This window comes from Macaca fascicularis, chromosome 2, assembly GCF_037993035.2.
Source record: "Macaca fascicularis isolate 582-1 chromosome 2, T2T-MFA8v1.1".
Taxonomy (NCBI): domain Eukaryota; kingdom Metazoa; phylum Chordata; class Mammalia; order Primates; family Cercopithecidae; genus Macaca; species Macaca fascicularis.
Window position 1 is genome coordinate 43,723,271 of NC_088376.1, and position 144,179 is coordinate 43,867,449.

Genomic DNA, 144,179 nt, shown 5'->3' on the forward strand with positions numbered 1-144,179 from the left:
AAATATATATATTTCCTGTGAAATAAATACATTTATATCATATACATTTCATATATGATATATACATTTATATCATATACATTTCATATATGACATATTCAATGTTATATATGTACATATATCATATATTTCATATATATGATATATGTACATATCATATATTTCATATATATGATATAAAGGTGAATGATAAAGCAAATATGGCAAAATATTAACAATGGGTGAATCTGGTTAAAAGATATACAGGATTTACTATGATTCTTATAATTTTTCTGTAAGTTTGAAATTACTTCAATATACAAATGTAAATAAGCTTTAAGAATAAAGGGATAAGAAAATATTGTAGGGCCAGGTGCAGTGGCTCACGCCTGTAATCCCAGACTTTGGGAGGCCGAGGCAGGAAGATTACCTGAGGTCAAGAGTTGGAAACCAGCCTGGCTAACACGGCGAAACCCCATCTCTACTAAAAATACAAAAATTAGCCAGAAGTGGTAGTGGGCGCCTGTAATCCCAGCTACTTGGGAGGCTGAGGCAGGAGAATCCCTTGAACCTGTGAGGCAGAGGTTGCAGTGAGCTGAGATCACACCATTGCACTCCCAGTCTGGGCCACAGAGTGAGAATCCGTCTAAAAAAAAAAATATATATATATATATATACACACACACACACACACACACATATATGTATATGTGTGTGTGTATGTGTGTGTGTGTGTGAACTCCCATTCACAATTGCTACAAAGAGGAAAAAATGCCTAGGAATACAACATACAGGGATGTGAAGGACCTTTTCAAGGAGAACTACAGACCACTGCTCAATGAAATAAGAGAGGACACAAATGGAAAAACGTTCCATGTTCATGGATGAGAAAAATCAATATCGTGAAAATGGCCATACTACCCAAAGTAATTTACAGATTCAATGCTATCCCCATCAAGCTACCATTGACTTTATTCACAGAATAAAAAACTACTTTAAATTTCATATGGAAACAAAAAAGAGCCTGCATAGCCAAGACAATCCTAAGCAAAAATAATAAACCAGGAGGCATCATGCTACCTGACTTCAAACTATACTACAAGGCTACAGTCACCAAAACAGCATGGTACTGGAACCAAAACAGATATATAGACCAATGGAACAGAACAGAGGCCTCAGAAATAATGCCACACATCTACCACCATCTGATCTTTGACAAACCTAACAAAAACAAGCAATGGGGAAAGGAGTCCCTACTTAATAAATGGTGTTGGGAAAACTGGCTAGCCATATACAGAAAGCTGAAACTGGATCCCTTCCTTACACCTCATACAAAAATTAACTCAAGATAGATTAAAGATTTAAATGTAAGACCTAAAACCATAAAAACTCTAGAAGAAAACCTAGGCAATACCATTCAGGACATTGGCATGGGCAAAGACTTCGTGACTAAAACACCAAAAGCAATGGCAACAAAAGCCAAAATAGACAAATGGGATCTAATTAAACTAAAGAGCTTCTGCACAGCAAAAGAAACTGTCATCAGAATAAACAGGCAACCTACAGTTTGGGAGAAAATTTTTGCAACCTATCCATCTAACAAAGGACTAATATCCAGAATCTGCAGGGAACTTAAATTTACAAGAAAAAAATAAACAACCCCATCAAAAAGTGGGCGAAGGATATGAACAGACACTTCTCAAAAGAAGACATTTATGTGGCCAACAAACATATGAAGAAAAGCTCATCATCACTAGTCATTACAGAAATGCAAATCAAAACCACAATGAGATACCATCTCACACCAATTAGAATGGCGATCATTAAAAAGTCAGGAAACAACAGATGCTGGAGAGGATGTTGAGAAATAGGAACACTTTTACATTGTTGGTGGGAGTGTAAATTAGTTCAACCATTGTGGAAGACTGTGGTGATTCCTCAAGGATCTAGAACTAGAAATACCATTTGACCCAGCCATCCCATTACTGGGTATATACCCAAAGGATTATAAATCATTCTGCTATAAAGACACATGGACATGTATGTTTACTGCAGCACTATTTACAATAGCAAAGACTTGGAGCCAACCCAATTTAGCATCAATGACAGATTGGATAAAGAAAATGTGGCACATATACACCATAGAATACTACACACCCATAAAAAAAGGATGAGTTCACATGCTTTGCAGGGACATGGATGAAGCTGGAGACCATCATTCTCAGCAAACACAAGAACAGAAAGGCAAACACATGTTCTCACTCATAAGTGGGAGTTGAACAATGAGAACACATGTGCACAGGGAGGGGAACATCACATATGGGGCCTGTCCAGGGGTGGGGTCTAGGGGAGGGATAGCATTAGAGAAATACCTAATGTAGACAATGGGTTGATGGGTGCAGCAAATCACCAAGGCACATGTATACCTATGTAACAAACCTGCATGTTCTGCACATGTACCCCAGAATTTAAAGTATAATTTTAAAAAAAAAAAAAAGCTTATAGGATAAAAATATAAAGAAAAAAAATTAGCCGGGTGTGGTGGCACATGCCTGTAGCCCTGGCTCCTTAGGAGGCTGGGGCAGGGCATGGAGGTGCCAGTGAACTGAGATTGTGCCACTGCACCCCAGCATGGGCAACAGAGCCAGACTGTCAAGAAAGAGAAAGAAAGAAAGGAAAAGAAAAGAAAGAAAAGAAAAGAAAGAGAGAGAGAGGAAGGAAGGAAGGAAGGAAGGAAGGAAGGAAGGAAGGAAGGAAGGAAGGAAGGAAGGAAGGAAGGAAGGAAGAGAGGGAGGGAGGGAAGGAGGAAGGGAGGAAGGAAGGAGGGAGGGAGGGAGGGAAGGAAGGAAGGAAGGAAGGAAGGAAGGAAGGAAGGAAGGAAGGAAGGAAGGAAGGAAGGAGAAGGGAAGGAGAGGGAGAAAGAGGGGGAGAGAGAGAGAGAGAGAGAGAGAGGGGGGAAGGGAAGGGAAGGAAAGGGAACGGAAGGGAATATTGTGAACAATATTGTATCAGTAAATTTTAAAATATAAAAAATAGATATTCCCAGAAAAATCTAACTTAATAAAACTGCAATCACCTGATGGGTTCTTCTTGCATTCTGCACAGTCAGGCCTAATTCACTGAAACAGTCATATCGCAATAAAGAGTTTAATAATCACGAGGCCAGCCAACAGGAAGAACAGGAGCTTATCACTCAAATCAGCCCTTTTTCAAAGTTCAGAGGCTAGGGTTTTTCAAGGATAGTTTGGCAGGCAGGGGGCTAGGAAATGGGGAACATGATTGGTTGGGTTAAAGCTCTTCTTGCACTGAGTCAGTTCCTGAGTGGGACCACAAGACCAGATGAGCCAGTTTATTGGTATGCATTATCAGTCCACATAGCACATCAGCTGGTCCATCAGAATGCAGGGTCTAGAAAACACCAATCTTAGGTTTTGACAATAATGATGTTATCTAGAGGAGCAATTGGGGAAGTTACAAATCTTGTGAACTCGAGAGCAGTAAATGAGTATAGAAAGGCAGGCTAGGGAATAATGACTTGTCATTTAACTACACTCATATTTTAGCAGATTCAGACCCCTCCCATAATCTTAATCTTGTGGCTTTTCACTATTCTTACAAAGATGGTTTTGGTGCCTGAGCAAGGAGGGAGTTAATTTCATGAAGGGACTGTTATCATCTTTGTTTCAAAGTTAACAAAGGCAGTTAGCTTGTGAGATTAGAAGCACAGTGGAGTCAGCTATATCGGATTTCTCACTGTCATAATTTTTACAAATGTGGTTTCAAACTTACTCAGCAAGAAAACTTAAATTGATTTATAGTCATTAAAGAAAGTGTGTTAAATAGTTTAAAACATTTTAAAATCCTTTCCAAAAATTAAACATCAGGCTAAACCAGACAGATATGCAGGTGAGTTCTAACAAACTTCTAAGAAACAGATACTTCAAACTCCCCACCTTTATTCTTTCAAGCAATCATAACCTTGATATCAAGGCATAAAAGGATAAAATAAGAAAAACTGCAGGCCAATCTCACTCATTAACATAGATACAAAAATCATAAAATATTGGCAAACTGAATCCAACAATCTGTGAAAAATATAATGTATTCATTACCAAGTTTATCCTAGGAATTCAAAGTATGTTTACTGTTTAAAAAATCCCTTAATATAATGTATTTAATTAACATATTAAAGAAAAAGTATAATGCATATTTTCCTACATTTTTAAAAGTAAAAGAACAATTTCTATATAACAAAGAATCCTGGCCAGGTGCAGTGGCTCTGATTTGGTTTGGCTGTGTCGCCACCCAAATCTCATCTTGAATTTCCACGTGTTATAGGAGGTACCCTGTGGGAAGTCACTGAATAATGGGGCAGGTCTTTCCTGTGCTGTTCTCATGATAGTGAGTAAGTCTCATGAGATCCGATGGTTTTTTGTTTTGTTTTTGTTTTTGTTTTTGTTTGTTTTGTTTTTTTGAGACGGAGTCTTACTCTGTTGTCCAGGCTGGAATGCAGTGGCACAATATCGGCCCACTGTAGCCTCCACCTCCTGGATTCAAGTGATTCTCCTGCCTCAGTCTCCCGAGTAGCTGGGATTACAGATGTGTGCCACCATACCTGGCTAGTTTTTGTATTTTTAGTAGAGACGGGGTTTCTCCATATTGGCGAGGCTGGTCTCGAACTCCTGACCTCAGGTGATGCACCAACCTCTGCCTCCAAAAGTGCTGGGATTACAGGTTTGAGCCACTGTGACCAGCCAGATCTGATGGTTTTAAAAAGGGGAGTTTCCCTGTACAAGCTCTCTTCTCTTGTCTGCCACCATGTGAGACATGCCTTTTACCTTCCAACATAATTGTGAGTCCTCCCCAGTCATGGGGAACTGTAAGTCCAATAAACGTCTTTCTTTTGGAAATTGCCCAGTCTCAGGTATGTCTTTATCAGTAGCATGAGAACAGACTAATACAGTAAATTGGTACCAGTAGGGTGGGGTGCTGCTGAAAAGATACTCAAAAATGTGGAAGTAACTTTGGAATTGGGTAACAGGCAGAGGTTGGAACAATTTGGAGGGCTCAGAAGACAAAAAAAAGTGGGAAAGTTTGGAACTTCCTAGAGACTTGCTGAATGGCTTTTCCCAAAACACTGATAGTGATATAAACAATAAAATCCAGGCTGAGGTTTTCTCAGATGAAGATGAGAGACTTGTTGAGAACTAAAGCAAGGGTGACTCTTGTTATGTTTTAGCAAAGAGACTGGCAGCATTTTGCCCCTGCTCTAGAGATTTGTGGAACTTTGAACTTGGGAGAGATGATTTAAGGTATGCAATAGAAAACAAAGTCAAATTTTCTCAGGAGAAATTGAAACCAGCTGCTGAAATTTGCATAAGTAACAAGGAGCCCAATGTTAATCCCCAGGATAACAGGGAAAATGTCTCCAGGGCATGTCAGAGGTCTTCACATTTGCCCCTCCCATCACAGGCCTGGAAGCCTAGGAGGAAAATGTGGTTTTGTGAGATGGGCCCCAGGGTCTCCTTGCTGTGTGCAGCCTAGGGACTTGGTGCCCTACATCCCAGCTGCTCCAACCATGGCTGAAAGGGGCCAACATAGAGCTTGGGCCATGGCTTTAGAGGGTGTAAGCCTCAAGCCTTGACAGCTTCCACATGGCGTTGAGCCTGCCAGTGCACAGAAGTCAAAAATTGGGGTTTGGGAACCCCCACCTAGATCTCACCTAGGATGTATGGAAATGCCTATATGTTCAGGCAGAAGTTTGCTGCAGGGGCAGGGCTCTCATGGAGAACCTCTGCTAGGGCAGTGCAGAAGGGAAATGTGGGGTCAGAGTCCCAACACAGAGTCCCCACAGGGGCACTGTCTAGTGGAGCTATGAGAAGAGGGCCACTGTCCTCTAGACCCCAGAATGGTAGATCCACTGAGAGCTTGCACCATGCACCTAGAAAAGCCACAGACACTCAATGCCAATCTGTGAAAACAGCTGGGAGGGAGGCTGTACCCTGCAAAGCATAGGGTGGAGTTGTCCAAGACCATAGGAACCCATCTCTTGCATCAGTGTTACTTGGATGTGAGAAATGGAATCAAAGGAGATCATTTTGAAACCAAGATTTGACTACCCTGCTGGATTTCAGAATCGCATGAGGCCTGTAGCCCCTTTGTTTTGGCCAATTTCTCTCATTTGCAATGGCTGTATTTACCCAATGTCTATACCCCCATTGTATCTAGGAAGTAACTAACTTGCTTTTGATTTTACAGGCTCATAGGTGGAAGGGACTTGACTTGTCTCAGATGAGACTTTGGACTTTGGACTTTTGAGTTATTGCTGAAATGAGTTAAGACTCTGGGGGACTGTTAGGAAGGCATGGTTGGTTTTGAAATGTGAGAACATGAGATTTGGGAGGGGCTGGGAACACAGTGATATGGTTTGGCTGTGTCTCCACCCAAATTCCCATATGTTGTGGGAGGGACCCAGTGGGAGGTAATTGAATCATGGGAGCCTGTCTTTCCCATGCTGTTCTCATGATAGTGAATAAGTCTCATGAGATCTGATGGTTTTAAAAAGGGGAGCTTCCCTGCACAACCTCTCTTCTTTTGTCTGCTGCCATGTGAGACGTGCCTTTCACCTTCCACCATGATTGTGAGGCCTCCCCAGCCATGTGGAACTGTAAGTCCAATAAACCTTTTTCTTTTGTAAATCGCCCAGTCTCAGGTATGTCTTTATCAGCAGCATGAGAACAGACTAATACAAGCTCACACCTGTAATTCCAGCACTTTGGGAGGCCAAGTTGGGAAGATCACTTGACCTCAGGAGTTCAAGACCAGCCTGAGCAATATGGTGAAACCCCATCTCTACAAAAATAGAAAAATTAGCTGGGCGTGGTGGCATGCACCTGTAGTCCCAGCTACTCAGGAGGCTGAGGTGGGAGGATCACTTGAACCTGGGAAGTGGAGGTTGCAGTGAGCCAAGATCTGACCACCTCACTCCAGCCTGGGCAACAGAGCAAGGCTCTGTCTCAAGAAAAAAAAAAAAAAGAGAGAGAAAAAGAATTCAGCTAGCCTTTGTCCCTGGTTCCTGAGAGGTAGCTTCTAAACCTTTAAAATTTCCAGAGTGATAAGAGTATCTTTGTTATTCATAGTGTGCCCCCTGAGATCACCCCTGAGCTTGTGCTAATCAGATAACACATGGTGATTCACTAGTTTATGCTAAGTTGGCTCAACATGGGGGCTAGCCATGCCAAAAGACCAACCATGTGATTAAAAGGTCAACACTTTGAACCAGGTGATATCAGCCTGACTTCCAGGGAAGGGAAGGGGAAACAGAGATTAAGTGATTAAGTTCAATTGCCTGGCCAATGATTCAGTCAATCATGCCCACATAATGAAACCCCAAGAAAAACTCTGGACACTAAACTCAGTTGTGCTTCCCTGATTGGCAATCCTCTGTGCATATTGTTACACATCAACATGCTGGGAGGGTGACATCCTGACTCCACAGGCAAAGGACACTGGAAGCTTGGTATTAGGGACCCTTCCAGACTTTGCCCTGTGTGACTATTCTTTTGGCTATTTCTGATTTGCATCCTTTTTGCTATAATAAAACGGTAAATGTAACTATAACACTTTCCTGAGTTCTGTGAGTCACTCTAGCAAATTATCAAACCTGAGGAGGTAGTGAGCACCCCTAAATTTGTAGCCAGTTGCTCAGAAATGAGGGTGGCCCTGGAAACCTCATAAACCTGTGGCTGGCTTCTGAAGTAAAGAGAGCCTGGTGGAGGACTGTGCCTTTAATTGATAAAGTTTGGCCTAACTCTGGGTAGTTAGTGTTGGAAATTACTGAAGCAATGAACAATCAAACCAAAAACTAATAATAAATGATCATATAAAAGAGGAGGAAAAGCACAGATGGACTGGGACAGGGTGTAAGTTATACCTCTCTGAATGTACCTTGTTTTAGGGCTTGACTTTAAAATCATGAAATTGTTTTTACATAATTGAATCACAAAATGAAATCAAGATGAAAAGCAATCCCTAAAAATTAAAAACTGAAACAAAGGAACCTAACTCTATATCAAGTTAGTACCATAACCATACAGAAAATTATTTCAAGTGACTGAATATACAGTATTTTGATTGTACATCCCTAGAAGGGATCATAAGGTCAAAACAAACCAAAAGGAATCAATAATATATTCAGTGGTCATGTGGCTGGTTACAATATTGGTATTGTTATTTTGAAAAGGTGTAGAAGCAACAGGCACACCCCTAGCCCCAAAATTATGCTTTCTAAAACCATTATTCTTTAAAGGAAACAAAAGCTCTTTGGACAAATGACTAGCCCACATATGGGGAAGGAAACATACAGGAACCTAGTACATCTTGTCATAACAAAAATCAAAGAATTTATCAAAGGCTACTGGGGCCCATCAATAGCACATTGGAGCCAACTTGAAGGAGCACCCACTGGCCAAAGATGGGATCAAGTGAGCATCAAAAATAATGATAATTGTGACAGATTGAAACATACCAAATGTGTACAAATATATTTTTAACACATACAAGATATAAAAATTCACTGATCCATAATGATAATTTTACAAAGCCATCAATGGATATCTTTGGGGTTGCTGGGGTACCAACTTATTCTGAAATGACACACAAAAGGAAAGAATCAAGCATTTATCCTGCCTTTCTTATTCAGACTATATTTTGGGGTAACCAAATAATTGATGAAAATTCTTTGTCGAAGAATCACACCTAATAAGTGTAAGAAGAGTTAATGATTTAGGAAAACCACTATTTTGCAACATGTAAGGAAACCATAGATACAAATAATGATCATCAATGGCTTCCAAAGCAGTGGGTGAAAGATGAATGAAAGACTTTATAATGGAAGGATCAGGCTGAAACCACCTGAACCAGCTGATCAGTATTAAGGTCACTGAAAGTTAAAAAAATAAATTTTATGTGTTTCCTGATGTGATTCAATGGGAAATACACAGCACCACCCATACAGTACTTTTGCCAAATAAATACATATTTAAAACTTTTATAGCTGGGTGCAGTGGCACATGCCAGGAGTCCCAGCTACTTGGGAGGCTGAGGAGGAAGGATCACTTCAGCCCAGGCTTTTGAGGCCACCCTGAGCGAAATAGTGAGAAATACCTGTCCCAAAAAAAAAAAATGAATGAAAAACCTAAATGTAATCAAATCCATAGTACTAATTGCTCATTTTCAGGAAAAAAAAAAGGGGAATGGAATAATAGGTAACATGTAAAATCACAGTTTAAAAATAAAGTCAAATAAATATAAAAGGCAATTCTATAGTTCAAATGACTCCGTTTCTCATCAAATAAGTAGTATTAGTATTTCAATATAGATGATTATGAAATTATAAATAGTTATAATAGATTAATATTATTATTTGGGGGGTGTTATCATGGTGTGGTCATGGGTATTGTGACTAAGCTTCTGAAAAATCTTTATCTGTTAGAGGTAAATAGTTTTGTACTATATTTACAGATTAAATAATAAGATGCCTGGAAATTACTTTCAAATACTCCCCCCCAAAAAAAAGTATGGGGAAGAGATGACACAAGAATGGCAGAAAATTGATAATTAGTGAAGTTGGGTGATGGGTTATAAGGATTCATTATAACATTCTCTCTAGTTTTGTGTATGTTTGAAAATCTCTGTAATAAAGTAAAAGATAAACATGATCATCTTAATTGATGCAGAAAAATTCATTTGATCATGTTCAACATTCATTCATAATTCATTCATACTTACTATTCTCAGCAAATTGGTAATAGAAGGGAATTTACTTAACCTGACAAAGTGTGCTTTCAAAATCTACAGTAAACATTACAGTTAATAATGAAACAGAATTAGAAACAGAATTTTGAATTAGGAATAAAACGAGGATATTTTATCCCTAATATTACTATTTCTCAGCTACACTGAATTAGAGGACTCAGTATAAGCCAGGAGTAAGAAGAAAGAAAGAGCTCATTTTCTCAGATAAAATGATTGTCTATACAGAAAATCCAAAGTAACTGTAAAAAATTAGATTCGTTAGCATCTGCATACGAATCTGCTGCAACCTCAATTATTGCTTCCTTAGAAGAAAGAATTCGACCAAGAGGCATAAGGCAGAGGAAGAGACTAAAGCAAGTTTTAGAGCAGGAGTGAAAGTTTATTAAAAGATTTTAGAGCAGGAACAAAAGGCAGTAAAGTACACTTGGAAGTGGGGCCCAGCAGGCAACTTGAGAGATTCAAGTGCTCTATTTGGCCTTGGACATGGCCTTCTCCCCTGATTCTTCATTTGGGGTGGGCTGTCCGCAGGCACAGTGGTCTGCCAGCACTTGGAAGGGGCCACATGCACAGTGTTTTACTGAAGTTATACTCATGCTCACTTGAGGCTGTTTGTTTGTTTGCTTGTTTTGCCATCCCTTCTGCTGAGGGTACCCCATAGTAGGCATTGCACTCGAAGTTCTAGGGGACTGGAGATGATAGTACTGATAGCAATGAGGGCAGCAACCAAAACAAGCAAGCAAGGAGGCCTACAAACAAACAAGAGGGCAGGGAAAGCCTGAACCATGAAGATCACATCTTTTTTGTATCTATTTTATTTTCTCATTTAAATAGTTTTTGGGGAACAGGAGATGTTTGGTTGCATGGAAAAGTTCTTTAGTGGTGATTTCTGAGATTCTGGTATACCCATCACCCCAGCAGTGCACACTGTACCCAATGTATAGTCTTTTATCCCTCACTCCCCTCCAACCCTTCCCCATGAGTCCCCAAAGTCCATTACATCATTCTTTATGCCTTTGAATCCTCATATCTTAGCTCCTACTTATAAGTGAGAATACACAATGTTTGGTTTTCCATTCCTGAGTTACTTCACTTGGAATAATGATGTCCAATTCCACCCAAGTTCCTGCCAGTGCCATTATTTCATTCCTTTTTATGGCTGAGTAGTATTCTATGGTGTATATATATCATATTTTCTTTATCCACTCATTGGTTGATGGGTATGTAGGATTGTTCCATATTTTTGCAATCACAAATTGTGCTGCTACAAACATATGTATGTAAGACTTTTTTTTTCATCTGATGATTTATTTTTCTCTGGGTAGATACCCAGTTGTGGGATTGCTGGATCAAATGGTAGTTCTACTTTTAGTTCTTTAAGGAATTCCCATAGTGTTTTCCATAGTGCTTGTACTAGTTTACAGTCCTACGAACAATATAAAAGTGTTCCCTTTTTACTATATCCATGTCAACATTTGTTATTTTTTTATTTTTTAATTATGGCTATTCTTGCAGGGGTAAGGTGGCATCTCATCATGGTTTTGATTTCCATTTCCATTTAGTGATGTTGAGCATTTTTTCATATGTCTGTTAGCCGTTTGTATATCTTCTTTTGAGAATTGTCTATTCATCCCAGCGTGGTGGCTCACGCCTGTAATCCACACTTTGGGAGGCCAAGGCAGACAGATCACCTAAGGTCAGGAGTTCGAGACCAGCCTGGCCAACATGGTGAATCCCTGTGTCTACTAAAAATACAAAAATTAGCCGGGCATGGTGGCATGTGCCTGTAATCCCAACTACTTGGGAGGCTGAGGCAGGAGAAATTGCTTGAGCCCAGGAGGCGGAGGTTGCAGTGAGCCAAGATCGTGCCATTGCACTCCAGCCTGGGCAACAAGAGACAGACTCTGTCTCAAAAAGAGAGAGAGAGAGAGAGTTGTCTATTCATGTCTTTGCCTACTTTTTGATGAAATTGTTTGCTTTTTTCTTGCTGATTTGTTTGAGTTCTTTGTAGATTCTGGATATTAGTCTTTGGTTGGATGCATAGTTTGTGAATATTTTCTCCCACTCTGTGGGTTGTCTGTTTATTCTGCTGATTCCTTCTTTGCTGTGCAGAAGCTTTTTAGTTTAATTAGGTGCCATCTATTTATCTTTGTTTTTGTTGTGTTTGCTTTGGGGCTCTTGGTTATGAACTCTTTGCCTAAACCAATGTTTAGAAGAGATTTTTTCTATGTTATCATCTAGAATTTTTATGATTTCAGGTTTTAGATTTAATTATTTGATTCACCTTCAGTTGATTTTTGTATAAGGTGAGAGATGAGGACCGAGTTTCATTCTTCTGCATGCGGCTTGCCAATTATACCACCACTGTTTGTTGAATAGGATATTCTTTCCCCACTTTATGTTCTTGCTTTGTTGAAGATCAGTTGGTTGTAAATATTTGGCTTTATTTCTGGATTCTCTATTCTGTTCCATTGGTCTATGTGCCTATTTTTATACCAATATAATGCTGTTTTGGTGGTGATAGACTTGTAGTATAGTTTGAAGTCCTGTAATGTGATGCCTCCAGATTTGTTCTTTTTGCTTAGTCTTGTTTTGGCTATGTGGGCTCTTTTTTGGCTTCATGTGAATTTTAGGATTGTTTTTTCTAGTTCTGTGAAGAATGACAATGGTATTTTGATGGGAATTGCATTGAATTTGTAGATTGCTTTTGGCAGTATGGTCATTTCTACAATATTGATTCTAACCATCCATGAGCATGGGATGTGTTTCCATTTGTTTGTGTCATCTATGATTTCTTTCAGCAGTGTTTTATAGTTTTCCTTGTAGAGATCTTTTACCTCCTTAGTTAGGTATACTCCTACGTTTGTTTTTTGTTTGTTTGTTTTTTGTTTGTTGGGTTTTTTTTTGTTTGTTTTGTTTTGTTTTGTTTTTGCAGCCATTATAAAAGGATTTGAGTTCTTGATTTGATTCTCAGCTTGGTTGGTAGTGGTGTATAGCAGTGCTATGGATTTGTATACATTGATTTTGTATCCTGAAACTTTACTGAATTCATTTATCAGATCTAGGAACTTTTTGGATGGGTCTTTAGGGTTTTCTAGGTATACAATCCTATCATCAGTGAACACCAACAGTTTGACTTCCCCTTCACCAATTTAGATGCCCTTTATTTATTTTTTTTTTTTTTCTGGTTGCTCTGGTTAGGACTTCCAGTACACTGTTGAATAGCAGTGGTGAAAGTGGGTATCCTTGTCTTGTTCTAGTTCTTAGCAGGAATGCTTTCAACTTCTCCCCATTCAGTATAATGTTGGTTGTGGGTTTCTCATAGATGGCTTTTATTACCTTGAGGTACGTCCCTTCCATGCCGATTTCACTGAGGGTTTTAATCATAAAGGGATACTGGATTTTGTCAAATATTTTTTCTCCATCTATTGAGATATGATTTTGCTTTTAATTCTGTTTATGTGATGTATCAGATCTACTGACTTGTGTATGTTAAACCATACCTGCATCCTTGGTATGAAACCCACTGATCATGGTGTATTATCTTTTTGATATGGTGTTGGATTTGGTTAGCACTATTTTGTTGAGGATTTTTGCATCTATGTTCATCAGGGATATTGGTCTGTAGTTTTCTCCTTTTTTAATGTCTTTTCCTGATTTTGGTATTAGGGTGATACTGGCTTCATAGAATGATTTAGGGAGGATTCTCTCTTTCCTCTATCTTTTGGAATAGTTTCAGTAAAATTGGTACCAATTCTTCCTTGAATATCTGATAGAATTCAGTTGTGAATCCATCTGGTCCTGAACTTTTTTGTTGGTAATTTTTTTATTACTGTTTCAGTCTCATTACTTTTACTTGGTCTGTTCAGAGTTTCTATTTCTTCCTCATTTAATCTGGGAGGGTTTTATATTTCCAGGAATTTATCCATCTCCCCCAGACTTTCTAGTTTGTGCATGGAAAAGTGTTCATAGTAGCCTTGAATGATCTTTTGTATTTCTGTGTTATCAGTTGTAATATCTCCTGTTTTGTTTCTAATTGAGCTTATTTGGATCTTCTCTCTTCTTTTCTTGGCTACTCTCACTAATGGTCAATCAATCTTGTTCATCTTTTCAAAGAACCAGCTTTTTGTTTCATAAGTCTTTTGTATTTTTTTGTTTGAATTTCGTTTAGCTCTGCTCTGATCTTTGTTTCTTCCTTTTTTTCTTCTTTTTTTGTTTCAATTTCATTTAGTTCTGCTCTGATCTTTCTTTCTTTTCTTCTGCTGGGTTTGGGTTTGTTCTTGTTTCTCTAGTTCCTTGAGGACTGACCTTAGATTGTCTATTCATGCTCTTTCAGACTTTTTGATGTAGGCATTTAATGTTATGAACTTTCCTTTTAGCAATGATTTGGCTGTATCTCAGAGATTTTGATAACTTGTGTCACTGTTATCATTCAGTTCAAAGAATGTTTTAATTTCTATCTTGATTTCATTGTTGACCCAAAGATCATTCAGGAATAGATTACTTAATTTTCATGTGTTTTTATAGTTTTGAGGGTTCCTTTTGGAGTTGATTTCCAGTTTTATTCCACTGTTGTCTGAAAGCGTACTTGATATAATTCTGATTTTCTTAAATTTATTGAGACTTGTTTTTGGCCTATCTTGGAGAATGTTCCATGTGCTGATAAAAATAAAGTATATGTTGGTTAGAATGCACTGTAAACATCTGTTAAGTCCATTTGTTCTAGGGTACAGTTTAAATCCATTGTTTCTTTGTTGGTTTTCTGTCTTGATGACCTGTTTAGTGCTCTACTGAAGTATTGAAGCCAGCTGCTATGATTGTGTTGCTGTCTATCTTGTTTCTTATGTCTAGTAATAATTGTTTTATAACTTTGGGAGCTCCAGTGTTAGGTGTATATATGTTTAGGATTGTGATATTTTCCTATTGGACTGATCCTTTTATCATTATATAATGTCCCTCTTTGTCTTTTTTAACGGTTGTTACTTTAAAGTCTGTTTTGTCTGATATAGGAATAGGTACTCCTGCTCACTTTTGGTTTCCATTTGCATGGAATATCTTTTTCTACCCCTCTACCCCAAGTTGATGTGAGTCCTTATGTGTTAGGTGAGTCTCTTGAAGATAGCAGATACTTGGTTGGTGAACATTTATCCATTCTGCCATTCTGTATATTTTAAGTTGAGCATTAAATGTTAGTATTGAGATATGAGGTACTATTTTATTCATCATGCTAGTTGTTGCCAGATGGTTTTTCTTCATTGCATTATTGTTCATCATTATTGTTTTTATTGTGAGATTTATGTGTTAAGAAGTTTCTATTTTGGTGTATTTTGAAGTTTTGTTCCAAGATTTAGAACTCCTTTTATCATTTCTTGTAGTGCTGGCTTGGTAATGGTGAATTCTCTTTGCATTCGTTTGTCTGAAAAAAGCTTTATCTCTAATTCATCAATGAAGCTTAGTTTTGCTGGATACAAAATTCTTGGCTGGACATTATTTTGTTTGAGGAGGCGAAAGATAGAACCCCAATCTCTTTGAGTTTGTAGGCTTTCTGCTGAGAAATCTGCTATTAAGCTGATAGGTTTTCCTTCATAGGTTACCTGATGCTTTTGCCTCACATCTCTTAAGATTGTTTCCTTAGTCTTTACTTTAAATAATCTGATGACTCTGTGCCTCCATGATTATCTTTATGCAATGAATTTCCCAGGTGTTCTTTGCCTGGGAAAGAACTTATATTGAATGTCTTGTATTTGGATGTCTTGTGTTTAGATGTCTAGATCTTTAGTGAGTCCAGGGAAGCTTTCCTCAATTATTCCCTCAAATATGTTTTCTGAACTTTTAGATTTATCTTATTTCTCAGGAAAACCAATTATCCTTAGGTTTGGCCATTTAACATAATCTCACATTTCTTGGAGGCGTTCTTCATTTTTTTATTCTTTTTTCTTTGTCTTTGTCTTCGAAAGCCTTGTCTTTGAGCTCTGAAGTTCTGTCTTCTATTTGTTCTAGTCTGTTGTTGACACTTTCCAGTGCATTTTGTATTTCTCTAAGTGTGTCTTTCATTTCCAGATGTTGTGATTGTTTTTTCTTTATGATATTTATTTCTCTGGGGAATTTTTCATCCATATCCTGTATTGTTTTTTAACTGTCTTTAAGTTGGTTTTCACCTTTCTCTGGTATCTCCTTGAGTAGCTTAATGATCAACCTTCTAATTTTTTTCTGGCAATTCAAAGATTTCTTCTTGATTTGGATCAATTTCTGGTGAGCTAGTGTGATTTTTTGGGGGTGTTTTATAGAACCTTGTTTTGTCATATTACCAGAATTACTTTTCTGGTTCCTTCTCATTTGGGTAGACCGTTTCGGTGGAAAAATCTGGAACTCACAGCCCAATGTTCAGATTTTTTGTCCCATGGGATGATCCCTTGATGCGGTCCTCTCCCCCTTCCCCTAGAGATGGGGCTTCCTGAGAGCCATACTGCAGTGACTGTTATTGCTCTTCTGGGTCTAGCCACCCAGTGGGGCTACCAGGCTCTGGGCTGGTGCTGGGGAATGTCTGCAAAGAGTCCTGTGATGTCATCCATCTTCAGGTCTCTCAGCCATGGATACCAGCACCAGATCTGGTGGAGGCAGTAGGGGAATGAAATAGACTCTTTGAGAGTCCTTGGTTGTAGATATGTTCAGTGTGCTGAACATATGTTGGTTATGCTAGCAATGAAATTGTCCCATGGACAGACTGAGGATCTCTGGTTAGCCAGGATATTGCAGGCAATTGAATTAGCTATTATTTGCTCCTTCCTTGGAGCAGGGTTATTCTGTCATGAATTACTGTAATGTCCTGAGTTGGTTGGCTTCCATCCAAGAGATGGCACTTTCAAGAGTGCACCAGCTGCACTAGTAGAAAGGGGATATAAGCTTGCTCTAAGTTGGCCAGTGTAAGTATTCAGGTTTCTCAGGCAAGGGGCAGGGCCATAAAGCTCCCAAGAATTTATGTCTTTTGTGATTGGCTACCAGGGTAAGTAGAGAAAGACCATCAGATGGGGACAGGGTTAGGCAAGTCTGACTCAGACTCTCCTTGGGCAGGGCTTGCTGCAGCCACTGCAGAGAATTGGCGGGCGGGGTGGGGGGCTCTTGGGCCAATGGGGTATGTTTCAGAGCAGATTATGGCTGCCTCTGTCACCATGGAAGTGGGGGAAAGCCGGTAGCAATAGGCCTCACCCAGCTGAGATGCAGTTGGCAAGGCCGGTCTCACTCTTGCCATGCCCTGATAACTGGTGAGTGCAGGCAGTCTGCACACATTAAGGCGTTTTTCCCTTACCAGTTGAGTGTTCCTAAAGGAAGGTCATTTACCAGTTAAACTCCACCATTTTGCCTCTTAGTGCACATGCTTGAGCCTACTTTCCCAGCTCCTAAGATCTTATCAGAAAGCTACTGATCACCATTTTAGGTGTTTTCTTTTTTTTTTTTTTTGAGACGGAGTCTCGCTCTGTCACCCAGGCTGGAGTGCAGTGGCGCGATCTCGGCTCACTGCAAGCTCCGCCTCCCGGGTTCACGCTATTCTCCTGCCTCAGCCTCCCGAGTAGCTGGGACTACAGGGGCCCACCACCGCGCCCGGCTAATTTTTTGTATTTTTAGTAGAGATGGGGTTTCACCGTGGTCTCGATCTCCTGACCTTGTGATCCGCCCGCCTCGGCCTCCCAAAGTGCTGGGATTACAGGCGTGAGCCACCGCGCCCGGCCTCATTTTAGGTGTTTTCTATCCATTGGGAGACTTTCCCTGGAGTCTTTCCCTGGAGCTGGCTGCGACCAATTATTATTGTAGAACGACAGTTTAACAACCACCTGACCATCACTGATGGTTGTCTGACATTCCTGGTTATAGGGTGAGGGCCTCTCCTGGCCTGCTCTTATCTGCCTAACTTTCTTTCTAGAATCACTAGGAGTTTAGCAAGGGAATAATAAAGATAACAGTCAGAATGGTTTTCTTCCTCAGGGGTGGGGTTAAGAAGAGGATTCCAATGCGTTAGGACACTGGTAGTGTGGAGAAAGCTGTTTATTATTCCATATACCTTGTAGTGTGTGTGTGTGTGTGGTTTTATTGGTATGATATATTATCTAATTTTTAAAAGCAACTAAAATATGATTATTTGTTTCTAGAAAATCTAGAGCATAAAGCATATGGAAACATCTGTTTGGTATACTGAAAACATAATGCTTGCTTTGACAGGGAAAATCACAATAACTTGTTCTTGAATGTCATTTGCCATTTTCAAAAGTATCACCACGTTGTTGCCAAATGGTAGTGTGAACTTGGGGTTGCCAAATATTCAGATCTTTACAAGAAAAGCTGGAAATAAAAGTTTTTCATGTATGCAACTAATTTAACTATTTGGAAATGGTAAATGAATCAATACTATGAAGGTCAAACAAAAGCCATCCATTTGTAAGTTGCCAGGCTATGACCTCTCTTCTACTCATAGTCTCTTAGAGGTAGTATTAGACCCCGAGTAAGTAAGGTCATTCCTTTTAGATAGGACATGAGCTCTTCAGTATATTCCACAACTCACCATTCTTCTCACATCCTGCCATCTTCATTCTTCTATATTTTCTGCCTGTGACCACAAGATGGCCGTTTGTAAACCAACCCCTCTTCCATATTCTATGACATTGATAGGAATCTACCTGTATTTCTCTCAATTCACCATTAGAGGGCAGACATGGAAAATAAAAGATGAAAAACCATAGATTTTGCAACTACTGGTATGTTCAGAGAAAAGAATCCAGGGATCAACCACAAAAGTCATTTTGTGTTTTTCTGAGTTTAGAAGTATTCTGCAAACATAAAGTATGAGGGTGAGGGTGGGAGTGTTCATGCTTTGCAAGAGCTGACCTCTATAGAGAGTCTGCTCGAAGAATCAGAGCTTGGCATTGCTTAGGGGCCTAGCTCAGGACAACCAGGAACATGGCTTCTTTCAGAAATTCTTACAAATAAGTAAGAGATTCCATATGCTCTCTCACAGTCACACTTTTCTGCTGAACACGTCTGTCAAAGGTAATCTCTTTGATAATCATACATTCTTTGGGGAAAGACTATGGAGCAGAGTAGGGACAAGCCAGCCTCTCCCAGGGGGCAATGGGCAATCACAGTGTTCAGTAGCTGGAAAAGGTTTGGCAACCAGCTCTCAAAACAAACAAACAAAACAGCTCTGACTTGTAGCATTTGCCAATTTTTATGGTGCACATACTCCTTCCTTGGCCAAATTTAAGCTTCCAATATGGTGTCACTGAATACACAGTTGGGAAGAGATGCACACAATGGGCTCTTGCCAACCACAACACGCCCGCTTAACCACACCACTGACTCCTAGCTCCTACCTCCATTTCAAAGTTACATCTTTACTGTAAAAGCAGGCCTGTCCCTAACATTTTTAGGGTTTAGGATACAGGTACAAATGGAGGCCCACATACTTTATGTCTAGATATTTAAGGTATAAATCAAACAAACAAACTGTTCGCTAAAATATGTTTTATTCTGTCGCCTTGACAAATATACCTTTATAACTACCTGGAAAGCCAGGTTTAAATTTAGAATTCTATGCCTGAACACGGTTACATAGAAGAAGCCATCTCTGGCCCTCCATCTCAGGCTAACTCCCCTTCTCTTCCCACCCTCAGCACAGACAAGCCCTAGCCCTTGCCTCCAAGCTCTAACCACACACTCTGCAAACAGCTGCCCCTTGGCCATTTCTTAGGCCTGGGTGTGAGCACATTGAAAGGGTAGTCTGTGCACAGAATGGGATGAGGGAGGAGGCCACATTCACCTAAAAGTGGACTGGTGGTTATTTGAGAAGGGAATTACAGGGCCTCAAGTGCCTGAAGCATGGAGGTGGGGGTTAGGCTCCAAGAGGGCGTGTCCTCGTTGCTCTGGGGATTCCTCACTCTTTGGGCCCAGGACCAACATGGCCCAGGACCAACATGGGCCTTTTAAAGTACAGGACTCAGGTCAGTGCACTTTCTCTCCCACTCCTGAGAGTGACTACTGCGCAAAAGTCTCTCCTCTGTCAGGATCTTCTGATGACCTTCAGTGTTAAACATCCCTCCCTCACTGAGGGAGAAATTCCAATCACTCAGACGGTATGTACTGGTTACTACAATGTGCTGGCTCTGAGCTGACAGCAAAGGAAGGAAAAGATTCTTCTGCCTCAACATTTCTTTCTTTTTTTTTTTTTTTTTTTTTCCAGACAGAGTCTCGCTCTGTTGCCAGGCTGGAGTGCAGTGGAGCGATCTCAGCTCACTGTAACCTCTGCCTCCCAGGTTCAAGCAATTCTCCTGCCTCAGCCTCGTGACTAGCTGGGATTACAGGCACCCACCACCACGCCCGGCTAATTTTTGTATTTTTAATAGAGATGGGGTTTCACCATGTTGACCAGGCTGGTCTTGAACTCCTGACCTCAGGTGATCCGCCTGCCTCAGCCTCCTAAAGTGCTGGGATTACAAGCATGAGCCACCACACCCAGCCTCTGCCTCAACATTTCCGTAAGGTTGGTCCATTATATTTGGGTCTTCACTTGTACTTTAGAGCAGGGGTCAGCAAACCAGGACCCACAGGCCAAATCCTGCCCACTCGTGTTTGTACTGCCCATGACCTTAGAATACATTTTGAAAGGGCTAATGAAAAAAATCAAAAGAAGTATATTTCTGGATATGAGAAAACTATACAAATTCTAATTTAATTGTCCATAAAGAAAACTGTACCAGAACACAGCCCTGTTGGTTTACATATTGTCTATGACTACCGTGGCTGTTGACTGGTTGTGATGGAGGCTCTTTGGTCTACAAAGCCCAAAATATTTACTCCCTAACCCTTAAGAAAGTTTCCCAACCTGTACTTTCGAGTTAAGTTTCTTTCCTGTGTTTTTCCAAAGAAGATTAGTGGTACATAGAGTAAGAAGGATGTGAGCCCCTGAGAGTGACAGACAGGACTGGATGGATTTCCTAGGCCAACTAAGGATTCCTAAGCCTAGCTGGGGAAGGTGACCACATCTACCTTTAAACACGGGGCTTATAACTCAGCTCACACCCAACCAATCAGGTAGTAAAGACATCTCACTAAAATACCAATTAGGCTAAAGGCAGGAGGTAAAGAAATAGTCAGTCATCTATCACCTGAGAGCACAGGGGGAGGGGACAATGATTGGGGATGATTGGGGATATAAACCCCAGGCATTCGAGCGGGGAGTGGGCAACCCCCTTTGGGTCCCCACCCATTGTACGGGAGCTTTGTTTTCACTCTGTTAAATCTTGCAACTGCACTCTCTTCTGGTCCATGTTTGTTACGGCTCTAGCTGAGCTTTCGCTCACCGTCCACCACTGCTGTTTGCCGCCGCCACAGACCCGCCACTGACTTCCCCCCTCCAGATCCAGCAGGGTGTCCACTGTGCTCTTGACCCAGCAAGGTGCCCATTGCCACTCCCATCAGGCTAAAGGCTCGCCATTGTTCCTGCACGGCTAAGTGCCCGGGTTCGTCCTAATTGAGCTGAACACTAATCGCTGGGTTCCACCGTTCTCTTCCGTGACCCATGGCTTCTAATAGAGCTATAACACTCACCGCATGGCCCAAGGTTCCATTCCTTGGAATCCATGAGGCCAAGAACCCCAGGTCAGAGAACAAAAGGCTTCCTGCCATCTTGGGAGCGCCCACCAGCATCTTGGGAGCAACCTGCCACCATCTTGGGAGCTCTAAGAACAAAGACCCACTGGTAACAAGAGGGAAGGGCTGAGAGAGGACAAAAAGGTGGACACCAGAATTTGGGGCTGGACAGATTGCAGAACTTCACCTCCTGAGAAAAAAGCCTAGGTACATAAGGACCAAAAGAGTAAGAAAAAATGGGCATGGGAGCCTGTCATGCTTCATCAACACACAGACCAGTCTTTGCCTTAGTTTCCCTCATTAATCCCATATATGGTCTCCATTTAATTGGAACTTTAAATCTCCACTGTAGAACTCACCATAGTGCCTTTGCTGTGTAATTAATTAACTTTAGGGTTGAATGGCATTGGGGGCTCATTATTAAAACATCTACAGCAGCTCTGTCTAGTATAAAGATAATGAAAGCCAGCTATATATGTCCATATTTTCTAATGGTTTCATTTTCAAAAGTAAAAAGAAACTGGCAATATAAATGAACTATTTTACTTACACCAACATATCCAAAATATTATGATTTCAATATGTAATCAGTATAAAAATTAGAGATATTCTATATTCTTTTTTTACACTAAGTCTTTAAATCTGGTAAATATTTTATACTGACAGCACATCTCAGTTTGAAAAATCTCATGCTAAATTTTCACCAGTAATACTTGATCTGTATTTATATTTCATAAAATTAATGGTTGAAAAAGTAGATTACGTGCCCTTTTCACAAGGTGGCGCCAAAAGCAAAGAAGGAAGCTCCTGCCACTCCTAAAGCAGAAGCCAAAGCAAAGATTTTGAAGGCCAAGAAGGCAGTGTTGAAAGGTGTCAACAACAAAAAACAATATCCGCACGTCACCCACCTTTCTGGTGGCCCAAGACACAGCGACTCCGGAGGCAGCCCAGATATCCTCGGAAGATTGCCCCCAGGAGAAACAAGCTTGACCACTATGCTGTCAAGTTGCCACTGACCACTGAGTCTGCCATGAAGAAGATAGAAAACAACACACTCGTGTTCATTTGGATGTTAAAAACAACAAGCACCAGATCAAACAGGTTGTGTGACATTGATGTGGCCAAGGTCAACACCCTGATTCACCCTGATGGAGAGAAGAAGGCATATGTTCAACTGGCTCCTGATTACAATGCTTTGGATGTTGCCATGTTGCCAAAAAAATTGGGATCATCTAAACTGAGTCCATCTGACTAATTCTAAATATATGTATATCTTTTCACCAGAAAAAAAAAAAAAGTAGATTACATACTCAAAGTATTCTGAACATGCTTAAATATTTTCTAATATATGAAGTTTCAATTTTTAAATGTAAATTTAAATTCATTAATATTAAATAAAATTTAAAATTCAGTTCTTTAGTTGTCATAGCCATATTTCACGGGCTCCATAGCCACATATGGTTAGTGACTACCATATTAGACAGAGTGGCACTAGATAAATTCATGGAAACTGAACTTCCAAGCATTTTTCTCTTTTATTGGTTTCTGTCAACAACAGGATGACAATTAATATTTACAGAGCACTTATTCTATGCCTTTAAGCTCTTCAAGTCACAGGGAACTGTCATAAGAGCAGACATATACAGTCATGTGTCGCTTAACATTAAGAATCCCTTCTGAGAAATGTGTTGTTAGGTGACTTTTGTCATCGTGGAAACATCATAGAGTATATTTACACAAACCTAGATAGTATAGCCTACTAAATACCTAGGCTATATGGTATAACCTATTGTTCCAGGGTCACAAACCTCCACAGCAAGTTACCCTACTGAATACTGTAGGCAATTGTAATACAATAATAAGCATTTGTGTATATAAACATATCTAAACTTGGGAAAGATGCAGAAAAAATACAGTATAAAAGATTTAAAAAGTATGACACCTGGATAGGGCACTTACCAAGAATGGAATTTGTAGGACTGGAGTTGCTCTGGGTGAGTCAGTGAGTGAGTGGTGAGTGAATGTGAGGGCCTAGGACATTACTGTATATTATTGTAGACCCTATAAAGACTGTACACTTAGGCTATTCCAAATTGATTAAAAATATTTTTCTTTCTTCAATAATAAGTTAACCTTAGCTTACTGTAACTGTTTTACTTTATAAACTGTTTAACTTTTAAAACTTTTTAACTGCTGTAATAGCACTTAATTTAAAACACAAACACGTTGTATAGCCATACAAAAATATGTTCTTTCTTTATATCTTTATAAGCATTTTTTTTTTTTTTTTTTTTACTTTTTAACCTTTTTGTTAAAAAATAAGACACAAACACATTAGTCTGGGCTTACAGAAGGTCAGGATCATCAACACCGTTATCTTCCACCTCCACATCGTGTCCCACAGGAAGGTGTTCAGGAGCAACAACATGCACGGAGCTGTCATCTATAAGAATGCCTTCTCACACCTGTAATCCCAGCACTTTGGGAGGCTGAGGAAGGCAGATCACTTGAGGTCAGGAGTTTGAGACCAGCCTGGCCAACATAGTAAAAACCTGTCTCTACTAAAAATACAAAAAAAAAAAAAAAAGAAATGCTAGGCACAGTGGTGCACACCTGTAATCCCAGCTACTCTGGAGACTGAGGTGGGAGAATCACTTGAATTCGGGAAATGGAGGTGAGATCAGCACCAGCCTGGTTGACTGAGCGAGACTCCTCAAAAAAACAAAAACAAAAAAGTGCCTTCTTCCATAATATCTCCTGAAGGACCTGCATGAGGTTGTTTTACAATTAATATTTTTTATAAGTAGAAAAAGCACATTCTAAAATAACAGTAAAAATTAGAGTACAGTAAATACATAACCCAGTAAAATAGCCATTTATTATCATTATCAAGTATTATGTCCTGTACATAATTGTATGTGCTATACTTTTATAGAATTGGCAGAGCTGTGCATTTGTTTACACCAGCATCGCCACAAACATGTGAGTAGTTCATTGTGCTACAATGTTAGGATGGCTACAGGGTCACTAGGTAATAGGAAATTTTCAGCTCCATTATAATCTTATGGAACCATCACAGTATGTATGGTCCATCGTTGACTGAAACGTCATTATGTAGCACATGACTTATATACTCTACCGAGGTAAGAAATTTACATTTTAATCCAAGAATAATGGAAACTCATTGATGAGTTTTAAATCACCAGAATCAAGTAAATCTGGTTTATGCTTTAAAAGGATCACTCTGGGTGGAGTAAGGAAGAGAGTGCGGCAAGAGTGAGAGCAGAGAGACTGGTTAAGTGGCTCTGGCAGTCATCCAGGCTGGAGATGAGGGAGCCTGGGCTAGGGTGGAGACAGTGGAGATGGTGAGAACTGGGTCTCTAAAATCTACTTGGGAAGTGGAGAACATAGTACTTGCATATAGAAGCAGAAGTGAGAGAAAAATCAAAGATGACTCTGAGGTCTTTTCCATGAGCCAGTGGTGAAGTTCCACTTACAGAGATGGGGAAGACAGAAGGCAAGCAGGCTGGAGTGGGAGCAGGAGGGAATCAAAAGTTCAGTTTAAAGAACATCAAGTTTGAGGCACTAAATGGTCATCTCTGGTAGGCAGCTGGATATTCAAACCTGAGGCTCAGCCAGGAGGTTGAGGTTGGAGATGTCAGTTTGGGAGTTTGAGGGCCAATTTTATAGGTCAAGTTGCCTGGGCTAGAGCCCCCAGTTAATCAAATATTAACCTAGGTGTTGCTGTGAAAATATTTTATTGCTATGACTAAAACTCATAATCAGTTGAATTTAAGTAAGGGAGATTATCCTGATTCAATCAATTGCAAGACCTTAAAAGTAGAACTGAGGCTTCCCTGAGAAAGAAGTTGTTTTGCCTATGAACAGCAGTTCATTCCATGCCCAACAGTTACTCTTCCTGACAGCCTGTGCTATGTAAGAATCATATAAGAAATGCCTTGCAATAGATCTCTTAATATATATTCTTGCTTGCTCTCTTTCTCTGGTTGAACCCTATCTGATATAGGAGTCCTTAACAAATACATGATACAGATGGTATCTTATTTCAAGCTTGTCCAACTTGCGGCCTGAGGGCTGCACGCCACACAGAATGGCTTTGAATGCGGCCCAAAAACATTATGAGATTTTGTCGTGATTTTTTTTTTTTTTTTTTTTTTTTTTTAGCTCATCAGCTATTGCCAGGGTTCGTGTTTTCTATTTGTGGCCCAAGACTATTCTTCTTCCAGTGTGTTCCAGGGAAGCCGAAAGATTGGACACCCCTGTCTTATACCATGAGACTGTGTGAGATCTCCCAGAAAAAGAAAAGAGAAGGACCAAGGACACAGCCCAGAGTAAATCAACATTTAGAGGTCAGTTAAAAGAGAAAACAAAACAGAGAAATAGCCAATAGCGTAGTTTTCCCTTCTGAGTGTTTATTAAGTTTGGCAATTCAGAAGTCATTGGCAAACAGCATGAGTGACCATTTTTGTAGAATAGCGAGATCAGAAGCCATATGCCTCATGTGCCTTCATCTTGAATCTTCACAGCAACCCTTAAAGCTAAGCATCATTAACCTCCCGTATTGTTCAATATTATGCGTGGTGTTGAAGACTGAAGCTCTGGAGCCTGAGTGCCTGAATTCAAACCCTGTCCCCTCTGCCTACTGACTGTGTTACCTGGCACATTATTTAACCAGTTGAACCTCAGTTTTCTCATCTGTAAAATGAAGTTACTGATAAACCCTCCTTCATATCATTGCTTTGGGAACTGTATGACTTTTATGTAAAGCCCAGAGAAAGCTCCCTACACAGTAACTATCTACCTTATCACTCCCCTTGTACAGATGAAGGAACCGAGGCTCTCAGAGCTATCTGTAGATCCCAAAATCAATACCAAGGGCAGAAAGATGTCAGCCCTGTTGTTCTCTAGGACTTTACACGCTGAGTTAAAATTTGAAGCATGATTCCCACTCAGGGGCAGCAGCTCAGATTCAGGTTCCTTTGAGAGCAAGAGGTTTCTTCCAGAGGACAAGTAAGCCAAGTGAGCAGCAGGACCCAGTAAACAAAGTAGATGTTTGATTAACTGGTACTCTCAGTTCCTCACATGCCCAGAGACTGAGCTGGTCATTTGCAGATAATATGCACATGCCTTAACTGTATAACATGAGCATCATATCAAGTAGACAAAAAACTATACACCTACATACAGTAACTTGGGGTTTTATCTCATGTTTCTGAACATGGTTATCATCTTCCCAACCTATTCATTCAACTTCTTTAAGTTCTCACTGTCAATCTAAGCAAGAAAGAGGCTCTCTAAGAGGTAATTATTTGGGAATAGAGAATTGCAATAGGAATATGCATGGCATGGTAAACTATGCATGTATTCAGGGAGGGAAAGGAAGACAAGATTTTTCAAGAAAAAATGAGGAAGATTATATAATTGTTCTGAAATAATTATCTTTGGCTACAAAAATCAATAACAAGGGTGAGAACAGTCAGACTGGAGAGGCAGCTGCTGGGCAGATGTCTTCGTAGAAGTAGTTTTTGCAACATGGCCTTTGTGCAAGGTTGCAGTTTTTGTAATTTTTTTGACAGTTTCTGTTACAGGCATACAAGCATGAAAACCCTCACTTCATGGCTTTCCCCAGCAGTATTTGTTAGAGTTTTCTTAACATTACTGACTCCATTTTGATTCTGAAAACTTTCACACCACATTCCTCTTCGGCCTGGCGATTTCTTACCTCTATCAAGGTTATTCATTCTTTGTGAATGTTCCAATTATTTCCAGGATACTAGAAAATAAATTACAGTAGGCAAACATAATTACTATGAATAAACTCTTTAGGAAAGCAATAAGATGTTCTATATCCAGAATCAAAATTATGTTTGCCTATCATGTTTACATCAAGCTAAATCATGTCTACCTTTTACCTATCAAATTCCATTTCTGGGAATTTCTTGGGAGAAAATAACTCAAGAGAAGGAAAGGAAGTAATAGGCATGAAGATATGTTATTCAGTTAGATTTTCATATCTCTGTAGCAATTTGAAAATTATTTTCTCTCTAATGTAAATTTTTTTTATCTAAAACTATGTCTGCACTCATCACGTAACAGAAACTACACAGAAATTACGTATGCAAGGTAAAAGGAAACAACAAAGAACATTGTTTTGGGCCATCTTCTCTCAACGGTAGCTTTATTACCTTACACAATAATTTCATCTCTCTAAGACCCAGTTTTCTCATCTGTTATATGAATATAATAATCAATATCCATTAAGCATTTTCTATCTGCCAGGCACTGTGTGTGCTAAATGCTTTACAGCCCTTATCTCATTTAATCCTTCAGTGATCCTATAAACGACTCTTATCTTCTTTTTCCAGATATGGAAATTGAAGCTCAGAGACATGAAGTGATGTATGCAAGATCACACATTAAAAAGGAGATAGACAGGATTTGTTTTTTGTTGTTATTTTGTTTTGTTTGTTTTCTATTAAAAGCACTTCCCATAAGAGATGGGATTTCAGTTTCTTCCCAGATGATCTGTGAACCAGGGCTCATAATCACCTGGCTATAGCTGATGGTAGTTGTGAAAATTAAAGTTAGGCTGGGCACAGTGGCTCACACCTATAATCCCAGCACTTTGGGAGGACAGGGCAGGCAGATCACCTGAGGTCAGGAGTTCAAGACCAGCCTGGCCAATATGGTGAAACCCCATCTCGACTAAAAATACAAAAAATTAGCTGGGCATGGTGGCAAGTACCTGTAATCCCAGCTACTTGGGAGACTGAGGTGGGAGAATCACTTGAACCCGGGAGGCGGAGGTTGCAACGAGCCGAGATCACACCACTGCATTCCACCCTAGGCGCGACAGAGTAAGACTCCATCTTGAAAAAAATGTAAAAAAATTTTAGCATATTGAACTGCTATATACATATATCTGTTTGCCTCATGGATAACTGGGTAATCCAAAGCACTAGGAATCAGGAGAGAGGATCCCAGAAGGTGCCCAGACGCAGAGGCAGACCAGAAGTTTGGGACCCAGAGAAGAATAATGATGACAATTAATTTATATTAAGTGCTGACTATGTACTAGACACTGTTCTCATTGTTAACTCATTTAATACTTATAACAACTCTATGAAGTAGGCAGTATTATTATTCTCATTTTATAAGTCAGAAAACTAAAGCACAGAGAGACTAAGCAACTTTCATGAGGTTACATAATCATGCAATAAGCTATGTCTGGGAGAAAAATCCTAGGCAATCATGGCTCTGGATCCCACCTGCTTTGTCACCTTGCTTTAGCTGACTCTGAAAGATTGCACCAACATTCTGCCACACAATGTGGTCATTTCATAACTCTTTAAAGATTGTGGGTGAATATTTTCCTGCATTTCTTTGGAAGGTCAATGAATGTTGCCATAGTGTTTATATGATTTTTTTTTTTTTTTTTTTTTTTTGAGACGGAGTTGCTTTTGTCACCCAGGCTGAGTGCAGTGGTGCGATCTCGGCTCACTGCAACCTCCACCTCCTGGGTTCAAGTGATTCTCCTGTCTCAGCCTCCTGAGTAGCTGGGATTACAGGCGTCCACCACCACACCCGGCTCATTTTTGTACTTTTAGTAGAGACAGAGTTTTGCCATGTTGGCCAGGCTGGTCTTGAACTCCTGACCTCAAGTGATCTGCCCACCTCAGCCTCCCAAAGTGTCGGGATTACAGGTGTGAGCCACTGTGCCCGGCCTGATTTCTCTGAAGAATAAACAAGTTTTAATGAGCAAAGGACTTGAACAGACATTTCTCCAAAAAAAAAAAAAAAAAAAACACAAATGGCCAATAATCACATGAAAAGACACCCAATGTTACTAATCATTAGGAAAATGCAAATCAAAATCACCATGCGATACCACCTCACACACATTAGGATATCTATTATTTAAAAGGAAATGCCAAGAGTTGGTGAACATATAGAAAAACTGGAACCTGTGTGCATTGCTGGTGGGAATGTAAAATGTTACAGCCACTGTAGAAAACAGTATGGCAGTTTTTCAACAAAATTAAACATAGAAGTACTACATAATCTGGCAATTCTATTATGGGGTATATATCAAAAAAATATGAACGCAGGAATTTTTTTTCCTTCCCCCCCCAACCAATACACGGTCTTTCTAGTTGCTCAGGCTGGACTGCAGTGGCACCATCATGGCTGACTGCAGCCTCCATTCTGAGCTCAAGCAGTCATTCTATTTCAGACTCCTGAGTAGCTGGGACTACAAGTGTGAGCCACCACAATCAGCTAGTTTTTTATATTTTGTAGAAACAAGGTCTCAGTATGTTGATCAGACTGGTCTTGAACTCCTGCACTCAAGCAAACCTCCTCTCTCAGCCATCTGAGATTACAGGTGTGAGCCACTATGTCTGGCTTTTTTTAAACAACACCCTCTTATGCAGGAAAGCAAGTACTTGAATAAATATAGGTACTCTATGTTCATAGCAGCGTTATCACAATAAAGGTGGAAGCAACCTAATATGGGCTGAATCCCCCCAACAAAATTTATATGTTGAAGTCCTAACACCCAGTTCTTCAAAATGTGGCTGTATTTGGAGATAAAGAAATAATTAAGGATAAGTGAGATTGTTAGGGTAGTCCTAATTCAATATGACTGGTGTTCTTATGAGAAGAGGAAATTAGAACAGGGAGAAACTATGTGAAAACACAGGGAAAAGATGGCCATCAACAAGCCAAAGAGAAAGGCCTAGAAGAAATGAATCCTGTGACACCGATCTGGGACTTCCAACCTCCAGAATTGTGAGAAAATAAATTTGTGTTATTTAAGCCACCCAGTCTGTGATACTTTGTTATGATAACCCAAGCAAAGTAAGGCATAACTCAAGTGTCCATTGACAGATGAATGGATAAACAAAAAAGTGGTATATACGTACAATGGAGCATTCTTCAGCCTTATAAAGGACATTCTGATACATGCCACCACATGGATGGACCTTGAAGACATTGGGCTAAGTGAAAAAAGCCACTCACAAAAGGACAAATATTTTATGATTCCACTTATATAAAGTACCTAGAGTAGTCCAATCCATGGAAACAAAGTAGAATGGTGGTTACCAGCACCTGGGGGAAAGAGGAAAATGGGGAGTTATTGTCTAATGGGTATGGAGTTTCGGTTTGGGAGGATAAAAAAGTTCTGGAGAAGGATGGTGGTGATGGTTATACAGCAGTGTCAATGTACTTAATGGCACTGAACTGTATGTTCAAAACAATTGATGACTCATTTATGCATATTTTACTACAGTCTTTTAAATGAAAAAAACTAAGAATTCATAACAAAATAAAATGTGCCGGGAGCAGTGGCTCACGCCTGTAATCCCAATACTTTGGGAGGCCAAGGTGGGTGGATGGCTTGAGCTCCAGCCTGGCCAACATGGCGAAACTCCGTCTCTACTAAATATACAAAAATTAGCCAGGAGTGGTGGCGCGCGCCTGTAGTCCCAGCTACTCCAGAGGCTGAGGCAGGAGAATCGCTTGAACCTGGGAGGTGGAGGTTGCAGTGAGCCGAGATCGCGCCACCGCACTCCAGCCTGGGTGACAGAGCAAGACCCTGTCTCATAAATAATTAAATAAATAAATAAAATAAAACAGTATTAGGTTTCAATTAGGGAAACAGAAATCATTCTAGATATTTTAAACAAAGAGAAATTAATACCGGGAATTGGTTATAAAGGTGTTGGAAGGAGAAAAAGAAAAAAAGTCTCCAAAAGATCAGCAATTGCAGAAAGTGACTACTAACCCTGGGACTGAAGAGGGAAAATGGTGTCACCCGGGGCCCAGAAACATTGTCCCTCTGAGGCTGCCATACCCAGGCGTCTGCCCCCGTTGGTCACAGCCTTTGCCTCTACACTCTCTTCTCTCCCCACCCTCAAGAGTCCCCACCCCCACCCTGTGACTCCCAAAGGCATTACCAGAAACCGGGAATAAATGGCTTTTCCCTTTCTCTCACTTTCCAGTCTCCTGCCAGTGCCTCCTGTTGGAAGATCCTAACAGAATAAGCTGGAAAGGATTCTGGGAAATGTAGTTTTCAGGCTTCCAGCCTAGAGGAGACTAGAAGGGCAAGCTGATTGAGGACAGACATTATCCAACCCATAGGCCTTTAAACAAAGTGATCAGGAAAAAAAAAAAAAAAAAGAGGAGCAGCAATGTGGGGGAAAAAAATGAAGTTTTGAAACTCACAGGATCACTGTGGATATTCGTTACCTTGTATCCAGTCTTTGGTTGAAATGCCCATTACTAATCCATGGGATTATGTGGGGCTGTATCACCTCCTATTCCACGGGGGTAGACAAACCACCCAAACACATCAATCCCTATTTCCTGTCCCCTTGAGCAGTGATTGGTTCACGGGCAGGTATGTGACCCAAGCAGGACTATTCACAGCCAGTTTTAGGAAATGCTGGGGGTAAAAAGTATCTCTTACTTTAAGAGATCATGAGTCATAAGGATCCTGTAAGCCTGAAGCTGCAGGATCATATTCCTGTCATGGAAAGAGTGCCTAATTGGGAATATAATGTCAGCTTTTTTAGCCACTGCGTCAACTACAGGTTAGTGTTGGACCTCAAATAAATTTAAAATCCTAAAACGAGGGCCGGGCGCGGTGGCTCAAGCCTGTAATCCCAGCACTTTGGGAGGCCGAGACGGGCGGATCACGAGGTCAGGAGATCGAGACCATCCTGGCTAACACAGTGAAACCCCGTCTCTACTAAAAATACAAAAAAAAAACTTAGCCAGGCGAGGTGGCAGGCGCCTGTAGTCCCAGCTACTCGGGAGGCTGAGGCAGGAGAATGGCGTGAACCCGGGAGGCGGAGCTTGCAGTGAGCTGAGATCTGGCCACTGCACTCCAGCCTGGGTGACAGAGCGAGACTCCGTCTCAAAAAAAAAAAAAAAAAAAAAAATCCTAAAACGGCTGCTTCTCCTTCTCTCTAAAATTTTATCTTCAAAGCTTTCTCATGTGAAATGTTGCTAACACAGTTCTCCTCACTCTAACCCGACACAGTGGAATTTTTTTTCACCCTAAATGTAGATTTAACAAGTGATTTCCTTGTATAACCCTCTAGAGTTTCACTCAAGAGCTCCTCTCACAATATGGGTCCCTGTACTGTGACCCTATAATTATGTGCCTTGGGAACATCTGTAAATAATTACTTTGGATGGGGTCCAAGCAACTTTCTACTGAGTTCAGTTGTATACAGAAAGGTGTCTCTGTGACCTGCCAGTATGTTTGTTTGCTTAGTTGCTTAGTGATAACAGGGGTCACCAAAGCCTAAAAGAACCAAGAAACCACGACCTCTCACCCAACCACTAGGTGAAAATTAGAATACCTTGTATAGCAACCAAGTTTTGTTGGAGTATCCTAGGTCTGCAGTTATTGATATGGTATTTATATAACTGGAACTCTTTCTGTTGCAGGTAACAAAAATCCAGATCAACCCAGTTTAAGCACAAAGCGGAATTTGTTATTTTTTGCAAGTGAACATTTTAGGGAAATCCTCAGGTGTAATTAGATCCAGGTGGTCAACTGCCCCTAGCAGGAGTCTCTGTCTCTCTTTCTTCTCTCTCTCTCTCTCTCTCTCTCTCTCTCTCACACGCACACACACACACACAAACACACACACACACATACATCTCTTAGAAGCCCCTATATTCATTGCTGAGGTTACCATGTTGCAATTCTGTTCAAGCATCTCAGGCAAACACAGGCCTGGTACTTCGTGAGAGCACACCTACAGAGTGATGTGCCATTCAGGAAGTTATTCTTCAAGCAAAAGGTGAAAAAAACTCAAGAGACATAGGTGGTGGCCTACTAAGGATGGAGCCATGGGAGCCATCTGCCTCAGCAGGAAGGAAAATTTTATCCAGTGATTCATTGCTTAGAATCACTTGCACTAATGATAATAAAGGGCAGGCTGATTTTTAGTTAGGTTTATTATTTTTTAAATTTATCTACAGACAATGCTCCCTTAATTTCTGCATTCAGTTCGTTGCTCCCACTATGCTGTCTTTGCCTGCACCATTATATATAGGAGTCCCTCCTCTCCCTCAGTACCGCAACTGGAAGAGATTATCAACAACCATAGATTCACCTACCACCTCCTGGTTAGTGGCTTCTGAACCTCTCTCTCTCTTCCTTGGTGGGATCATCCATCTGCCCAAAGCACATTTCCACTTAAACATCCCACTGTGTCTGATACTGGACTCTACCTCGGCTTCTCCCCCTGTGATTCAGATCTCAGAAGATGAATCTATATAACAAGCCATTAAGAGAGCTGTCAGGAATGTGTGAGATGCATCCTCATCTTTAAGACAAGTCACTAAGGGCCTCCCTCAAACTGCTCCTCTTGAGGGCTTCTCAGAGACAAGGCTCTCTGCTGAACATTCTGTGGGGCTGACTCAATGTGACCTGATGTTGGCATCGAGTTATTTATTCACAAAACCCCTCTGCAAATATCCAAGACACATGGAGCTTAAGGTTCCCCCACCGCTTCTCTGACAAGAAAAGGAACAGAGCACAAGTCACGTTCCTCACTTCTCGCCCTTTGTTCCTGCCTGGACTCCTGCCTTCCTGCGAATACGTGATGTCCAGGCCTGAAGGATTCATTAAAGAATGCTTGCATAGCTTCCCTAGTGGCCTCCTATGTATAGCTGGGAGACCCTGAGGCCCACTTGGGGCAGTTGAGGCAGGCTTTGGAGGTAAGGGAGCACCATGATGTTCAATCATATCTGAAATCTATCTCCATCCTGACCCCTAGATACCAGAATTTCAACAGAATTTTTTAGACTTGTTTCCACAATGCCCCACCTCCAACCCCCAACCCTGACAAGAGTGGTTTGCACATGACGTTAATTAAAATATCTGCCAAATGCCCAATTGTTTCTTTTATATTTACATACTCGCCTATTCTTTCCAACCACCCTTTGAGGGTTGGAAGTTATTTCCCTCACTTTAGAGAAGAGGAAATAAGTCTCAAAAAGATTCATAAGAGATGAGATCCCACAGCTGGTGACTGGGGGAACCAGGACCCAAATGTGGATCTGGCACTCCAAGATCTCATGTTATCCTCATGGGCAAGGAGCACTGTCACCTCCCTACATGCGGCTACTCCATTCACAAACGCCTCCCCTGCTGGCCTGTCCCAGTAATCAAATTACCACCCCTGGAGAGCCCTTGCTTTGAGTAACAGAGTTCAGTTGTTATACACTGGCTGGTATAAATTCATTTATCAGATTACCTCTTGAGATTACAGAACCAGGAATGTGGGCCTCTTGCTGGGAAGAAAAGGAAGGAACAGGCAGGCAGCCCTGCATGGAAAGAGGAGGCTTGCAAGGAACGCCCCAATGAAGGCTGAGCCCTTTAGGGCATGGGAGTTCCTGGAAGAGTACAAGGACCAGCAAAAGGACAGTATGTTTGCCTTCTGGCTTGTCTAGAATCTCTACCCTCAAAGAGAGTCAAAATTAGGTGCAGGCATGACCCCCTACCCCTGCTCGGTCTGCATTTGCCTGCCTGCAATCTTAAGGCCAACTCTGCTCAGCAGGACAAACTTGAGGAAGGACAAGAGATCATATATGAGATTGTAACTTACACTGGTGTTCTTCCCTAAAGCCACTGGCCCATCTGATTCCATCATGATTCTAGAGAAACATCAGTTGTAACCACATTTTTGGCCATTCATTTATTCATCTATTTATTCAAATGACATTCCCTGAGCACTTCATGCTGGCTTCACCGTCCATACCCTCCAGGCCATCACTGACTTCCCAGCTCTGGTTCCCTAGTGCTCAGCCAGCCCTAGCCTCTTCCTAAAATACCAAACTCCTTGGTTAACTTGACCGTAGATTAACGTTTCTTAACCTAGAACCCATTGACTCTTAGAAGCAATCAATGGAACATTTGTACATTTTTATTTATGACTATGAGGTTTTCTGGGAAACAGCACCTTCCTTGGTTTCATCAATTACCCACAAAGTGACCAATTGCTTAGGTCATTACCACAGCAGTGTTGCAATGTTATTCTTCTGAAGGGGCTTCCAACAATACAGAATGTACTACACAATGCAACCCTTCAAGTTTGCCATGATGGATACTATAAAAGGAATGGGTGCACAAGTGAACCAACCCTGTAGTTTCGACTTTATAATAAGTTCATTTTTTAAATGAGGATTAATTTTATTCACATTTGGTAACAAGAAGCTAGAGCTGTCAACACAGACATTTACACGTCACAAAAACCCTAAAATAGCCCTTGTAGCCAGCCACTAGATTCCATAAAACTGATGCCTTAATGGAACCATTCTTCCCTTATTGCAAAAATAGGCTCCACATTGATAAACATGTTGTCAACTGTGGCAAAGAAAAGTAGGTTTGGGGTTTTTTTAAATAGTAACACTTCTGTTTTGTAGGAAGAACTGTTTACATTATATTTTCAGATTAATATTAGATTGGTATATTTAAAGTAGAATTTTGAAGGGTTTTCCTCTGCAGAAGTAAGATTAATTCACAGATTTAAAGAAATGAATCCAATCTAGTATGATAGCTTTCCTGCTGTTTGCTAGCTGCATTGAAGGTTTTAGCAGTTAATCTGGAATCCCAACAAAATCATAGCAAGCAAAATAACATTCAACACTTTACATGCAGAGAAATTTGTGATATTATCTGTACTTAACTACTTTGGCCCTTTCTCTTCCCTATTCTTTTTTCCCTGAGAATTTTCTGAGCTCAGAGCAGGGAATCTACTCTCAGCCAGCTTCCCAAAAATGCTTGATATCCTGAATAACCATCAAATAATTACTGAGTGACTACTGTATGCCTTGATTTGCATTGAGCTTTATTAGAGGTACTTTAGGAAAGGCAGTACTTGTCTCTAGGGAATTGGTGCCACACATGAAATAAATAGAAAGCAATGTAATTTAATATCTAATTAAGTACTAAATTGTGAAGTGTTGACTCAAAGTGCTATTCAAATTTAGAGAACAGAGATGGTTTGATTCTTGGGACAGATTTGAAGTAAAGGTAAAAATTAGGTTAGATCTTGAAAGAAGATGGTAGTGATAATTCTAAAACCAGTACCATTAATAGAAAATAAAGTACCAATTTTTACAACCTACTATATGTCAGCAACCACTTTGTGTGAATAATCTCATTTAATCTTCAGAAGTACCCATTTCACAGATGAGGGAACAAGCTCAGAGAGGTTAACGACCTTGGCCAGTGAGGAATCAGGTTTGTCTGCAACCTAAACACATTATGTTCTTTCCAGCACACTCTACACACCACCTCCCCAGGACGTGGGCAATAGCACTCTTCCTCTTCTCTTAATGAAAATTGTCTTTTAATAATTTGGAATTGTAAAACTAAATAAAATTCAAGAAGAGCCATCCCCTGGCTGCGCTAGACTTTCAAATGGTAGACTTGGTTTCTTAGCTGAGTCAGGGAAGCTTTAGTCATTCATTTGGTTCAAAGTGTGCCCTAAATCCCCGAAGGAGTGGACTGAAAGAAAGAAAATTAGAAACTAGGAACTAAAGTTGGGAGGCCAAAAGGAAAGTCCTCACTCCCAAAGTAGGAGGAGGCAAGCAAATGTTTAGCTTTCTAAGAGACTTGACCTTATGCTAAGGAACTCCAGGTAAAGAAAAGGGGCCCCAGTGAAGTCGCATGGATGCCTGGGAAGCCAAGTCTACATGCTGTTATGCCTAGAGTCACAGGTCATGCAATCTAGTTTCACTGTAGGGTATGTGATACCCAGCCTCCAAGATGGCCCCAATGACCTCCACTTCCTGGATTCAGACTTTTAGGTTGTAAAACACTTCTAAGGCTCTTCTCTGTCTCTCTGTCTCTCTCTCTGTTTCTCTCTCTCCCCCCCCCCTCCCCTTTTCCCTCTTCTCTTCTTTTCTCTTCTCTCTTTCTCTGACTCTCCCCTCCCCTCCTCCCTTCCCTTCCCTCCCTTCCCCTCCCCTCCCCTTCCCTTTCCTTCCCTTCCCTTCTCTCTCATCTCTCACACTACCAGAAGCCACCTACCATGTTATGAGCAGCCCTATGGAGAGGCCACGTGGTAAGAAACTGAAGCTTGTCAACAACCACATGCAGGAGCTTGGAAGCAGCTTCTCCAACCTGAGTTAATCCTTAAGACAACTGGCCCAGGTTATACCTTGAATGCAACCTCATGAGAGATCCTGAGCCAGAACAACCCAGCTAAGCTGCTCCTGGATTTCTAACCTCAAAAATAATAGAGATAATAAGTGTTTGTTGTGTTAAGCTGCTAAATTTTTTATTAGATCTTAGTAAGCTAATACAGGGTAGGATGGGCCTTAACAATCAGATAGGAGAGCTGCTCTTGACAAATATAGCTCAATGGAAGAAAATGAGCTGTGTGATTCTCTTTCTTATGCTCCTCTTTCATGCTTCTACAGAGGCTATTCCTTCTGTCTGGGGCATCTTCCTCTACCTGTCTACCTGTCTGCCTTGCAGGTGTGGCCTCAAATATTATGTCCCATAGAAGTCTCCTCTGATCTCTCCTCAGCTGGATAGTTCCTCTGTCTTCTAGGATCCCTCTGCTTCTCCCCACACCAGGCTTCCTTTTATCACAGCCATGATTTGTTAGGACCCGTTTACTTGTCTGTCCACCCCACAAAAATGTGGCATCTAGCTAGGTAGCTGGCATGTAGTAGGTGCCCAGAAAAGTACAGGTAGATTTCCAGGAGCTCAGAGACAAGGAAAGCTCTTGGAGAAGAAAAGCAACTGCAAAGCAAAGGATGACTGGCTTTAAGAGTAAGAAGAGAATTTGGGGGCTACACAGAAAAGGAACTTCCCCTTAGAAAAGCTAGGGTCCAGCACAGGGGTCAAGGCACACAGGCCACCTGCCTCAGGACAGAAACACGATTCAGAGTGGGCTGGAGAGGGTGACTTGGGGCCCATAGCTAGACATGAGATCAGAAGTTAGCTCTGGACAAGACACAGCGTCCAGCCAGGCCTTGATATTATGCCAACCCAATCGACCTTGACTTAGAAGCCAAGCTATATTTAATTAGGAGTCAGACAGAGCTGCCATGAGGGAAAGGAGCCCAGCGCCAGGTGTGTGATCAGCAGGGTCAGCTAGTCTAATCTGGGACTAGGCTTTGGTTAATCATAAACTAGGTTTCTAGAAGCCGCTCAGGTGTAAGGCAAGGAAGGAGGGGGATCAGCATGCAGGAGTTTTCCATGTGTTTCATTTTTAAGATTTAATTAGGGAAAACTTGGCTCAAACTCACTGAAAAAGGATATTTTTCACATCTTCATCATGACACATGGAGAGGGAAGGAAAGGATCAAAATTATCTTGGATTCCAGTACCTCCCTATTTAACCTGGAACTGCACAAATACCCTAAAAAACCCAGGTATGTCAGGTCATTATCACCAGCAGCAGCCGCAGCAGCAGCACACTAGTAGTCTGAAATCAAAGTTTGATGGTGAGTTTATTATGGTTGCATCTCTCAGTTCCAAGTAGGGAGACTGCCCAAATGCGATATACCCCGTTATTATCAATCACTTCCTCCAGCAAGTCAACCCCCACGTGATTAACCCAGCCCAACTCCAATTACCACCTGCAAACCTCAGAACTTACGTACATTTATATCCCTCACCGGGCTCTGTTTTGAGAAAATGAGTTTGTTTTTATACTCTGTTTTAGCTAGAGCACTTTAGGAACAAGAAAACCCCAGCTGTAAATATTTTCCTGTTTGTCACTTGTTTTTCTACTTTGCACATGGTATTTCTTTGCCATACAGAAATTTTTCATTCCTATTATCAGATTAATTAATCTTTTCTTTTATGCTATCTAGGTTTTGTGTCATGTTTAAATAAGCCTTCCTCATCCTAAAGTTATGTATTTTTTAGAGTCTCACATGTTTTCTTCTGAATTTTTTATGGTTTCATTTTTTAAATCAACTTTATTGAAGTATAAATTACATATAATAAAATGCACCTGTTTCAAGTATACACTCCAATAAGTTTTGACAAATATGTATAGCCAAGTAATGCATTACAAGTAAGAGCATTTCTATCCCCTTAACAAATCTCCATCCCTTGCCAGGCTCGGTGGCTCATACCTGTAATCCCAGCACTTTGGGAGGCTAAGGCAGGTGGATCACTGGAGGTCCAGAGTTTGAGACCAACCTGGCCAACATGGTGAAACCCTGTCTCTACTAAAAAATACAAACCTTAGCTGGGCGTGGTGGCAAGTGTCTGTAATCCCAGCTACTCAGGAGGCTGAGGCAGGAGAATCACTTGAACCTGGAGGCAGAGGTTGCAATGAGCCAAGATGGAGTCATTGCACTCCAACCTGGGCAACAAGAGCAAAACTCCATCTCAAAAAAAAGAAAAAAAAAAACAAGCCTCCAACACTTTATACTTAATTCCCACCCCACTCTCACTCCCAGGCAATCATGGATCCACTTTCTTTCCTTTTAGATTCGTATTGCTTGTTCTAGAATGTCCTGCAGAATTGTACAGTATGTGTTTTGTATCCAGTTTCTTTCACTAAACCTAATGTCTGTGAGGTTCATCTATGTTATTGTGTGTGTGTATCATCTTTCTTTTTTATTGTTGAGTAGTATTTCATTGTATGGATAAGCCACAATTTACTTGTCCCTTCACTTATTAGATATCTTCTAGTTTGGGATTATTATGAATAAATCTGCTTGGCTTCACTTTGTTTTGTTTCTTTATTTTCTGATGGCTTACTTTTTTAATAGACTTTATTTTTTAGAGCAGTTTTAGATTCACAGCATGACTGATGAGAACGTACAGAGTTCCCACATACGCCCTGCTGCCTGCCACATGTGTATAGCCTACCCCACTATCAACATTCCTCCCGCACCACAGTTGCATATTTGTTAAAATCTGTGAACCTTTAGTGACACATCATTGTCATTCAAAGTTCATAGTTTGCATTGGGGTTTAGTCTTGGTGTTGTACACTCTACGGAATTTAACAAATATATAATGATATGTATCCACAATTATAGATTCACAGAGAATAGTTTCACTGCCTTAAAAATCCTCTCTGCTCTAGCAAAACAAACTCCCAACAGAGTAAATAGACAACCTACAGAACAGGAGAAAATACCTGCAAACTATGCATCCAACAAATTGCATCCAGCAAATCCAAAAGATTCTGCATCCAGAATCTATAAGGAATTTAAATCAACAAACAAAACACAAATAATCTCACTAAAAAGTGAGCAAAGGACATGAACACACTTCTGAAAAGAAGACATACAAGCTCTACCAAACATGAAAAAATGCTCAGCGTTGCTAATCATCAGAGATGCAAATCAAAACCACAAGGAGACGCAATCTCACACCAGTCAGAATGGCTACTATTAAAAAGTCAAAAAATAACAGATGTTGGCAAGGTTGCAGAGAAAAGGTAGTGCTTATACACTGTTGGTGAGAATGTAAACTAGGTGAGCAACTGTGGAAAGCAGTTTGGAGATTTCTTAAAGAACTTAAAACAGAACCACTATTTGACCCAGCAATCCCACTACTGGGTATATACCCAAGGAAAATAGTTTATTCAATCAAAAAAATACATGCACTTGTATGTTCACTGCAGTATTATTTACAATAGCAAAGACATAGAATCAACCCTAGTGCCTATCAAGAGCGGACCAGATAAAGAAAATGTGATACATATACATCATGGCATAGCATGCAGCCATAAAAAAGAACAAAATTATGTCTTTTACAGCAACATGGATGCAGTTAGAAGCCATTATTCTAAATAAATTAATATAAAACCAAAACAAAATAACACATATTCTCACTCATAAATGGCAGCTAAACATTGGGAACACACTGACACAAAGATGGGAACAATAGGCACTGGGAACTCCAAAAGGGGAGAGGGAGGGAGAAGAGCAAGGGTTGAAAAATTGTATGTTCACTATTTGAGTGACAGGACTAATAGAAGCCCAAACCTCAGCATCGTGTGATATGTTCGTGAAACAAATGTGTGCATGTACCCCCTGAATCTAAAATTTAAAAGAAATTAAATATCTAATAAACAACTTATCTCATCCATAAAAGAAATCCTCTGTTCTCTGCCTAGTCATCCTTTGTTCTCCCCAACTTCTAGCAACTACTGATCTTTTTACCATATTCATAGTTTTGCCTTTCCAAGAATGTCATCTAGTTGGAATTATCTAATATGTAGTCTTTTCAGATTGGCTTCTTTCACTTAATGATATGCACTTAAGTCTCCTCCATGTCTTTTCATGACTTGATAGTGGATATTTTTTTACTGCTGAATAATATTCCACTGTCTGGAAGTACCTCCATAGTTTATTTATCGATTCACCTACAGAAGTGCATCTCAGTTGCTTCCAAGTTTGGACAATTATGAATAAAGCTATTATAAACATCCATGTGCAGGTTTTGTGTGGACATAATTTTGTAGTTCATTTGGATAAATATGACATGGTAGAAGTAAGTTTAGTTTGTAAGAAACTGCCCACTTATCTTCCAAAGTGGATGTGCAATTTTGCATTACCACTAGCATAAACGAGAGTTCCTCTTGCTCCACATCCTCACCAGCATTTGGTATTGTCAGTGTTTTCGAATTTGGCCATCTTAATAGGTGTGTAGTGGTATCTCATTGATGTTTCAATTTGCAATTCCCTAATGACATGTGATGTTGAACATCTCTTCATATGCTTATTTGGTATCTGTATATCTTCTTTAGTGAGATGACTAGGTCTTTTGCCCATTTTTAAAATCAGGTTGTTCATTTTCTTATTCTTTAGTTTTAAGAGTTCTTTGTATATTTTGGATAACAGTCTTTTTCAGATATGTTTTGCAAATATTTTCTCCTAGGCTGTGACTTGTCTTCTTACTCTCATGACTTGGCTTCACTTTTTTATTTAAATATTGATCCACCTGGAAATTATTTTGATCTAAAGAATGAGGTTAGGAATCCAGGTATTGTTTGGTTTTCATAGGTATGCTAATTCAATTATCCCAACATGACTTATTGAATAATTTATCTTCCCCCAGGGATTTGAAATACCACTTTTATGTTAAATTTTCATATGCACTTAGATCTAAAAAACAGAATGCTTTTTAAAGTCTGTATTTTGTGGTTACTTAAAATAGAGGGCACCTATATATACCTAACATTTATTCAAATATGACAAGGTACACGAGTCATTTTCATGCATGTGTTCACCATATCCTGGAGTTTACTATAAACTACTGTGTGTAACTGCATTGAGCTGTGATTTCCCCAAGGTCTTATTGGGGACTGCATGAGAACAGAGACCTCTAGCCTGGGAGCTCCTTGAACTTGTCTACTCTCTCAAACTGACCATTCCCTAAGGGCAGGAATCCAACTGCACCTATAAAAAGGCCTTCCCACAAAAAGACGTTCCTTCCCCCGTTAGATGAAAGGGCCCTTTTGCTTCTGTGAAGATGAGAATGCCAAAGGCAGAGGCAGTGGCCTTTGTACCATCTCCACAAATCACTGGATACCTGCCTGGAATACTGGCCATTCTCTCCTCTTTATTGATTATCTCTCCATTTCTTAAAACTGTGTTCCTGGCCCCAAGGCCTTCTGAAGAGAGAGTGGCAATGTGTGTTGTGGACCAAGTAAAAGTAATGACCACCTCTGTTTGGTGTCCAGAGCTGACATTCCTCCCGGCCAGCAGAAAACCACTTGGGGATAAAGAGTTGCCTTCCCTTCAAAGCCAGGCCTCTCAAGAAGTCAGGTTCACTTACTTCTTGGCCAGCTCAGTGGTCTGGGCAGGAAGAAAAGGTCTTCAGCTTTGTGACCTCTGCATGTCCCATTCCTAATCTCCTCCAGAGCTGCTTTGCTTTTCCCTGCATTGCCAGCTGCTGCCCTACCCACCCTGGGCTTCTCCTTCCTTTTGAATGTTTTATTTTCCTTTTCATAAAAAATAAGTTTGTAGCTTTCCATAAGAGATCAGGATGGAGTTGAGCAGAGTCCCCCAGGTGGAGTAATTATCTATGGAGAGACAAAGAAGGAGCTATTGATGAAACCCTCAATATCATCAATGAGGGTTTCATCAATAGCCCCTTCTGTGTCTCACCATAGATAAACAAGTTCTCAGGAACCTGAATTGGGGGAGTTTCAGTATTTTCAAGAATTCCACATGTCAAAGTTACTCACTGCTGCCCAGACTTCGTGCTAGCAAAAATTCATGATTACTATTTCATAAGGAATAAATTAATAAAACATGCAATTAAATGTTCCCTTTTAGCAACTCTATATTATTAAGGCCTGCAGGCTCAGGTCTGCACTGCTGAGCTTGCTCCGCAGGCAGATCTGAGACAGAGGCTCAGCTGCTCAGGTGAGATGGGGCAGCCAGCAGCCCTCCGCTGAGCCCCACAGTAAGCAGTGGAGGGAGAGACCAGGGCAGAGGACAGAAGGGCACTAAGGGATGTCAGGGAGGGGTTGGGAGGCTGGAGGGCGCATTTCCAGCTCTGATACTCACCACTGTTTTCACTAAATCCTCTGTTTCTTCATATCTAAGATGATGGTGGCAATTCCCTCTCACATGATTGTCATGAGGATCAAATGCAGCTGCATATAAAGCAGGTATCCGGCACATAGTGACTTGAATGGCACTTAGTATTCCAATCAAGTCATCCAAGACTCATTAGAGTGGCCTTGTTGCAGTCATGGAAAGTCTTCATAGATTAGCACCTCATACTGCAATGATGAATTTGGGTTAATTTATTTTATTTTTATTTTATTTTATTTTATTTTTTGAGAGGTGGAGTCTTGCTCTGTCACCCAGGCTGGAGTGCAATGGCACGATCTCGGATCACTGCAACCTCCGCCTCCTGGGTTCAAGTGATTCTCCTGCCTCAGCCTCCCAAGTAGCTGGGATTACAGGCACGTGCCACCACACCTGGCTAAGTTTTTGTATTTTTTTAGTACAGATGGGGTTTCACCATGTTAGCCAGGATGGTCTCAATCTCCTGACCTCGTGATCTGCCCACCTCAGCCTCCCAAAGTGATAATTATATTTTTATAAAAGATGCCATGTATTTTATCTGTTTGTTTGTTTTTGATTGACTAAAACAGCAGAATGTGCCATGTACTTTCTTTTTCATCCCCACCCTCTTAGTCTCCCCGTTATCCTTGGCCCTCCATCTAGCAGAAAATCTATATTGCTCTATGAGTACTCTAAGCCACACCTACAATTGCCCCAACAGATTTTCTGTTTCCTCTCCTGTCTGCCTCCCAGTCAGTTTCCACACATTACCAGATGATCTTCTGAAACTGAAAACTGGGTGCTCGTATTACGCTGCTTAAAACCTTCCAGTGAGCTCCTACCTCACTTAAAACGAAGTGATCATGACCTACAGGTGCCTACATAAGCCGCCCCTGGCTGCCTTTCCAACAGCATCTCCAGTCAGCCCTCCCTCCCTCCCTCCCTCCCTTCCTCCCTCCCTTCCTTCCTTCCTTCTTTCCTTTCCTTTTCTTTCTTTCTCTTTCTTTTTCTGCCTTTCTTCCTGAACTCCCTCAGGGCCTTTACATTTGCTATTCCTAGGAATGCACCTCACCCCTGTTATGGACTAAATGACATCCTCTCCAAACTCATGTGTTCTAACCCCCATACTCCAGGATGTTACTGTATTTGAAGACAGGCCTTTAAAGAGGTAGTTAAAGTAAAATGAGGTTATTAGGGTGGCCCCTAATCCAATATGACTGATGTCCTTTTAAGAAGAGGAGATTGGAACACAGACACACTGAGAGACAACCATGTGGCGGAGTCCCACTGTGAAGGTAGCCATCTGCAAGCTAAGGAGCAAGGCCTTAGAAGAAACCAAACCTCCCAAAATGTTCATCTTGGGCTTCTAGCCTCCAAAACTGTAAGCAAATTTCTGTTGTTGGAGTTACCTCATCTGTGGTACTTTTTGTTATAGCAGCTCCAGCAAACTCATATCACCCACCTCTTCACGTGGCTGGCTCCTTCTTATTCTCTGTTTTCAACATGAATGTCATATCCTCAGAGAGTGTGCCCCTAACCACTCAGTCTAAACAATGCCCTCCTCTCATTTGTTTTTCCATAAAATTGTTTACATTGTAAGATTATTTTACTTACTGACCAGTGTATTGTCTGTTTTACAATAGAATATAACTTCAGCAACAGCTGTCACCTTGTCTGTCTTACTGCTCTGCAGGACAGTACTTGGCACAGGGTAGGCATGTGGAAAATATTTCTTGAAGGTCCATGTTGCCAAGTGCCGATGAGGCTACAGAGACAAATATAAGATGGCTCCCAGCCTGGGACAGCTCAGTGCCTTTTGTATGCCAGGAATCTTGGCACTCAGGGAGTACACGAGCCCAGTGTGTGGATGGAACATGGTCTGGCGAGGTCAGCACAGAGCTGCGGAGGCCTAAAGTGGGGGAGAGAGATTTTCCAGAGGGAGGCATATCTGAAGGCCCAGAGGAATGAAACAGCTGTGTGAGTATGTACAACACCAGCAGCTCAGCAGGCCTAGAGTAACCTGTGCTTGTTCAAGGCAGGAGAGTGGGAGGGAGAGGTAGACAGGGACTTTACTATGAAAGGCTTGAGTGCCAAGCTAAGGGATCTGAACTTTCTTTTATCTACTCCCACCCCTCCTCTCCCTTATAAGTAGAAAAATGAATAAATTCAACCTACAAGATTTATCTCATATACTTATATGTGAGATAATATGTTATGTAAAAGCATCCACCAATATGTCAGATCCCTAGCTGATAAAAATCAGTTGAATAAAAGTTAGTTGCAGAACTGTCAACAGACATTTTCTTTCTTAGACCAAAATGGATGGTGGACAATTTCTCACCCACAGTTACAACTGTACCAACTTATCACTTCTTCAGTTATCTACCTATTACATACACACACTTAGCAATTACTTCATTCCATTTTCACATCGTCTCTTTGCCCTTATAAGGGTGGAGTTGTACACACACTTAACGTAAGGAATCAAATTACATGAGCAGTAGATGCACTCAAACCTGAAACGATGCTACAGTTCAGCTAAAATCATCATTTCTGATTTAATTCCATTGTTCAGAGAACATCATTTGTGTGACTTGGGCCCTTTTAAATTTTTTGAGTTGTGTTCTGTGGCTCAGAATATGGTCTATCTGGTAAATGCTCCATGTACAACTGAAAAGAATGTGCATTCTGCTGCTGTTGAGAGAAGTGTTCTATAAATGTCAATTAGGAGATATTGGTGGATAGTATTGTTCAAAGCTAGTATATCCTTGCTGATATGGTCTGTCTACTTGTTCTATGACAGAAGGGTATTAAAATATCTGACTATGGTTGTAGATAGAATTTACAGTTCTATCAGTATTCACTATGTGTATTTTGTAGCTCTGTTATTTTATAAATAAACATTTAGAATTATTCTATCCTCTTGATGAATTATCATTATGAAATGACATTCTCTACTGCTAGTACTATTATTTGCTCTGAAATGTATTTTGTCTAACATTTATACAGCTACTCCTGCTCTCTTTTGACTACTGTTGGCATGGCATATATGTTTCTGTCTTTTTACTTTTGACATGATTGTGTCTATATTTTAATTTGGTTTCTTATGGGCAACATATAATTGGATCTTGCTTTTTTGTCCTATTTGAATATCTCCTCCTTTTAATTGGGATGTTTAGGTCATGTACTTTTAATATGATTAGCTATATAGTTAGGTTTAATTCTATCATTTTGATATTTGTTTTCTATTTGGCCCATTTGTTCTTTGTGGCCTTTCCTATTGTCTTTTATTTGATTGTGTATTTTTTTATGATTCAATTTTACCTTCTTTGTTGGATGTTAGCTATAACTTTATGATGTTACTGGGTACTTTAGGGTTTATAGTATACATCTTTAACTTATCACAGTTCACTTCAAGTGATACTATACTTCACACACAGCAAAGAAATATACAATAGTATTTTTGGGTCACATTTTCCTGCTTCTTTGAATGGATGCCACACATTATAAATTTTATTTTGTTGGGCACTGGGATATTTTTGTATTCAATAAAATATAAAATACATCCCTTTGGTCTGAGATGCACACAGTTTAATTCTTTCACATTTCACTTTAAAGATTTATTAAGCAGGATTAGAGCAGTGTTTAATCTAGGGCTAATTCTTCCCTACTGGTGAGGCAAGACCCTTCTGAGTACTATACTTAATGCCCATGATTTTGAGATTTTTCATGGTAGCTGATGTGAATAGGTACTATTCCTGGCCCTGTGTGAATGCTACAAACTATTCCTCCTCATTCTTTGAAGAGGATCTTTTCCTCCCTCAGGTAGTTTCCTCACATGCATGCACTCATCAGTACTCAGCCAAAATGTCAAATAAAACTGTCAATATCTGGGGTTCTTGGCACTCTGACACACAAATCCTAACAGTCTGGTCTTCCTAGACTCTCAACTGCATGTCCTCAATCCAAGATGTCTGTTCCTGCCAGGTTCTGCCTGATTCCCATCTTCCTGTGCTATGGCTTGGAAACTCTCTCCAGGTTATAAGCTGTTGCAGTTATTTGACTTGCTTTGTTTCGCATCTCTCAGGAATCATTGTCTTTCATTACCCAAATGTCTTAAAAACCAAGTGATCCTCCCACCTTGGCCTCCCAAAATGCTAGGACTGGTTTTTAATGTTATCTCTGATTCCTATTACTCCATCCTGTTTGGAAGTGAAAGCCTTACTCAGCCAAAATTATGAAAAAACTGTAAAAACAATTTGAAGTATTTCCCAATCAATGACAGAATGAAAGACAAACTATTTAGCTGTGGCCAAGAAATTGAGTGGCAATGGTTTCATTGACATCTTGGAAGAAGACACTAAAAGATTCATTGAAGAGCATAGACAAATATTAGTACAAAAAACACTCAGTATCTCCTACTTCTGGGAGATTTCAAGAGTTTTCAGAGGTAATTCTGACTATAAGTTGTGGGGCTTCCCCTTGCAGCACTTATCTTTGACCCTAACCCAAGCACAATGAGACTCCCATACTATTCTCCATTTCCTACCTCTTCACCCAACTATTAAGCAGAGTAAGAGGGGATGGCTTGTAAAAGTAGAGGCTGGAGAAGTCAGAAAGTTGCTGAACTAGTTCTCTTAACCCCGGGCTGTAAAATGAAGCTGCTATCACCCCCTTCCTTACCAAGTATTTATTAGATGCTGCTTCTAACAGCAGTGCTGCCAAACCAGAAGTCTATCTTTTCAACTAATGGCTCTTTACACCGATGCTGACCCAATGCTAACACTGTGCCAGGTACTATAGGGGAGAAAAAATATCAATCACACTTTTTGGCTTTGGGGAGGGCTCAGAGACCCAAGGTAGCACTCATGAAACCATTAAAGATAGTCCAAGGGCAAATTACAGATTTTCCTTTTCTGACTGCAAAGGCCCACTGGGTACCCAGCACAGTAAATGTAGAGACCCCACCAACATCATGATACCTTGTGTCAAAAAATGTCCTAAAGCCAGAGATAAAAAAATATATATATCCTAAAGGTTTTGGGGAAGATGGAACAAGAAAAATGGGGAATAAGAAAATGGAGTAAGAAAGCTAAATCTGCATTTATTATAACCAGAAGTGTAATAAATAATATCTGAATTTAAGAAATTCAGAAAAACATCATACACTACTATTATTGAGAACTATAGAGCTAAAGAAAGAGGAAAAAGTTGAATGTGGTTACTTCTAGGTACAAAAATGTGGAGACAGAAAAAAATGGGGTAGGGGGTCTGATGTTTTCCCTTATAACTTCTCCAGTACTACACATCTACTTTTTTATAACCATGTGCATCACCTGTAATTTTTTTATTGTGGTAAAAAATATATATATATAACATAACACTTATAATTTTCATCATTTTTGAGTATATAATTCAGTAGCATTAAGTATATTCACATTGTTCTACAGCCATTATCACTATTCATTTCTGGAACTTTTTAATCATTCCAAATGGAAACCCAAACCCATTAAACAATAGCTCTCCATTTTCTCCTCCCCACAGCCCGTAGAAACCATTATTTCTTTCTAGGAATTTGACTATTCTAGGTACCTCACATAAGTGGAATCATTACAATATTTGTCCTTTTGTGTCTGATTTATTTCACTTGGCATTATGTTTTAGTTTCACCCACATTGTAGCCCGTGTCAGAATTTCCTTTCTTTTTAAGGTTGAATAGCATTCCATTGTATGTATGTACAACATATTGTTTATCTATTCACCTGCTGATGGACATGTTGACAAGTTATTTCCTCTTTGAGCTATTGTAAATAATGTTGCTATGAACATTGATGTGCAAGTATCTGTTGGAGCCTCTGCTTTCAATTCTTTTGGGTGTAGACCAAGAAGTGGAATTGCTGGGTCATATGGTAATTCTATGTTTAACTTTTTAAGGAAAATGTCATACAGTTTTTCACAACAGCTGCACCATTTTACATTCCCAGCAGCAATGTGCACGAGTTTCCAATTTCTCCACATCCTGGTCAATACTCTTGTATCTTCTAGGTTTTTAAAAATATGCACATTTGTTTATAGCCATCCTAATGGGTGTGAAGTAGTATCTCATTGTGGTTTTGATGTCTCCCTAATGATTAGTAATGTTAAGTATCTTTTTATCGGCTTATTGTCATTTGTATCTCTTCTTTGGATAAATGTGAATTCAAGTCCTTTACCCATCTTAGGATTGGTTGTTTGTATTATTTTTTCAATAAAAACAAGGAGTTAATGTTAAAAGCAAGATCTAAATGCCAACAGGGAAGCTGAGTTTCAAAGCAGCGGCCCTTGATGAGGCCCCTAGATGGGTTCCTAAATGAGAAGCAGGGTACTACTCTATTACCACAGGGTTGAAGAACTAGGCATGTCCACACAAAATAAAAAAGTGTGTTACACCCTCTTCTCAATGAAATCTATGTATTTCTTTGCAAGGCCTTCCCTCTCTTCTAATACCCTTTTCCTGAAAGATAAGAAAAATCATGTTGGGGCCGGGCGCGGTGGCTCAAGCCTGTAATCCCAGCACTTTGGGAGGCCGAGACGGGCGGATCACGAGGTCGGGAGATCGAGACCATCCTGGTTAACACGGTGAAACCCCGTCTCTACTAAAAAATACAAAAAACTAGCCGGGCGAGGTGGCGGGCGCCTGTAGTCCCAGCTACTCGGGAGGCTGAGGCAGGAGAATGGCGTGAACCCGGGAGGCGGAGCTTGCAGTGAGCTGAGATCCGGCCACTGCACTCCAGCCTGGGTGACAGCACGAGACTCCGTCTCAAAAAAAAAAAAAAAAAAGAAAAATCATGTTGGTTGGTTGGTTTGTTTTTTCATGGCTCCTGGGACACTGTCCTGAGAAATACAAGGAAAATGTTGATTGATTATGGGGAAAATCCATTTTTACAAGTAAAGCTTCTTATCTAGCTCCAGTACTACTTCTGTATGCTTGCCACCATTGTATCTAAGAACCATTAAACATTATCGATTCAACCTCATTCTTGTTGGAAAAAGAAAAAGAAAAATTTTTGAATACACAGAGCGGCTGATGGGAGTGGCAGCTCAAAAAGGAGATTAAGTCCTCATTAGGGAACAATTGCCCTCATGACTTTCATCTGGAGCTCAGATCTAAGTGAACATTTTCTCTTCTTGTGCACCAGTTTCTCATTGTTGGTGGTGGTGGTGGCGGTGATTGTAGGAACTACAGCTTATATTTTCATTCAACAAAGAAAACTATTGAGATGGTATAGAAGAGAAAGTAAGAGTGCAGACTTTGGAACCAAACTGTCCATGTTTCCATCCCAGCTCAGTGACTTTCTAGCTAAGTCACCTTAACAAATCCCCTGACCTCTCAGTTTCCTCATCTGTAAAATGGGCACCTCATTAGGTTGTAGAGAAGATTAAATACTGGCAAAGGGCTTGCAACAATGCCTCTAAGTGCTGCATAAATCTGAAGCACTTTGAGATAATCACCAGCTTGGCATGGAGAGTACCCACAAAAACATTCGCCCAACTGTTGGGATTCCCCTGAGGAGTGGGATTTAGGAAGAGAGGTTGATGGGAGGATTTTAATTTCTATCTCTTACACCTTTGTACTCTTTGAATTTATTAGTTTTTACCAAAAGTAAAATGGAAAAAGAAATTAAATAAGATAGCATATGGCTAAGAGAATATGAACAAATATCTTCCAATCTCCCACGAAAATAGTGAAGAAGACATAGAAATACGGATAAATAATAGAAATAAAAACAATAAAATTTTTTTAAAATAAGGAATTTATTTATTTATTTATTTATTTTTGACCCTGGATGCTGACCCAGTGTTAACATTGTACCAGGTACTGCAGGGGAGAAAAAATATCAAGCACAGTTTTTGGCTTTTCTGAAAAGCCACAGGAATTTTCTGAACCCACATGACCAATAGAGGCCAACGGGTAGGGGTTGGGGAGGATGACATCCGTGGTCCATCTAAGCTCTACTCCACCATAGATAGGTATTAACAACTTTTCTTCGGCTTATTAGCAATTAAAAGTTGAGACCAGTACTAACCTGGAAATCTAGTCCCTTTTACTTCACAATGAGTTTGCTTGTTTTAGGCTGGCACTAGGTTGAGAACACCCTGATAGCGAAGATCCGTTTCTCTTTCTTTATTCAGTAAGAGACTACAACTCCCAGAAGTCCTCTCGGCAGGAATAGGGGGCAGGAGGAGGTGAAGATGCAACTAATACCAAAGCGTGGTCTTAGTCCCACCCACCCTGCCTTAAGGACTTTCTCCCGGAAGCATGTTTGTGCAAGGGGCACAGGCACCAGAAACCTCACGTTTGTACTGATCTTGAAGGAACCGCTTGAAAAAGCACTCTAAACAACAGGAAGGAGGAGGAAGGTTATAAAAGAGTGGGCAGATCACGCTTGCACCTCAGCAACTCAACCCTGGAATCCCAGCAAGAATGACGACTAAGGCAACCACACCCGAGTGGGCGGTCCCCAGGGATACCAGCCAGAATGCGCAGAGGGCAGAGTCGACTTCCACGGTGGCTTCTGAATGAGGTTCAAAGGGAACCCGTCACGTTAGGAATTGTCATTGCCCATGGAAATAACTGTTATTGCACATAAGAACTCTGATTCCTTCCTTACCAGTTTCAGACACTTCATTAAGTGTAATTACTATGGCATTCACTATGTCAAAAACATGAGCTACAGCTATTGTCTTAAATGAAATACACCTAAAATGGTGCAGCCACTTTGGAAAAGCTTGGCAGCACCCCAAAAGATTAAACATAGGGTTATGTGATCCAGCAATTCCACTCCTAGGTATATGACCAAGAGAATTGAAAGCATATGCCCATAATAAAGCTTGTACAAGAATGTTCATAGCAGCATTATTCATATAAACGGATAATAAGCAGAAACAATCCAAAGAGCCATCGATTGAGAATGGATAAACAAAATGTGATATATACATACAATGGAATGTTATTCAGTCATAAAAGGGAGTGAAGTACTGAAAAACACTACAACATGAATGAACCTCAAAAACACTATGTTTAGTGAAAGAAATCAGATACAAAAATGCCTCATATTGTATGATTCATTTGTATGAAATGTCCAGAATAGGCAAAACCAAAGAGTTAGAAAGTAGATTAGCCAGGAGATAAAAGAGGGAAATGGAAGTGACTGCTAAAAGGTACAGGGTAGGTTTTTGGGTGAGAAAAATATTCCAGAATTAGGTAGTAGTGATGGTTGCATAACTTTGAAATATACTAAAAACCACTAAATCATACACTTTAAATTGGTGAATTTTATGTTATGTGAATTGCATTTTGATAAAGCTTGTATAAGAGAGAAATAGTCCTCAAATGTTAATGCAGCATGTTTTTGGAAAGTATGGCCAGGATTGCCCCAATTTTTATTTCTACTTCTGTTTTTGACAAATTTTGTCAAGTTTTCCCCTTCTAATGGCAGCTTGTTTACCAACTGAAGCCATGGAGTCAGACAGACTGGTGGATTCAAATCCAAGCTCCCTTTCAATGAACTGGGTAATCATGACCAATTCACTTTCTTATTCTAAATTCAGTTTTCTCATGTGAAATTAAGGGGATTAAATCACTTATCTCATAGGGTAGTTGTGAAAGTTTAATGAAAAAATGTTATAGCTGGGCGTGGTGTTGTGTGCCTGTTGTCCTAGCTACTCAGGAGACTGAGGCAGGAGGGTTTTTGCATCCAGAAGTTTGAGGCCAGCCTGGACAACATAGCAATGTAGCAACTCTGGGCAGCAAAAAGAGATCTCATCTCTAAAATAACAAAGAGAATGTTATAAAGTGCTTAAAGCCTGGCACATTAGTAAGTCCCCAATAAATATCAACTACCATTTTTTAATTTTTGTTTATGAGACAGGGTCTCACTCTGTTGCCCAGGGTGGAGTGAACTAATGCTATCATAGCTTACTGCAGACTCTAACTCAGCCTCCAGTTTTATTTTTTGTAAAGACAGGGGCCTCACTGTATTGCCCAGGGTGGTCTCCAACTCCTTGCCTCAAGCAATCCTTCTGCCTTGGCCTCCCAAAATGCTAGAATTATAAGCATAACCCTATGTTTAACCTGGCCCATTTTTGGAAGGATCTTGAAAAGGTTCACGGAAAATGGATATTATAAAAACAACTATGCATTCCCAGGCAAAATGGCCAAATAGGAACAGCTCTGGTCTGCAGCTCCCAGCAAGACCAAAGCAGAAGGTTGCTGATTTCTGCATTTCCAACTGAGGTATCCGGTTCGTCTCACTGGGACTGGTTAGACGGCGAGTACAGCCCATGGAGGGTGAGTGAAAGCATGGTGGGGCGTCGTCTCACCCAGAAAGCACAAGGGGTTGGGGTACTCCCTCCCCTAGCCAAAGGAAGCCACGAGGGACCGTGCTGTAAGGGACGGTGCACTCTGGACCAGATACTACACTTTTCCTACGGTCTCCACAACCCACAAACCAGAGATTCCCTCGGATGCCTACAGCACAAAGGACCTGGGTTTCAAGCACAAAATTGGGTGGCTGTTGGGGCAGACACCAGGCTAACTGAAGTTTTGGTTTTTTTTCATACCCCAGTGGCACCTGGAACGCCAGCAAGATAGAACTGTTCACTCCCCTATAAAGGGAGCTGAAGCCAGGGAGCCAAGTGATCTAGGTCAGCGAATTCCACCCCCATGGAGCCCAGCAAGCTAAGATCCACTGGCTTGAAATTCTCGCTGCCAGCGCAGCAGTCAGCAGTCAACATGGGATGCTTCAGCTTGGTGGGGGGAGCGGCATCTGCCATTACTGAGGCTTGAGTAGGCGGTTGGTTTTCCCCTCACAGTGTAAACAAAGCTGCCAGAAGTTCGGACTCGGCAGAGCCCACCACAGCGCTGGAAAGCCACTGTAGCCAGACTGTATCTCTAGATTCCTCCTCTCTGGGCAGGGCATCTCTGAAAGAAAGGCAGCAGCCCCAGTCAGGGGCTTATAGATAAAACTCCCATCTCCCTGGGACAAAGCACCTGGGGGAAGGGGGATCTGTGGGCACAGCTTCAGCAGACTTAAACATTCCTGCCTTCCAGCTCTGAAGAGAGTGACAGACTCTGCTAAGGGACAGACTGGCTCCTCAAGTGGGCCCCTGACCTCTGAGCGTCCTGACAGGTTGACAATTCCCAGCAGAGGTCGACAGACTCATCATACAGGAGAGCTCCGGCTGGTATCTGTCAAGTGCCCCTCTGGGATGAACCTTCCAGACGAAGGAGCAGGCAGCAATCTTTGCTGTTCTGCAGCCTCCGCTGGTGATACCCAGGCAAACAGGGTCAGGAGTGCACCCCCAGCAAACTCCAGCAGACCTGCAGAAGAGGGGCCTGACTGTTAGAAGGAAAACTAACAAATAGAAAACAATAGCATCAACATCAAAAAAAAAGGACAACCAAGCAAAAACTCCATCTGAAGGTCACCAACAGCAAAGGCCAAAGGTAGATAAATCCTTGAAGATGAGGAAAAACCAGTGCAAAAAGGCTGAAAATGCCAAAAACCAGAATGTCTCTTCTCCTGCAAAGGATCATAACTCCTCGCCAGCAAGGGAACAAAACTGGATGGAGAATGAATTTGACGAATTGACAGAAGTAGGCTTCAGAAGGTAGGTAATAACAAACTCTTCTGAGCTAAAGGAGCATGTTCTAACCCAATGCAAGGAAGCTAAGAACCTTAAAAAAAGGTTAGAGGAATAGCTAACTAGAATAACCAGTTTAGAGAAGAACATAAATGACCTGATAGAGGTGAAAAACATAGCACAAGAACTTTGTGAAGCATACAATAGCCAAATCAATCAAGTGGAAGAAAGGATATCAGAGATTGAAGATCAACTTAATGAAATAAAGCATAAAGACAAGATGAGAGAAAAAAGAATGAAAAGGAACAAACAAAGCCTCCAAGAAATACGGGACTACGTGAAAAGACCAAACCTACATTTAATTGGTGTGCCTGAAAGTGACAGGCAGAATGGAACCAAGATGGAAAACACTCTAGAATATTATCCAGGAGAATTTCCCCAACCTAGAAAGAGAGGCCAACATTCAAATTCAGGAAATACAGAGACCACCACAAAGATACTCCTTGAGAAGAGCAACCCCAAGACATAAAATTGTCAGATTCACCCAGGTTAAAATGAAGGAAAAAATCTTAAGGGCAGCCAGAGAGAAAGGCTGGGTTACCCACAAAGGGTAGCCCATCAGACTAACAGAGAATCTCTCAGCCGAAACCATACAAGCCAGAAGAGAGTGGGAGCCGATATTCAACATTCTTAAAGAAGAGAATTTTCACCCCAGAATTTCATATCCAGACAAACTAAGCTTCATAAGTGAAGGAGAAATAAAATCCTTTACAGACTAGCAAATGCTGAGGGATTTTGTCACCACCAGGCCTGCCTTACAAGAGCTCCTGAAGGAAGCACTAAATATGGAAAGGAAAAACTGGTACCAGTCACTGCAAAAAGAAACCAAAATGTAAAGACAACCAACACTATGAAGAAACTGCATCAACTAATGGGCAAAATAACCAGGTAGCATCTTAGTGACAAGATCAAATTCACACATAACAATATTAACCTTAAACGTAAATAGGCTAAATGTACCAATTAAAAGGCACAGACTGGCAAACTGGATAAAGAGTCAAGAGCCATTGGTGTGCTGTATTCAGGAGACCCATCTCACATGCAAAGACACACATAGGCTCAAAATAAAGGGATAAAGGAATATTTACCAAGCAAATGGAAAGCAAAAAAAAGCAGGGGTTGTAATCCTAGTCTCTGACAACACAGACTTGAAACTAACAAAGATCAAAAAAGACACAGAAGGGCATTATGTAATGGTAAAGGGATCATTGCAAGAAAAAGAGCTAACTATCCTAAATATATATGCACTCAATACAGGAGCACCCAGATTCATAAAGCAAGTTCTTAGAGACCTACAAAGAGACTTAGACTCCCACACAATCATAGTGGGAGACTTTAACACCCCACTGTCAATATTAGACAGATCAATGAGACAGAAAATTAACAAGGATATTCAGGACTTGAACTCAGTTCTGGACCAAGTGGACCATCTACAGAACTCTCCACCCCAAATCAACAGAATACACATTCTTCTCAAGACCACATAGCACTTATTCTAAAATCGACCACATAAAACACTCCTCAGCACATGCAAAAGAATGGACATAATAACAGTCTCTCAGACCACAGAACAATCAAATTAGAACTCAGGATTAAGAGACTCACTCAAAACCACACAACTACATGGAAACTGAACAACCTGCTCCTGAATGACTACTTCGTAAATAAGAAAATGAAAGCAGAAATAAATAAGTTCTTTGAAACCAATAAGAAAAAGACACAATGTACCAGAATCGCTGGGACACAGCTAAAGCAGTGTTCAGAGGGAAATTTATAGCACTAAATGCCCACAGAAGGAAGCAGGAAAGATATAAAATTGATACCCTAACATCACAATATCACAATTAAAAGAACTAGAGAAGCAAGAGCAAAAAAATTCAAAAGCTAGCAGAAGACAAGAAATAACTAAGATCAGAGCACAGCTGAAGGAGATATAGAAACAAAAAAAACCCTGAAAAAAATCATTGAATCCAGGAGCTGTTTTGAAAAGATCAACAAAATAGATAGACCGCTAGCCAGACTTATAAAGCAGCAAAGAGAAAAGAATCAAACAGACACAATTAAAAATGATAAAGGGGATATTACCACTGATCCCACACAAATACAGTTTCCATCAGAGAATACTATAAATATCTCTATGCAAATAAACTAGAAAATCTAGGAGAAATGGATAAACTCCTGGACCATACACCCTCCCAAGACTAAACCAGGAAGAACTCAAATCCCTGAATAGACCAAAAACAAGGTCTGAAACTGAGGCAGTAAGTAATAGCCTACCAACCAAAAAAAGCCCAGGACCAAACGGATTCATAGCCAAATTCCACCAGAGGTACAAAGAGGCACTGGTATCATTCCTTCTGAAACTATTCCAAACAATAGAAAAAAAGAGACTTCTCCCTAACTCATTTAATGAGGCCAGCATCATCCTGATACCAAAACCTGGCAGAGACACCACAGAAATGAAAATTTCAGGCCAATGTCCCTGATGAACATCAATGTAAAAATCCTCAATAAAATAGAGGCAAACTGAATCCAGCAGCACATTAAAAATTTATCCACCACAATCAAGTTGGTTTCATCCTTTGGATGCAAGGCTTGTTCAACATATGCAAATCAATAAACATAACCCATCACATAAACAGAACCAGTGATAAAAACCACATGATTATCTCAATAGATGCAGAAAAGGCCTTTGATAACATTCAACACCCCTTCATGCTAAAAACACTCAATAAACTAGGTATTGATGGAATGTATCTCAAAATAATAATAAGAGCTATTTATGACAAACTGATAGCCAATATCATACTGAATGGGCAAAAGCTGGAAGCATTCCCTTTGAAAACCACCATAAGACAAGGATGGCCTCTCTCAACACTCTTATTCAACGTCGTATTGGATATGCTCTGGCCAGGGCAATTAGGCAAGAGAAAGAAATAAAGGGTATTCAAATAGGAAGAGAGGAAGTCAAATTATCTCTGTTTGCAGATGACATGACTGTATATTTAGAAAAGCCCATCATCTCAGCCCAAAAACTCCTTAAGCTAATAAGCAACTTCAGCAAAGTCTCAGAATATAAAATCAATGTGCAAAAATCACAAGCATTCCTGTACACCAATAATAGACAAACAGCCAAATCATGAGCAAATTCCAATTCACAACTGCTACAAAGAGAATAAAATACCTAGGAATATAACTTACAAGGGATGTGAAGGACATCTTCAAGGAGAACTACAAACTACTGCTCAAGGAAATAAGAGAGAACACAAACAAAGGGAAAAACATTCCATGCTCATGGATAGGAAGAATCAATATAGTGAAAATGACCATACAGCCCAAGGTAATTAATAGATTCAATGCTATTCCCATCAAGCTACCATTGACTGTCTACACAGAATTAGAAAAAACTTCTTTAAATTTCATATGGTACCAAAAAAGAGCCCATATAGCCAAGACAATCCTAAGAAAAAAGAACAAAGCTGGAGGCATCATGCTACCTGACTTCAAACTATACTACAAGGCTACAGTAACCAAAACAGCATGGTACTGGTACCAACACAGATATATAGACCATTGGAACAGAACAGAGGCCTCAGAAATAACACCACACATCTACAACCATCTGATCTTTGAGAAACCCGACAAAAACAAGCAATGGGTACAGGAGTCCCTATTTAATGAATGGTGTTGGGGAAAACTGGCTAGCCATATGCAGAAAACTGGAACTGTACCCCTTCCTTATACCTTATACAAAAATTAACTCAAGATGGATTAAAAATTTAAATATAAGACCTAAGACCATAAAAACCCTAGAAGAAAATCTAGGCAATACCATTCAGGCATAGGCATGGGCAAAGACTTCATGACTAAAACACCAAAAGCAATGGCAACAAAAGCCAAAATTGACAAATGGGATCTCATTAAACTAAAGAGCTTCTGCACAGCAAAAGAAACTATCCAGAGTGAACAGGCAACCTACAGAATGGGAGAAAATTTTTGCAATCTATCCATCTGACAAAGGGCTAATATCCAGAATCTCCAAGGAACTTAACAAATTTAAAAAAAAAAAAAAAAAACAGCCGGGCACAGTGGCTCATGCCTGTAATCCCAGTACTTTGGGAGGCTGATGCGGGTGGATTGCCTGAGGTCAGGAGTTCAAGAACCAGTCTTGCCAACATAATGAAACCCTGTCTCTATTAAAAATACAAAAAAAAAAAAAAAATTAGCTGGGCGTGGTGGCGGGCACCTGTAATCCCAGTTACTAGGGAGGCTGAGGCAGGAGAACCACTTGAACCCAGGAGGTGGAGGTTGCAGTGAGCCGAGATCGCACCATTGCACTCCAGCCTGGGTAACAAGAGCAAGACTCTGTCTCAAAACAAAAACAAAAACAAAAACAAAACAGCAACAACAACAACAAAAAAAAAACCCATCAAAAAATGAATGAAGGATATGAACAGACACTTCTCAAAACAAGATGTTTATGTGGCCAACAAACATATGAAAAAAGCTCATCACCACTAGTCATTAGAGAAATGCAAATGCAAACCACAATGAGATACCATCTCATGCCAGTTAGAATGGCGATCATTAAAAAGTCAGGAAACAACAGATGCTGGAGAGGATGTGGGGAAATAGGAATGCTTTTACGCTGTTGGTGGGAGTGTAAATAAGTTCAACCATTGTGGAAGACACTGTGGCAATTCCTCAAGGATCTAGAAATACCATTTGACCCAGAAATCCCATTACTGGGTATATACCCAGAGGACTATAAATCATTCTACTATAAAGACACATGCACACATATGTTTATCGCAGCACTATTTACAATAGCAAAGACTTGGAACCAACCTAAATGCCCATCAATGTTAGACTGGATAAAGAATATGTGGCACATATACACCATGGAATACTATGCGGCCATAAAAAAAGATGAGTTCGTGTTTTTGGAGGGACATGGATAATGCTGCAAACCATCATTCTCAGCAAACTATCGCAAGAACAGAAAATCAAACACCCCATGTTCTCACTCACAAGTGGGAGTTGAAAAATGAGAACACATGGGCACAGGGAGGGGAACATCACACTCTGGGGCCTGTTGGGGGTTGGGGGACAAGGGGATAGATAGCATTAGGAGAAGTACCTAATGTAGATGATGGGTTGATGGGTGTAGCAAACCACCATGGCACATGTATACCTACATAACAAACCTCCACATTCTGCACACGTATCTCAGAACTTAAAGTATATTAAAAAAAAAAAAAAAAAGGAACTGGTAAGTAGCAAAAAAAATCTCAGAAAGTTTTTTACTCTTTTCAGTTAAGAGAAGGATGGAATATACGTAAATTTAAATTTATATAAACATTTTCCCTAAAAAAAAAAAAAAAACTATGTATGAATTTCAAACTTTTTTGCACCAAAAATTCATACTCACTTGTCATAACGTATGTGAACAAGATCTAGTTTGAGGCACTAAAAAGGATAAGACATCAGCTTGAAAACAGTCCCTATCAGAGCAGCATGAATTGAAGCAAGAACAAAAGTCAAATTTATGTTCAAGATTGGGTGGAAGGATGGGGAAATCGAGGATGCTTTACAAAAGTTTGATGGGGAAAATTCCCCCAAAGAAATCTGAAGTTTACAAATGGATAACTTGTTTGCAGAAGGGATGAGATAATGTTGAAGAGGAAGCCTGCAGTGGCAAACAATCCACATCGATTTTTGAGGAAAAGATTATTCTTCGGTGTGCCATAATTGAAGAGGACCCGCAATTAACAGCACAAATAATAGACAACACCATAGACATCTCAACTGGTTCTACTTATACATTTCTCACTGAAAAACTGCAGTTGAGCAAATTTTCACGTGATGGGTGCAAGAATGTTGCACCCAAATCAGCTGCAGACAAGAGCAGAGCTTTCAATGGAAATTGTAAACAAGTGGGATCAATATATTGAAACATTTCTTTGAAGAATTGTAACAGGAGATCAAACATAGCTTTCCCAGTATGATCCTGAAGCCAAAGCACAATCAAAGCAATAGTTACCAAGAGGTGCAAGTGGTCCAGTCAAATCAAAAGTGGACTGGTCAAGAGCCGAAGTCAGAGTAGCAGCTTTTTGGGATGCTCAAGGTATTTTGCCTGTTGACTTTCTGGAGGGCCGAAGAACAATAACATCTGCTTATTACAGGAGAAAGTGAAGCAAAGCTTTAGCAGAAAAACACCTACGAAATCTTCACCCGAGAGTCCTTCTCCACCAGGACAATGTTCCTGCTCATTCCTCTTTAAATAAGGGCATTTTTCCGGGGATTTCGATGGGAAACTATTAGGTATCCATCTAACATTCCTGACCTGGCTCCTTCTGACATATTTTTGTTTTCTAATCGTGAAAAATCTGTAAATGGCACCCATTTTTCTTCAGTTAATAATGTAAAAAAGCCTGCGTTTTCATGATTAAATTCCCATAACCCTCAATTCTTTACAGATGGACTAAACAACTGGTATCATCACTTACCAAAGTGTTTTTAACTTGATGAAGCTTACGTTGAAAAACAAAGTTTGTATTTTTAAATTGTATATTTTAATTCCATTTTCCATGAACTTTTACTTTATTATTTAAAAAATAAACCCGAGTGTTTAAATTCTACTTGCCTTTTTTACTTATTACACACCTCGGGAGATTTTTTGCCATATGGAATCACCTCATCCCTTGTCACGATTACATAATATTCCATAGTAGGAATGTTCCGTGATTTATTTCTTCATTCCCCCACTGATTTCAATTTTCTGCTACTACAAGCATTGTTCATAATTCTGTACTGTTTGAGAGCCTGTACAGGAGTATCCATGCACAAACCTTTTTATGCATTGTGCGAAATGTTACTCTGAGATAGACACCAAGGGAATTGCTGGGTCATAAATCCAATTTTTTCAAAGTAATACTCTTGTGAACCCGGAACCAAGGCGATTTTCCCAGCCCCGCCAGTTCCCTGTTCAGGAGAGCGCAGCCGTGATTGTCGCGTTCATTCCAGGTCTCTCGCCCCAGGCCTCAGGTGCGAGAGGCGCGGTGACCTACCACCCCGTGGGCACGCGCTCTGGCCACGCCTCGTGGCCTCTTTCATTGAGAGAGCCCACAGGGATCACGTGAAAGAGCCCTGCAGAGTGCTTGACGTCACGACGCTCAGACCAATGGGAGCCTCTGTTTATGTCGGGGGCCATCAAATAGTCATCTTCCCCCTACCATCCACCCGCCCACCCTCTGTCGCGCTGCGCCGGGTCTCTCTCAGCCTTCGGTGGAGGGCGGCGCGCTTAGGCAGGCGGCGGGGCGGCTAGAGTGCCGCGGGGAGGGCTGTGCCGGGTTGCTTTCTGCAGCCGCGTCTCGGCCAGCTCTCCTCGCTGTCCCCGGGGCGCTGTGCGTCTCCAGTCCGGGACCGAAGCCGCCTGCCGTAGCAGGCGGCCAGATCCGCGTCCCGCCTCAGCGCCCGGAGGACATGCGGGAGAGAGAATGAGCCAGAGGGACACGCTAGTGCATCTGTTTGCCGGGGGGTACGGTCCTGGCGGGGCGTGCGCACTGGGGCTGAGGGTGCTGGGGCCGAAGACGCAGGCGAGAGGGGCGAAGGGGGGTGAAGGGGGACGAGGGGGGGCGGGGGTGAGGCCTGGGCGGGTAGCAGCCACGGGCCCGCGGGTGAGGGGAGAGACCCAGCCCGTGGGTGGCGTAGGGGGTTTCGGTTCGGGGAAGCAAGGGGGTGAGGCCCGGGCCCGAGAGCGAGAGAGGCCCAGGCAGACAAGGTTGAGGGTTTCATAACCCGGGCCGGGAGTGAGGTTTGGGCCCGCGGGGCCTGGAGTGAGGCGGAGGCCGAGTTCAAGCGTCTCAGGAGACGCCGGCGAGAACTGGGGTCGGCGCTTGATTACCCGACCGCCTCTGGACCCGGCTGCACGCCGCAGTCTAGCGGGTGTCGGGGATGCAGGGCCGCTTTGAGTAGCCTGGCTCCGGATTTCGCGTAGGTTGCATGGCCCAAGGGGACGGGGCGGAAAGTGCGGAGGCTGAGGACAAAATGGGCGCCGGAGCCTCCTTCAGCCTTCGCTCCTTGCCGCGCGCTTGGGCCTCCGCACGTCACTCACGCCCCACCTCGGACCTCGGGCAGCTCATTTCCGGGCTCGGCTTTGCAGCGTGGGTGGTAAGGGAGCTACGGGATCCAGCGGGGAAGGCGTTGGTATTCTCCCGTGGTTGCTGTAGGGTGTTTCTAGGCCTTGGAAAATTTCTTGCCCGAGCTTTTCCAGGTGGTGAATGGGGTGCAAAGCTTTGGAGTACTTTTGGGGTCAGATTCCTTTCGAGAAAACCACCCCTCTTGTACACCGTCTGCTTTTCTGCTGCTTAGGAGAAAGGAGTGGAGAGAGGTCAGATTTTTTGAAGATAGTGTTAATAGTTACTATGTGTGTGCAAGATTAGGACTAAGCCCAAAGTCTTAGTTCCCTGATTGCCAACATGAGTATTACAGCTGCCAATTTAGCCTCCTGTTTAGATTTGTTTCTTCTAAATCATTTGGAGAATCATAGCAATTTTAAGAGTTACTTATTTGGAGGATTATAGTTTTTTTAAATCAAAAATGGCCTCGGTGATTTATGCTGAGACTGTTACTGGCATCTTCTTGAATACTACAGTTTTTAGATCCACCACTTTTGAGATTATGAAAGAAATATACATGCAGTTCTGTTCACGGTGTCTTGCTTTGAGTTGGACATATGGACTCTATTGAGCCAATGATGGCAATACTTTATTTAGGTTGGCACACTTTCATTCAACAAACATTTATTGTACACCAATTATGGGCCAGCCACTGTTCTGGCATAAAAACAATATTTTTCTATTAATCTGTGAGACCCAGTTTAGGCAATTGGCTTTCCATATTTTTGAAATGTTTGCTGCCAATAATCAGGCAAATTAAATCTTTTTAAAAAAATTCAGTAGCTGTGTAGATGCTCTTGAAAAGATCTCATGCAAATAATTGAGTTCCCTCGTGTAATTAGATCTATAACACCTGAAGTGAGGAGACCACAGATGTAGTCTAGCACTATTTTAATTTGGGTGAAAAATTGACACTTATTTCAATTGCTTCATCTATAAAATTAGGAGATCGTATTATATGATCTCGAAAGCCCTTCTCTAGGTCCTAACATTTCTATTACTCTGCATTCAGGATTCATATATCAAGTTTTGTTAAAAATGGGACATGCTTATATTTGAAATAAATGTTAGCTTGATTGCACTAATTTCCCACTTTGGATTGGGATCATCATTTTGGTATTACAAAAACATGTAAATACAGATTTTCTGGTTTAAGAACAGGAATGGGAGGTTTTTGTAGCATCTAAACACATAGATTAGGAGCTCCATCCCGTCCCCGCCAGTCTAGCATATGTAGTTTATTTAGACTATTAAATGAGATATTGGTATGTAGAATCTGATACAAAGTAGGTGCTCAGTCATATGATTTCTCTTCCTTTGCATTTCATCTTGATTTTATTTTTATATGTGGTTACATAAGTGAGTTAAGTAAAACACACCTTATCTATTTAAAGAAAGCCCAGTGTATTTTAAAAGAACCATCAGTAACCTGTCACAGTGTATTTAATCTTAGGCAAGGGTTTTCAGAATATGGAGCCTTTGAGTTGTTTTTCTGATAAGTAAAATTGTAATATTCAAATATGTTTATCAGAATCCCAGATTTCTAATAGCCTAGTAACTGTATTGTTAAACACCATCACAGGACCTTGGTTCTGGGTGAAATACTGACATGCATAACTCGTGCTTTCTTTAAGACACCCTTTGATCCCATTATGCTTTTGCCAGAGTTAATATTCAGAGTTTGTAAGGTCAGTAGTTAGGTTAATTGAGTTAAGGAACCATATCATGGCAGCCAGTAAAAAAGATGTAAATATAATTTAATTTTATTTGTACCTCTAATACTGTATGTATATAGAGATGAAAGCAATATGAAATGCATTTTTAAATACATTGTCCAGTTATTGTATCAGTGGCATATATCTACAGAGGCAGCTCATTTTTTTGTATTTAAGGGAGATACTGTCTCATATAAGAGCTATATACCTTCAGACTTTAAGTAGATGAAGTTTTTTCTTTGTAGCTTCTATGATAGAATTTAATATATGTAGTGAGTAAAATCAAAGATGATCTAAGAACTGTCTGTTTTTATATCCTGGAGCTCATTTATTTGCTCAATCATTATTATTTATTGAAACTCCCATTTTGGTATAATGAATGATATTTGTTAAATTATTTCACCGGTTTTCTTGAAGATCAGGGCAGAAATAGAATACTTAAAAGTATAATTAATATGATTTATTTCCCCTTCACTCTGACCATATTTTTATTAGTCTCATTTCCTTAATTTTTACTACCTCTCCTTTTCCTCTGTCTTGCTCTGTTTAAGCTGCTATTACAAAATACCAAAAACTGGTGGCTTATAAATAACAAATATTCCTAACAGTCCTGAAGGCTGGGAAGTTCAAAATTAAAGCAATAACAGGTTCTTTGTCTGATGGTGATCTACTTCCTCATAGAAGACACTCTCTTACTGTATCCTCATGTAGTAGGAGAAGCTAGCCAGGATCTCTGGTGTCTTATAAAGGTGGTAATCCCAAATGTCAGGGCTACAATCTCATGACCTGATCACCTTGAAAGTGTCTACCGCTTAATACTATCACCTTGGGATGTGAGTAGGATTTCATCTTACTAACATTGGAAGAGACAAACATTCAGACATCCTCCCCTTTTTTTCCTTCTAAAAATGCATTCTGTTCTTCTTACTAATAGATTGCAAAACTAAGGGAAGTTTCTTATCCTGTTGGATAATATTCTCAAAGAAACCACTTTTCTGTAAATGGATTATTGTAGCAAAGCAGCTACCATTTTTCTGCAAATGGATTAGTGTAGCACAGCATTGTGGGTCAGGGATTCTCCTTCTTGAGACCCTACTTGTGGTCTGAGAGTTTAAAACTATTTTCATAAAAATACTAAGACATTATTGGCACAAATGTGTTGACATTTGTCCTGATGGTACAGAAGCAATGATGGGTAAAACTGCTGATGCCTTAGCATGCATCAAGGCAGTGGCACCAGACTATAGTCATCATATTCACCTCCAGGTACTTGCAATTAAAAAAAAAAAAAGCCAGTTTAACTTAGGAATGCTAATTTTATTAAATCGCAGCCTTTGAATACCTCTATATTTAATATTCAGTGTGACAGAATGGGAAATAGGCATAAAGTAACTGCATGCGGAAGTGGGGTTCTGCATTGTTTAACTGTAGGCTACACTAGCTTCTTTTTTTCATGGAGACCCATTCTTACTTAACGATTCATAGACTGACTACTCAGACTAGACATTTTCTCAAAAACTGAAGGAAGCCTTTTGAAGGAAAACCGCTGATAGCATTTGTTATCAATGACAAAATTCTAGTTTTCAAACAGAAATTTGAATTTTTGAATTGACCCCTCGCCCCCAGCCTTCCAATACCTAAGGATGTTTCTGATGAGATGGTGATAGTAAGTGTACATTTTTTAGTACTTTTAGAATGTTTTGAAAGACCCGCAAACCCAGTGAACCGGTATTTTTCAAATGACCGATATATATATGATGTCATAGAGTCAGGCATGGGTAAAAGAGTCATTCAGATTTTAAAATAGACCAGTGGATTTTAATACAACAGTATGAAAAGTTTACTGGTATAGTTCAGATTCTGCATTGCAACTAATCTTTAAGAACCTACCACTTGTCTGGTTTTAATATAGTACTGAAGAATATCGACAATTATCTAAAAAGGGACTGTCCTGTTTAGTAGTTGTTTTCATTAACTAGAAGGCGTTAAGTGCTATGGGAAAAAAGTGGTGCACCTTTAAGGGCTGTGGTGGGAGTGCACTCTAGTACTGAATCAAATGATGATGAATCTTATTGAGAAGATGACATTTGAGTAAAGACTTGGAAGGGAGAGAATTAGCTATACAAAAGGAACTAGCCCCAGTAAGACCCTAGTCCCAATAAGACCCTAGCCCCAGTAAGAGTGAGATAATGAGGCAGGTATGGCCAGAATGATAGAGCCTTCTTAGGCCTTTAAAGGACTGTGACCTTTTCTATTGAAATGGGAGGAGTCATCATAGAATTTTTAAAGGCTAATTGGTCTCTGTTAGACTATGCATGGGTCAGGGGCAAAAGTAGGGAGTTGATTTGGCTATTTCAGTAATCCACTTGAGTGATAATGGTGATTCAGACTAGGTTAGAAGCAATGGACATTGTGAGAAGTGGTTGAATTCTAGCTAGACTTGGAAGGTAAAGGTAATAAGATTTTTGACCTATTGAATGCAGAGTGTAGAAGAAGAGCAGAGAATAACTCCAGGGTTTTTAGTTTGGGCACCTGGAAGGGTGGAATTGCTGTCAACTGAGATGGGCAAGGTTGCAGATGGAACAGAGTTGGCGTAAGGGGAGATCAGAAGTTCCATTTTAGACATGGTAAGTTTGAGAAGTAGAGAGGTCAAAAAGCTGGTTGTTTAAGTGATTGGATGTACTAGCCTGGAGTCCAGGAAAGAGGATTGGACTAGGGATATACATTTAGTAGTCATTGGAACATAAGTGGTGCCATGAGCCTAGTTGAGATCACTAAGGGAGTGAATATAGAGAAGAAGGGACCAAGAACTACGCTCTGGGGACTTCAACAAAAGAGAGCAGGAAAAGAGGAATGAGGAGAAGAGGAGGAACCAGCCAAGTAGACTTCATAGTGACCAAAAAAATATGGTATTCTGAAATCCAAATGAAGCAAATATACAAGATCTAGAAAGGAGTAAATGATCAACTATCCAATGTTGGTGTCATTTAAGATGTCTGAAAGCTGTTAACCACTGAATTTAATTGAAGACCTTTGGTGACTTTTTCAGTAATTTCCAGGGCAAGGGAGTAAAAGTCTGGTTGGAGTAGGAGAGAAATTAGAGACAACACATAGACAATTTTAAGGTTTGCTGTAAAGGGTAGCAAAGAAAGGGGGAAATTTACTTTTACTAAACCTACCACATTCTCTCAGCCTATTTTGTTCCTATAATGGATTTTTTTTTATTTCTCAGTCTCGTATCCTACTATTTTTCCTTAAAATAGTAAGCACTTTGAGGCCCCCAACAAAGGCATTGCTGTTTCTTAAAAGACCTATTTGCACAGAGATTTTCGTTTTTGTTTTTTTAAACCAGTCTTGGTTACACTGTGCCTACCTTTACGAAAACCAAAAAACACTCTAAATGGTGGTAAAGACTGTACAATTGCATCTTGGGCTGCATGATACGGCTTGCTTCCATGTTTATCTGAGTTGGCTAAAATTTTGTGTATTACTACTCTTGATTTTCTTTATCGTCCAAAATAAGAATAACCTGTGAATTTTTTTCTGCATCAGAAACACTTCTTACATTTTAAAAAATGCTGTTTTATTTTGAACCACGCATTGCTGACTTTTCATAAGTTAGTCGGGTATATAGATGACTATCGCCATTTCAAAAACTTGTATTGTTTCTTGTCTGAACATTAAAGCTTCAGAGAAAATAGTTACACAAATGTACTACCAGAGAAACAGTTTTTGGTAAGACTTCCTTCGTGATTTGCATAGAATTTCAGGGACAATCTATATTTTATTATTATTATTATTTTGAGATGGAGTTTTGCTGTTGTTGCACATGGTGGAGCGCAATGGTACAATCTTGTCTCAGTGCAACCTCCACCTCCCAGGTTCAAGCAATTCTCTTGCCTCAGCCTCCCAAGTAGCTGGGATTACAGGTGCCTGTCACCACGCCCAGATAATTTTTTGTATTTTTAGTAGAGACAGGGTTTCACCATGTTGGCCAGGCTGGTCTTGAACTCCTGACCTCAGGCGATCCACCCACCTTGGCCTCCTAAAGTGCTGGGATTTACAGGTCTGAGCTGCCGCGCCCAGTGCAGTCTACATGTTTTAAGATTGAAAAACTCCTTAGTTTGGCTAGCATTTTAAAGAAACTTCATCTTTAGTGAGTGATATTTCTTAATGTAACTAATACGCTAAGTAGAGTATCACTACAGGCAGAAAAATAAAATATTTTATCCTATTTATCTTGCCTTATAAAGCTAAACACTGTGTACAGTTAACAAAATGAATTCTGAAGTACCTTTTTAAATAATATGCACATACAAATATCGTGGACCTCATCGGAAAATATTTTGTTCATCTGTTACCTTTCCTGTTAAAAACAAGTTTCCTGATCCATACATGCTCAAGAGGTTAATATTGAGGACATATATCTAACAGTACCTTGGATTTTTTCCAAGTATGGTTAGTAAAAGTCCTTTTAAAGCTAGGGGAGCCAGATCTAGTGGTTTAGCAGCTTGGGACTATCCAGTCGATGGAGTTTTATGTCTGTGTACTGTCTTAGGGATTCATGACTGGGTATGATGGCTGAAATTCATCTGCTTGCTATTCATATTCACTTAGTGAACAATTTCTTTCTCCTTTCTCTCCCATCTCCCCACCCTCAACTTTTGATTCCTGTGCTTCAATAACTAGTGTGGGAGAGCACTTTGAGGCCCCCAACAGAGGCCTTGCTCTTTCTTACAAGACCTGTTTGCACAGGTTGTTTTGTTTTGTTTTTTAAAGCAGTTTTGGTTACACTGTGCCTAGCTTCAAAAACAAACAAAAAAAACACTCTAAGTATCTTTTTGCCACTCCTTTACTAGTGTGGGAGAGCACTTTGAGGCCCCCAACAGAGGCCTTGCTCTTTCTTACAAGACCTGTTTGCACAGGTTGTTTTGTTTTGTTTTTTAAAGCAGTTTTGGTTACACTGTGCCTAGCTTCAAAAACAAACAAAAAAAACACTCTAAGTATCTTTTTGCCACTCCTTTACTCAAGAGGTCCATAAAGGCCCTTGAGGTAGCTAGATGCCCTGGCATGCTAGAATTTTTATCTTCATTATATGCACTAAGTAGAAACAACATTTGAAAGTTCTTAGACAGTTAAACTCTAAAAAGTTTGGCTTTACTAGCCTCTGCAGTATTACCTAATAGGCTAGAGATGTGTCCACATTCCAGTAAATTACTGAGATGACTTGATAAACTTACTGTACAATTTGGCAAACATGAAAATGAAATAGTTTAAAGTGTCTTATAAAATTCTTCAGTGATAACCATATTAAACAATTTTAAATATTCTATAAGATCAATACATAGCTATGTGATTATTTGACTCACCAAGTGATCTTGGCCTTCTCATATCTTTAAGATATAAGACATTTGCCTATAAAACTTTAAATGAGTGGCGATCCAGGTCATTTTGCTCCAAACATAAAGAACATGTAGTTACTTCTAATCTGGGTATACCAAGGGTATAGTGACCAGGGGTATAGTGACATTGAAAGAAACTCTTCTTTCTGAATTTTTGATGTTACAGAGTAATGAACTTACGCTCTTCTGCTACAGACTTGGCTATTCTGTCTTTGGAATTCTTTGCCAGTCAAGAAAGCACACAGAACAAACCAGTGACTGTTTTATAGAAATAACTTTGAATTGTAACTTTTTAAAAATAGTAAAGCATCCAGCCTTGAACTGTGTTATTAATAGCAAATTACATTGGCCACACCTTGCAACTGATGTCATCCACATCACTGGATCAGAGGGAAATAAGACCAGTAATGAGTGCCTGCTTCTGCTCCACCATTTTTTCTCTGTTGCTTTTTCTTTTTTTTTTTTTTATTATTATACTTTAAGTTCTAGGGTACATGTGCATAACGTGCAGGTTTGTTACATATGTATACTTGTGCCATGTTGGCGTGCTGCACCCATCAACTCGTCAGCACCCATCAACTCGTCATTTACATCAGGTATAACTCCCAATGCAATCCCTCCCCCCTCCTCCCTCCCCATGATAGGCCCCGGTGTATGATGTTCCCCTTCCGAGTCCAAGTGATCTCATTGTTCAGTTCCCACCTATGAGTGAGAACATGCAGTGTTTGGTTTTCTGTTCTTGCGATAGTTTGCTGAGAATGATGGTTTCCAGCTGCATCCATGTCCCTACAAAGGACACAAACTCATCCTTTTTTATGGCTCTGTTGCTTTTTCTTAGTTTTCAAATTAATATATTATACATCATCTTTCTGTTGTGGTAGATAAGGAGTTAGTTATATTTTACCACTCTCTGTTTCCCCTTTCTTTACATCCTCTCAATATAAAATTTGATACAGTTTTTGTTAAATCAGTAGTCAGTGCTTACCTTATTATGACGATACAAATATTGTTTGTTCACTGCTGAGCTAAGTTTGAGTTGTCTATTATGGTGACCTTTCCTTTCTTATGAATAACTTCATTCCTCCCCGCCCCCCCACCAACCCCCATGCCACTGCCCCTGACTACCCCTGAAGTTAATAATTGCCTCCATTAAAAAACTTTTGCTTAGTTGTGTGAGTACTCATACTTGAACATTTTTTTTCATATGGTCAGCTGTGTTCATCTGTGAGTCTTTTTTTTCCTGGAGACTTCTGTCCCACTGAATTCTGTCATACTAATCCTGTCTTGCTTGGTTTTTTTTTCCAGGTCTGCCGTTTCACTATCATCTTGGGACTTCTTTCTCTGTCTTGGGTTATTCTGTTCCTGCATTTGATTCCCTCCCCACCACCATCTTCTTTTAGCTTACTCTCTTAATTTATGGAATACATTTTTTAGTTAGCTGTGTAAGAAAAGGGTATACAGTAGACAATTTCTTGAATACCTCTTTGTCCCAGATGTATAGTTTGGTTTGGTATAGAATTTTAGGATAAGTAATCTGCAGTTGTCGAGAAGCCTGATGCTAATCTGGTCACTTTTCCTCTATTTGACCTTTTTTCTTTCTGGAAGTTGAAGTCCTGGAAAGATTGCAGTAGTGCATCTTGGTGTGGATTGTTTTTGCATCCTTTGTTCCTGCTAAACCTAACCTCAGAAATGTTGAGTTTGTGTTCTTCAGAGAATTAGCCTTCTGCCTAGGAATATAGTTTTATCGTGTGTGTGTGTGTGTGTGTGTGTGTGTGTGTGTGTGTAAGGCATAGGGAGACACTGGGCATCCTACCTTTGTCATACAGCCTGTGTGGCAGCAGCCAGTCCTTCTGTTTTCAGTTCTTTGCCTTAATTCCCTCTTGAATACTTGGTGCCCTTAATCATTAGGCCTCCCAGGGATTCTGCAGGGCAAAACCCTGCTGCTTTTTGGTATTTCCCTCTGCAAGCCTTTCTTCCTCTTTACTAAGTTGTCTTTCCCATTTGCCTCATTGGTTGAAAACTTGCAGCTGCCGATTTCTCTGGGGCTTTCTGTTCTTCTGGTGTATTTCTTTAGACAGTGATATTTTTGACATGGAGAAAAGATAAATCTAATGTAGTTCATCCCAACTTTATTGAAGCAATGGTTTTGTTCTCTACATCAATTCTGATTTCAGTGTGCATAATAATTATTTTTTAAATTGCAGCAAGAGAAATACCAGAGTGTCACCCCTACACTACACATCTGTTGCATTCTATAATGTAAAACTGCTTCAGGACAACCTAGTGCTTGTGTATCTACCCACTTATGCCACCCCCACCTCTCTACAATTTACTTACTTATTTTTTTGAGGTGGAGTCTCGCTCTGTCACCCAGGCTGGAGTGTGCAGTGTGGTGCAATCTCAGCTCACTGCAACTTGCACCTCCCAGGTTCAAACAATCCTCCCACCTCAGACTCCCGAGTAACTAGGATTACAGGTGTGCACCACCATGCCCGAGTAATTTTGTGTGTGTGTGTATTTTCAGTAGAGGTGGTGTTTCACCATGTTGGCCAGGCTGGTCTCGAACTCCTGACCTCAGGTGATCCACCTATCTCGGCCTCCCACAGTGCTAGGATTACAGGCATGAGCCACCATGCCTAGTCTCTTTTTTTTTTTTTTTTTTTTTTTTTTTTTAAAGAGACAGAGTCTCACTGTGTTGCTTAGGCTGGTTTCAAACTCCTGGACTCAAGTGATCCTACCACCTCAGCCTCTAAAAGGGGCTGGAATTACAGGCATCAGCCACCATGCCTGACCAGTTCAGATTCTCATGTGTTTTACTTCTGAAGTGTTTTTTAAATATCATAGTATTTACCTTGTCTGTTGGTCTGGCCACAACATATTCATAATACTTCTATTACAAAATTTCATAGTTACTATTATCAGTAATAGAAATACATAACTATATAGCTGCTATTTATTGAGTACTTTTTATGTGCCACTTTACAAAATGCTTTATGTGGATTATATTATATCATCTTTACAGCAAGCGTGTGAGGCACAGGTGTTGTTTTTACCGTTGTTGCTTTGTTTTTGCTGTTTAATATTTATTTTCTTGGAACCAGGAATGACTGGGTAGGAATCATGGCTTTATGTGCTCATGTTGCTTTTTGTTTGTTTTCGTTTTAATTATAGAAGTAATTCATGTTCATTGAATACATTTTTTAGAAGTTATTCATATTCAACAATACTTTCTTAGGTTTTACAGAATATAAAATCAAAACATGTGCATATTTATTATAGATTTTGGGCCTGTTTGTGGGTTTTATGCTCAACAAATTTACAAAGTAAATAAACTAAACTGCTAAAAAGAAATCAGGCAAAGACAAATTGAAATTACTATGGTTTGCCATAATAGATCACTGTTGTAGTGTGAATATGGTATGGACCAACCCACAGGTTCTTGAGTTCTGCATTGCATATACTCAGAGTATACTGTGTGATGATGACTCATGTCTTTTACCACTTAACTCTCAACTCTTATCGTAAGTAAATTAATGGCTTGTATTTAAGATTCTCCTTGTGGCCTTACATATAATGAGGTTTTAAGACTATTTCATGGCTGTTTGAAAATATCTTTTCCTTGTTTATTGAGTATTGAGGTTTCTAAGTTCTACTTAATTTTGTTTCAGATTTGCTATAATCCTACTACTTTTTGTCTAATTTTGTTGAAATCTGACCATATAATTGTGGTTTCGACATTTTTTGGGGGGAGGTTAAATTTTTTTAACTGCCTATTTAAAGCTATGAGTGGAATTTTTTTTGAAATATTAAGCTTATTTATGATTGAATGTTTCACATAATATAAATGTATTCAACCCCAGATAGTTCATATATTAAGAATTCCTACTAGTTTTCACATATTTTTCAAATCAGATTTGTCAATGTATCGTTTACATACAGTAAAATCTACGCTTTGTTAAATGTGTACAGTTTATTGACTTTTGGCAGATTTATAAAGTCTGTAGTCCCAGCTGCTAGGGAGGCTGAAGCAGGAGGATTGCTTGGACCCAGGAGTTCAAGGCTACAGTGAGCTATGATCATGCCACTGCACTCCAGCCTTGGTGACAGAGCAAGACCCTATGCACTCCAGCCTTGGTGACACAGCAGGACCCTATCTCAAAAAAAAAAAAAAAAAGGATATTGAACATTTTTTGTTATTCCAAGAATTCCCCCATACCCCTTGCAGTCACTTTCTTCCCTCTCCTCTACCCCTTGAAAACCACTGATCTCATTTCTGTTTGTCTCATTTTGCCTTTTCTAGAATATCATAAAAATGTTTGCTTAAGTAGAGATAATTTTTTAATGTCAAAAATAAAAGCCTTTTGTGCCTAGCTTTTTCAGTTAGCATAATGCTTTTGAGATTTTTTTTACTGCAGAGTAGTATTCCATGGTATAGGTGTATCACATCTTGCTTCCACTAGTTGATGGACATTTGGGTTGTTCCTGGTTTTTAGCTATTAATAAGTATAGCTATTATAAACATTCATGAACAAGTCTTTTTGTGGACATACCTGTTCATTTCTCTTGGGTCAGTACCCACAAGTGAGATAGGGTTGTGTGGCAGTTTTATGTTTATCTCTGTAAGAAACTGACAAACTGCTTTCTAAAATGTCTGTACCATTTTTAATTCCCACCAGTAGTGTAAGAGATTTCCAGTTGTTCAGCAGTTGGCTGTTGATCAGTCTTTTTAATTCTAGCCATTAATAGATGGGCAGTGGTATCTTATAATGGATCTACTTTGCTTTTCCCTGATGACAAAGGATTTTGAGAATTCTATGTATTTATTTGCATCTATATATCACTATCTGTTAAATCTCTTACTGAATTACGTGGTTTTGTTCCTGATTATAAGCACTTTTGCAGGTAATGATTTGCAAATATTTGTTCTCAGTCTGTGGCTTTCATTTTCTTCTGTTTCTTTCATTATCTTAGCAGTTTTAGTTTCTTTCAGTATAAGTTTTTAGTTTTGGTAAGGTCCAGTTTTTCAGTTTTTTTTCTTTAATTTGTGCTTCTGTTGATCTCCATGTAAGAAGTCTGTGCCTAACACAAAGTTAAAAGATTTTTTTCCAGATTTTTTTTCCTAGATGTTTTATAGTTTCATCATTTTAAACTTAGGTCTATGATCCATTTTGAGTTAATTTTAAAATGTAGTGTGAGGTAAGGGTTACGTTTTTTATTTTACGTATGAGTGTTATCTTTTAATAGTTTTGTTGCATAAGTTTTTCATTCATTAGTTGCATACAGTTTGGTTTTATCTTATTTTCTTGGTGGCATATACTAATAAATCAATATGACATATTTTTGTCTTTTAAAATTTCTTTTAAATTCTATTTGGAGTGATACTAACATTGCCATGCCTGCTTTCCTTTTTATATATATGTGTGTGTGTGTGTTTTTTAATTGTGGAGGTAGAATTGTTTAGTGTTTTATTGAATAGGTTGCTTTTCTTTTTCTTTTAATGCCCATTTTGAAGGTCCATGTTAACCTGACTCAACTAGCTTTTCTCTTTGACCGCACTAAGAGCTTTTCTGAGCGATTTTCCTTTTTGGTTAGAAAGCAGTTCTAAAGGCTTCACTTGGTAGCTATTAATGTTTTAAGAGGAAATTACTTTCTACTCTTGTATTTTAAAATAATAAACTAATAATTACTCAGCCTATATCTTACATACCTTTTAAACAGTTTGATGTCATTAAGAGCTTTTGTTCTTATGGTTCTGGTGATCCGTCCTTTTATTTATGTTGGATTATTCTAACAACCCTACCTACATTGCACAGATTTCCATGTGTAGGCCTGACAGACATTAATTGTGAGACTCAAATGCCAATTTTTTTCTCTTTTGAGACAGGGTCTCACTCTGTTGCCCAGGCTAGAGTGCAGTGGCGTGATCATATTCACTGTAGTCCTGAACTCCTATGCTCGAGCACTTTTCCCACCTCAGCCTCCCGAGTAGCTAGGACTACATGCATACCCCACCACACCTGGCTGATTTTTTAAACAAATTTTTTGTAAAGTGGGGTCTGGCTATGTTGCCCAGGCTGATGTCAAACTGTCCTCAAACCATCCTTCTGCCTCCTCCCAAAGCCTCTGGGATTACATGTGTGAGCCATGCCCTCAAATGCTGTATTTTTTTGTAGATGAAATACTTTTGAATATTTGGGTATCTAACATAAGAGAACTATATATGTTTAACTATCAATGAGTTCTTTCTTAATGCTCAGAAGACCATTTCTTCAGTTTGAAAGGACAGGAGTTTGAAAGACAGGATATACCTCAAAGAATGGCCTAGATTTTAACGGAGCCACAAGTTATCTATACATGAGTACTAAATCAAACCTTAGGACAGTATTGAAAGCCATGATGTGACTTACCAGTACAATTTTAGTAACAGCACCTATTGGTTGAAGTCATGAGCAATTATTCTTGCCAGATAGTTATTAAGCTGTGTTCATTTTAGTTACTGAAAATGTTTGTATGTAATCAAATAATGGAATCTCTTAAAAATTTAACATCTAACATAAAAAATTATAAATTTTAGTATGTTGGCAAAGCTCCAGGTACCCATGAGGGTTACAGCTCTGGGCATATGTACTAACTTATGAATCAAGTAGATGAGCTTTGTTCTTTTTTTTTTTTAGATGTGGTGGTACAGTGGGAGCTATTCTGACATGTCCACTGGAAGTTGTAAAAACACGACTGCAGTCATCTTCTGTGACGCTTTATATTTCTGAAGTTCACCTGAACACCATGGCTGGAGCCAGTGTCAACCGAATAGTGTCTCCTGGACCTCTTCATTGCCTAAAGTGAGAGCATAGTATTCAGCAGTCTTTTTTAGTTTGCGTTAGTGATTTCCAGATGTTTGTTTACTTATATTCTGCGACATTTAAAATGATTCTTTATAAACCTATTTACAGAAGTTACTCTGAATTGTACTCATAAGGAATGGTAATCCCTAATGGAGAAGAATAGTTAGATAAGATAAAGTGTAATTTTATTTCCAAATCATGTGTATTTAGAATATTTCTACATTTATCCAGTGGATTTTTTTCTAACGCTATTGTAAGAATTTTATTTTGGATTATTCATTTACTTTTGAAATGTGATAATGTTTAATGCTAACTCCTTTCGTGTATGTTTTTAATGTTCCAAGTACTCTCACAAGTAAGTACATCCAATTAACGACAATCTGTGATTTTTATGTAACCTAAGTACAACTGAGACGGCAGAGTTCTAATGCTATTCAGGATTTAACATTTCCTGATGGTTTGGAAAAGATTTGTTTTTACATTTTGCCATACTTCATTATGTTGCCATTGGATTTGAAATTTCAAAACTATTAAAATCAGGTTTTGCATGTTTTTACTCGTAAATAACTGAATGCCTTTGTGTCTGCCTTATCAGCTCACTGTTTGAACTTAGTTCAGTAGTGTTTATTTTGTAATAGCAAATAAACTCATTCTGTGTATTTACATTTGTTACTAAAAGGTTTCATCAGCCTTTTCTTTTTTCAAACTTGTTTACATAAGTACATGAATAGGTAGAATAAAATTGATAACAGTTTTGGATTAAAATGCCGTAATTGGGCCGGGCGTGGTGGCTCACGCCCATAATCCCAGCACTTTGGGAGGCCGCGGTGGGTGGATCATCTGAGGTCAGGAGTTCGAGACCAGCCTGGCCAACATGGTGAAACCCTGTCTGTTCTAAAAATACAAAATTAGCCAGGTGTGGTGGTGTGCACCTGTAATCCCAGCTACTCAGGAGGCTGAGGCAGGAGAATCACTTGAACCTGGCAGGCAGGGTTGCAGTGAGCCAAGATCATGCCACTGTATTCCAGCCTGGGTGATACAGTGAGACTCTGTCTCAAAAAAGAAAAAAAATGCTATAGTTACAGATAAATATTTCTATCTGATTTATAATAGGAAAAGTATTTTAATACCATGATTTTGATATTTACTACTACAGATTGCCTCCCCTTAAAATTCTTCTTTTGACCTCTGTGATAATACTTTTTAATTCTCTTTTTCCGTGGTTTTGCCTTCTCTTCACAGGAACTTTAGTAATCCTTCTGGGCTGTGTTTTAGTTTCTCAGTTTTTCAGGCCCTCTTTTAAGCTCTTCATATATTAATTTACTTAATTCTCACAGTAACCAGTAGAAGGGTACTGTTTTTGTTTTGTTTTGTTTTGGTTTGTTTTACTGCTGATGAAACTAAGTATGAGAGAAAAGTTATTTCAGGGTCTTAGAGTTATTCATTACCAACATTGAGCTTCATATCTTGAGAAGTCTGGCCGCTCAATTCAGGCCTTAATTAACCATTAGACCCAACTACCTTTAAAGAGGTAAGCAGATAGATGCTTGAGAACTACTTGGCCTAGTCTGTTAACTCTGAATTAAAATACCTACTCTTCAGTTTCTGTTCCTTCTCACGGCCAAAACTTCATTTCATAACTTACTCCAAAAAAGCCTTCTGTGACTTACACCTGGCTCTGTTCCTTTCTCTGCTGGGCATATATGTATCTAGGTTGTATAGTATTTGCTTGTTAATATGGTCTGTTAATTTATTTGTTTTGTTGTAATTCTTTTTACCAAAACAGAACAGCAAATTCCACAGTGTCAGGGTCCTCGCCTTCTTTTTTCTATCTACTTACTTTTTCTACTTATAAACAGCTAATTATACAGTTAAATACTCAGTATAGCAACTGTTAACTGAGTGGCAGGAGAAATAACAGGCCAACCATTCTGGTACCTTAAAGGACATTAGGGTGATAGGTTCTGCTACAGCATTTCAATGAAATGGGGATGAGATAATACTGCAATACTAAGAAGTATTGTCCAATATTGAGTAAAAGACCTGAAAATTAGGAAGGAACTACATTTCTAGTTGGCAAGTAGTTATTAAGCTTTCAATTTGCTGGTAAAGATAGTAAAGTTAAGGAAATCAAAGATAAGAGTAGCATGATCATATGAAAATAATGTAGAACTCTTTATCTTTGTGTCTTAATCTTTCAGGAAAGAATCTGAACAGATTTTTTAATCACTACTAGTAAATCTATTATCAGTCTGCAACAATTTATGCTATGTCATGAAAAAAACAATGTTTTGTGTTTTGTTGTGTTTCTTCTTTTTCTTTTATTATTATTATTTTTTTTTTTGGAGACGGCGTTTTACTCTGTCTCTAGGCTGGAGGACAGTGGCACAATCTTGGCTCACTGCAACCTCCGCCTTCCAAGTTCAAGCAATTCTCCTACCCCAGCCTCCTGAGTAGCTGTGATTACCGGCATGCACCACCATGCCCAGCTAATTTCTGTGTTTTTTATTAGCAACGAGGTTTCACTGTGTTGGCCAGACTGGTCTTGAACTCCTGGCCTCAAGGAATCTGCCTGCCTCAGTGTCCAAAGTGCTGAAATTACAGGCATAAGCCACCGTGCCTGGCCACAAATTTTTAATAAATAAGGAAAACCAGAGAAGCATAACATAATACAAATATACTGGATTTAGACTCTATTTATACAAAGTAAATAAAGTACCAGACTTTGAAGGATATTTCTAATAGAATGTTTTTTCTCTTTCAGGTTGATCTTGGAAAAAGAAGGGCCACGTTCCTTGTTTAGAGGATTAGGCCCCAATTTAGTGGGGGTAGCCCCTTCCAGGTAAAAAAAAAAAAAAAAATTGTTTACAGTTAAGCAAATTATGGCAATCTCTTTTGTTTCAGCACACCTGGATTTAATCATTTATAGATACAGTTAAATTTATAAATGTGGTGTTCAGTGTTCATGGGAAGTTAAAATACTTAATTTTCTTTTTAAGAATTTCAGGTGCTAGCCAGAACAAATTTATATAATAATGTTTGGTGGTAGGAAATGGTACTGGATATTTTGAAGACTAACAGTATTTCAGTGCTATTAGAAATTAACAGTAGTAATATAAATACAAAGGCTATGTTTCATAATATAAGGGAGAAGGTATAGTATTTGCATTAAATTATTGATAGTCTTATACTGGGGAAAATAATAAAGTATCGCTTATTATAGCTAGAAGTTTAAGGAACACTGTATTTATAGATAAGAGTTTTAAATGTTAAAATTCTGTAAACGGACCTGAGATTTTTTGGGGGAGATGTTGTAATCAAAGTTGAAAATTATGAATATATTATATATCTTTATATTGCATTGACTAGGAGATGTAAAATTAGTAATATTTGCAAGATAAATCTGGAAATACCCTCATAGCTAGTGGCAGTATATTGAGTCTTCAGGGGAGATGCTTATGCTCTCATCTGACCATAGGAGTTAGAAGAATTTGGGGCTGCAGAATTGAAAATCTACACAGGGCTAAGGCTGTAAAATACTCCTGATATTTTGAGATAAGTGCTTGGTAGATTTCTGAGTTTAACTAAACCAGCTCTTGCATCTTGAAAAATTTTGACTCTAAGAAAGGTAAGCATTCTTTTAAACAAATATTTTCCTTGGACCAAAAGGCATTTAGGGTATCTTGAATTTTTCCGCTTTTCATAGCTATCCTGCTCTGCACTCCACCTGAAGTTAGTGTTCCTTTCCCCCTTTCCACATAGAAATCAAACTTCAAAGAAACAAGATAGAAAAGTAGAACCAAAGGACTAGGAAGGATGTCAGGGCTTAGAACAGGGTTGAAGAAAGGGACAAAAAGTCTAAAAACCTGAGAATTTGTGTATCGTTGAAGGGCAGTAAGTGATGTACATGGCCTTTACCATAATAAAAAGGAAGCTATTCAAGGAAGATGCTGAAGAGATGTCAGGGTGATAATGATAAAGAACTATGGTGTAACTGGTATCAGTAACCATCCAAAAGGATGGGCATGGCACCATGTGTATAAAGAACTATGGTGTAACTGGTATCAGTAACCATCCAAAAGGATGGACATGGCACCATGTGTAGGTGCAAAGGACCGCATAGTAAGATCATTGTGAAGCAGTTTTTATGCAGAGTCAAAAGACAAAGAACAAGCAAAGGAACTAATAACTAAAGGAGCAGCCAAAGGAACTAGCAGTAAGAAAAGAGAAGATCTGGAACTCTTAAAACTAAGTCATTTTTTGGCTTATGGGACAAACCAAACAGATAGAATGGTTCTGTTACCTATTAAGGAAGCCAGAGGACATGAAAACATCACTTCATCATTTTTCTCTGACACCATTGCATCTTAGATTGTTAACCTCTTCCACGACAGAACACGGTACAAAGTTCATATTTAGAGTGAAAATGCTTTCTGTATCCAAACCATGTACCAGATCCATGTCTTGTTATTTATTAGGTTTCAACTTTTTATGGGTTCTTTTCTCTCTTTAAGAAAATATCCAAAATTGCATCCTAATTATAAAAAAAGTTAAAAGAAAAAACACCAGATGCAATGGCTCATGCCTATAATCCATCTTCTTGGGAGGCTGAGGTGGGAAGATCACGTGAGACCAGGAATTCAAAACCAGCCTGGGCAACATAGCAAGACTCTATCTCGTAAAACAAAAACAACAAAAAAAGTATAGCGTAAAGTTTCTACCCTAAACACATCATCTCTCATCCTGTGTACCTTCCCAAACACTCACACTTCTCGTAGATAACCACCATTAATAGACAGTTCCTGTATATTCTTCCAGTAATTTTTCTGGGTTATCATATACATAAAAACATGTATACTTAATATTTATTATGCTTTACATAAACTGAATCATACTAAATGTTTAACCTAATTTAACTTGAAGTTTTTCCATGGATAATATTTAGGGGGTTTTTTTAATTGTATAGTATTCCATCATTAATAAACATTTGCTTATTATACATTTAGATTATTTTTAGATTTTCACTGTATAAACAATGGTTCAGTAAACATACCTCAACCTTTATCTTTGAACACTAGGAAGTATTTTTTTTAGGATGGTTACCTAAAATTAGAATTTCTGAATAAAAGGGCATATGCATATTTAAGACTAGTGAATATTACTAAATTACCTTAGTATAAAAAGGCATACTGGATTTTTATCCCTTATCCATAGCCTTACCAATGCTGGCTACTGTCCATCTTTTTTTAATACTTACCAAATGGACTGAAAGGAATTTTTCACTGTTTTAATACATATTTATTTAATTTTTGGTATAGTCATACTTTCTTGTAATTTGTCATTTGTCTATCCTGTGAATTGCCTATATATATTTCATGGCCATTTTCTCATTAGGATTTCTTTTTTTCTTACTGATTTCTAGAAATGCATTGTTTATTCCTTTTCCCAACTTGGCATCAAGTGTATCTTATGTTTTTCCTTCTCATAAAGTACGATATTTCATTTTAAGTTATGTTAATTTTCCTTTTTTCTTAAGCACATTAATAAAGGTACAACAGTGAAATTCTCATTTGTATTTGTCTACTCTGATTCTTATTGGATGAGTAATCATCCAGTAAGATGGGGAAATAACAGGATGTTTCATACAGCAAGCAAATAATTCAAAACATGGGAAGTTAACATAGAGGAGGTAGTGGGGATGCATAAAATCATAGTAAGTTAACAATGAGGGAACTAATTAAATTTCACTCAGTGTTTACAAACACTGGAAAACATTCTAACCTGATGGGTCTGATTTCTTTTGTTGGAATTGTTTTGTCTGTTTAAGGATAATGTGAATTACAGTGTGTGTACTATGAATTAGAATATACCACAGTATCTTAAAATTGTTTAGCATATATTTTAATCATTTGGATCTGCTTCACCCTCTTCTCCCCATGAAAAAAATTATTTGTTAAGTGCTCATGCCATATCTACTTATCTCCAATAACTATATTTACTTTAGCCTTAGCACTGCACCGGCCTTATAGCCTTATTCATTCATTTAGTTTCTAAACATCAAAATCTTAAATACTTTTTGTTTAAATTAGTTGTTATTTTGTTTTTATTTTCTTTTTTAAAAATTTCATTTTTTCTTTTTATCTTTTTGGATACCAAGTTTTAGTGAGTTAAGTGGGTGTCAGAGTATTGGACGGGGGTCTGTTTGAGGATGAATGGTAGGAACTTTACATTTGATACTGTCATACTTTAATGAGTCAATACAAAAAGTACTTCATAGTATTTATGAAAAGTGTATATATCTAATGTTACATGAGAATGTGGCTAGGACTTTGTTTATGGTTTTTAAATTTCTGCATTCTAAAATTATGAAGATCAATTTATATGTAAGTCTTATGCATTAAGAACATGCTTATTGATAAATCTAAATCTCTATTTTAGAGCAATATACTTTGCTGCTTATTCAAACTGCAAGGAAAAGTTGAATGATGTATTTGATCCTGATTCTACCCAAGTACACATGATTTCAGCGGCAATGGCAGGTATGAATGTATAATATTAAAAAACAAAAAACTTCTTGAAACCTAGAGGCTTAATATTGAATTATAAGTTTGTAGTGAGAAGTTGATGATTTATGTGCTTTTCATTGATTAGATGATTTTTACATTTATCCATATAAACCAAATTAGGTATATGTAAAATCTGTCATCAGTTGACGTTTTTGTAGTTAGGAGTTTCCATGCTAGGGTACAAGTAATATATTTATATTGCCTTGTGTAGTCCACTGAATGTTTAGTGATCATTGTTAACAGTTTTAAGAATCCAACCATAATTACACTGTAAATAAGTTACAGAGCTGTGATTTACTCTTCTCTCCTCAATTTCTGTTAGTGTCTTTTCCCTTTTTGCTGCATGTTTTGGCTTCTGTCTGAAATGTGTCGGCAATTCTTGGTAAAGTATTCATTTTGTCCTGTGCTCAAATGCTGAAATTTTTGTGAGTGATGATAATTCAGTTACCATGTGTATTTTTTAAAATTGTTTATTCTACATAATTTACACTAGATAGCTCCTGAAATTTAGACACTGGCTATGTGTACATGCTTACTATAGAAATGTTTCCAGGAACTCTCTCTTTCTGTCATCACTGATAAGTATATATGATTCTGAATTAAAACAACAAGTTTTAGGTCTTTATACTGCCATAAAGATAAACAGTTGGTTTGACCAATCTGGTTCTGGAATCATTTGCTGCTATGCATGTTGGACAAAGCCATGAACTTTGGTTTTCCATAGAAAATTCTCCCTAATATCTGAGATTTATTGCATATTTACTCATATCTCAGATTTTCAAATTATGCTGTAACTTTATAAACTGTAGCTGCTTTCATCAGCTATTGATCAATAAATTGAGTGTCAATTATGTGCTTAATAATAAGTGCCCTAAACTGTTAAACACTTTTGGTTTAGAAATAAATTGAATCAATTTGACCTATATACTTCATGAAGTAAGTAAGTTTGAAATACAAATTTCTGAAAGGTCAATAGCCCTTATCATATTACAAATTGTTTCTAAGACTTTTTGTATTTAGTAATTGTCGATTGACTCACTGAAGCTTTAAAACTGGAAGGGACAATCTAAAGGTCAAAAGAGTGAAATACAATCATTTACCAATAAGGAGACCTTGGGCAAATTCTGTAATTTATGTGAACCTCTGTTAGCTTACCCATGGAATGAGTCAAGTGGTCTACATAGATTTGGATTTTGAGAATCAGTTCTTTCAATTAGTGTCATAGAGATTATCTTGTTACAATTAGAATTTTTTTAATGTAATTTTTACAGATGTTGAATATTAATAGATAGAATTTTTCCCCTATGAATTTGGATGTAAGGTAAAGGTTGGTGGCCAGTGACAAACCTTATAACCACTCTATCAGGTTCTTTAAAAATACATTTCTGAATTACCAGTGATTATGATTTTGGCTTATAACCTCAGATAATTATAAAGAAATATTAATCTTATTTGAAAGAATTGGAATCTAGAAAGTTAGATGAGCGGTCATTTTAAGTTGATTTTTTTTTTTTCTTTTTTTTTTTTGAAACGGAGTCTCGCTCTCTCCCAGGCTGGAGTGCAGTGGCGTGATCTCTGCTCACTGCAAGCTCCGCCTTCCGGATTCCCGCCATTCTCCTGCCTCAGCCTCCCGAGGAGCTGGGACTACAGGCACTCGCCACCGCGCCTGGCTAATTTTTTGAATTTTTTTTAGTAGAGACGGAGTTTCACTGTGTTAGCCAGGATGATCTCGATCTCCTGACCTCATGATCCGCCCGTCTCGGACTCCCAAAGTGCTGGGATTACAGGCCTGAGCCACCGCTCCCGGCCTTAAGTTGGTGTTTGTTATATCAATATAGCAAATGTAGAGGTTCAGAATATATTTCCACTGGAACATCTTATTTCATTAGATTATCTCATCAGAATTTATTACTGTATTTGTATCACATTGCAAAGAATTTCAGTAGAATTGTCACTTTGCACTTTTTTCTCAAATGTTTACGAATGTTAACATGTAGTTCGTTTTTATCTATACATTGATACCATTTCCCAACTTGAATTCCTCGAGTTTTAGTAAACTTATAGTCTCATACTTGTTCAGAGGTTATTGCACTGTACACTTATTGTGTAGAAAATACTGCTTGAATTTGTTTGCAGTTACATTGTTCTGAGAACTGTGCTTTCAGAGCTTCTGTGCACTATTAATGAGCATTAACATCTAGCTTTGCAGTTTTATTCATAACTATATGGTTGGTAAAACTGAATGGTCCAATGCAGACTCATTGAAGTAGCCTTTTGCCCCCTTTGTTCTTGAAATAATCTAGACCAGATTACTCTGGGGTTTTTTTTAGGATTATTTTTATAGGTCTAAACATGAATGATTTGGGGGTATGAAGTAAAGATAGTTCTGTGAAAAATCATTTTCAGCTGTCTATTCAAGGGAAAAAATGCTAACCTTGTCGCTTTAGTACACAAAAACACACTAAAATGGACCATTAATGATACTGCCTGCAAGATTTTAACACACCAGATAGCACACACATTAAGGATTTATAAGGCACTGTACATTATTTTTATTATTCCAAGTGACCTCTCAATTCATTTTCATTTTGCATTTTATCCATATGAACTCATGTTTAGATACTAAAAATTTATTTTATTAAAAGGACAGTTTAAAGTGGGTCTTTTTGTTGTAGTGCATACTATAAGAATGTGTAAGCCTCTAAAATTGAGCTGTACATTTTCATGCATTAAAAATTTTTTTCAGTTGTGAGGATATTTAATCAAATTAAATAATGTTGACTCTTAATATTTTGCCTGCCTTTTTTTTGTCTTACACATGACCTTTGACAGACTCAGTATATCTCAGCTATTGAGGGTATCTGTTTTGTTGCCTGTATATTTTGTTTAAATTAACTTGTATATTCCTCTGTATACACCTAGGCACAGATGTATGCAAAAAAATTTATTAAATTACTTCTTTCTTTATAGTAATTCCCAATTTTTAAAAGATTTTATCTGGCATGTTTATACTTTTATATAGAACATTATAAATGTAAAGGAAATGAATTCTGATTTTGATTGGATTATATATTCATACAGTTCTCAATTTTTAAAATACTAGTAATGTAATCATTGAAAGTTTCCTACATACGTAGTGGGTTTTATTTGCTTACAGCATACACTGTTATTTTTCAATTTATGTTTTTCTATTAGACTTAAACTTCATTATAATAAAGGCTTTTACTCATTAAATACAGGTATTGTCTTGCATTTATGAAATATTTTTGAACAATATTTTATTTGTCCATGGCAGTTAATTCAGCCAGATGGATGGTTGGACAGATGTTTTGTGTGTTTGTGTGTAAACATTCTTCCTGTTTTTTGTTTTGTAGAACACAAGAAATTAAATACAAAATAATGCAAAATATTTCATAAGTATGGATGTGCAATATTACTGGCCATAGTGCAAAAGGTGAAAGGTACTATTGTAGCAATGTATACTTTATTTTATTAAAAATTTATATAAATAGCTCCAAAATGAAGTTACTTGAATATTCTGTTGGGTTTTTTTTTTTTTTTAAAGATTTACTAAGTAGGCTGATTGTTAAAGAATAGAAATTGTGTTTTCACCTCCTTAATCATAATAGATAATAGTGGTAGGAAAATGGGAGATGATGATCCCCTCTAAATATTCCCTTTTGACAAGGTTAGCATTTTTTCTTTAAGGCAGAATTGATCTTCTTTTAGGTAAGTATTTAGATTCTGAAACTGCTGCAGATGGCAGGATTTTCAGTACTCGGTACATTTTTTTAAATGGCCCATTTTGATATTCCTTTCTTTTTTTTAACTTAAAATTTTCAAAAAAGTTAGATCTCACAGTAAATATTTCTCAAATCCTTCCAATGGGATTCAATTTGTACACATGTTTCTGATGAGGTCACTGCTTGTTGTTATGATACAGAAAAGCCTGTGTCTATTTTAGGCATTTACTGTACATTTCTCCCGAGAAAAGAGTGAGATCGTGTCATCTCATGCTCCCCATCCGCAGGTCACTTCCTGTAGAAATATGGACTAACTTAAACCTCGTGAGTACTGATCTGAGCATCTCTTGCAGCCTGTAGTATAAGAAACGCACCCTGGGATTTTATAATAGCTGTGGAATTAGGAGGCGGGAAATTAACTTTTATTTCCTGAATTTGTGTGTGCATTGCGTATTTTATAAAGGCTAAGTCTGATTCCTTTATAATATTCCTTCTAGAAGGAAGAATGAGGTATTTTTCAGTCGTCATGTAATAAAAGCCTGGGGTCTTCAGCTTGGCGGTAACAGCCTTGACCTCCAAAGAATGTGATAACAATATATAGCTGTAAATGGTATTATACTGTCTTAAAAGTTTTAGATAAAATCACAGTTCTCTTTGCTTAGTATAACATATTTAAAAGCCTGATACAATGCTTTCCATTCTTTTTTGTCTGTTGATACTTGGCTTTCTTAGAACTCTTTTGCAAAAAAAAAAAAAATTAATATCATTACTTTGCAAATAAATGCAGGATAAGAATATATGGGATCTTAGCTGTTTTAGTTTTAATTACTTTTAAAAGTGGTGTTAATACATTTAGGTTAGGTGGGCTTTGTTCTTACAGAAGTTAGTTGAAATAAAAAGTACCGAAAACGCAACACTACAGGTATCACTCACTTAATGAAATCAACATTTTCAGCAAGTTTAAGCAGAATTTTTCTGTTAATCTGGTTTTTAATTGGTCGACACTGTCAAATGGAATCTTACTTAGATAAAGCAAAACTTTTAAAGTAGCATTTAAAAAAATTTTTAAGCTTTCTAACATGCTAACCACCCTACTAACAGTATGGCCAATATGTTGGCACTTTGCTTTTACTGACTGTGGAGCAATATTAGTTCTTCTTACCTTACAAATGGATCCCTCATGTCATCTTAAGTTCATTTTCATGTTTCACTAGGTGCTCAGAGTCTTAATATAAATTAGCATATTATCAAAATGTCACAAAATTAAAATGCAAAATAAAAAGTAATAGGCAATTTCTAAATTTCAGGGGCACTATTCCCAGTATCTTTGTGTGTGTTTGTCTTATAAGTAATGGAAAGATATGTTTAGCTTGGGCTAACCTCAAATTGCCTTACCATATTTAATGCTAAGTTACGATAAATTTTTGGTTTTTTCCATTGGCTTCATTTCTTAGATTATTAGATTATATTTATTAGATGTAATTATCCTAGTAATGTCTATTTAGTTTGTTAAAGTGTCTTTGGTTAGGAGAAAGTAATAGCATAAAACTCAAGGACCTGAGTTTTAAGTGGTAAAAGGCTAATAGCTGAAACTCTGTGGATTGTGCCTAGATTCTTTATCTAACCCAATGGTTTGCTGGCATTTAGGTTAGTGTCTTTATTAAGAGCTAGCTCTCACTGGGAGAGTTGAGCCAGAGCAACCGTAGTAAACATAGCGTACTGATAATAGCAATTACATAGGGATAAGATAACATTCTCTCACTTACCTAAATTTTAATGTGGCCTGTTACATAGGTTAATTTGTGCTTGGAAATGAATTTTAGTTAAGTGAGAAATACCTGTTGTTTGCTTTGTGACATTATAGTAATATGTACAGAGAATAATTTAAAATTATAATTTATGGGTCTTTAAAAAGTTTTGTTCCTAACAACATTTATAAAAATTTATTGTACTATTATAAAGTTTTTTATATATGGGTTTTTTTCCAGCCTCAAATCCTTTTGTGACTTGGAAGAGTATTATGGACAGAAGCTTGGGTATTTAAAGTTTGTTTTTAGAAATAGAACTTTTATTTAAAAAAAAAAAAAACTTAGGTGCTCATCTTCTTTTCAAATAAGTATAATAAGATGAATGAGAATTTTTACCTAGATCGGCTGTTTTTAAAAAGTTTGATGTAAAGATTCCCAGTTTTAAGCTTTTAAAATTCAATAAAAAGCAAATAGTTTTTCTTAAGATTTCTATAAAATGATTAATAAAAATCATTGTGAGTAATGCAGAATATTTTGTTGGTTTATGCTGGCTAGCAGCTTTTTACTTACAAACTCTTAATTTTGCTGTGCAGACATTTAGCTAATACAGATATTTAAGTTTACAAAACAAGAATCATTAAATTGGAGTTTGACCAGAATATTGATGTCCGATTGCTTTAAAATATAATTTGAATATCCTAGCCTTTTCATGTAGAAAAATGAGGTTCAAAAGAAGAGAAAAATAATACTCTATAATTTTATTCTCAGTTAAGCTAGAACCATGCAAGAAAAATATTTAAACTGGTCTGATAGTTTCATGTTTTTCTTTTATTTTACCAAGAATATATGCATGAAAACAACCTTTTATATAAAAAGATGTTCCTGGCAACCTGCTCAACATTTTAAATTTTATCAACTTAGTACCTGCTGATGCGTCTAAAATTGCTGGTCCCATTCTAGTTTTATACTTACGTATGTAGTATTAAAAGCACTTAAGAGAAATGTAGACTATATAATCTTTACAAAAGTGGTAAAGGAATTATTTAAACTGAATATTTATTCCATTTATCTTGCTTGCTAAATAGATTTAATTGGAGCATCCATCTGTGTAATATCTGGGTAGTTCTACAATGTTAAAACAGTGGCTTAAGGAAGTAAAATTTGAGTTAGCCAGTTACTGACATAGAAAAGAACCCCGTGAGACCAAATTCAGCTTTGTAAACAATTTAGTATAATTATTTTGCGTATGTAGATATACCTTTGAAAGCCAAGAAAGGTTTATGATTGGATCTGTACTATATTAATTTAAAAACAAATTATTCTTAAGTATATTGTAGCATTTCTGTTCCTGTAAGTACTTTACTCATCTTGAACGTACTGATCATTAGCCACCTTTATAAAAATAATGTGCCTGACCTGCTAGTATTTGATAGAAATATTAAAACAGTTAAGATCCTTAAACATTTCTGCATATAAGTTTTTATTGAATAAATGTAACTTAACGTAAGTAGGTCTATGAAGTCTGTGTAAATTAAGACCCTGTTTTGTGTAGATGAAGCAATCTTTATAAGTTTCTGTCATCAAGATTGTATTTTGTGTGCTATTTTTCCATAGCTAGGAAGGTGGCAGTAAAACATGCACTATCCTAGAAACATACTGTTCCAGGTAGATCTTAATTTACTACCTGGAATGAGCCATCTTAGTGACCACCATTCTGCACCAATACTTAGTACATAATACTTTAGTTTTAAAGTAAACTAGAGCTGTCTTCTACCCTGAGTTTCTTCCATGTCTATAAAAGTAAGAAGGAACTTCCAATTTGTAACTTTTTGAACTTTTGAGTTTTTGTATGTGTTTAAGTAGATGAAGATAGGCCTGTCCTAGTAACCCTAACAAAAACTTTACTGTGATACGGTTATTTTAACAGTATTAGTAAGTATATATGTAGAAAGTATTCATGGGGCCAAACAACAGTCTTTCCCACTATATAATCAATTGAAGATCAAAATATTGGTGAAATTTGACATTTATGTAGAATTCATTTTGAATGTAGTGATTTGGAATGCTAATCAAACCCCAAGTAACTGTTTTTTTAGCTGGTTTTTAGGATCCCAGGTGCATGCTTTTTAGCCGTAGAATACACAAAATGTCTACGTGTTTGTAGAGATGGATTTCTGAATTCAGCTTAGATAGTAGAAAGCACCCTAAAGGATATTCTAAGTAGGTTGGGAAAGCAATTTATATTCATTTTGCTTTTAAAAGAATCTGTTAGTTTAGGACAGAATTTGAGAATTCATATAGATTGGAAGTGAAGACAAATGTTTGTCGTTGTATGGATTTGTAAAATGAAAAGTGTAACATATACATAAATTAGTAGTTTATATACATTTTCTTTAATATAGATTTATCTAATTTTTAAAACCTTAAAGTTAATAGTGTATTCTTCATTTTTACCAGAGTTCATTTTAAACATGTTTGTTTAGGTTTTACTGCAATCACAGCAACCAACCCCATTTGGCTTATAAAGACTCGGTTACAGCTTGATGCAAGGTATGTTAATTCCTTAAAATAAAATTGGTTAAAGTGGATTTAACCACTTTTTTTCTACAAATTTTTTCTTTCTTTTGCTGCTGAATTTGTTGTTGTAGTTTTGAAACTTGGGTCTGCCATCAGAAAAAAGATAATGTAAGAGTTGACAATATGAGCTTTTCCAGGTGAAAAAAGTGTATTATTAATATGTGTTGTTTTGTTTTGTTTTAAAAAGAGTGGCTAGAAAGATTCCGTAGAGGAACAGAAAGGAAAGAAAGAGATAGATTAACCTAACCCAAAAGGTAATACTTTCCCTACATGGGTACTTATAATTGGCCTAGGCTAGAACCCTAGGCTGACAAAATAGTTCTCATATATCGTCTGTTACCACTGACCACTTTATAATAGTAAGATTCATTCATTCAACAAACCTATATTAGCAGATACTGCTATGTCTTAGAGATGCACCAGGAAACAGTGGGGACTAATTTTAAATGGAATAATCAAGGAAAGGTTTTTTGAACCCATTTAAAGCAGAGGAACCAATCTGTGCAAACCTCAGAGGTTCTAAAGTGTAGGGCCTTTGGTGTTCCGGGAACTGAGAGTAGGCCAAAAGCAGTGCTGCATAGGGTCTTGCCATCTCAGCTCTCCTATTGGCTTTAGAATAGACTCAAGTAGCAAGATGGTCCTATCTTTTATGTTACAATAATAATATTAATGATTTTAAACTATTTTAGACTTTCAGTCTGGAGTAGGTTCTGTGTATAACATGTTTTTACTGTTTTATATTTTGGTGTTTGGGAAATAGTGTTATGTCCTATAGGCTTTAAGTCAAACTGATCTAACACATCATTAACAATTATGCCTGCTTAAATATCTGTTTTCCATCTTCTGTCATGTTGAACTATATACTGTTTGGAAACTTGAAAAGAAATATCTAACTGTTTGATCTGAAATAGATCTTTTAATAAAATCTTAAGTGTTGTAGTAAAACTCCAAGTTTATTTCTTAAAGCCACATATCTGAAAAGTAATGGTAGCTAAGACTTATTCCAAAGGTTAGAAAGTACAAGATGCTAGTCCACATTATTCTGTTGTAAACTACCAGGGTTAGGTTTCACTGTGTTTAGCATTGCTCTATAAGGAATCCAGGAAAAGCATGACTTAAAACTCTTTATTTTTTTCCACTTGTAACACAAGCTAGCACAATTCTTAGGCTTGCAGGGTTGGGGAGTTAGATAGGGGTGGGGTGATAATGAAAGGTTGACTTGAGGATTCTAGTTTATAAGGCTGAGGGCTGGGTGCAATGGCTCATACTGGTAATCCCAGCACTTTGGGAGGCCAAGGCAGGAGGATTGCTTGAGGCCAGGAGTTTAAGAACAGTCTCGGCAACACTGCAAGACTTAATCTCTACAAAAAAAAATGCATGCCTGTAGTCCTAGCTACCTGGGAGGCTGAGATGGGAGGGTTGCTTGAGCCCAGGAGTTTGAGACTGCAGTGAACCATGATTGCACTATGGAGACTCCATTTGTTAAGAAAAAAAAGAAAAATCAATAAAAAAAAAAAATAAAAATAGGGCTGATATGTCACCTTTCAGGATTTGTATCTCTTTTAACTTGTGAGGAAGGATCTTTAATGGCAGAAACTAGTTACAGTTGGTTTGTGGATCATTTATCTAATAGGTATTCAATATCTCAAGGCAATCCATTCATAAAACTGGTGGAATCTGTAGGTAATTAAGTGGGTGTTGTGGTGGTGGTTTTATTTTATGTCAGAAACAAGTTAGGTATAATTTATAAATAGGTAAATTTTCCCTTTTTTTATAGGTAACATATAAACCTATCTCTTTATAGATAAGGTCCTGTTGGGGGAATCAGTATAAGGTAACAAATATTGTTAAAACTCAAAATTACATGCATGTGTAGGAGGAGATGTATTCTGTAAGAGTAGGTGCTGCCCCCTTAGGTAGAACTAAGGACATTGTCTTAGGCAGAGTACTGAATAAATACTTTATGACACTACAGGTTCTCATTTACTAGTCACCAGGGAGACTGATATGGCCATTGCCTTTAAATGATCATAGGGAATTTGACTTACATTCACCCCATTGCCTCTTATGTAGAATATGAGTGGGGTTGAAAGAGAATCCCTCAGGTGCACAGAATTTTAGTTAATCATACTGCTTGCTTTATGATATTGTATCATCATTAGTGTCTCAGTCATTCTATTTGTGTTACTAAATGCAAAGGAAATTCAGTTTACTTAGAACTGGAATTAATACAATGTGAGGATTTTTGTTTACTTTGTTTTGTTTTTGTCTTGAGCTGCAGTCAGGGTGTACAGTTCCTAAAGGATTTGATTGCTTATCACTGCCACATGAACCCCAATGAGGACACGAGACTGAAGATTCAATGTAGTGCATTTTGCATTCAGTAAAATAAACTATTTACTTATCACTCATTTCATACGACAAATTTGAGACAAAAGAATAGGAAATCTAAAATATGAATTTTTTTTTAAGTTCTAATTTAATTCTTCATGAGTTAAGGCCATTCTTTATTATTAGAGTGACATATTTTATTATATTTTACTTACTTTATTTAAAAAACCTATCAGTAAGATGTTTCTTTTTGCTTTTCAGGAACCGTGGGGAAAGGCGAATGGGTGCTTTTGAATGTGTTCGTAAAGTGTATCAGACAGATGGACTAAAAGGATTTTATAGGGGCATGTCTGCTTCATATGCTGGTATATCAGAGACTGTTATCCATTTTGTTATTTATGAAAGTATAAAACAAAAACTACTGGAATGTAAGACTGCTTCTACAATGGAAAATGATGAAGAGTCTGTGAAAGAAGCATCAGATTTTGTGGGAATGATGCTAGCTGCTGCCACCTCAAAAACTTGTGCCACAACTATAGCATATCCACATGGTAAGAAGAGATATCTATTAAATCAGAAATATTTTCCCACCCCAGCCAACAGCTCACATATTAAAGCATTTATAATTCTACTGCGTTCTGGTATAACAAAATACAATTCTTGAGAGTTCATAATGAGATTAAATCTGGTTAAGTAACGTAGGCTCTATTAATAGGTCAGTATTATGCTATCAAATAGCATGGTGATGATTGAGCATGAACTCTGAAGTCAATCAAATTCCAGCCTTACTCACTTCCGCTTGGTGACTTTTGGGCAAGTTTCTGATTTTTGAAAAGAGCATAGATGTTTGGGCAAGTTTCTGATTTTTGAAAAGAGCATAGAGGTAGGCGCTATAGTAAATAGTTTACATACATTACTAATCTACGTAAAAATTATCTAAAGTACTTATTTTCCCTGTTTTGCTAGAACATAACCAGAATTGTTCTCCTTTTCAAATGGAATACTGAAAAGAAATGGAAACATGAAATAACTTGCCCAAGGTCACATACCTACTTAATGCTGAAGCCCAAATTTGAATTAAAGTCTGTAATCCCAAAGACCAAGCTATTTTACATTATTTCATGTTGGCAAATAAGTATATTAATATTTCTGTATTTAAATTTTATAATAGCCTTTTTCATTGATAGCTAGATAAATCACTTAAGAATTTATTTGCTACATGCTGAGGTTTTTTGGTAGCTTTTTTGGTTTAAGTGTAGCTTTTGATTTTTGCATGTTTAAGATTTGTTTTTTAGTGTAAGCACTTCGTTTTTGTTCACTTACACTGATTAATATTTACCGTGTCCATTGTATATCATATCAGGAAAAATGAGACAGGCCTAGAAAATGCACATTTGCTCTAATAGTAATTTATGAAACCAACTCTTTAACCAGGTTGGACTATGAACTTATCTCAGTTTCCTGAAGGAATTTCCTGACTTTTCTAAAAGAAGTCAAAATACGACAGTATCAGCAATATTGTTTAGATACTGACCTATGGGATGGGTTAGGATGGTGGCCTGCTAAGGTGTAAGGAATAGGGTTTTGGGGTTTAAGCAGACTTTTCCCTTGAAGTGAGATGATGTCATTACAGGAAGAGGTACAGTTGATAAACAAGATACGTTATTCTTTTTTTTTTTTTTTTTTGGTAGACAAAATGTCACTGTGTCACCCAGGTTTGAGTGCAGCCACATGATCATAGCTCACTGCAACCTTGAACTCCAAGGCTCAATTAATCCTCCTGCCCCAGCCTCCTAAGTAGCTGGGACTATGGGCTCAGGCCACTATGCCCAGCTAATTTTTTAATTTTTAGTAGAGACGTAGTCTCTGGTTCCCCAGGCTGGTCTCAAACTCCTGGGCTCAAGCGATTCTCCCACCTTGGCCTCCCAGAATGCTGTAGGATTACAGGCGTGAGCCACCACACCTGGTCAAATAGGACATTTTCGAGTTAAATATATAAATGGCACGAATCTTTAAGACAGAACAGATTTCAAGTAAATAGTAACAATTGCTGTGGGTTGCTTTAGACTGTTTCCCCATGCTCTTCTGGAATACTTTGTTGAAAAAATTTGAGAAATAGTGGATGTGAAAAAAGTAGTTACATAGGAAGCTCTGAATTCTTGTCCCAGCTTCTATGCGCAGCTGGCCAGAATCTCTCAGTAGCTCTGGTTTCTCATCTTTAAAATGAGGAAAAATTGGACTGACTAATCTTTAAGGTTCATTCAGCTCTTAAAAATTTATGATTTTTGCTTACTTGATTCCCAGGCTGGGATTTATAGCTGGCAGCTAATGTTTGGAACATTGTCAGCTTCTTTGTCCACATGATGTTTCACACTCATATGTGTGGACTGTTTTGAATAGATTAATAATGCTATTGTTTCTTTGTAGTATTCATGTTAAATCTTTTTTGCTTGTTTCTCACTGTATCCTTTTTATATTCATCCTGGATGCCACCTCTTTACTGCTTCTTCACCTTCTCCTCCTCCTTATATCTATCCTTCATTTTATCTGTTTAGCTTACAACTGATACTTCTCTTTTGTTATATTGTGTCTTTTTACATTCAAAGACTGTAAAGTCTTATAATTAACGTGCATGATTTGGGCCATATTAGAAGTTTGATGTTACTATAATGAGACTGGTTTCAATAAGCTACACATTAGAAGCTACTCCTTTTTTATCCTGAGCTTACACTTATAAACTGATAAATGGGATGTGCTCAGTTATAATTAGAAGAGTGTAAAGATATCAATAATGTTTAAGTAAAATGATTTTATTTCTTTCCTAAACAGAAGTTGTAAGAACAAGACTACGTGAAGAGGGAACAAAATACAGATCTTTTTTTCAGACACTAGCTTTGCTCGTTCAAGAAGAAGGTTATGGGTCTCTTTACCGTGGTCTGACAACTCATCTAGTGAGACAGATTCCAAACACAGCCATTATGATGGCCACCTATGAATTGGTGGTTTACCTACTCAATGGATAGCAGCATGAGGGCTGCTGTACTACAAAAAAAGAAGACCAAAAGATGACAGTGGACCATGGAATATGGAAGCCAGCATGGCAGACAGAAGAAAAATAGTTTGGGAACATGTAACTATTATAAGTGGAAGTTTTGTTGTAGGAATTACAGTGATCACACCACATTTCTTGGCCTTTCAGTAATGTGGAGAAAAAAAAAAAAACCTCAGAACCTCCAAGGAAATGCCTTTAGAAGCACTCCTCTCTCAAAATTGCCATTCTCTCTACCATGTCCACCAGACACAGTTGGGTTTTGTTGATTTATGGCAGTCTTTTAAACAAAGCCATCTTTAATTTTACATACTGTATTGTAACTATCCAAAGATAGTATTGGCAGTCATAAATCTATAACTTCCGGCTTTTGTTTAATTCCAGTAAAATCACAACAATGACAATGAGATCGTCAGTATTATTTTCACATTTCCCTGAGAGGACCTGGCACAATATTTTATATTTAATTATTTGCAGTAGTCACTGTTTTTGACAACCAATGAAATAGCGTCTAAATATCTTGTATATTTTTTAGCATCAAAATGTTTCAGTTTCCACTGCTAACAGGTGCTTGATGTTTAGCCTAATGTGGATATTTAAATTGTTAACATACCAAACACACATGGTAATAGTTTGGGACAAAATAACTAGTAAATTGTTGATTCTTGGCTATTTCGCTGACTGCGGCATGTCCTCATGTCTTCTTTAATTTTGTGGTACATGAATGAATGCATTTATCTTTCAGTGACTTACTAGTTATGAACTTGAATTATCACCTGTTTGTCATACTTAAGTATCATTTACATAAAGTATAAAACATTTTTCACTTTTGAATCTTTCCCTACTTTCACATTAAGAATTTGAACTTTTGAGTTTTTTCCAGGTCTATATATGATAGATTACATTTATTTTGTAGAGAAAATAGTAATTTAAAGTTTTGCCCTTTTAAGGTGATGTTAATATTTGGGACAGTATAAATATTACAGACAAGGGCCTCGTTGCTATCTGCTTTAGCAGGTAGTGACATTAATTAACTTCTAGTTTTGTGTAAATAAACAAACTGCTTTTGACAAGAAATTTATTCTGTCCTAGTTTCCTGAGTGGTAAATCATAGAAAGATTCCAGTTCATTTGGGTTAAATGTGCTAACAGGATGTAGCTTTTAAATTTTGCTATTGAGTCAGCTGTACCTTTTAATATTTTAAATGTGTTACATGTATGGCCCTTATAAAGATGTTTGCTCTAATTCTTTTAAAAGACTTCGCCTATGCTATTCTGATGTATAAAAACTGCCACGATTGGACGCCAATGTGTGGTACTCATTTCAGTACCTGAACTGTACATTTTGTGCAATGGCTTTATCTAAAAGAATGACTCTTTGTGAAAGCACTTTGTGGCCTTTTGGGGGCGGGGGTGGTGAGAGAGTAGGAGAGAATACCATGTTAAGATTTAAAAAAAAAAATTGATCATGTATTAGGCAGAAAGAGTGTTCATAACATTTTTCTGGGTTTTAAGTATGTTGTTTTGGAGATCCTTAATATAAATGTTTTAGGTATTCTGTGTACCCTGTTGTGCCCCCAACGTTATAGATACTGCAGCGTGTCATCGCAAGCTTTCTCTGCTGTCACCAATGAAACATAGTGCCCTGTTAAATTCCCCCATTTTAACTTCCTTGTGGTCAACAGTAACTGGATGTTTTTGAGGTGCTCAATTGGAATAAAAATATTCCAATCTATTTGGAGACCAAAGGCAAAATCAGCTTTCTTACCTTTGGAATTATTCGTACCTTTCATGGTAAATTTCAGCTTTGACACATATTATGAAGAACATACCAAAAACGGGTTCGTAATAAATCTGTAGAGAAGGTCTGAATCTATCGTGTTTGCCTTTTCAGGTGCCATTTCTACTGCCTAATACAGTGCCATTTGCCTTGTGAAGACCCATAAACATTCATTGTGTTGAATGTAAGGTAGAGACTCTCCCTAGTCTTACTGATCTCAGTACCCCACAAATGATTAAGAATGATATGAAAACCAGCAGCTAAGGAACATCTTATTATTTAGTTGTAGCATATTCATAACAAGTGTCCTTCAAGGATGAACATATATTCTCATTCTATTTGTATTTATCAAGTAAAACTTGTGTTGACCTTTAGTGCATTATATTCAGCTTTTGAAAGTATTATGTATGTACTGGAAAGAAAAGAAATCTTAGAGTCTTGGACATTGTTTATTTGTGCAACAACTAGAAAGGAGCAATGAGGTTTATTTCAGTTGTATTTTTCCCTAAGCACAATCTGCCATAGTTTATGTATGACAGAGATAATTCAGAAAAGAAAACTATATATAAAAGTTGTATATAAAGTTTGTCTCTGAAATATTTCTTTGAAGTTTTTAAAAAATTGACTCATGTTTAAAAACAAAAACATTCAAAGCATTGGACTTTTTTTTCATCTGTTTATCATGACTTTTTTATTTCTGGTGTAGAGGTAGTCCACATTGTTTAGATTGTATGTACTTTTAAATTTCAAAATTCAAATCTGAAGAATTAGCAGTTGTGATTTCGGGATACCATGCAGTGCTTTTAATCCCAAGAAAAAAAATCTGTCACCGAAAGTTGGCTTGATTCTCATTATGTAACTTTGTAGAACCATCCTTTCTAGATAGGTCCCCCACAGTGGATTTGTAACTTTGAAGTCAGGATAGAATATCATTAGATTATCTGTGGAATAGCGTTACTATATTAGGACCAGCAGAATTTGGGTTGGTAAAAATAATGTTTATTACTGGATTACAAACATTTCAGCATTTTAAGATTGGTTTTAAATCACTAAAAATATTTATTCAGATTTGAAGGATTTAAGTGCTAAAAATCAATCCATTTCTTGCTCTTCAAGAATTGTCCATGCCTGCCTTTTGTTGTTTACATGCTCTTCTGCCCAGACTGTTAGTAATCTAGGGACCCTCTTTGGAACTGATGAATACAGTTCAGCCTTTTCTTCTCAAATATCTAATGACTTTAACATTCCTAAGAATATAGGTATTTCTGAATGATTTAAATTTGAGGGATTTTAATACATAAAATACAGTGTACAAACTTTCTGCCCACTCAGATCTCTTCTCCATCATGTGCTTACATATCCCATTAACCTACACACTGATTTTTATGCTACTCCTTGTAGAAACAAAATTCTAGTTTGACTCAGTTTTTGTGTTTATAAACTTTTGGAATGTATACCCCCGTGTATGTGAACAATTAGGACCTATCAGTCATAGCTAAATAGTGAACCTCAAAAGTGTTAACTTTGGACTATTCATGTGAGGTTTGGTATCTTGCATTTATGTACATGGCTGTAAATTATGTGCATTTACTCTGTATTTATGTTACCTAGCTGACTTTTACTTGAATTGTTCAAATTTTAAAAATTAAAATACACTTATGAAAATATGGTGACTTTTTCTATAATACATCAACATTTTATTGAGAATATAGTCACACTTTTTTGGATTATCCTATGTGTGGAACAAAAGTCTATTGCCATTTTCAGGTTAAGTATTAGGCTCGTTTGATTCAGTCAGCAAACCTTATCTTGAGCACTTGGTATCTATTAGACTAGTGATGTCTAAAGGAACCAAAAGGTCAAGTAATCCAACTCCCTCATAGTATAGAAAGAAATCTTGCGTATCTTCCACAGGTTTATTGACTTTTATCCAAAGCTTTTCATGTTTTCATTTCAGCCTTTGTGAAAGTTGATATGAAAAATACAGAGGTGAGAACTTGTTAGAATAACCAAATGAATCCACATATATTAGATCGAAATACAGATGACACAGATAAAATGCTATGTAGTGCCCACTTGCTTTACATTTTGTCTATTAGGTTTTCCTGAATTGTAGTTAACATCAAACACTGTCCAGTCTTGTAGGTGAAGAAACCAGAACAAAATATCTTTTGTGTTTCAACATTAACATAAATCTGAAATTGTTGGCTTTAATAGTACTCTGCACTGAAGGCACTGGCAAAATAATGGTTAAGATTGAGCACAAGCGTTGCAAGTTGTGTGTGTGTGTGTTTATTACTGAACATTGGGAGCCGTGATAGAGGAAGTAATTTGTGAGTTCATGATTTCTTAAGGTTCTAGTGTAACATCTATACAACTGATAAAACTCAGGCAAGCAAAATGTAATTAAATGTCCCCCCCCCTTTTTTTTTGATAGGGAGTTTCACTCTTATCGCCTATGCTGGAGTGCAATGACGTGATCTCGGGTCACTGCAACCTCTGCCTCCCAGGTTCAAGCGATTCTCCTGCCTCAGCCTGACTTCCCTTTTGTTTATTTTCACACTGTATAGACCAGCTGACTGCCTTAATATGTATTGAATCAATTCAAGGTTTATGTATATAGAGTGTTGTTTATACAGTGGTTTCATGTGATTTCTTAATAGCCCATAGATCCAATAACACAGAGGAATATTAGTCACAACTGGACTCTTGTAACTTGAGTGCTCTGAATCTTAGTCCTGTGTTTTTTTATTTACTACACTAGGTTATTCATCAGCACTTGACGCTAGGATGATGTTTTAGAAACTTCATTTGAAAGGAAAGATGGATAGAAGTTGGCTCTGAATGAAACATTAGGAAGTAATCAGAAACAGAGTTGAATACATAAGAACGGTATGAACTGTCTTAGAAGCTAATGTATATAGACCTTAGATGATATCCTGAGGCCAGTGGGGAACCTCTCGAAGTTTTTTTCTCCCAAAGAATGATTGGCAACATCCTAGAAAATCAGACTTAACAGATACTAGTTTGTCTTATGTAAGTTGCTCTTAATCATACTGTCTATGAGCTTCAGGAGTGTCAGCATGATCTGTGTTCTCTGAAACTATTAATTCTTTTAGCAAAATCTGGTTGCATGGAGAAAATGGCATTTTTAAACTTTGAAACGGATACAAATTTTACAGGCTGATACGGGGAGGGGCATTCTTTGTTAAAGGTCAAAGTGTTTCAGCCCAAGTAGGGAAAAATAACCCATTTTCTTTTGTTCTTACCTCCTAGGAATTGACTCAAAAGGTGTAAATTTCTTGAGATTTTAAAACCAGGGGTAGACCACGATTCCAAACCTAATCTAACTCAGGAGCTTATCAAATGCAACCAAACAATTTACTACTAGACCCCTGATTCTCTGTTTCCAGGTCCCCTACCTGCTCTTCCAATGCACTACAGAATTCTTCCTTGAGTCTTTCATTGTCAAGGATAAACAGCCCTAACATTCTTCAACCATTACTTCTGAATCTTAACTTTTAAGGTTCTCTAATATGATCAATCTCCTTAGTATGAACTTAACTGAGGTGTTTTAGAGGCCCAGACTATTTGATCTATACCTTCCTAAATTAGTTACTGATTCTTAGGGTGTGTTTTTTTTTGTTTTCCTAACTTGCAAAAATTGTACTGGAGCAATTGGACATCAATATGAATTAAAATGAAGCATTATTTCACCCCCTTGATCCAATCCCCTCCCACCAGAACCCCCACTTACGACACTGGATATTACATTTCAATATGAGATTTGGGCAGCAACACATCCAAACTGTCACTGTACATTTAAGATGTGTTCATGTTAAGCATTTTTAACTTAATAATGCAAAATAAAAGCATAAACTAGGTACTTATCTCTTTAAAGTGCTTCACCCAGAAGACAGCAAAGAGATAAGAGAACTATATGGAAGAAAAGTTAGGTATCATGGAGAATGGGATGAGCATGTCTAATGTACTTCTGATCGGAGTTCTAGAGTAAACGGAGAGGATGGAGAAGAGACAATATTTTAAAAGGTAATTGGAGGCCAGGCACGGTGGCTCGCGCCTGTAATCCTAGCACTTTGGGAGGCTGAGGCAGGCGGATCACTTGTGGTCAGGAGTTCGAGACTAGCCTGGCCAACATGGTGAAACCCGGTCTCTACTAAAAATACAAAAACTAGCCAGGTGTGGTGGCAGGCCCCTGTAATCCCAGCTACTTGGGAGGCTGAGGCAGGAGGATCGCTTGACCTCGTGAGGCGGAGGTTGCAGTGAGCCAAGATTGCACCACTGCACTCCAGCCTAGGCAGCAAAGGGAGACTCAGTCTCAAAAAAAAAAAAGTAATTGGAAAACTTCCAGCATTGATGATAAACATGAATCCATAGCTCCATGAATCACAATGCATTCTAAATAAGATTAAAACATGCCTATAAACATTGTAGTGAAATGGAAGAATATGAAAACAAAGTGAAGATACTGATTTCTGCTACCTGGATGATGGGTTAGGAATGACGGTGAAATAAATTTCAGAAAAATTAAAACAGTTTGCCACTAGCAGCAGCTCAAGCTCACCAAAGGAAATCCTGTTCTATACCACTGTAGGATGACTATAGTTAGCAATAATAGATAGTTTCAAATAGCTAGAAGGAGGAATATTAAATGTTTCCAAAACAAATGATAAGTGTTTGAGATTATGGATATGCTAATTACCCTCATCTGATTACTATACATTGCATGTAACAAAACATCACTATGTAGCCCTTGAATATTTTTTAAAATTAAATTTTTTAAGATGTCAGAAAACCAGAAAGGATGTACTTTAGGCAGAAGGAATGTGATATCAGAAGAACTAAGATGGAAGAAAAAAAGGCAAACAAAACAGGTGGGCAAGTGCAAAAGGTGATTTACCATATAAAAAGTAATAAGTAAAATATACACAATAGGCTGAGTGCAGTGGCTCACGCCTGTAATCCTAGCACTTTGGGAGGCTGAGGCGAGAGGATCACCTGAGGTCAGGAGTTTGAGATCAGCCTGGCCAACATGGTGAAACGTCATCTCTTCTAAAAATACAAAAATTAGCCGGGCATGGTGGCACATGCCTGTAATCCCAGCTACTTAAGAGGCTGAGGCAGGAGAATTGCTTGAACCCAGGAGATGGAGGTTGCATTGAGCCAAGATCACACCACTGCACTCCAGCCTGGACCACAGAGCAAGACTCTGTCTCGGGAAAAAAAAAAGATACATACACACACACACACACACATATATATACACACATACACACACATATATATGTATACACACAATATAGTCTATGACAATTTTATGAAAGTAAAGAGGGAGAGAAATGGAGTTAAAGTGTTCTACAAAGCATTGTGTTATCCAGGAAGAAGATGAAGACTAATTTTAATTTTTGTTAAGTATACATATTGTAATAAGTAGGGTAACCATAAAAGAACATAAATAGTGTAACTAGTATACTTGTAGAAGGAGAAAACATGAAATAATTCTTTTTTAAAAATCAGTTCAAAGGAAGGCCAGAAAGGAGAAACCATGAAATTACACAGTTTTAAATCCAAATCTATCAGTACCATTGACTCTTGAACAACACAGGTTTGAACTGCAAGGGTTTGCTAATAATACACAGACTGTTTTCAGTAAGTATATTGAAACGTTTTTTGGAGATTTGTAACAATTTGGGGGGAAAAAAACCCTCACAAACTATGTAGCCTAGAGGTAACAAAAAAATTAAGAAAAAGTTTCATGTGTGTTCCATGACAGAGCCATATATGCAGACACAGAAGGAGCCTAGAAATCAAAGAATGAGGCAAACAAGTCCAGTTTGTCAGTATAGGGTAATTGGTTTAGAGAACTTACCAACAGAAGCATGGTCTTGGGCCGCTGCAAGACAGGTAGAGCTTTGCTGTTACCCTCAGCCCCAGGGCTTTATACCATCAAAAAAGGGAGTACATGATCTGTGCAAAACAGTTAGAGGCCACCCTCCAGAAGAGGTGAGAATCCTGTGTGCATCATAGCCTATAATTTGTGCAATAACATTAAGGTTGCTTTGATCTAAAGGCAAGATTTAGTGAGTACATGCTCTTACTTTAAGGATAGTAAATAAAGTAGAAATCAGGAGGGATTCATGAGACTGGGGTCAATCATAAGTCAACACGATGGATTACCATCCAAGATGGCGTCACTTTTGTCTCCACAGTATGTGATGAATGCATAAAATAATTGTAGATACTACTTTATCATTTACTACCATGGAATATATACAAATCTATTTTGAAAAGTCAAAATTTATCAAAATTTATGCTCACAAACAAACCATACATGGTGCCATTTGCAGTCCAGAGCAATGTAAGCAAATGTAAACAGGCAGTGTTATAACCATACAAAATTAACTAGTACATACTTTACTACTGTAATAATTTTATAGCCACCTCTTGTTGCTATTGTGGTAAGCCCAAGTATTGCAAGTATCCATTGAAAATGCCATGTGACATGACGCTAATCATGTCAGATGAGCAGTTCCTGTCTCCAGTAAATTGTTCATTGCAGTAAAAAGTGGTGTCTCTTGCTTCTCAGGTATTTTTTGTAGTGTTTAGTGCAATACCATAAACCTTGAGTAACACCATTAGACTCATGCAAAATACAACTATAAGTGTTGGAAGTGCTCCCAAGAAGCAAAGAAACGCATGACATTACAAGAAAGAGTTTAATTGCTTGATGTGTGCTATAGATTGAGGTCCGCAGCTGCATTGGCCTGCCATTCAAGATAAATTAATCTAGCTAAGGACCATTATACAAAAAGAAAAATTTGTGAAGCCATGGCTGTGGCTACACCAGCAGGTGTGAAAACCTGGCACTTTTTTCTGAACTACTTTTTTATCTCATTGCAAATGCAGCTTTTATGTGAGGCAGGATGGCTATTAAAAAGGCATTACCTATAGACTAATATGATTTGAGAAAAGGTGAAGTCATTATATGGCAACTTAAAAGAAAAGAGGGGGGTCTAAAGCTGGAGAATGTAATGCCAGCAAAGGATGGTTTGATAATTTTGGAAGATATTTGGCTTTAAAACTGTCAAGATATCAGAAGCAGCAGCTTCTGCCAACCGAGAGACAGCACACACATTCCCAGAAACCATTAGGAAAATCATTGAGGAGAAAGGATAGCTGCCTACACAGGTTTTTGTTTCGTATTGTTTTCATTTTTGTTTTTTAGAGAGTGTGTCTTGCTTTGTCACTTAGGCTGGAGTGCGATGGTGCCATCATGGCTCACTGTAACTTTGAACTTCTGGGCTCAAGCAATTCTCTCACCTCAGCCTTTCAAGTATTAGGACCATAGGTACACATGACCAGGCCTGGCTAAGTTTTTTTCTTTTGTTTTTTTGTAGAGACAGGGTCTTGCTATGTAACCCAGGCTTTGAACAGGTTTTTAATGCAGACCAAAGTGCCCTATTCTGTGGGGGGGAAATTCCACAAAAGACATTAATTAGTAAGGAAGGGAAGTGAGCACCAGAATTTAAGGCTGGAAGGGGTAGGCTAACTCTACTGATGTGTGCAAATGTAGTCAGGTTTATGATCAGGACTGTCCTTACCTATAAAAGCTGCTAACCCCCAAGCCTTAAAGGGAAACATTAAAAATCAGCTGCCAGTCTTTTGGCTGTACAACAAGAAGACCTGGACAAGAAGAGCCCTTTTTCTGAATTGGTCCCATCAGTGCTCTGTCCCTGAATTCAGGAAGTACCTTGTCAATAAGGGACTGTCTTTTTTCGTTTAATCTTTTTTTTTTTTTTTTTTTTTTTTTAAAGTTCTGGGATACATGTGCAGAACGTGCAGGTTTGTTACATAGGTATACATGTGCCATGGTGGTTTGCTGCATCTGTCAACCCATCATCTAGGTTTTAAGCTCCACATGCATTAGGTATTTGTCCTAATGTTCTGCCTCCCCTTGCCCCCCACTCCCCAGGGACTGCCTTTTAAAGCTCTTATGATATTGGATAATGCCTCTGGGCACCATGAGTTCAACTCCATGAATTCAATACCAAGGGTATCAAAGTGGTCTACTTGCCCCAAACACGATGTCTCTAAATCAGCCACTGACCACCAGATCATCAGAGATCTGGGGGTCATAAGGTTTGAGGTTAATTAAACACAGTATTCTGTGGAAGGGATTGTCAATGCTGTGGAAGAGAACCCTGAGAGAGAGAACATCATGAAAGTCTGGAAGGATTACACTATTGAAAATGCCATTGCTGTTGCCATATTCTTAGATTGTTTCAGGTATTTGGGCCCTATGACATATTTTTTATAGACATCAAGTTTCCAAGACAATCTAATTAAGACAATCCATTTAGATTGTCTTATTACTTGAAACAGGAAATTCCTGCTGGAGAAAACTGTGTCCAGATCTTGTGCATGAATTCGGAGGCTTCATGACAGAGCCAATCCCAGATACCATGAAATATACTGTGGCTGTGGGCAAAACAGATAGGGGCTGAAGAGTTTTAAGATACAGATCTTGGAGAAATTCAAGGGCCAATAGACACCATGCCAGAGGAATTAAGAGAAGGTGACTTGACAGAGATAAGTGCTTCCAAACCAGCGCCAGATGATAAGGATGAAGATGTAGAGGAGGCAGTGACAGAAAACAACTTGACATTAAGCAATCTGGCAGAAGGATTCTGATTATTCAAGACTACTTTTGACTTCTTTTACAACATGGAACATTCTATGATATCAGCAATGAAGCCAAAGCAAAAGGTGAAAGGAGAATTTGTACCTGATATAGTTAGGATATTTGTGTCCTCCAAATCACAATTTAATCGCTAGTGTTGAAGGTGAGGCCTAATGAGAGGTGTTTGGGAAATAGGGGCCCTTCCCTCATGAATGACTTGGTGCCCTCCCCGCAGCAACGACTGAGTTCTCATTTCATTACATCATGAGAGCTGGTTGTTTAAAAGAGTGTGGCATCCCTCACCTTGCTTTCTCTTGCACACTCGCTCTCTCGCTCGCTCTCTCTCTCTCTCTCTCGCTCTTACCATGTGACACACTGTCCCCGCTTTCCCTTCGACCACAATTGGAAGTTTCCTGAGGCCCTCACCAGAAGCAGATGCTGGTTCCATGCTTCCTGTACAGTCTGCAGGACCATAAACATATGAACCTTGTTTTTTTTATAGATTACACAGCTCAGGTATTCCTTTACAGGAACACAAAATGGACTAAGTGTCATACAGAAACATTTTTAGAGAAGTGAAAAAGCAAATATGCCAGACAGAAATTATGATGCACTTCTATAGAGTTTATACTGAGTGTGCCAGTCTCTCCTGCTTCCCCTTTCATTCCCCTTCTTGTGCCTCTGACACCTGAGACAAGAGGGGCAAGACCAGCCCCTCTTCTTTCTCCTCCTCCTCATACTCAACATCAAAATGACAAGGATAAAGACCTTTATGTTGATCTGCTTTCACTTAATTGTAAATTTATTTTCTCTTCCTTATGATTTTCTTTTCTCTTACTTTATTTTAAAAATACAGTATATAATATTTAATATATGAAATGTGTGTTAATCAACTGTTTATGTTATTGGTAAGTCTTCTAGTCAACAATAGATTATAAGTACTTTAGTTTGGGGGAGTCAAAAGTTACACGTGGATGTTTAACTGTGTTGGGGGTCGGTGCCCCTAACCTCAACATTGTTCAAGGGCCAAACTATAGGTACATTAAGTGGGAATGGACCAAATGTTCTGATTTAAAGATTATCAGACAGGATTTTGAAACTACAACAACCAACAAACTATTTGTAAGAGACATGGCTAAAACCTAAAGGTATGATAAAGTTGAAAATAAAGGAATGAAGAGGATAAGGTGTGAAAACATTACCCAAAGGAAAACAGTCATATTACTCTCAAATAAAACTCACTTTAGGGCAAGAAAGCATTACTAAAATTCAAGAAGGTTACCTCATGATACATAAAAGATTTATTTCACTAAAGATATAATTATTAAAAATTTTCATATATTTAAAAAATTTCCACAGTATATAGAGTCAAAAGTGAGATAGAAAAGAACCATAAGAATTGAAAGAACCACAAGAAGAACCTCAACCACAAGAATTGAAAGAACCTCAACAAATTCCAAAGTATTATAATCATACAGAGGTTTGTTCTCTGACCACAACACAACTAAGCTGGAAATCAACAAGGAGATAATTGAAGAACCATATGTTTTGAAATTGAAGGACCACATATGTTTGGAAATTGAAGAACCACATATGTTTGGAAATTAAGACATTCTTCTAGATGATCCATAGGTCAGATAACTCAAGTGAAACAAATACTTTGAACTGAATGATAGTAAAAATTCTAAATGTCAAAACTGGTGAGATGCAGCTTGTATTAGGGTTCTCCAGAGAAACAGGACCAATGGTATATATTAGGAAAGTGGTTCACATGATTATGGAGACTGATTGATTCACATGATTATGGAGACCCAGGAGAGGCAGTGCTGGAGTTCCAGTTCAAAGGCTGGCATGCATGAGGCCCAGCAAGAGCTCATGTTTCCGCCTGAGTCTGAAGGCAGGGAAAAACTAACATTCCAATTTGATGGCAGTCAGGCAGGTGGAGTGTTCTTACTTTGCCTTTTATTCAGGCCTTCAACTGATTGGATGAGGCCCACCCACATTAGGAAGGCCAGTTTGCTTTACTCAGTCTACGGATCTAAATGTTAATCTCAGCCAGGCGTGGTGGCTTATGTCTGTAATCCCAGCACTTTGGGAGGCCAAGGTGGGCAGATCACTTGAGGAGGAGTTTGAGACCAGCCTGGCCAACACGGTGAAACCCCATCTCTACTAAAAATATAAAAAAGTTAGCTGGACGTGGTGGTGCACACCTGTAGTCTCACTACTCAGGAGGCTGAGGCTGGAGAATCGCTTGAACCCAGAAGGTGGAAGTTGCAGTGAGCCGATATTGTACCACTGCACTCCAGCCTGGGTGACAAAGTGAGACTCCATCTGAAAAATACATAAATGTGAATCTCATCCAAAACACCCTCACAAACACACCCAGAATAATTTTTGGCCAAATATCTGGGCACATCCTGTGGCCCAGTCAAGGTTAACCATGAGGCAGCTTAAGTAGTCTTCAGAAAAACAATTTAAAATTTAAGTCTGCATATTAGAAAAGGAAAAAGGGTGAAAATTAATGAGATTAGTATTATTTAGTTAGGGCTAGTTAGAGTACAGTAGTTTAGAGACATAAATGCATAGTGGTTCAACATGGTAGATATTTATTTCTTCCTCATTTAGTAGTCTTGGACAGAGGAACAAGTGTTCTTCTCCAGCAGCCTTTCAGGGACTCGGCTGCCTGAGGCTCTGCTGTTCTCCACATGTGCCTTCTAAGGTTGCACTGGGGCTGTGGTTCTCAAACTTTAGCATGTATCCAAAACACCTGGAGGGACGTTTAAACACTGATTGCTGGGTGTTACCCCCAGAGTTTGATTTAGGAGGTCCAAGGGTATGGCCCATGAATTTGCATTTCTAATAGGTTCATGGGTACTGCTGCTGCTATTGGTTCAAGGACCACACTTTAGATTATCTATCTCTAAGTCAGCTGAAAAGAGAATGATCGTAGGGGAGCATATAACTTCTGCTCACATTTTACTGGCTAGAAACCAGTCAGATGGCCACACCTACTGGCAAGGGAGGCTGGCAAATACCCAGTAGCTGTTGTCTCATGAAGAAAAGGAAACAATTGTTACTGCTGTGTCTTCCAAATGGTGACTTTCTATTTCCACATTCCCTCTATATTTATTCATTGGAATTCTATTATAAGGAAGAATGGTGTCTTCACCCAATTTATTTATTTATGCAATTATTTATTACTTTCTTTATAGAGATGTGGTCTCACTATATTGCCCAGGTTGGTCTTGGCCTCAAGTGACCCTTGAGCCCATCTCACCTCAGGCTCCCAAAGTGCTAGGATTACAGACGTGAACCACTACACCCAGCCCAATTATTTATTTATACCACTACGGTGGTTATTCGATTTATTCTATGTGTAATAATCTACTGATTTTTTAAATGTTATATTATTATTTATTTATTTAGAGACAGGGTCTCATTTCTGTCACCCAGGCTGGAGAGCAGGGGCATAATCATGGCTCACTGCAGCCTGGATCCCCTAGGCTCACGTGATCCAGAGTCCTGCCTCAGCCTCCCGAGTAGCTGGGACTACAGGCGCCCCCTACCATGCCCAGATAATTTTTTGTAATTTTTTTTTTAGTACAGACGGGGTTTTGCCGTGTTAGCCAGGATGGTCTCGATCTCCTGACCTTGTGATCCGCCCGCCTCGGCCTCCCAAAGTGCTAGGATTACAGGCGAGAGCCACCGCACCCAGCCTAATCTACTGATTATTACTTGATCTTTTGTTCAAATTGTTCCAGAGTTAGACACTGGGATCTACTTCAAGTTTTCTTCTGTCTCATTTTAACATACCTTCACTATTTTTGTGTGTTTTCTTTCTTTCTGGCACCGCAAGATGTTTCACATTCATCTTGTACTTGCCTATTCCAGCCATGGAATCAGACATTTCTCCAAGCATCACTAGTTGCTTTCGTTGGAGGATGCTGTTTAGAAACAATATCTAAGCACCAGGTGTAATCATTGTTCATGGGGTACCATGGCTTCTAGGCCGTCTCAGCAACAGAACCAATATATACACATACATGTATATATCTATATCTATGGCCATATATCTATATGTATATAGCTGTATATCTAGTACCATGAGTTCATACTAATACATTCTATTCTAAACCAGCACCACAGTGTTCACTCTAACAGTCTCCTTTCCTTTATTTGTAACTTCTTTCTCTGACAGTGAGAAACCTGGCTCTCATTGTTCATGGTGAGTCCTAGAATACACAGAAAGCCATTTAAAAATTGTGAATTTCACTTCTCTGAAAAACAAATTTACAAAGTAGAGTACAATATTGTATACTTTATAGTCAAAACACTGTTTTCCAAAGTTACTTAGAATTGTTCTTCCTTCTCTGCCCTCTTCAGTTTGGTCACATTGAGCACCCATTTTATTTATTTATTTTCTTCAACATTTATTTATTTATTTATGGAGACAGAATCTCACTCTGTCACCCAGGTTGGAGTGCAGTGGTGCAATCTCCGCTCACTGCAAGCTCTGCCTCCCGGGTTCATACCATTCTCCTGCCTCAGCCTTCCGAGTAGCTGGGACTACAGGCACCCGCCACCACGCCTGGCTAATTTTTTTGTAATTTTAGTAGAGACAGGTTTCACTGTGTGAGCTGTGATGGTCTCGATCTCCTGACCTTGTGATCTGCCCTCCTCGGCCTCCCAAAGTGCTGGAATTACAGGCATGAGCCACGGCGCCCAGCCTAGCTTTTATTTTAAGTTCAGGGATACATGAGCAGGGTATGCAGGTTTGTTACATAGTTAAACATGTGCCATGGTGGTTTGCTGCACAGATCAACCCATCCCCTAAGTATTAAGCTACTAAGCCCAGCATTCATTAGCTATTCTTCCCGATGCTCTGTCTCCCTGCCCCCCACGACCAGTCCCAGTGTGTGTTGTTCCCCGCCATGTGTCCATGTGTTCATCATTCAGCTCCCACTTATAAGTGAGAACATGCAGAAGCACCCATTTTAAATACAGATACACAGAGAGATTAGAATTAAAGAAAAGGATGAAAAGAGATATACCATGCAAACACGAAGCATAAGAAGCTAAGTGGCTATATTAACATCACATGAAGCAGACATACTCCTAGCAAAGGCTTACATCTGAAAGTAAAAATAGACAAATCTGTAACTATTGTTGGAAATATCAACACTCCTGTCTTAATAAGTGGTAGAACAAATAGACAAAAAGTCAGTAAAGATATAGAAGATTGGAACAATAATATCAACCAACTTGATCTAATTGGCATTTATAGAATACTCCATCTAATAAAGCAAAAAGCTTTCTTTTCAATGCATATGGTACATTCACCAACATAGACTATATACTGGGTCATAAAAGAAGTCTCAATAAATGTAAAAGGATTTAAATAATACAGACATTATTTAAAGTAGAATTAAATCAGAAATTAATAGCAGAAAAATACCTGAAATATCCTTCCTAATATTCTGAAGTTAAACAGCATACTTCTAAATAATCCATGGGTCAAAGAAGAAATCACAAGATTATTTAGAAAATACTTTGAACTGAATGATCATGAAAACACCATATCAAAATTTGTGGGATGCATTTAAAGTTGTGCTTTAAAGGGAAATAAATGGCTTTAATGGTTAAAATAGAAAAGTATAAAATCAAAGATCTAAGCTCCCACCTTAAAACACTAGAAAAAGAAGAGCTAATTTATCCCTAAGTACAAAAAAGGAAATAATAAAGGTAATAAAAAAGAAATCAATAAAATAAAAAGTATAAAACATTCATGACACTGAAAGCTGATTTTTTGAAAGATTAATAAAGTTGATACAACCTTAGCTAGACTGATAAAAAGAATAAGACAGGCTGGGCATGGCGGCTCACAACTGTAATGCCAACACTTTGGGGGCCAAGGCGGGAGGATCACTTGAGCCCAGGAGTTTAAGACCATCCTAAGCATATAGTGAAACCTCATTTCTACAAAAAATTTAAAAGCTAGCTGGGCATGGTGGCATGTGACTGTAGTCCCAGCTACTTGGGAAGCTGAGGTAGAGGGATCACTTGAGTCCAAGAAAGTTGAGGCTGTAGTGAGCTGACATTGCACCACTTGTACCACTGCATTCCAGACAGAGTGAGACCCTCTCTAAAAAAATAAAAAATAAAAAAAAATACTAAGACACAAGTTAGCAATATCATAAATAAAACAGAGACAAATACTACCAATGCTACAAATACTGAAATAATAAGATAATAAGCAAACATGAAGATCTTTATGCCAATACATGCAACAACTTAGAGGAAAAGAACAGATTTCTTGAAACGGTGATCTATCTGATGCCTTTCCCTGTCCACTGTAGTCCAGATCCACCTCTCCAGTGTATTTTGGAAGATCTGAACAACACTATCAACTGGTATTCCAGTGGAAAGCTCTTCCTGAAGGAAACTTAAGAGGAAAACTGCGGCTGATCTTGAAGCTACAACTATACTCATTGCTTCCCTCTTCCCCGGGTTATTTTAGATTTCCCCCACTCTCAGGTCATGCTTATGCTGGTCTTAGTGGTTCATATGATGATGTGATGTAGACACTTATCTCTGCAGTGTCTCAATGTCTGGTCACCATAACCTTCTCAGGGCAAGTCTGCTGCACTTGCCTAGCTACTATCAAAATTGGGGAAGTGAATACCAGGAGGGATCCAGGTGGATCTTCTGGTTCCCCTTTATTCCTCCCTGCCCTCATTGTGCAGCAGAAAACCCTAAGTTTCTCCTAATGATGCCGGCCAATTCTTTTTGATAAAATGAAGACCCCTATTCTTGCCTGCTGGCCATGAAGAACTTGACATGCCTAGGTGGCAGATGCAGCTTATGATTCAAGTGGGCTCTTGGCATAAGTGTTCCTCTCTTTGGGGACCCAGACCTCTAAGTTTGCAGAGCCCGGAGTGGCAAAAAGATGAAACTCACCAGCTAGAGGTGATAAGTGGAATCACCTCTTTGGACCCATGCATTCCTTCTTTTGGGAATGCAGATCCACCTAATAGTTTTTGGTTTGTATACAACATCCTGGAGGATAGTGTCCCATCTTTTTTATTCAGTGTCACCTGTGAACTGGAACTTCAGCTGTGCCTTCAGCAGGCCATTGCAAGGTTATGAGGTCCGAAGCTTTTGGGTAGTAAGTGTGATATAACCAGTAGATCTTGTGATCACAGGCCTGCTCCTACACCACCTTCTCTGGAAAGTGGGCCCCCTGGTCTGATGTGATGTGCCAATGGGTCATATTTTCTGTAAGTTCTCAGATGGAGGTGCTGTCAGGAAAGGCAAACCCATATGTAAAATATATGTCCAGTTCTGTCCAGATAAATATCTGGCCCTTCCCTAATGCAAAAGGCCAGATAGAGTCAACTTCCCACTTCCTAGATGCCGGGACCCCTCAAGGAATGGTGTCATGTCTGGGGCTTAGCATTGGTCTCTGTTGCCGGAAGGCTGGCCACTTGGTGGCAGCAATAGCTTGATCAGCCTCTACGGGTGGAAGCCCATTCTGCTGGGCCCAGGCAGAGCCTTCATCTCTTTCTGCTGGGCCCAGGCAGGGCCTTCATCTCTTTCTGCTGGGCCCAGGCAGGGCCTTTATCTCTGCCACTGTGGTGACTTTGTTATTGTGCCACTTGCCAGCACTAGAGTAGGCATTTAAGATTTTCAGAAGCATCAACCCAGATGACTCTGTCACATGTGCCTCATTATTTCCCAATCACAGCTCTGTCCTGGGCATAGCAGACCTATGTTGGTTGGGAATTCAATCTTTGGAGCTGGACTGCTCTGATGATTAGATCCTAGGCCTGGTCCTTAGTCTCCTTGCCCTCCTACTGCAGAGATGAGCCCTTCTTTGTGTGCTGCTAAGGAAGCCCCCCTGGCTTTCACACTGGACTTTTAATGACCTGCTAATCACTCAGCCATTTGTTAATTCTTTCTAGAGCTGTGATAGAGCTTAACAATAGCCACCCAATGCCAATACCTCTAGATACTAGTTTCCCCTGGTTTTTCAAATGCTTGATATGTTTTACCACTTAGTGCATTTGCCTTTGCAGTTTCAGCTATGGAATAGAAACCTTGCACCAGTTGTCTATCTCTACTTGGACCATATCTCACTCCCTTTACCTTTTTACTCCCTCTTGCCTGGAATGCTGTCATCATGCTTGAGGCCAAGCAACTTGTGACAAGGTAATCACAAGCACACAGGACGTGACTAAGCAGCAAGACAAAGAAATCATCCCAGATAGCAATGTGAAGCAACGGCACCACTCTAGGCAACCAACCTTTGAGCTTACCATTATACAACAAAAATGAAACCAGCTTAAGCCACTAGAATTTTTATTTCTGCTTCAAAAATATGTAACTCATCTTAACTGTGCTGATTATCAAAATATTATACTAAGCATTTTTAAAATTTAGATGAAATTAACAAGTTCATGAGAATCACTTACCAAATTAATTAACACTGTCTTGTGAAGAGAAATTTAATCTGTGGTTTAAAATTTTCTCATAGCACACCCAGAAATCCTAGATTTTAACCATCAAGTCTCATCAACCACTTATGGAACAGATCATTGCAAATGTACATGTATTTTTCCAGAAAACAGAAAATAATAGTACACTCTCTAATTCATTTTTTTGATTATTATATCTTGATTGCAAAAGCAGGCAACAAGAGGGCAGTATGAAAAATTGCACACCAATCTCATTCATGAACTTGATAGGCTCAAAACAAATGGAATTTATTGATGGCCTTTTAAAAAATATAACAAATGTATAATTAAGTTGTGTTAATCCCAGCAATACAAGGTTAGTTAACATTTAAAAAATTATCAGTGTAAATTTTTCACATCAGCAGATTAGTGAAGAAAAACCACATGATCCTCACAGGTGTGGAAAAAGCATTTAGTGAAATGTTATATTCATTTGAGATAAAACTCGTTGCAAACTAGAAATAGAAGGAGAATTATTTAACCTGATAGAAAACATCTTCAATAAACCTAGAGTAAGCATCATACTTAAAGTGATGCGTTACAGTAGTTTCTTCAAAATCAAGAACAAATCAAGAATGCCTGCTTTTATCACTTTTATTCAATATCATAATTAGGGTCCTAGCCAGAAACAATTAAAAAGGAAGAAATGAAGCTATTATGATCATCAGTATGGAAAACTGAAAAGAATCCATAGGTAAATTATTAGAATTAATATATGTTTAACAATGTTGCTGGATATATAGAAAACACTGTATTTTATAGTAGGCAAGAAACAAAATACAAATTTTAAATAATGCCTTTTTTATGCAACCACGAAAAATCATATAGCTGAACATAAAGCTCAGAAAATATAGGAAGAAAATGTGAAAAAAAATAACTCTTTTGGAAAACTTTTGAAGAAGTCCCAAATAATTGGATAGGAACTGTTATGGTTAGAAAAACTTGGTATTAGAATGATGCCAATTGTGTCTAATAGACCTATTAGTTCTACAAAATTGAAGCTCAATAACTTTTTCTTAGAATTTGTTAAAATAATTCCAAAATGTACATGGTAGAACAAAGGACTAGCATAGCCTAGATGCTTCCAAAGAAGAAGAATAGGATATAGTAACATTATTATTATAAGGTTAGAGTAATTAAGACAGTATGGTTTTGGTACAGGGATATACAACTAGAATAATGAAACAGAAGACAGAGCCCAGAAACAGAGACACACCTATGAAGAAACGTGACTGTGTCAGAGACAACATTGCAAATCAGTGAGAGATGGCTCGACCATCCAACAAAATAGTGCTGTTTCAAAGTTATCCATATGAAAAAATATATAATTAAATATTCATATCCAATTGGTGGATACCTCATACCATACTAAAAGAAGCGATTTCAGATGGATTAGCCTTAAACGTGAGAGGCTAAACTTTTACAACTGGAAGAAGAAAATATAGGAGAAAGTCTGTAAACGAGTGAGAGAAAGGGCTTTCTTAAGCAAAATATTAAAAGTGTTTTAAAAAGATATTAAAAATGATTGATAAATGAGCCTACGTTAAACTTCAAAACTTTTTTTCTGAAAGTACTCCAAAGAGAATGAAAAGATAATTCAAAAAACGGAAAAATATATTTTCCACACGGATGTCTGATGAGAGATAGAAATAGAATATATAAAGAATATCTATGAATCAATAAGTGAAAGACAATCCAGTAAAAACCTGGCCAAAAGTCATAAGTATTTCACAGGAGAATAAAACCTGATATGCAATAAACATGTTAAAAAATGGTCATGTTAATAGTATGATAGTTAGGAAAATGCAAATTAAAATCGTAATGAAATGTCATGTTGCAACTATTAGAGGCAAAAGGTAATAATTCAGACAATATCAAATGGATGTGGAACAAAGAAATAAACATTTCTTTGTACTCTAGTTGGGAGTGTTAAGTGGTATCAGCGTTTTGGGAAAAAATCTTCACTATATTATAAAGTTGAAAATATTTATAAGGTATAAACTGGCAGTTTCACCCCTAGGCCTATAATTCCCCAGATAAATCCTGACTCCCGTGTTCTAGGAGTCACACAGCATGTTCATAGTAGCCTGGCTCAAACAGCAAAACTCTGAAAGCCTTCTGAGAGTCCATGCACAGGAGTATGAGGAAATACATCACATAAGTGAAAATGAACTACATCATCAATGTGGCTCAATCTCAGGAACTTAATTTTGAATAAGAAAAACAAGTCACAGAAGCATACCAATGACATGATTCTGTTGATGTAAAGTACAAAATCTGGCAAAACTCAACAAAATTTGTTTAGGCAAACATACATCCACGTCAAAATGATAAAACCAAGGGAATGATAAACACAAAATTCTACATGATGGTTACCTTTGTCAGAAGAAAATATTTTTCTTATCTATCACTGCATAACAAATTACCCTGATACTCAATAACTTAAAGTAACAGGTATTTATCATCTCATAGTTTCTATGAATTACAAATCTGGGTTTTCCACCTCCGAAAGGGACTCTTATAGGTTGCAAGGTGTCGCCTGGGGCTGCAGGCAACTCAAGAAAGACTCTACCGGAAAGAAACCACTTCCAGGCTCACTCACGTGATTGTTCCTCGTGAGCTGTTGGACTGAGGCTCTCAGATCCTTGATAGCTTTTGGCCAAAGCCCACCCTCAGTTTCGTGCCATGGCACTGGCTTTATTAGAGTGGGTGAGCGATGGGGCAAGAGGCAGGCCAGAAAGAAGCCAGAGTCTTTTATAACCTCATCTCAGGATGAAAACCTATTGCTTTTGCCTTATTCTATTCATTACAAGCAAGTTACTAGGTCCAGCCCACACTCAAGGGGGCGGAATTACCCAAGTGTATTCCAGGAGGCAGAAATTACTGAGAGCTCTTTTAGAAGCTGCCTACCTCATATCTCTCTCTGTGTGTGTGTGTGTGTGTGTGTGTGTGTGTGTGTGTGTGTGTGTGTGTGTGTGTGTTCTGTATTAAATATTGTGTAATAACAAAACCTCCCCAGTAGCTCTCCAGGAACTTCAGGATCAAAAAAGCAGGTAACCCCATGCTAAGAGACTCAGTTTCATGACGTGGCCGTGTTTTCTCTTCCTTCCTCCCCTGTCGTTCCCATCAGACAATTGACTTAAGTTTCCCAAATAGGCAAGGCTGTTAAGCCTGCAAGCATTTTCCCATGCTACACTCCACCTAAAGTGTCCTCACTTACCTTCTCCACTCATCTGATGAACAAGCATCCCATCTCCCAGAAAGGCTTCTCTGCCCCTGTTCCTCATCTTCCCCCACCCTCAGGCCTGTGCTGGGTTCTGCTGATCTCATGATAGCTTGGGCATTCTCTCCCTTCCACTCTGGGCTCTTGAAGAGTAGGGCCCTGCCTCCCTGTTTTGCCTCCCTGGTACCAGGCCCAGAGCCGGACACATGAACCACTGTCAGTGAAACTGCATCGACTGAATGATGGGATATTGATACTTCTGCAGCAGTGCGTAGTCATAGCAAGGGGGTAAATTGAGGCCATAAACAGCCTTATGGCAGTTCAGGTGGGGCTTTGTTGCCAAATAAGTTATTTTTAAAACTCAGTTTTCAGAGCTTTTGACCTTCAGAATTTTAGATAAGGGATTGTGGTTGCTTGAAATATCCAGCATTATTGTAAGGTTTTTTTAAGTTAGACTTTTTATTTTGTGAAAAACATTCAAACCCACAAAAAGCTTCTAGTGTATTGCACTTAATTTCCATACATCCTTTATTTCTTCCATTTTTATTTATTTATTATTTGACACATAATAATTGTACAAGTTTATGGAGTACAGAGTAATCTTTTGGTACATGTATGCAATATGTAATGAACGATTCAGGGTAATTAGCATATCCAGCACCTCAAGCACTTATCATTGTGTTAGGAACACTAAAAATCCTCTCTTCAAGCTGTTCAAAAATATGCAATAAATTATTGTTCACTGTAATCCCCTACAGCACTGTAGAACACTATAACGTATTCCTCCTATGTAGCTGTACTTTTGATCCATTAGGCAACCTCTTCCTATCCACCCACCCTGCTACCCTTCCCAGCCTCTAGTAACCAGTATTCTACACGTTACTTCTATGAGTATAACTGTTTTAGTTCCCACATATGAGTGAGAACATGAGATCTCTGCCTTTCTGTGCCTGACTTATTTCACTTAACATGTTTTCCAGGCTCATCCATGTTTGCCATGAATTACAGGATTTCATTCTTTTTTATGGATGAATAGTATTCCATTGTATATATATACCACGTTTTCTTTTTCTGTTCATTTGTTACTGGACACCTAGGTTGATTCCATATTGTAACTATTGTGAATAGTGCTGCAATAACCATGGGGTTACAGATATCTCTTTGATATGCTGATTTCCTTTCCTTTGGTTAAATACCCAGTAGCAGGATTGTGGGATCATATAGTAGCTCTATTTTTAGTTTTGTGAGGAACTTCCATACTGTTTTTCACAGTGGCTGTAACAATTTATATTTCAACCTGTAGTGGATAGTTCCCTTTTCTCCACACCCTCACCAGCATTTGTTATTTTTTGTCTTTTTGATAATAGCCATTCTAACAGGGGTAAGATGATATCTCATTGTGGGTTTTATGTGTGTTTCGCGATGATTAGTGATGTCGACCATTTTTTCATATACATTTTGGCCATTTGTATGTCTTCTTTTGAGAAATAATCTGATGTCTATTCAGATCATTTGCCATTTTTAAATGAGATTATTTGTTTTTGCTATTGAGTTGAGTTCTCTGTATATCCTGAATATCAATCCTTTGTTCAATGAATAGTTTGTAAATATTTTCCCCCATTCTGCAGATTGTCTCTTTACTCTGTTGATTGTTTCCTTTGCCGCGCAGAAACTTTTTTTTTTTTTTTTTTTTTTTGGAGATGGAATCTTGCTCTGTCACCCAGGCTGGAGTGCATTGCCATGATCTCAGCTCACTGCAACCTCCACCTCCCAGGTTCAAGCAATTCTCTTGCCTCAGCCTCCCGAGTAGCTGGGATTATAGGCATAGAGGCTATTTTTTTTTTTTTTTTTTTTTTAGTAGAGATGAGGTTTCACCATGTTGATCAGGCTTGTCTTGAACTCCTGACCTCAGGTGATCCACCTGCCTCAGCCTCCCAAAGTGCTGGGATTGCAAGCTTGAGTCACTGTGCCCGGTCAGAAACTTTAATAAAATTTACCATAATCTCATTTGTCTGTGTTTGTTTTTGTTGCCTGTGCTTCTGAAGTGTTATCCATAAAATCCTTAGATCATAAAATCCTGAAACATTTCCCCTGTGTTTTCTTCTAGTAGATTTATAGCTTCAGGTCTTACATTTGTCTTCAATCCTAATGAGTGGATGTTTGTATATAGTTAGAGATAAGAGTCCAGTTTCATTCTTCCGCATGTGGGTATCCAGTCCAGCACCATTCATTGAAGAGTGTGTCATTTTCCCACTGTATTTTCTCAATTCCTTTGTTGAAAAGCAGTTGGCTGTAAATACATGAATATATTTCTGGGTTGTCTATTCTGTTTCATCATTTTGCGTGTCTGGTTTTATTTCTAGTACCATCCCATTTTAGTTACTATAGTTTTATAGTATTTTTTGATGTCAGGTAGTGTGGGCCTCCAGCTTTGTCTTTTTGCTCAGGATTTCTTTGACTATTCAAGATCTTTTGTGGTTCTGTACAAATTTTAGAATTATTTTTTTCTATTTCTTTGACAAATGCCATTGGTATTTTGATAGGGATTACATTGAATCTGTAGAATGCTTTGGGTAGCACAGTCTTTTTAACATTATTAATTCTTCCAATTCATGAATATGGGATATAGTTTCTTTTTTGTGTGACTTCTTCAATTTTTTCATCAATGTTTTATAGTTTTTATGGTAGTGTTCTTTCACTTCCTTGGTAAAATTTATTCCTAGGTATTTTATTTTTGTGGCTATTACAAATGAGATTGCTTTCTTGATTTTCTCCTCAGCTAATTCATTATTGGTGTGTAGAAATGCTACTGATTTTTGTATGCTGATTTGTATCCTACAACTTTACTGTATTTGTTTATCAGTTCCAAGAGTTTCTTAGTGGTGTCTTTAGGTTTTTCTGTATATAAGATCATGTTGTCTGCACACAAAAAAATTCGACTTCCTCTTTTCCAATTCGGTTGCTCTTTATTTCTCTCTCTTACCTAAGTTGCTCTGACTAGGACTTTCAATACTATGTTGAATAAGAATAATAAGTAGGCATTCTTATCCTGTACTAGTTATCCAAAAAAAGCTTTCAAATTTTCTGTATTTAGTAAGATGTTAGCTGTGCGTTTGTCACACCTGGCCTTTCTTCTGTTCAGGCATGTTCCTTCTATACCTGATTTGTTGAAAGTTTTTTATCATAAAGGGATGTTGGATTTCATTAAATGCTTTTTCTGTGCCTATTGAGACGATTATGTGGTTTTTGTCCTTCATTCTGTTAATGTGATGTATCACATTTAGTGATTTGTGTATGTTAAACCACTCTTGCATCCCTGGGATAAATCCCACTTGGACGAGAATTTTCATGGTGCATATACCCTTTATTTATTGTTAACTTGTTAACATCTTGGAATGTTTGCTTTCTCTTGTGTGTGTGTGTGTGTGTGTGTGTGTGTGTGTGTTATACAGACTAATGACTCCCCAAAGATGTCTACATCTTTATCTCTGGAGCCTATGAGTATATTTTGTTACGTGGCAAGAAAGAATTAAGATTACAGATGAAATTAAGGCTTCTAATCAGCTGACTTTAAGATAATGACATTATCAGGTTGATCCAATGCGATCACAACTGCCTTATAAACAAGGAAAAGGGAGGCAGGAGAGTCAGAACCAGGGAGATAACTTCGTGAGAAAGACTAAATCAGTCATTACTTGTTTTAAAGATGAAAAGGGGCCAAGAGCCAGGGAATGCAGGCAACTTCTAGAAGCTGGAAATGGCAAGAAAACAGATTATCTCCTAGAGCCTCCAGAAAGCAATGCAGCCCTACTGAAACCTTGATTTTAGCCCAGTAAGACCCATTTCAGATTTCTGACTTCCGTAACTGTTAAATAATTAATTTGTACTACCTAAAGCCCTAAGTTTCTGGTAACTTGTTAAAGCAACAAACGGAAGCTAATATAGTGTGTATATTATTTACATATCCTCATTCGATTTTTTGTTTTAGTTTCTTTTTCAGTTAAAAGTAAATTGCAGAGATTAAGAACATTCTCTTATATAACTACAGTCCAATGACCAAATCTGGGGAAATTAACATTTATGCAATGCTACTGTCTAATGTACAATGCATATTCAAGCGATTGTCCCAAAAAGATTCAGTTCAGAATCACAGGCTGCATTGAGTTATCATGTCTCTTTAGTCTCCTTCAGTCCAGAGCTATTCTCAGTTTCACTTTGAAGACATTAATCCTTTTGAAAGCACAGATCAATTATTTTGTAGAATGACCTGTAATTTGGGTCTGTCTTATTTTATCTTTATGATGAGATTGAGGTTATGCACCTTTGGGAAGGAATACCACAGAAAGGATATTGTGTGACTGCAAGGTTAATTCTATTCCTGAAACAATTAGAAAATAATTACAAATGCAACCCAATTTTCAACTTAGGTGAGAAATAATTTAGAAAAAAATCCACCCTGACATTTTTCCCAATCGAAACCTAGTTCTAGTTGAAAAGGTTTTTAGAAACAGAGTTGGCTTGAGACTTAAATAGAATTAAGGCGTCGTGCCCCTTTAGACGCCTAGGGGGTGTCCAGCGGCTGCTGTGGGGCTTGGAGCCACTGTCTGGATGTCCACACTGGTTCTTCCCCTCTGAGCTGAGGAGCAGGCACTGAGAACCTTCAGAACCTGGAGACAGCATCCACCCACAGAGGAGTGCCCCTGAACATCTGTTAGATTAACATTTTATCAAAATACACAAGATGCCCAACAGCCTGATAGATGACAACCATTAAAACACAGAGAGAAATAAAGAGTGGTTTCATAGTCTTCTGTGATGATAAAGGGCAAATTAAATATGGTTTGAATAAACTCATTTGCCATTAGGTACTTGCCCTTTAACATATTATTTAGTACTGTTGTATATATCCAAGTTTGTGCTGCATATTAATACCTTTGTGACTGAATGGTATAATTTAGCTAGAATGAGATTATGAAGTTGAAAACAGCAGCTGGGTGCTCCCAGGCTCCCTACCTCATAGAAGAATAGTCTGTAAAATGTTGACATTGTTTCTTTAAAACAATTTGATTCTGATTCTAATTGCAGTTGTGATAAATGCTCTCTTTTTAATCTCCCTCTAGCCCCTCTCCACTTTTTTGGGATGGGATTTCATGCTGACTTGAGTGGGCATGAGAGCAAATGCTTTGCTATGTCATGCAGGAAATCGAGGATTTAAAGTAATATTGTGTTTATTGGTGCAATTTCCTCTCTGTTCCTGCAGGGCTTTACTTTAAAGCAGGTGGGAAGAGGGGAAGAGCCCAGGCCTGCAGTAGGCCTGTTCCAGCACTTCCCTTAGTCCTCACTCATTGAGAAAGTATTCTCAGGCTGCGGAAGCACAGAATACAGTCATCAGTTTTCTTGTTTATTCGTTTGTTCATATTCAGCATATGTTTACTGAATTATAGTGAAATCATGGCAGAGCTTGATGGAATTTAGAACTTCCTTCAACAGTTCTTCATTGTGTATAGTGAAAGACCATTGAAATTGTGCTCACAGTTATATCTGCCGGAGAGACAGAGCTGAGAGGAGAAAGAGCTCCTCTCTAAAGGCCCCTGAAAGTAGAGTTTCCATTTACAATTGCGCCCCTGGGGTTTCAGATTTCAGAACTGAGACAAATTCTAAGGGCAGAAAGTCCAGCTCTTTGTGCCACGCAAAGATTTATGCTAAGGCTGGGTGTGGTGGCTTATGCCTATAGTCCCAATACTTTGGGAGGGTGAGGCAGGAGGGTCGCTTGACACCAGGAGTTCCAGACCAGCCTGGGCAACATAGTGAGACCTTGTCTCTACAAAAAATTTAAAAAATTAATTGGGCATGGTGGTGTGTGTCTGTAGTCCCACCTACTCAGGAGGATGGGATGGGAAGAACCCTTGAGCTCAGGAGTTTGGACTATAGTGAGCTATGATTACACTCCTGCACTCCAGCCTGAGAGACAGAGTGAGACCCTGTCTCAAAAAAAAAAAAAATGCCCAATGGGGCAGTGAACACTATGCCCTATGTGAGACAGTGGAGGAAGGCAAGGTTATACAAACAAGTGGTTACCAAAGGGTATCATAAAATCACTATGGTTTCCCAGTTCAGACAGATCTAGATTCAAATCCTGAGTCTAGCACCTGCTTAGACACTTGAGTAAGTCAACTTCTCTTATTTTCCCCATCTATAAGATGACAATTGTAATGACCAACACGTTTGGTTTGGCCATTAAATTTGATGAGCGCCTGTGAGAAGGTTTGGTACACAGTAGGAGGCTGGTAAGTACAGGGTCTTTCATGCCACCTCACCCCAGCCCCCTCCCCAGCTGGAGGAAAGCAATCAATTGCACTTCCATTTAAACCCTTTAGCTGCCTGACGTATGCTTAGAGAAAATTTTGCCAGCCTTAGTCTTTTCCTCTTCCAAGAAAAAGAAAAAAAAAAAGAGCATTGAAAGGAGATAAATTGGGTAAAGAACACATTTTTCTTTATTTTTTATACATATGAGAGAAATATATGTATTCTCTATTATATGTGTGTGTGTGTGTGTGTGTGTGTATATATATATATATATATATGTATAAGGAAAACTTTGTCAGTAACTGAAGTGTTCATCTGTATGAAGGAAAGAAATCACAGTGTAAATTCACCTTGCCTCAAGTTCTGCAAAGCCAAAGTCAAACCATAATTTGGAAGGTAAGAATAAATTGGTCAATTTTTGGTAGAAGAAATATGGATTTTTCATATTGTTCCTCTCATGCTGTTGTTCTTAGGAACTCCCATAATAAATTCCTTCTTGCAGCTGAGTATCAGCCCAGGGTGGTCTGTGGAACCATGTGCCTAAAGGGAGTCCCTGCTTATCCAGCTTGCATTTCGGGCTGAGTAGTTGTTAGCAGAAGAGTGACACAGAGGCATTTCATCTTTACTCTTATGACACTAGCAAAGCATTGTTAGATTATAATTTCATATTATCCAGGGATTCGTTACCCCAGCCCAACTTAATTGGCATGGCAAGTGTCTTATGAGAAAAATCTGCAGCGTTAGCTGAGTGTTTCTATATAAAACAGAGACAGTTGTGTAGATGGTTAGATGTCCCTATTCTTTGTCACTTCTCTTAGAGACTGAGAATTCAATTGTTGAGTTGCTCAGGGTACAACTGTTTCAGCATCAGTAATTTCCGGTTTCTTCTGCTTCTTCATCTGGCAAATGGGGACAATAATACCCACTCCCTAGAGTTGCCCCTGAGATCCAGAAGGAGCATGAAAGAGAAGGCACTCTCGTTGTGATGAGTTTGCTCTCATATTGGAGGCTGCAGAGGAGACGTCTGCATTTCACAGAGATGCGCTGTGCCAGAGATTCTCAGCAAGAACAGGAGGGGGCGCTCGGGAGGCTTGAGGGGTGCTTTTCGCCCTCAGGCTGATAGAGAAGAGGAGGACGCTTGGTAGGTGTGGGTGGGTGTTGCTGGCAGCCCTGCAAAGTATGGGACAGTCCCATACAACACAGCCGTCATGCACCTCACATGAATTCTTAGTATTCTACCAGAAATTGACGTAGGTGAACCACCTGTACATAACTAACTGATCCTTGAACTCTGTTTTATAAACAGAAGTATTTTTGATATTTTTGGGTGGTTTCAATATACAGTGTTTTCTAGAAATGCATCTACTGTGTAAATCAAGGCAAAATTCGTTTGACTAAAACTTTACCCAGAGTTGTTTGCCATTTCAGAGAATCACACCACCAATGACACTACCACTCCTGTATCTGAGTCACAAATAACCCCCTCGGTTATCAGCTTGCATTTGAAGCTGCCTTGCTCACAGTGAGTTTACCTGTAAGTATTGGCATCCGACTGCTTCATCGTATCTGCTGCATTACGATGAATGTGCCTGAGCACCTATAAATTAAACTACATATTATTACAAATTACTTTCCTTTTATTTCTCCTTTGTATTAGAATTAGGACATTATATTGACTGGGATAGATTACATGTAAATTTTTTTTCAAGATGATAAAGGAGGCCTTGCAAAATATTTGTTATACAAAGGGAAGTTTGATCAGGAAGCCTGAAACCTTCTGAACTAGGAGATCACTGAAGTTCCAGCATTCTGCGTCATGTCTGATTTGGATGCTGTGGTTTATATCGATTTAAATTAGGCTCATCTGCCTGGAACAAAATACCCAAGTAAGTGGCTTAAACATGACAGAAGTGTTTCTCTTTCCCAGAAATGAAGTACAAAGATAGGCAGTTGGGGCCAGCATGTCAATTCGAATGGTCATCCATCAGGGACCCAGCCTCCTTCTCTGTTCCTAGACCCTTATCCTTAATGCCAGGCTTCCATTTTCAAGGCTGTTGCATGATCCAAGATGATACTGGAGCTCCAGTCATCATGGCCACAGTTAAAGCAGGAAGCTAGGAATGGGAGGAAGGCAATAGGGTGCCTCACCTCTATCTGTCCCCTTATAAGGAGCTTACTCAGAAGTCCCATGCCACAACTTGTACTCACGTCACATTTGCCGCCCCTAACTGCAAGATAACCCAGGAAATGTAGTTTTCAAGCTGAGCGCATTGTTCTCCATTATAAAATCAGAATTCTACAATAAGAAAGAAAGGGAGAAGGATATTAGGGTGGCTTTTACCAGTTTCAGTTGGGGCTGCTGCTAGTGTTGTTGATATTTAAGTACCTCCCTCCCCAGGTTTAGGGAGCCCATTGTCATGAAAAGAACAAAGGCTACGAAGTCCAAGAGACCTGGGTCACATTATAACCCTTCCATTTACTTTTTATTAATATTTGGTGACCTTAGCCAAGTGACTGAGTCTGTTTGAGCCTCTTTTCCTCAGCTGTACAATGGAGATACAGGTAGTACCTACCCTCTAGGGTCATTGTGAGGTTTAAATAAGAAATTGTAAAAGCCCTTAGTAACCATTCGCCTCTCCTCCCCCTCCACTCCTCCCACCTCACTCCCCCTTTCATTACACACTTCACAATAGCACTGTCCAGTGCTCTGTGAGGAAGCCCAGCACACTTTGTTGCAGATATCAGCTGGATGAGCAGAGAAAGCAGGTCTGCAGGAAAACACCAGCCTCACACCTGTCAGCTCTTGGCCAGTTGCTCTCCGGGAAGGATGCGAAGACAGCTGGCCTTAGTTTTTCTGGGCTTTTCTCCATGGTCCTTTCCGGCAGGGCCAGCCAGAGGCCAAAATCTTGAACATAGTCAAGTCGCTTTGCAGCATCTGCCTCCCCTGGCTGCACCAGGAAAGATCTGACCAGTGATTATATGAACTGCTTGTCTGCTTCATTTCCAGAGAGGAAGTGCTTTTGAAATGATTTCGTTCGTGTAAGCACCATTTACCACCAAAAGGAACCAGGGCTCCTTGGAGAAATGATTGATTCCAGGGCTGGGGCAGGATACATACAAGATACGCCTAAGGCATCCTGTGCCAGCGAGCAGGGAAGCTCTCAGGACTACCAGGCCATGCCAGAAGGATGTAGAGTCCAACTTGAAGTAACTTTCAGTGGCCAAAGATGAGACAATTTGAGCATCAAAAAGAATAATGATTACAGTGTACTGAAATATCATACATACTAGAAATCCTCTTTAAATGATAGTCAAAAACTTATTTTTTGGCCAATAATTTTTTTATTTATTTTTATTTTTAAAAATTGACATAACTGAACATATTACGGGGTACATAGTGATGTTTTGATCTATAAAATATATAGTGATCAGGTATATATATAATATGTATATACAGATATATATATTGTGAGTTTCTCATTTTTTTTTTTAATTGACAGGGAATAAGTCATTATTCTGAAAAAAAGGTAAATAAAAGAATCAAGCATTAACCCTGCCTTTACTGGATGGTCTATGTTTCAGAAGAGTCAAATGGTTGATGGGCAAAACTTTATCTTTCTTTTTCTGAGACAGAGTTTCACTCTTGTCACCCAGGCTGCAGTGCAGTGGTGCAGTGCTGCAGTGGTGCGGCTCACTGCAACCTCCGCCTCCCAAGTTCAAGTGATTCTCCTGCCTCAGCCTGCCGAGCAGCTGGGATTACAGGTGTGCACCACCACGCCCAGCTAATTTTTGCATTTTTAGTAGAAACAGGGTTTCACCATGTTGGCCAGGCTGGTGTCTCAAACTCCTGACCTCAAGTGATCTGCCTGCCTCAGCCTCCCAAAGTGCTGGGATTACAGGCATGAGCTTCCGGGCCCAGCCTATCTTTATAGAAAAAATCACAGCTTATAAAAGTAAGAAACATGATCAAACATGATTAAATTAGAAAACCGGCATTTTGCAACTCTTATTGAAATCTAAACCACAATCATTAATGCTGCTAAAATCATTAGGTAAAGGGTGAGGGTGTTTTATGATGGATAAATCAGGATGACACCAGCTGAACCTGCTGGTCAATTTTAACGTGGCCAAAAGCATAGCATCTAGATGTAAGGTTCCTCCAGGCATTACGCCATAGAAAATACACAGCACCACCATGAAGTATTCTTGTCAAAAAAAATATTGAACCAAACCAAGCTTATGGACGGTCCTATCACTTTACAGGAAATACAAGGGATGAAAGAATGTGTTCAGAAACGCTGTGAGGATACAATCTGCCATGTCCAGAATGTCGGAAATTCCACAGGATAAATGACTCTTTCTTCAATCAATAAGTAATACAAGATTAAAAAGTCAAGGAGGATATTGTTACAGGTTAAAATAAGTGTAAAAGATGTTAAGATACAGAAGCCATATGCAATGTAAGGGGCATAATTTGATTCTGATTTAGACAACCAAATACAAAAAGACATCTTGAGACAACTGGAGGAACATGAACATGGATTGGGAGGAACATGAACATGGATTGGGTATCAGATGATTTTAAGACATCGTCATAATGGTATTGTGCTAATGTTTTTTAAAAGTCTGTATCTATATCTAAGGGTAAAATAATACGATATCTAAGATTTACTTGAGAACTCTCCAGAAAAAAAAAAATAGAGGTGAGGAGAGAATAAGTGGACTAGATGAAAAAACTCGGCCGCATGCTACTGATTGACAGGAGACTGACAGTCTTTCTGGACACCCATCCTCTGCCTGCTAGGGCCTCCCAATGATTCGTGACTGTGTATCATGACTGGGGAATATGATTCCTGCACTTGAGGTTAAAAAGAAGAGAAAGGGAGCTGAAGAACTTAGGTGAAATCAGTGGAAAAAGAAAATGAACGGGCTTAATCAAAATTGGGTATTGCTTTGCTCACATACTTGAAAGCTTCAAGCAGTGCAGGACTCAGGCCCCCAGGACTGTTCCTCCCTCACCTCCTGGTCCCTTTTTCTATATAATTCAGCCTTGGGAAGGCTTACTCCGCAGGATGCTCTGATCCCTCAAGGCCAATCACCCACTTATTGTTTCTGCCATTCTAGTGGAGAGAGGGTTCCTCTTTTCTAAGAAGACAGTAGAAGTCCCAGGATGGGGTCTCCCTGGTGGAGTTGGGTCACCTGCACAAACCTGAGCCCATTCCTGTGTCCCAGGAATTGAATATGATGAGGAGCCTTGGCAAAGAAGACAAAAAGATGTCCCTCTATCACTTCACCATCTCCATCCTCCATTTCTTCATCTGTAAAATGGACAGTGCTGTCTACCTGAGGAATCAGTGGGATCTATAAAATTCCTAGCACTCAGTAATGTGATCAGCATCATGCTCTCACCCTCACTGTTGGTTCTACTGCTATTACTTTACATGGAGACAGAGCTTGTGCTACAGGTTCCCTTTGAGTTGGTACGTGTGTACCTCATGACAGCCACCTCATGTCACCACCCTCTTCCTCAGGGAGATCAGAGAGCCCTAGAATTGGCGAAATACCTGGTGAAGTGGGGGTTGCTACACAGAAATTGGGTAGGCCACCTCTTTATGTTTACAAAACGCATTTAGTTGTCCAGATCGGTTGTGCTGCAGCACAAAGATGTGTGGTCAAAAATCTCTCTTTTCCAAAAACAATTATCTTAGGTCAAGCGTGGCGGCTCATGACCATGACCCCAACACTTTGGGAGGCAGAGGAGGAAGGGCGGCTTGAAGCCAGTTTGAGACCAGCCTGAGCAACATAACCAGCATAACCCCATCTCTACGAAATAAAAATACAAAAATTAGCCAAGTGTGATGGTACATGCTTGTAGTCCCAGCTTCTACGGAGGCTGAAGCAAGAGGATCACTTGAGCCCAGGAAGTCGAGGCTGCAGTGAGCTATGATTGTGCCATGGCACCCCAACCTGGTTGACAGGGCAAGACCCAGTCTCTAAAATAAATAAATAAACATTTAAAAACACACATCTTATCATCTTATTATGAATATCTGTAGTCAAGCAATTTGGCAGCTTGATTCACTTGTCTCTATTGAACATGCTGGCTTGTGATAACACAAGTTGAGGAATTCTTAGTGTTTTGTCTTTCTAACCTTGAATAGAAGTCATGTGCAGAGGCCAAGAGCTCAGCATGCACCCTGTAAAAAGAATCTGGTGAAGTAGATCAAAAACATAGGCTTTAAGGCAATCCTAAGCAAAAAGAACCAAACTGGACCAGGGCAGTGGCTCACGCCTGTAATCCCAGCACTTTGGGAGGCCAAGGCCAGTGGATCGCTTGAGCTCTGGAGTTCAAGACCAGCCTGGGCAACATGGTGAAACCCTATTTCTACCAAAAATACTAAAAATTAGCTGGGTGTGGTGGCTTGCACCTGTGGTCCTGAGAGGTGAAGCCAGCTGGGCTTCTGGGTCGGGTGGGGACTTGGAGAACGTTTCTGTCCAGCTAAAGGATTGTAAACACACCAATCAGCACTCTGTGTCTAGCTAAAGGTTTGTAAATGCACCAATCAGCACTCTGTAAAAATGCACCAATCAGATTGTAAATGCACTAATCAGCACTCTGTAAAAACGCACCAATCAGCACTCTGTATGTAGCTGAAGGATTGTAAATGCACCAATTAGCACTCTGTAAAATGGACAAATCGCACCACTCTGTAAAATGGAAGAATCACCACTCTGTAAAATGGACCAATCAGCAGGATGTGGGCAGGGCCAAATAAGGGAGTAAAAGCTGGCCACCTGAGCCAGCAGCAGCAACCCTCTCTGGTTCCCTTCTTTGCCATGCAAGCTTTGTTCTTTGGCTCTTCACAATAAATCTTGCTGCTGCTTACTCTTTGGATCCACACTACCTTTATGAGCTATAACACTCATCACGAGGGTCTGTGGCTTGAAGTCAGCGAGACCACGAACCCACCGGAAGGAAGAAACTCCAGACACATCTGAATAGCTGAAGGACAAACTGTGGACACACCATCTTTAAGAGCTGTAACACTCACCGGTGGCGAGGGTCTGCGGCTTCATTCCTGAAGTCAGCAAGACCAAGAACCCACCGGAAAGAATAAATTCCGGACACAGTCCCAGCTACTGAGGAACTGAGCCACGATAATTGCTTGAACCCTGGAGGCAGAGGTTGTAGTGAGCCAAGATCACACCACTGCACTCCAGCCTGGGTGACACAGCAAAACTCTGTGTCAAAAAAACAAAAGAAGACATACATGCAGCCAACAAACATGGAAAAAAGCTCAACATCACTAATCATTAGAGAAATGCAAATCAAAACTACAATGAGATACCATCTCACGTCAGTCAGAATGGCGATTATTAAAAAGTCCAGAAACAACACATGCTGGCCAGGCTGCAGAGAGAAGGGAACATGTACACTGTTGGTGGGAATGCAGATTAATTCAACCATTGTGGAAAGCAGTATGGCAATTCCTCGAAGGGCTAAAAAGCAGAACTACCTTTCAACCCAGCAATCCCATTACTGGGTATATAACCAGTAACATAAATCATTCTGCCATAAAGACACATGCAAGTGAATGTTCACTGCAGCACCATTCACAATCGCAGAGACATGAAATCAACCTTAATGCCCATCAATGACAGATCAAATAAAAGAAAATGTGGCACATATATACCACAGAGTACTATGCAGCCATAAAAAAGAATGGGATCATGTCTTTTGCGGGAACGTGGATGGAGCTGTAGGCCATTATCTTTAGCAAACTAACTCGCAAACGGAAAACAAAATACCACATGCTTTCACTTATAAGTGGGAACTAAATGATGAGAACTCATGGACGCAAAGAAGGGAACAACAGACGCTGGGGCCTACTTGAGGGTGGAGGGTGGGAGGAAGGCAAGGAGTAGAAAAGATAACTGTTGGGTACTAGGCTTAGTACCTGGGTGATGAGACAATCTGCACAACAAACCCCCTTGACATGAGCTTACCTATGTAACAAACCTGCACATGCACCCCGAGCCTAAAATTAAAGTTAAAACAAGAAAAGAAGTGTCTAGCTAAGCAGTAATGTGTTTGGTTTATTAATGGTTATGGAAAAAGACATAAAAATAACATTGGCTTTGGAAGCAGACGGACAAGCACTGTCTTCATCCGTAAAATGGGGGTTAGAATGTGGCTGTGAAATTTGGAGGAGGAAACTGGGTTGTTCCCAGCTTGGGGCGGGCCAGCCGCAAAGGGCAGCTCCCTTTCCTCCTGTGCTGAGCTGGTCTGAGGCATGGTGTGCCCTTGAGGGCAGCAAGTGGGGGCTCTTGGCGGGACGGAGCTGTGCGGCTCTGGTTCCTTTGTGCTGCCCCTTTGTTCACCATCTGCCTGGCCCAGGGTGCCGTCTGCTACCTGGGCCCAGCCTGCTCCGCCTCCCTAGGCTCGGGCTGCGCAGGGCCTCCCTCTGAATAACGCCGAGGACGCCTGCGGGGCGCGCCAGCCTCTGCTTGGAGCCTGCCCCTCGGCCCCTCTCCCTCGGAGCCAGACTTTCCTGGATTCCCTTGCCGCCTCGCTGCTCCACCCCAGGCCTGCCTCCGCGCTGTTTCCTCGCTGTGATGGTTCTGACTTTGTGTAGGAACTGACCAGGCCTGGAGGCACGAGTGTGTCTGGATTTACAAGAATGTACTGAGTTAATTTTGTCCGCTGCGCGTTGTTCTCCTTCTTCCTCCTTTTTTGGACGTCGACCCATCCTCCGTGTTTAGGTGGTGTTCATTAACGAAGTTCCTCTCTGTAGTTTTGTTGCAGTGACTCTGTGGATGTTTCCTCAGTTAGGCTCTGCACAGGGAGAGCTGGTGGGCAGAGGGTGCGTGATTATGTACAAGGGGCCTGGGGAGGATAGGAGGAAAAATGGAGAAGAAAACAATATTTTCAAATAATTGGGGGAAACAGTTCCGTTTTTATTTGCTTTGAACATTTAGGTTTTAATATTTCACAATAAAATGAGCAAGAATCCAAAATAATAATAATAATAATAATAAACAGACTTGTCTTCACAGAGAAAGAAATCAAATGAGTTCCTTGTAGAAGAATTTTACCTCCATTGTGCCTTTGACCATCACTGATAGCCCTGTGCGGCAGGCAGCATTATCACCACAGCAGAGCACAGGAAAGGAAAGCTCAGAGAAGGTAAGTGACTTGCCTTAAATCACACAGCTGGCAAATGGCAAAGGCTAACTCAGACCTGGATTTTCTGGCTCCAAACCCTGTGCTCGCCTCAACAGGCTCACCCAGTCCCCTGTGAGGCATGGAGCCCTGTGGGTGTAAGTCTTGTGTTGTTCGCTCATTGATGGGTGATGTGACCTCGGTGGGGAAGGCCCGCCAGGCCTCAGCCTCCTTCCCTGTAAAGCAGGGATATTACTCATCCTATTGCAGAAGGTGCTCCTAAGCCTTAAGTGAAATAATAGATAAGGAGGGATTGTTAAAGGTATCTGTACCTTTAACCAGCTGTTCTCTGTGTGGATGCTGCTTTTTATCCCAAGCCTGTGAACCCTGTAATTTCTTGTAACAGGTGACTTTCGCAGTCCAGGCATGCGCCACAGTGGCTGAGGGATCTCCCCGCCCTAGAGAAGAAGAGAAATGCAACATCTCTGGCCAGGGTGCAGGAAGCCGAATGTGATGGCTTTGAAGAGGAGGAAGGAAGCCACAGTGAGGAAGAAGAGGGGATGAAGATTCAAAGTACAGGTGGCCACAGGGAAGGGCAGGAGAGATGACTCCAGCCTTGGAGGCAGAGCCAGGGAAGAGAAAACACACAAATGAAAGAAAGAAAGCCACAGCAAGGAAGCCATCTCAGCGTCTTGACTTCCCAGCAACTCTGGGTGCCCCACAACACATGGCACGGAGCCCACTGGGTGTTCCCAGTGCTTTTCAGAACCCACCCCAAAACAGTGAGGGTCTCCAACCAGGGAAAGAAGAATTAAAGCTGCCAAGACCCCATTTTGTTTTTCCATAAGTATCCAAAAGGGCATTTTATACTTCTGTTAACATTCTATATGTTTTTGTATATATACATTTCATTGTCCATTTCTTTTTCTTTTGTGTGTGTGTGTGTGTGTGTGTGTGTTGTTTGTTTGTTTTGTTGTTGTTGTTTGAGACAGAGTCTCATTTCTATTGCCCAGGCTGGAGTGCAGTGGTGCAATCTCGGCTCACTGCAACTTCTGCCTCCTGGGTTCAAGCGATTCTCTCGCCTCAGCCACCCAAGTAGCTGGGATTACAGGCATGCGCCACTAGGTCCAGCTAATTTTTTTTGTATTTTTAGTGAGACTAAAGGTTTTAGTGGGTTTTGCCATGTTGGCCAGGTTGGTTTCAAACTCTGGGTCTCAAGTGATCCACCCGCCTCGGCCTCCCAAAGTGCTGGGATTACAGGCATGAGTCACCGTGCCCGTTCCCATTTTATAAACTGAGTTATTTGTTGTCTTATTATTGAGCTGTGAGAGTTGTTCATAAATTCTGGATACAAGTCACTTACCAAATACGTGTTTTGCACATATTTTCTGCCCACTGTGGCTTATCTTCTTACAGTCATAGTAGCCTTTCAAAGAACAGAAACTTTTCATTTTGATGAAGTCCAATTTATCAATTTTTCTCTTAAGGTTCATGCTTTTTATGTTCTCTTTAGGAAATATTTGCCTGTCTTAAAGTCAGGAAGATGAAGATTTGACATTAACTGTAGGATCCATTTTGAATTAATTTTTGCATATGGTTCAAGTTAAAGATTAAGATTTTTTTGTGCATGTGGAGGTCCAAATGTTTTAATATTATTCGTTGAAAAACCTATGCTTTCTCCATTGATTGATTGTGGAACTTTGTTGAAAATAAATTGACTATATATGTATAGGTCTATTTATGGTTTCTATTCTGTTCCATTGATCTATATGTCCACTCTTATGCCAATTCCACACTGTCCTGATTATTATAATAAGTTATGAAACCGGGTAGTGTGAATCCTCTAACTTGTTCTTCCTTTTCAAAATGATTTTGGCTACTATCGGTTCTTTGTTTTCCCATATGAATTTTAGAATCAGCTTGTAAATTTTGAAAAGCCTCCTGGAATATTGATTAGGATTGTGCTGAATTTATACATCAGTTTCGGGGAATTGATGTTTAATCTTGAGTCTTCTGATTTATGAATATGGTATGTCTGTTCATTTATTTGAGTCGTCTTTGATTTCTTTCACACATATCTTGCACATACTTACTAAGATGCATCCCTTTGTATTTTTTGTTTGTTTTTTGAGATAGGATTTCTCTCTATCACCCAGGCTGGAGTGCAATGGTGTCATCTTGGCTCACTGCAACCTCTGCCTCGAGAACTCAAGCTATCCCCCAACCTCAGCCTCCCGAATAGCTGGGACTACAAGTGCACACCACGATGCCTGGCTAATTTTTGTAGTTTTTGTAGAGGCGGGGTTTCCTCATATTGCCCAGGCTGTTGTCGAACTCCTGAGTGCAAGTGATCCACTGGCCTCAGCCTTCCAAAGTGTTGGGATTATAGGCGTGAGCCACCATGCCAACTATTTTGCTTTTGTGCTCTGATAAATGGTACTGTTTTATAAATTTTATTTCTAATCATTCGCTTGTAGTATATACAAATACAGATTTTTGTATATTGACTTTGTTTCCTCTGATGTTGCTACATTCTCTTAATAGTCTTAATTGGTTTTTTGTAGATTCTTTAGAATTTTTTACCCACATGATCATGTTGACAAATAAGTACAGTTATATTTCTTCCTTTCCAATCTGAATGCCTTCTATTTCTTTTCTTTGTCTCATTGAGCTTGTGAGGATCTCTACTATGATGTTGAATAGAAGTGCTGAGAGTGAATATTTTTTTTTTCATTCTTGGGGGAAAGCCTTCAGTTTTTCACCAATGGTATGAGTTTACCTGTAGGTTCTTAATAGATACCCTAATCAGGTTGAGAAATTTCTGTTTATTCACTTCTATTAGTTTGCTGATAATTTTTTTAAAGTCATAAATGTGAATTGAATTTTGTCAAATACTTGTTCTGCAACTATTGAGATGCTTACATAGTTTCTTCTTCTTTTTCTTTTTCTTTTTTAGTCTGTTGATACTGTGAATTACCTTGGTTGATGTTTGAATATTGAGCCAACCTTGCATTCCTGGAATAAACCTTACTTGGTCATGATCTTTTAAAATATATTATTGGGGCTGGGTGCAGTGACAGCTCACATCTGTAATCCCAACACTTTGGAAGGCTGAGACAGGCAGATTTCTTGAGCTCAGGAGTTTAAGACCAGCCTGGGCAACATAGCAAACTCCATCTCTACAAAAAATACAAAAATTAGCTGAGCATGGTGCCTGTAGTCCCAGCTACTTGGGAGGCTGAGGTGGGAGGATCTCTTGAGCCTCAAAGGTGGAGGAGGTTGCAGTGAGCTGAGATTGTGCCACTGCACTCTAGCCTGGACAACAGAGGGAGACTCTCTCTCTCTCTCTCTCTCTCTGTGTGTGTGTGTGTGTGTGTGTGTGTGTGTGTATGTATTTTGATTTTTTATATATATATACACACATATATATGTATTTGGATTAGATTTACTAAATTTTAAAGAAATGTTTGCATCAGTGTTCATAATAGTCTGTGGTTTACTTTCTTTTCATATTGTCTTTGGTATCAGGATAGTGCTGGCCTCAGAATGAGCTGGGAAGTGTTCCATCCTCTTCTATTTTCTGGAAGAGTTTGTGTAGAACTGATCTTATTTCCTTCTTAGACATTTGGTAGAAATCACAAGTAAAACCCTCTGGGATTGAACTCTTTTTGTGAGAATATTTTAAACTCTGAATTTAGTTTATTTCTACATAGAGAGCTATTCAGGTCATATATTTCTTGTCAAGTGAGTTTTGGTAATTTGTATCTTTCAGAGAATTTGTCCATTTCATCTAAGTTATCAGTTTTATTGATACAAAGTTGTTTGTAAAGTTGTTCATAAAAGTGGCATAAAATTTTTCCTTTATTTTTCTTTTAAATATTTATTGGATATTTATGAGTAATGTCTCTCTCCTGTTTCATTCCTCATAGTGATAATTTGTGTCTTTTCTCTTTTTTTCTTGATTAGTTTGGCTAGATGTTTATCAACTTTATGTATCTTTTTTTCAAAAAACACTTCATTATTTTTATTCTTTCTCTGTTTTTAATTCCATTTATTCCTGTTACTCTCTTTATTGTTCCCTTCTTTCTGCTCGCTTTGGGATTACTTTATTCTTTTTCTAGTTGCTTAAGGTAGAATATATTATTGATTTCAGGCCCTTTCTGTTTTGTAATATCAGCATTTTGTAACATAAATTTCTCTCTAAGCATTACTCTAATTGAAAAAGCTATAGAGTATGTTGGGTTGTGTTTTTATTATCATTCTATTTAAAATAGGTTTAATTTTCCTTGTAACCTTCTCTTTGACTTATGAATTATTTAAAAATGCATTGCTCAATTTCCAAATATTTGTGTATGTTCCAAATATCTTTCTGTTTGATTATATTTAACTGATTTCTGGTTTAATTTTGTTCAAATGATTATACTTTTTATGATGTTGTTTTTTGTAAACATGTTGAGATTTGTTTCATGGCATAGAATATGGTTTATTTTCATGTTTGTTCAATGTGCACTTGAAAAGATTGTGTATTCTACTATTTGGGTTAGACTGTGCTATAAATGCCAATTAGGTCATGTTGGTCGATCTCTGCGTGACTTCAATATATTGAAACTTGTTTTGTGGTTCATTATATGGTCTATGTTGCTGAACATACCTTACGGGATTGGAAAAATAATATGTATTTTTTGTTATTACAGATTTCTTTGTGGTTATTATTTACTAAGAGAGAGAGTAAAAATCTTTACTTATAACTTAGAAATTGTCTATTTTTCCTTTAATTCTGTATAATTTTGCTTCATAAATTATAAAGCTGTTATGTTGAGTACATACATTTTTATGATTCATTTTATGATGTTGAATATATACATATTTATAATTCATATGTCTTCCTGATTAGTTTACCCATTTATAATTATGAAATGACCCTTTTTTTAACCTCTGTAACATTTTTTCTGCCATTAAGATAGCCACCATAGATCTCTTATGCTTAGCGTTTACCTGCTGTATTTTTAAAAATCTATTTTCTTTCAATCGCTCTGGATTTTTATTTTTAAAGTGCATCTCTTAGTTGCACTTGGTTTTTAAAGTGCTCCTCTTAGTTTGCACTATTTTTTAGTATACTTTGACAATCTCAGCCTTTTCATTAGAGGGTTACTCAAAACATTTGGTGTAGTTATTTATATAGTTGAATTTGAATTAATAACTTTATGATTAGTTTTCTGTCTCTTTTTTTAATTTTTAAATAATTTTTCTTTCCCCCCTTTTCTATTTTATTTCACTTTGAATCCTTTTTCTAGCATTTCATTTAAATTCATCAATTGGCTTTTATCTATACATCTTTGCATTTCTTTTTGTTAGTTGTACCAGGAATTACAATATATATCCTTAACTTTTCATGGTTTATTTAAAATTAATATTATACCACTTCATGAAAATATGGTACAATATTTTGCAGCCTCATATGTCTTAGTCCACCTAATTTCATTCTTTATGCCATAGTTCTCATAGTATTACTTCTACACACAATATAAATCCCATAAGATAATATACTTTTTTGTTTAAACAGTTCTATGCATTTCAAAGAAAAGAGAGATCATAATAATAGTCGTTTTATTTACACAAATATTAACAACTTTTGATACGTTTCATTCCTTCCTAGATATCCGAGTTTTCATATAGTATCATTTCCCTTCACCCTGAAGAATTTTCTCTGCCTTTTTTGGTCATGTAGTCCTGCTAGCAACAAGTTCTCTTAGTCTTCTTTAACTAAAAATATCTTAGTTATCCAAAGAATACTTTCACTAGATGTTGAATTCTGAGATGACAGTGTTTTTCTTTTGGCTCTTAAAAAAATGTTTCACTGTTCTCTGGCTTCCACAGTTTCTGATGAAACACTCATTGATATTCAAATCATTGCTCCTCTATAAGTAATGTGTCATTTTTATCTAACTGCTTTCAAGATTTTCTCTTTATCTTTGGTTTCATCAATTTAACTGTAATATGCCTAGATGTGATTTTCTTCTTATCTATTCTATTTTTGGTTCTCTAAGTTTCTTGAACCTTCAAGTATATATTTTTCACCAAATTTGAGCCATTTCCAGCAATTATTTATTTGAATATATTTTCTGCTGCATTTTCTCTCTTCTCTGGGATTTCGACTCCACCTATGGTGGATCTTTTGATACAGTCTTACAGGGTCTGGAATCTTTGTTCACTTCTTACAATCTTTTCTTCCCCTGTCTGTTATTCAGATTGAAGACTTTCTCCTGATCTATCTTCAAGTTCATTGGTTCTTCCTTTATTTCCATTCTTCTGTTAAGCCCATCAGTACCTTTTTAAAAAACTTCAGAGATTATACTTTTCATTTGTAGATTTTCCATTTGGGGTGTGTGTGTGTGTGTGTGTGTGTGTGTGTGTGTGTGTGTGTGTGTACCTGTATGTGTGCTGTTTTCATATATTTTCCTCTACTTGCTTGAGCACAATTATAATAACTGCTTTAAAATTTTTATATGCTCATTTTAACATCTGTGTTATCTCAGGGTTGGTCTTTGCTGATTTTCTTTTTTTCTTGATAATTGGTTAGATTTTTCTGATCTTCATGTGTCAAATATTTTTGGATTGTACCCTAACATTGTGAACATTATATTCACAATGTGAATGTGAAAAACACTGTCATCTCAGAATTCTACTTCCAGTGAAAGTATTCTTTCAGGAATAAAGAAGAAAACTATTAAGAAGATATTTTTAGATAAAGAAGACTGAGAGAACTTGTTACTGACAGAACTATATGACAAAATAAAAAGCAAAGAAAATTCTTCAGAGTGAAGGTAAATTATACTACCTGAAAACTCAGTTCACTTATTTTTTTCCTAACTTGGATGCTCACAATCTGCCCAGGTATGCATGGATCCAGGGCTATGCAGAAATTAGGGTAGAGATTTTGCACAGAATTTGGGACTTCTCCTCTCTAGCTGTGTCCTTTACAGAATCCCTCCTCACTTCTCAGTGGCTTCAGTTGCCCTGAACTCTGTCCTCTAGTTTTTTGTTTTTTTTTTCATTTCATTCAAGAGAATTAAATCATTTATTGATTACACATGATAATGGATGATACACAAGCTTCATTCCCATCTATAATTTTATCTGGTACCATTATTCGGTTTAGATATATTGCATAGGATGTGCCAACAATCACTTTTATAACCAATAATTCCATGATTTTGCTTGGGTAATCCCTTTCAATGGTGAACTTTAGGTCACAGCAGTAACTATCAGTTCAACTACACCGAGGTTTCCAAAGACAATGGCTTCTCCACCCAAGCAGATTGTATATAAATTCCAAATAGAACCTGGCATCACCCTGAAGGAATTCTAACTTCACACTGTTGGGGAAATTTGCCAAGATGGCTTCAGAGTAGACTAACTTTACACAGCACCTTAAAAAAAAGACATTTATTCAGCGTCACGATCAGACTATTACATTTAGCAATCAACAGCATGGGTGCAAAAAAAAATCTGCATTAAAACCCTTTGTTGGAATGCTTTACACTTTCCACAGAACAGAAACTAAAATAACCTATTATACAATTAGTCACAAATACAGTCCTTGAGTTTTTTGCCCATACACGTGAGTATTTGTCTAAAACATGTCTTCTTTGTAGCACTAGGCCCTGCCACCACTGTGCTTGACTGAGTTCACAACTCTGTTGTAACCTGTAGCTTCCCTGTCACTTCTCTGGCTCTCCTCTCCCGCTAAGCTTTGTTTCCTAATTAAAATCTTCTGCCACTGCCATAGCTACTGCTGCTGCTGGAACCACCATAGCCACCTTGGTTTCATGGTTTTGCAAAGTATTGGCCTCCACCGCCATAGGGGCCAGAGCTTCAGCCTCCAAAATTTCCTCCCTTCATGGGTCCAAAATTTGAAGACTGATTGTTATAATTGCCAAAATCATTGTAGCTTCCACCACCTCCAAAATTACTTCCATCATTACCAAATCCATTATAGCCATCCCCACTGCCACCATATCCACCACCACCACGGCTGCCATCAAAGCCACCACGACCACTGAAGTTTCCTCCACGACCAAAGTTGTCATTCCCACCAAAACCACCTCCACGACCACCACCAAAGTTTCCAGAACCACTTCGACCTCTTTGGCTGGATGAAGCACTAGCCACCTCTTGCTTTGACAGGGCTTTCCTAACTTCACAGTTGTGGCCATTCACAGTATGGTATTTCTGAATGACAATCTTATCCACGGAGTCATGGTCGTCAAAGGTTACAAAAGCAAAGCCCCTTTTCTTGCCACTGCCTCAGTCAGTCATGATTTCAATCACTTCAATTTTTCCATACTGTTCAAAATTATCTCTTAGGTGATGTTCTTCAGTGTCTTCTTTAATGCCACCAACAAATATCTTTTTCACAGTTAAGCGGGCACCTGGTCTTTGAGAATCTTCTCTTGAGACAGCTCTCTTTGGTTCCACAACTCTTCCATCCACTTTGTATGGCCTTGCATTCATAGCTGTATCCACCTCCTCCACAGTGGCTTGTGTGACAAACCCAAAGCCCCTGGAGCTTGGTGTTTGGATCTCTCATTACCACACAGTCCTGGAGCATTCCCCATTGCTCAAAATGGCTCCTCAGGCTCTCATTGGTTGTTTCAAAGCTCAACCCTCC

General features: G+C 38.8%; 1 protein-coding gene, 1 long non-coding RNA gene and 1 pseudogene across 12 annotated transcripts; 1 reads left to right on the forward strand and 2 right to left on the reverse strand.

Moving 5' to 3' along the window:
• Positions 1–23,665: 23,665 nt before the first annotated feature.
• On the reverse strand, positions 23,666–28,317 carry LOC135969498 (uncharacterized). The gene is made up of 3 exons (XR_010584759.1): positions 28,196–28,317; positions 27,173–27,223; positions 23,666–24,195 (listed from the first exon to the last, which is right to left on the reverse strand). It is a non-coding gene; the product is annotated as an uncharacterized lncRNA (long non-coding RNA).
• Positions 28,318–62,938: 34,621 nt separating this feature from the next.
• SLC25A36 (solute carrier family 25 member 36) lies at positions 62,939–101,267 on the forward strand. 11 transcript variants are annotated; one of them, XR_012430757.1, is made up of 9 exons: positions 62,939–63,210; positions 77,642–77,806; positions 80,574–80,651; positions 84,248–84,348; positions 87,750–87,836; positions 88,340–88,442; positions 92,350–92,416; positions 95,036–95,325; positions 97,604–101,267. XR_012430757.1 is itself a non-coding variant. In XM_005545939.4 (7 exons), the coding sequence occupies exons 1-7, from the start codon at positions 63,170–63,172 to the stop codon at positions 97,795–97,797; spliced, it is 936 nt and encodes a 311-aa protein (XP_005545996.3). In that variant the 5' UTR covers positions 62,939–63,169; the 3' UTR covers positions 97,798–101,267. The 11 variants fall into 11 exon arrangements, 6 of the variants coding, with proteins under 6 accessions (XP_005545996.3, XP_073887269.1, XP_073887266.1 ...); XR_012430756.1 differs by lacking the exon at positions 88,340–88,442; XR_012430755.1 differs by lacking the exon at positions 87,750–87,836.
• Positions 101,268–143,260: 41,993 nt separating this feature from the next.
• LOC102122969 (heterogeneous nuclear ribonucleoprotein A1-like) overlaps positions 143,261–144,179 on the reverse strand; it is a 1,036-nt pseudogene continuing 117 nt past the window's right edge.

Bases quoted from the DNA above. Each gene is read 5' to 3' on its own strand.
- SLC25A36 (XM_005545939.4), top strand. From the start codon at position 63,170: ATGAGCCAGAGGGACACGCTAGTGCATCTGTTTGCCGGGGG. The intron at 80,652-84,247 runs GTAAAAAAAAAA...TCTCTATTTTAG, and splicing joins GTGGGGGTAGCCCCTTCCAG to AGCAATATACTTTGCTGCTT. The intron at 95,326-97,603 runs GTAAGAAGAGAT...TTTCCTAAACAG, and splicing joins AACTATAGCATATCCACATG to AAGTTGTAAGAACAAGACTA.